General features: G+C 45.0%; 1 protein-coding gene across 3 annotated transcripts; it reads right to left on the bottom strand.

Moving 5' to 3' along the window:
• Positions 1-45,898: 45,898 nt before the first annotated feature.
• On the bottom strand, positions 45,899-141,159 carry MINDY4 (MINDY lysine 48 deubiquitinase 4). 3 transcript variants are annotated; one of them, XM_090047836.1, is made up of 18 exons: positions 140,966-141,159; positions 138,954-139,073; positions 138,350-138,552; positions 134,540-134,798; positions 132,373-132,830; positions 115,852-115,910; positions 115,390-115,499; positions 111,328-111,444; positions 107,522-107,610; positions 100,593-100,694; positions 98,114-98,177; positions 95,402-95,467; positions 95,068-95,135; positions 76,581-76,644; positions 74,224-74,385; positions 56,191-56,371; positions 53,919-53,991; positions 45,899-46,235 (listed from the first exon to the last, which is right to left on the bottom strand). In XM_090047836.1, the coding sequence occupies exons 1-18, from the start codon at positions 141,002-141,004 to the stop codon at positions 46,187-46,189; spliced, it is 2,283 nt and encodes a 760-aa protein (XP_089903962.1). In that variant the 5' UTR covers positions 141,005-141,159; the 3' UTR covers positions 45,899-46,186. The 3 variants fall into 3 exon arrangements, with proteins under 3 accessions (XP_089903962.1, XP_089903961.1, XP_089903963.1); XM_090047835.1 differs by having other exon boundaries at positions 140,942-141,158; XM_090047837.1 differs by lacking the exon at positions 111,328-111,444 and having other exon boundaries at positions 140,942-141,159.
• Positions 141,160-144,179: the final 3,020 nt, after the last annotated feature.

Here is a 144,179-nt window from a genome sequence, read left to right as displayed (position 1 = left end):
AGAAGGAAGCTAGAAAAGCCAATGCATATACAACCTTAAACAGCTTTCTACTCCTTCCACCCAGTAACTGTCAGATTTGGTGGAGGGGAAGACAAATGCATCCTAGCTGATGCATATCAGTCTTCCTGCTACCAGTTTAAAGCTGGGGCTCTTTGGCTCTTTTAACAGGAGATCAAAATATAGGCTCATTGTAACCCTTCCTGACCTTCAGCATTATGAGTCTGCAAAACTGTATTGCCTCACATCGCACTGTATGAGACCCAGGCCTGGACCCTTACTCAGAGGAATCATTCGATTAACTACTATTAATACAAGAAAGAGACACCAGCGCAGGCCCTTAATGACTAAATATATTTTAGGAAATCTGTGATGCTGATGGCAAGAAAGCTCTAGGACTCCTTTCCAGGAGCCATACTGACATTTCTGATGTATTACTTTTGCATGTGTACTTGGCATTGTCTTAGGAACACTATCAAAGGGTGTGAAACACTGTCACCATCAAGGGCTCTTAACTGTTCAACAAATGTTCTCTAGCCATTCGAGCATCCAGAATAAGCTACCCAGCAACCTACAGCGTATCCAATCTCACCCGAATATCTACAGCTGCAGAGTTCAAAGAAGGAAAGAAAAGTAATAGAAGAGAGAATCGTTTCATAAACGCCCCAAAACAGGTCCTCTGTTGGAGTAGATTGTCATGGTTACAATACAAGTCACCCACCACTAGATGAATCAGATCAGTCCGAGGGACTTGAGTTTTTCCTTTATCCAAAATGCCATAAATAAATATCAGGAAAAGTGTTGTTCTTCTTTTGAGAAGCCTGCAATGCCTCCCGCCAACAGCTGGCAAATTCTCCTGAGCAGGGACTTTGGAGCAAATGGGTTGGGAAGCAAATAGCAACATATAAAAGTAATTACATTCACAGAGGATGCTAATCTGGGAAACGCTGCAAGCATTGCTGAGGACGGAGATGTAATTAAATGGGGAACTACTGAAAAGCGGTTAGAAAGATGAACAGGAAATGACAACACTAAGCTTCAACCTGGCAAAATGCTAGCTGAGAGGGCTGGGGAAAAATAAGGCCACATTCCTTCTAAAATGGGAAAGAGAGACTCCAAAAGCAGTAATTCTGGAAGGAGTGGCAGCAAGCTGTGATGATTTAGTTTACAGGGACAAAAAGCCATGCAAGCCTATGTTATGTCAGAGAACAGGGAGAAGAGAGCTCGTCGCTAAACTGCTGGCTAACAACACAACTTAAGATTTAACTTCACTCCTCCTGCCATCGTGTAGCTCAAGGGAGAGTGAACACACTTCACATCGATGTTCCAGCAGCACAGACAGATGGGACAGGCAGCCCAGTAGATAAGTCCCCCACTCCGTTACTGGTTCCACCATTCGCAGCAATGCATCCTCACCATGACCACCCACATGTCTCTAGGACAAAGCACAGCTCAAGTTGATTTAATATGTGCGCAGAAGTCAGGTTAAGGGTAATGCTTGAGTTATACCTTGAGCTAAAAACACAATGGATGTGTCTACACGCGCTGTTCACGTGAATGAATACATTGCAATGCAGCTTTTGCTCCCAGGCACCACATTTGAATGGAAACATCCATAGATGCTAGGGACCTCAGTAGATCATTGAGTCTGACCCCATTGAGCCGGGTCAGAGCAGCCCTGGCTGGCAGAGGGTCCGGGGGTCAGCATGGGGCTGCTCTGATCCAGCTCAACATGCTGCGGAGGGGCTGTCTGGGGATTGAGGGGGCTCCAGTGCGGGGCTAGTCAGCAGGTAGCCCCTGCACTGAAGCACCCACATGCCCCAGCCAGCCCCATCAGCATCTACACAGGTATTGCAGCACACTAAATAATGCTGCCATAAGATAGTACTTGTATTATTATTATTAATAATAATAATAATATTATTATTATTATAGTCAACCAAAGCTTCTGCTAAATTACTTTAGTGGGCTCCTCCAAGACTGGGAGGTGCTTTATGCCGAATTCCTTAGACGGAAACCTTTGATCTGTCTGAAGCAGCATGCAGTAACACAGGGCCAAATCCACTCCTGGTACTGAATTGACTTCACTGACATCTACATCTGCTTAAGCACTCAATTCCTCACAAATTTGTCTTCCGGACAAACGATTGGTAATACTTTTTTTTTTAAACGTGTGATATTAATGTTGTCTTCAGGATTTCGTCATTTTGGGGCTATCTGCTGATTTTGAAGATACATTATCAGAAAAAAAAATAACCCCTTCCTAACACTGAGATCCATTAGATAATGTGGTATTGTCCTCAGGGAAATGCTAAAAGCATCTTTGCTTGCATCTCTTAACAACAGCTTCATCAAAACACTCACGAAGTGACACTGAGGAATATTTTTTCATTGGGAAGGAATTAGGCCGGATGATCTAATACCGAGTCTTTTCCATCTCTAGCATGTGCCATTTTGTAAGACTCGGCATCCCAAGAAATTCCCCAGGGATGATGCCAGGCATTTTATGCAGTTCCTACTAGGCTGGGTATTCGGAAAAGGACAGTTGAGTTCATCTTGTAGTTCAAACAGTAGCTTAAATTTCCCTCATCCAGTTAGGACAGGCATTGCATCTAACCAATGAAATCACCCTCCTTTTCATGCCATCGCTGGATTCAATGACGGGTGACTTCTAACAACTTTAGCCAAGTAACCTGTTCTGAGAAAGCTTCCTCCACCCCAAAGGACCAACATAATACTGGGTCTTCATTGCGTTCCTCCTATCACAGCACAAAGGAGAAGCACGCATGCAAAAATGCATCCCGCCCTCAGCCCGACAAAGGATTTTTTTAAAGCCGAAAGCTTGCTAAAAAAAAAATATTTCCCAACTATTTAAATTGGTCTAATAAAAGATACCAGATTCACCCAAAGAACCTTATCTGCCTGCGTCCTTAGACCAACACGGCTACAACCTACTCCCGGCTCTCATACACGCTCTGTCAAGGAACTGGTCTTTGGTATGGCCTGCAGCTGGCTGCTTGGGCAGCAGCATCACTGTTCGCATACGTGGCTGCATGCAGGTGGCACTGTGTGTGGCTTTTGGCTACAAATCACCTTCTGAGGCTGTTCCAGTGCGTGTATGAAAAAGAAAGGCTGTGAGAGTGGAACAGACCTCGGAGAAAAGATGTGCTCGTTTGAGAAAAGATGTGCTCATTTGAGAAGCTATAATTTCATGTGGAACGGTCAAAGGAAACTGTGCCCAGAGGCCGTATTTTTAAACACCGGCATGTCATAAAATAGGGGCTACAGGCACAGGTGTCCTGGGAGGCCTCAGACAGATTCCCTGCCCCTCCTCCAAATATAATCTAGCTATTAATGCTTCATCAGATGTAAAGATTTGGGAAACTGGCACATGTGTGAATATTTTAATGAGAAATAAATGCCTTCCTGATGCTTTGCTCCGTACTGCCAATGTTTGTACAACCTATTTTTATTTCCGAGTTGTCTGTGGCTCTCCACAGGCAAGATTTGTCTCCTATTGAAGGCAGAGAAAAGACGCCTCCTTGCTTCAGTATAAGCTGAAGGAGTTTTCTGTTCTGTAGGGATGGGCATTGTCAGTAAAACAGCAGACATGAAGACAGGGGTGTAGGTTGTAGCAGTGTCTGCCTATGTCCTTAGACCAACATGGTTCTTTGGGTAAATCTGATATTTTTTATTAAACCAACTAAATAGCTGGAAAGATTTTTCGTAGCAAGCTGAAACCCAGAGGTACCAACTCCGCTTTTTGGTTGAGGTGACAAAACGTAGTCTTATGTGAAGGAGGCAAAGCTTCCAGGAGACCAGCGGGAGAGCAGGACTAGCTTGATTTTGGCAGGCAGGTTTGCATCTCCTTTAATCCCCTCTTTCCTTCTATCCAGCCCATGCTGGAGACACATCTAGTCACTGATCTCGCAAAACCTGTGCAACATGAGCAGCCAAAAGGATTTACTCAAGAGAGCAAGGGGCATGATGCTTCTTTACTCCACTCCCCTCGGTGATAACATGCTCAGTTTAAGGGTGAGACATCCCTGAAGGCAGTACTGCATTATCTAATAGATCTCAAAGTTAGGAAGTGTGGGGTTTTTTCTCTTCTGATTGAAGGGAGTTCCTTGATGTATAGTCAACCAGAGCTTCTGCTAAATTACTTTACGGTGGGCTGCTTCAAAACTTGGAGGTGCTTTATGCCAAATTCCTTAGATCTGTCTGAAGCAGCATGCAGCAACACAGGGCCAGATCCACTCCTGGTACAAGGGGCTAAATTGACTTCATTGACATCTACATCTGCTTATGCCAAGGCTAAATTTAGCCCATAAAATTAATTATGCAACTGTTTGAACAACAGAGGCTACAGTCCCCAGAAGCAGAATATGATGCCTCCACTAGAGTTGCAGCCTAGCCTGGAAATTTCTAGGTGTTGAATCCAAATCGTGGTACAGTGATGAACTGCTAGAGATGGCAGAGTATGTTTAGGAGACCTTTTTTAAAAAAAAATGCTTGCAGCAAGTTCTGAGTATTGGTAGAAATTAATTATCACCCGCTCAGATCTCAGGGATGACAGATTCCCCTGTGGCTCACCATCTGCTGCATGCGTTGTAGCCAGGCCCAGGTTCAGTTGCTCAGATGTAAAAAAGAAGAGCAAGCCACTTGAAGAAGCATTTCAAAACAAGGATCACTCCAAAAACGCCCCTTTTTTATTTATTTATTTTTTTTAACTCCATCTACTTTTCGGGCGCCTTTCGCCGCCTTCCTCCAAACCCGTCATCTCAGACTCACATGACCCAAAACAGGACACACAAGAAAAACAGCAGTGCCATTAATGCAATATGAGGTGGGAGCCATTTCTGTAACCTGAACAACATTTCCTATATGCCACATTTCCCCTTTGATCTTTTTTTTTTTTTTTTTTGCATTGCTCATACCCAGTAAACTAAAAAAAAAAACCTACCCCAAATCCTTGCACATACATCCTCCCCGATCCTCCAGAAAATGAATGCACATTTAGCACTAAATGGCTGCTGAAGCAAATGGCCAGACACGAGACTGGGAGGCCAGAGATTAGCATTGCTATTCCTAAACCCAGAACCACCTAGCCGTGAGCAGGGGGCCAGTGCCAGTGTGTGAGGGGCTGTACGCACAAATACAGAAAAGAGCTCCTATTCCCGTGCCCTGAAAATCTGGGTACCAAAGACAGCGCAGCAGAAAAGCAAAAGGAAAACCAAATGACCAGCTTTAAGCAGAACTGCCTGGACTATATTCCTACCTATGCCATATGCTTCCTCTGTAACCTTAAACACATGATGTAGGAGCTGGCTTTCAGATGCTCGGGCTTCCTCGTGCTGTCACTGACCTTACTCCTTTTCCATTTTACTTTCACCGGTCACGGCGGGCTTTCCCCATCTCTACAACAGGTCCTCGCACTCTCCTGGTTTTAGTTCCTCCCCCTCCTTGCAATACCAAACCTGATATCTCTGTAGCAGAGATGAATTAATTTATGCTAGGGGTGGATAAGACATGGGGCCCAAGAGGTTAGGTGCCCCACAAGTGGCGGCAGTGGTTCACTTCAGCCCAGCTGCTGCTGGAGCTGCTACATCAGTGTAGCTCTGAAACCCCGGGGCTGGGGGGTCACTGCCGCTCACCCCCCGGTATTCCCCTACTGTCACCAACAGCAACTAAAACCCCCTGAAGTCAGAGCAGCTGTGTGATCCCCCTGGTTTCCACAGCCACTGATGCCATGGCTCAGGCTGCTGCAGCAACAAGCCCTGCGGGCTGAATCCAGCCCATGCAAACGGATCATCCCATCCACGAGAAGTCCCAAAGGCAGATGGGCCGGATCCGTATGTTAAACACCCCTGCTTTATGTCACCAAAATGCCTGAAGGATTTTAGATGAAGAAAAACACAGAACTGCAATTTTTTTCAGCATTATGAACAACCCTGGGCACCTCCATTTGCAGAATCAAAACTTCAGCCATTTCCTTATCATCATACGTGGCAGGAAAGGCTGCACGTGCTGAAGCCCCCCTCCTCCCTTTGTTCACGAGGCTAATTATCCTGCAAAGAGAAGACCTCCAAGCCACACACGTGACGCTGCGTGTGGCATGGAGGAAGCCTGAGCTGCTCCCTCTCACGTTGTTCTTGTTTTGCGGAGAGAGCGAGGCACTTCGTGTCATCCGTGCCATTAATTTGGCGCTGGTCACAAGCACCCCATTCATTTCCATGAAGTGCTGAACCACACCTCGTGCTTGAACCTGCCCACACTTTCCAATTTCTGAGCAGCGAAATAAAAAGGAAATCCAAAAGCAAAGAAAGACTTGTCCGCAGCGTCTCCATCTAGTCCTGATACAGAAGAGCAGAACGTCAGAATAAATTACTTTTAAAAAACATGGACACTCGAAAACAGCTTCCCTTAAACTATTGACCACACCTAGGGCAACCTGGAGGTCATCCCAATTCCATTAGTTTAAACAAAAAAAAAAAAGAAAGAAAAATGAAACATTTCCTGCCTTTCCAGAAAGAGCCCTCAATCCATCAGTCGGCAGCTGTTTAGCAACTCTTTGCTCTGCTGTACAATACCCACGTCTTCAGCAAATCTCCCTACCCCTGCCAAAAAATCATTTCCAACTTCGGTTTGCAGGATTCCCAAGTGATTGATTTCAAGCTTATCAAAACCAAAGCCAGCGCGCTGATACCATGAAACAAAGCTTCAGACCGGCACGTCCGACTTGGAACAGCATGTTCTCGTTTCGTAACCAGGCAGACGTTTTTTCGAGAGGATTTAGGGGCTCAGGGAGTTGTCCGAAGGATGAAAAATGAGCATGGACGACAAGTTCAGAAGGATAACAAGGAGGTCAAGCTCTTCCTTCGCCTCATCATCTCTGTGGTTGCGAGAGCCTCCTCTTTTAAATATGAGTTCCATATGTTCGCAACGCTCATGAGACCGAGCATCGGAGAATTAGAGAAACTGAGGGCCGGCAGGGACCTCGGGAGGTCACATCTAGTCCAACCACCTGCTCAAAGCAGGGCCAGCCCCAACTACATCATCCCAGCCAAGGCTTTGTCTACCTGGGCCTTAAAAACCTCCAAGGATGGAGAGTCCACCACCTCTCTGGGTAACCTGTTCCACCCTGTGCTGAATCTCCAGGCTTTAGTCCACCGGCTCATGACGCGTCTGTGGATGCGTGACAAAGGGCGGGTGGCCCTATTAAGCCTGCTGCAGACATCATTAGCTGAATTTCTCTGACCTGTGTTAGGCAAGCGAGTAGACAAGGTCATCATGATGATCCCTTTGGGCTTTAATATCTATGTAGCTGTGTGTGTAGCTATTTCACTTAGCTACCTCCCCAGCATTGCCAGTGCTCATGCTTTTAGCACAGATCTTATGCTTTCTGTGGCTGTTACTCCGGGGAAGCTACAGATCCCGGAGTCCTCCTCTTGCCTGATTATTTCAGCTTCCATTTACAAATAAAAAGGGATTGCAGAAAAGATACAGGGTAAAGCTTAAAAATATGACCCCTGACTTTTCTGAAGAGGGGGCACAACACAAAGCACAGACCGAACACTCCCCGTCCCCCAGAAAAAAGACATAAAAAGATGCCACATGAATTCTTTCAATAGGTTGTGTCCTTAGTCTAATTTCATGACTTGGTTTACCCCTCTCTCACAATTAATTGTTTGGGGTAGCTGCCTGGTCTGTGGGCCCGCCATTGAGATGCTTAAAACATGCTCATCACCAGGGATCCTGGTTTTCTCTGATAAAAAAACCAATTCTCCAATTTTGGGATATAAAATCATATTTTCTGTAATTAAAATGAAATGTCACTAAGAGAGAGAGAGAGAGAGAGATAGTGGTGTTTCATTTTAATCACAGAAATATGTGGATTTTGGGTTACTTTTTATATCCCAAAATTGGAGATTTTTTTAATCAGAGAAAACCAGGATCCCTGCTCATCACCAGAGTTTCTGGGCACATTCAACTGCAGCTGGAGAGAAGCGTGATTGAAGTTGCTTATATTAAAGGTAAATGAATACAGGCCGTTTAGAAATGGTCTCTGGAGAAAGCACACCTGCCATACATGAGGTGAGGAGACCGTTTCCTTCGCTGGTATGGGGGTTCCTTCTGTCTGACGAATACACTGATTTGTTGCGGTAATAACCTTGCCTAAAACCAGCAATGAAGATTGCCAGTAGTTTCACAATGTGCTTTGTGACCGTTTTCAAAGCCTCTACTGAATTTTCTTTGACCATTTTCTCCCCACCCTCTCTCGAACAAGCTGCCCCTTCTCTCTTTCCTACCTTGAGTTCCCAGAAGCAAAAAGATAGGAAGAGGAGTGTACTGAGCCAGACAGGCAAATCTGATTGGCATGCTTGCAGATGTTTTCCCAATGAAAAATTGAAGTCTGAATTAAGCAATTCCTGCAGATTGCTGGACTCTTATTAGTCAGAAGTATCTGGTGGGAAAATATAATAATACAGGGTTACAAGCAATATATGCCAGTCTGCATCCATTGGTATGAGATGGTTTGGATAGGGACGATCTGGCCTGAAGCAGGCGGTTGGAGTAGATGGCCTCCGGAGGTCCCTTCCAGCTCCAGTTCTCTATGATTTGATGATCTGTTTACTTCATTAGCCCAGAGATAACCCTGTTTTGGAAAAGGGTCATGACTTTTGAAGGGTATTTTGTCCTCTCCCGATTGCCTTGGAAAATCATTTGTTGAATAATTTATCTAAGGCAGCCCCCCTTCCACCTGGGGCAGGAAAAACACCTACAAAGGGTGATACCCAGGCAAGTAAGGCCAAGAAATAGTAGTCCAAACAACTTGGGAGGCATTTGCCCTCACCGCTGCCTTTCTCTGCAGATCCTAAGGGTCATTTGGCAGCACTGATTTATTAAGCCTCAAAGAAGCCTTCATCATAGCCTGTCTATACACACACACACACACACATATAACCCCACTGCCCTGAGCTTTTAAGGACAATGGGATACTAACTGGTCATTCATGAGTCTTGATCCTTGAAAGCTGCGTACTCCCGAGGGTGTGTTCCCCAGGGGAACCCATCGTTCTGCTTTTTTATAGTGGACAGCATGCTACAGTCCTGGAGAGTAAAGCTAAAAACCCCCAAGTTCAATGCTCAGGAAACCATAACTCTAAAAAAGCTGAGAAAACAGCCCTTAAAAATTCCTGAACACACTTAACCATTATCATGCCTCCTATCAAGGTCATCAGGCTAATGGCTACAAACTGCCCTTGTTACGTGAGATCGTCTGTAGAAAAGGAAGTGCTACAATATTCCTGGCTCTTTTTCCATCAGTTATGGGACGGAGAACGTTGAAAGATTTAAGGTGCAATCGAGCGTCTTCGTAAACAAGGGTGCAGGCTCTGGTCTTGTTTGCAACCCAGAGTAACTCCATTATCACCCATGGGAAATCTGAACAGCCACCCCTGTGTGTGGGGTTAGCATCCGACCCATTGCTCATGCAGATAGAAATGATTATATGCATTCAAGTCCCTCAAAATACAGCCAGGATGGATTATTAAATTATTCCCTCACTGGAACAGGAGCTGAACTACTGCGGTTTTAATCATGATGGTGGAAGTTTGACCCGATCATTTCATTTGCCTGTTCAATTTCTTATGAACCCCATGCTCTTTCTCCTCCTAACTTCTTCACTGCTGAAAAGGTTCTTTGGCTAAAACTGGTATCTTTTACTAGACCAACTCAAATCGCTGGAAGACTGCTGATGACCACATTTATCGCCATTTTCCTGACCGTTACGAACAAACTGTAGAATTGGGTGGAATTTTTCAAATTTTGATATTAAAGAATTTGAAGTTTTACTGGTTTCCACGTGGAGAAATTCTAAAAATGGGGAAATGGGTGGAAATAATAGAAATTAAGAAAGCTCCTATTCCTTGATGTATTTACCTATTATGTTTTGAACTCAGTTTCCTTCTGGTTCATAGCCGTGGAAGGACAGCAGTCGGAGTCCGAGTTTTGAAGTGGAGCCCGCGCAGGTCTACAGAGCTGGAGGGGAAGGAGGCTCATCTGACAAGTTATAGTAGGAAACCTTCTAGGGGTTGTGTAGGGGCTACTGCCCTCTCCTGGATGGCATCCCAAACCACTTGCACTTTTCATCCCGACATCCTCCTGTGCCTGCAACAGAGAAAAATAGAAGTCTCAACACATCTGAAGATTAAGAAAAGGTTATTTTAGCTCAACTAAAAGGGCTCTTCGCTTTGGAGGCAGAGTGCAGAAGGTCTTCTTCCACTAAGGGCCAATTAAGTTGACGCCGCATCGGTGTAAACTCGAGCTGATGCTTCCTCAGGAAGTTCACGGAGCCTTTCATTCATTCCAGTTTCCAAAAGTAGGGTCCGCTCCTCTTCAGAGCTCAGCCTCATGGACAAGAGTGCCCAAGCAGCGGCAAAGTGGGTGATATTCACTCTGTGCGGACAGCAAGACACTGCTCGGCAGAGTGAATGAACCCTAACAGCTGCCCACCACCAAACTGAGTTTCTTGGGTTCGAGCTCAGGTATCTGTAGGCTGTACCACACTGCAGTGTAGACATGCCCCATGATGCCACGTGAGTTCCACGTATTCCTGATAGCAAGGCTTTAAAACTTGATTTAATTCCCCTTCCGATTCATGAGCTCTCCACTGGGAAGAGAACTAAGACTATAAAAATATTTCACTCATGCTACCAACTAGTAATCAGGGTGGGAATGACGCGGGGTTTCTTGAGAGACCTGCATGTTGAATTGGAAATTCCAGTTTAATGGGTGTCATGTACCATGCTAAAAATCCCCTTAGCACACACACACACACATACACAGAGTCTCAGACATGTCCATTTATCATGCATGCTCTACTCTATTTTTCCATGCACCATAAAGATGCAAGACACTGGTGCCTGTCATTTTTTCCTGACAAATTTCCCTAGACTTGAGCAAAAAAAATGGAAAAACTTAAACCAGTCGCACTCTGGTTTTCCTCTTGCACACATTAAGGTCAATGTTTAATTGCTTTTCTGTCCTATTTCACTCCAACACCTCTGCTACAGCAACCTGCGGGGGTATCAGTCTTAGAAATCCCAGCATTTCATTAGAACTGCTGTAATATCATGCAGCTTGTATGGCATATTGAGCAACATGAAAAGGCCTGCAGCAGGCACCCAACCTACTAGCAATCCAGACCTACCACTGACCACGCGTTGGAAAGACTGGTAAAGCCATGTCACAGCTTTTCCTTTGCCAGTGGGTGTCACTAAAAATTAGCTCTGAGCAAATGGCAAGAAAACTGGGTGGGGGAGAAACGAGGCTAAGGAACCTGAATAATAAAAACAACTTATTATTGGCCCCGAGCCTTGTTTTGAATCCTGCCTTTGGTCGAACAATAGCAATGAGATCAGAGCTGAGCGTGTGGTACCCTCTAATGACTGTCTGGACTGACGCTTGCACTGAATAGCTGGTTGTAGACCCGGATGGGATGGGAAACAATTTTGCTGAAATATCCGACGTGGATTCCCTGGTGGTGGTGGCATGTTTCTTTACAAGCTTCCTACACCAGTCGCCCTCACGCAGCAGGAGAAAGCCGGCCAGGTGACCCACTGAAAGTTGGCCCTGTGTTTACTGAAACAACAGGCTCCCCAGTGACTATCTGGTCGTGTAGAGCTTAACTTTCCCAAGAACACCTCAAAGGGCTAATTTTAAAGAAACAAAAGCTTTAGAAGCTTTAGAAGGCAAAAGAGGGGGTGGAATTTATTGGCGAAGGAAAGAGATGGCAGAAATAGACTCCTTCCTTTTTCCTTGCTCTTGTCCAAGATAAGGAAACATCACACACTACCAGCAAGATAAAAACAACACGAAAGGCAGATAAATATAGTCCTGCTTGCTCCATTGGCTGCTGGGTGTCACAGTGACACTAGGTGATTGGCTGTTAGGGTGACTGTTCGGTCATGGGAGCTTTTGGAAAAATTAGAAAGTGGTTTTGGTGGAAGGGGAGGCAATGCAGGTAATAGAGTGAAGGTTGTTAAACCCATTCTGATTCGGGACAGGGCAGTTCAGTGGTTATAGCACTCAGCTAGGACTGGGAACACCTGGGTTCACATTTCGGTTCTACCACGGACTTTGGGCAAATTTCCTGGTCTCAATTCCCTTCTGTAAAATAAGGAAACAGCCCAGGCTAGGACCTGAAGCCAAAAGTGGGCCTAGGACTTTCAGCTGGGAGATTACATACTCCTGTTGCTTTCCCATTCAGAAGCAAACTCCAGACCAAATAGGCACCACAGGACAGGGACTATGGACCTAATCTGTTCCACCTTTTTGCACCTAAGTCACACATTTTTAGCCATCAAAGTGTCATTAGGGGCATGTATGCAGAGCTTCCCCAGCGAGGTTAGTGACATAGCTGAAATAGGATTTACCTGCATGAGCTTGGCTGCCTTGACAAGCAAAAAGCAGCTTTACCACAGGCATCAGCTAAAAGCCAGGAGGATACTGCAAGGGTTTGGCCAGGATGTAGGTGGCCAAGCCTTTGGGTTTGCCCCTAGGGGACCAGCAAGGCAGGAGCGCAGATTACCAGAGCATTAGGTCAGGGTGCAGGTTGGAGGGGCTGAGAATCAGGGGACCGAGTTCTAGGAGAACCAAGAAGCGAAATCCAAGAGGCATAATCTGAAAAGCAAGCCAAGGTCAGAAACCAGAGGTTAGAGAGCCAGCACCTAGTTCCAGGAGAGAGCTAGGGTCAGAGTCAGGAAGAGCCAAAGCTGAGTCAGGAGCCAGGAGAATCAAAGTGAGCAGCGAGCGTGAGGCTCGCTGGGACAGACTGAGACTGCGGCAAGACATGCCTGCGGCCTGGGGCTGCAGCCGCGCCTAAAAGGGGTACGCCGTGCTTTCAGCAACCAGTCCAGTTGCTTGGCCCTGAAGCAAACTAGGGCAGACTCATTAGCCAGGGATCAGGGGCAAGTGTGATGGCCCCAGTGCTTGGACCGGCCAGGCATAACCGATCAGAGGCCCTGGCAGATCCAGCCTGTTTGTTCCCCCAAAGGAAAGTGAAGAAGATCTGGGAACCCAGAGCCGTCAGCACATCGTGAGAGTAACCTCCAGAAAGCCTGCAAGGAAGTGTCCTTCCCCTTACCAGCGTGGGGCCCACGGATCTCATCCAGACGGACCCAGGATTCAAACTCTAATAGATCCCTGAAGGAGGTACTCACTCCAGCAGTCAGAGAGTTGGTTTTTCTCCCTCCTACCCACCTTGCCTCTCCCAGCAGTACCTCCTTTTTGCTTCTCTCCCTTCTCTACCCCTGGTACTCCAATCACCTGGGCCAAGCCCAATATGTCCCCTGATCCCCCTTCCCGGATTTAGCAAAACAACATGGGCAGATTCAGGGTCAGACTGGGGTGGGGTGCAAAGGCAAGGGTGCATTTGCACTGCCCCTTTAATTCCTGCTCCACCTAAATCTTAAAACCAACTGCTTGGGAGGGGCAGTTGCATTTCTTTTCAATCAGTGGAAGCCAATTGCCTTGATGGCTCATTATCATCTTGCTGATTCCTACCAATCTCTCTGCTTCACAGGTGTTGACAATCTTCTCTCCTTGTCAGTGATATTCCACTATTTCACCCATAGTTGACTGGTGGGGCGCAGGGGGCACATGCCCCCCCTGACAGGGCCGTCGCTGCTGCCAACACTGCCAGCGGCATCTAGCAGTGCTCGCCAGCTCTGTCCCTGTCACCAATGGCGGTGGCAGCATCTGAGGGTGCTCGCCAGCTCCGTCCCCACCACCAGCAGCATCTATGGGTGCTCACCAGCCCTGTCCCTGCCACTGACACCACTGTCAGCTTCTGTGGGTGCCCCCGCAGACTCAGGAGGCACCTGTGAATTCACCTATACTTTCTTCTGCAATTTGGCTTTCTGTTAGCCATTCCTGGCAATGTCTGTCTTCTATTTCACAGCCCTGCAGATTGTTTTTAGCTTGAGCTAAAACTTTAATTTAAGTGTGGTAATATTAACTGAAGCATAGAAATGACTGACAGTGAAGCATTGGAGGCGCTGTCAAGATGCTCTCAAAAGCTAGATTTTGTTTGATGAATCTGAGTGAGAGACGTACATTTAAATATAATGACTACAAGAAGAATGACACAATATCTTTTGACTCTTTTTTTCTAGTAGGTTGTATTTTTCAGCTTTACATATAATCTAGCAAATCAGTGCACATCCCAATTTCTATATTTGTTTTTGCTTTGATCATAAACAGAATAATACAGTACTAGCCCCCCTAGCACATTAGTAAAGTTTCTCAGTTCTCTTTAACTGGAGAAAAATGTGTTGTGTTATATGTGATGATGGGCCACAGCTTCTTCACCGCCCTTTTCAAAACCCTTTTCAAAGCCCATGGGGAGATGCCTCTCTCCAATGGTTCTTAAATCAAATCAGCTTTTTCTGCCCTGACATTTTTTTCCCCTTAAATTTTAGCATTCTGCCATCAACACTATCCCACAGGACCGGATCCAGAATGCAGCTATTTAAAATGCATTCAAAGAAAATATCATTGAAAACACCCCTAGCATAGTTTGAGGCTGAGCTAGAGAAAGCGGAGCAAGAAGGGGGGGTAGCCGGATATGACCCCAAAGGCACTCAGGAAAGCAAGCAGAGGCCACGGAGGTATTCTGCCAACAGTAGAACTCCATACTCATGTATTACTAATGAAATCACTTGAATCCCTTCCACTTGCTCAAGAGGGGGAATAAGATATACTCAGATATAAACAGGTCCATCTTTTTGCAGGAAGAGCTCAGGGATTCAATTCCCCAGTCTGAGCTCTCTAAACCATCTCTAATGGTCTATTCTGAACCGACTCCAAAGTCAAAGAGCTGAGGGCAATGACTTGAAATGAAAGTCTCCAGGCATTTGCTCATAATGAGCCCTTAACGTGCACGGCAGGAGTTAATAAAATGTATAGTTACAGAGCACTTGGGGAAGTGTTTTGTTTGGGAAAGAGTCGGGACGAACACTTGTTTGAAGGGCTGGTTGCTAGAGTTGTGCTATGTCTGTGAATTATAAGCTGCTCTTTTGGTTTTGCCATGAATTTTTTTTTTCAAAATGTGTTATGTACTGCCTAAAAGAACATCCATCCATCCCTAGGTCTGGGTAACTCTGAAAACCCCTTAGTGCCTTCATACATAATAGAGTCCATCAGTTCTAACACTGATCAGGCAGCAGCATGGCTGTAGTAAAATAAAATCTCCATAAACTCTACTGACAAAACCACCAAAGCACTCTCATTGTAACATATTCCCAAGCATATATATTATACTGTCTCTGCGTCAACACCTCTCTCTCTAAAGCAACCCACTTCTGGAGCCCAGACACTCATAAGACTTGATCCACCCAAACCTGGAATCCAAATATTCCCAGGGTAAGGACTGAGATATTGAGAGATAAATATATGCATTGCTTGCCTCTCTTCATAAGAGAGTTAAATCCAACAGAAAACTTCACCTATATATTTTTCCATGGATCGCTGGACAACGACCAGCTTTTTGGAGTTGTATTTTTTGAGGGGGTGGGGGAAGGAGGGTTGTCCTTTTTTCTATTTACTCACTTGGTCTATCTAGACTTGGCGAGGACTGCCTAATGAATCTGCCAGAATTCGGAGGAAAGCCTAGTCCTCACAGTTTTTCAGCCTGAGCGAACACAGTGAATTTGGCCCTATTCTGTTGTGTTCTGGACTCAGAGATCAGGCCCGTCACCATGGACGTGTGTGCCCGAGAGCTCATGATATAATTTCCTACACAGATATGCCTGTGAACTTTGGGATCATTATCCAGTCCAACCTTCTCAGAACACGGAGCTTCCCTACCACAAATGACCAGGCCAGAAGAAATGGGACTAATCCAGTGTCTGTTTAATGTTCAGTTTATGGTGTCTAACCTTAACACCATAACAAGAATGAGGCCATGCCCTTCTTCACTGGAAAATGAACACTTCCAGCTCTGCGTTAGAGATGGAAGAAGAGCTGAAGAGGTAATTAATTCCATTCTAGGCCAATTCAAGTAATCCGAGAAACGATACTTTGGCACCGAGTGCTGACATAAAGACCTTGAATGCAGGGGTAAATGGACACACCTTTTCTTTAGTTTTTGGATGGCTCACTTGTACATGCAATCAAAGCATATCAAGTTAAGTCTCCTCGCATAATGTTGGGGGAGTATAAAATCCCTGAAGCAAGGTCCTGATAGACATCTTAAAGGTCTTAACTTGAAATTCCATCTCTGCTGCAATTTGCCAGATTTCTGCAAGGGATTAAAAAACAAGCTGGACCTAAGTGCTACCAGATGCAAGCACATCTCCTAGGGATGAACTGTGGTCTGGAAGTATGTGCACCTTAGCATCTCATCCATGTTACTGTTCTCATGGGTGAGACTGGGCCTAATGATACATGGCCCCAGTTTCTGAACAAAGGGGAGGAAAGAGGCAGAAATAAACCATGGCTACATAATTGCAGTGAATGTTGTTGACTCAACAGGCGCGACAATTTGGGTGATTAATTGCTGCACACGTTGGGTGTGGTGGTTTCCTTCTTTGTTTGCACTGTTTATATAGTATGACTATGATGCAAAATGTTTGCATAAAACTGAGGATGCTGATGCATATTCTCTGCTTGCTACTCCGTAGACACCCTACAGGTTTTCCTTAGCTACAAGCTCCTGACACGGCTGTTTTTAACACCGCCTTGAGGAAATCTAATAAAACAGCAGGTCTCACACTTGAGTATCCCAACCAAAATACTTAAATCCATACTGAAGTATTGAATTGCGAGTTATATTGCTTTCTCTAGTCATGGATGACAGTCCAAAGTATTGCAGTTCTACATTTTATGAGTCAGGTGCAGTTTAATCTTCCCTCAATGGTATAGCTCAATCCTATCTATATGGGACTTGTACTTAGGATCATGTGCTTATCACAAAACTAAATGAGTTTTATGAGGTTACATAATGTGATGACCTACCACCATGAGGTCTTAGCAGGACTTTACAAATGAAGAATGGTCCTTGATTGCTCAAATTCAAGGATTCACTCCCACCGGCTGTAGGCTTTTCCTCTTTATTTGGCATGTGAGAAGGGGATATGGCAGATCTGACTAACTGATAAAACCCAGAATTTCAGGCTTAATTAAGATAGGCAGGATTTACCACCCACAGTTTCATAGTTAGTAGGGTTGGAAGGGACCTGAGCAAATCATCAAGTCCAACCCCTGCCTTTGGTAGGAAAGAATTCTGGGGTCAAAAGACCCCGGCTAGGTGATTGTCTAGCCTCCTTTTGAAGCCCCCCAGGGTAGGAGCCAGCACCACTTCTCTTGGAAGTTGGTTCCAGATCCTAGCTGCCCTGACCGTGAAGTAGCGCCTCCTAGTGTCTAATCTGAACCTACTCTCAGTCAACTTCTGGCCATTATTTCTAGTCACTCCTAGTAGTGCTCGGGGAAACAGGGACTCCCCCAGTGCCTGCTGGTCCTCTCTGATTAGTTTATAGATGGCCACCAGCTCCCCCCTCAGCCTTCTCTTGTGGAGGCTGAACAGGTTCAGGTCCCATAGCCTCTCCTCATAGGGCCTGCCCTGCTGCCCCCTGATCATACGAGTGGCCTTCTCTGGACACTCTCCATGCTGTCCACATCCCTCCTGAAGTGCGGTGCCCAGAACTGGACACAGTACTCCAGCTGTGGCCTGACCAGTGCTGCATCGAGGGGGAGGATCACCTCCTTGGACCTGCTCGAGATGCATCTGTGGATGCACGACAAGGTGCGGTCGGCCTTCCTGACCGCGTCCCCACACTGCCGGCCCATGTTCATCTTGGCATCAATGATGACTCCAAGATCCTTTTCTACCTCTGCACTGACGGGAAGGGAGTTCCCCAGCCTATAAGTATGGTGCTGGCTCTTCCTCCCCAGGTGCAGCACCTTGCACTTGTCAGTGTTGAATCCCATCCTGTTCTCATCCAACCACCCCTGCACCCTATCTAGGTCCAATTGCAGCCTATTCCCCCCTTCTAGCATGCCCACATCCCCCCACATCTTAGTGTCATGAGCAAATTTGAACAGGGTGCTTTTTACCCCCTCGGCCAAATTGCTGATGAAGATGTTGAACAGTGCGGGCCCGAGGACCGAGTCCTGGGGACCCCACTGCCCACATCTCTTCAGGTCAAAAATGACCCGTCCACCACTGCTCTCTGGGTGCAGCCCTCCAGCCAATTTGTGACCCATCTGTCTGTGTAGGCACCGATGCCACAGTCACCTAATCTTTTTTATGAGAACAGGGTGAGAGCCAGTGTCCAAGGCCTCCCTAAAGTCCAAGAAGACTATGTCCACTGCTACTCCTGCATCTAAGGATTTTGTGACCTGGTTGTACAAGGCCACCAGGTTGGTCTGACAAGATCTGCCTCTAATAAACCCGTGTTGGTTGCTCCTAAGCATAAACTCCCCAACTGGCCCCTCGCAGATGTGCACCTGGATAATTTTCTCAACGAGCTTCCCCAGGACCGAGGTAGGACTAACAGGCCTATAGTTTCCTGGGTCTTCTTTCCTCCCTTTTTTGAAAATGGGGACCACATTGGCCCTTTTCCAATCCTCTGGCACCACAGCAGAGCACCATGAGTGCTCATAGAGCTGTGCCAGGGTCCTGCAATGGCCTGTGCCAATTCCCTCAGCACCCCTGGGTGGAGATCACCTGAACCTGCTCATTTGAAGAAGTCCATCCCCATAGCCCATGCATTTGCAGTCCCATAGCCAGGTACCAAAATGTCCCCACTTTGCTTTTTGCAACAAGAGTCTATATGCATGCAGAGAGGAAGCTATGTCTCTATGTAACCAGCTCCAACCTCCCTAATTATCTTGACAGCTGTAAAATGCTGAACAGGCTTGTGATCAACATCCCTAGAAAGCTGTCAGGTTCTCAAGTGCTTTCTTTTGTCTCCAAAACCCTCAGGTAAGATTTAAAAATGACGGGGAGTCCTCTGTGCCTGCCATATATGTGCTGCTTCTAAGAGTTCATGCTAATGCAGTATTCTTGCGGGGAGGGGGAGGAGGTTATTTAAAGCAGATACCAAACTGGGCTGCTTTGTGCTCCTGAGCATCAAAAGGCTACACAATTATTCCCTTCACCTGTTTTCCCTAGAAGGAGAGAAACCGGCCCAGTCTATCAGTTGCTTCCCTGACCCTTCCAACAATGAATAATTATCCAGCAATGCCTCCCTCCAGGCCTGTAAAACAGAGCAGGTCCCTTCTGCTCTGGTCTGTTCAAATGATTTCTTTCAACTGTTTAGAGCTGGTAACAGCTTTGTTTTTTCCAAACACACGTTTTCTTTTTAATCAGTGAGATGATTGTCTTGGTTCCAGGTGTCTTTAATTCTTCCCAACCAGTGGATAAAGAAGTCTCTCCTCTGTGCTCAAGACTGGGAAGTGGACCTGGCTGTTCATTTGTTTGGAGAATTTCATTTTGCCCCTTTTGGCAAAAATGATGAGGATTTCCCCCTTTCTTCACAGCTTCAAGTGCTTTCTCTCAAATTAGCATCTGTTATGCTTTTCTGGACATGAATGGTTCTTCATTAAATGGGCTAACAGGTTTTGGAAGACAATAAGCGCGCAGAATGAATTTGCTAAGCCCAAAGATATATTTATATTGGCCAGGAAGCTTAATTTTCATTGTCATATGCACACAACATGGACATAAGACATATCCAAGTCTATAGCTGGGATAACAAATACCACCATTAGGAGCTTTGCATTTGCCTGGGGTTTACTATTGTATCAATAGGATACAGATAGGAACACAGAGATGTTCTTCCAGACCAAGCAGTATGTGGCTAAACTCCTTGGGATTTGATGCAATTACCTTGAGTTATATTCCCTTAGATTCATACCTCCATATTGATGTGTGACCTACAGTCCCTCGATCTCTCTGAGCTAGCCCCAATTGACCATCTTCTCCCCTGCACCTGTTTTTGCTTAGTTCCCACTAATCTCTGGTAGAAGATTTTTCTTATTCTATAGCTCAATATCAGTTTCTAAATACACTAGATTTTTGTTGAGGGGTAATATTGGGCCCACTGGAAACTGTCATAAAAATCCCACGGACTTCAACAGAACAGGTGAGCCCTGCTATCTTCCTGCCTTACCCAGGGATGAGTCAGGCCAGCTGTGGGCGCTGCTGAGAGTGGGCACAGAGGAGGCAGGCTGCGGAGGAAGAGCCCTTCCCAGCCAACCGTGGATCCATGACAGTCTGGCCTGGGCAATCCAGGTGCACAGCTCCCATAGCCCCCGCCTGAGCTGCAGTGAGCTGGAAAGGGTCCGGCCCCTCCACACCCACCCTCAGCAGGGCCTGTGGGCCAGCTTGGCTCAGCCCTGCAGCCCCAACCCCAAGCAAGGTGGGTGGATGGCAGTGCTATGCTGGCCAGCTCTGGCCGTGCCCCCCACCATGCAAGCAACTAGCAGGACAGACAGCTGGGCAGACCCTGGATGGGGTCCCCGTACCCAAGAGGGGAGACAGGGAGGTTAATCCCTCTCCCTGTCCCCTGCTTCGCCTGAGGCTGCTACCCCGGCCAGCTCCGGCCATGCCTGCAGCCAGCAGGGTGGAAAGCCAGGCAGAGCCTGGCTGGGGTCCCTGTGCCCATGGGAGAGAGGGGAGACAGGGGCATTTAATCCCCCTCCCTGCCCCACCTTTGCCTGAGGCACTGCCCTGGCCAGTGCACTCGGGGATAAACCTGGCAAGGGCTGCTTCCCCCTCCCCATCCCCCTCCAGGCACACCCCATCTGGCATCCCTGCAGACCAGGGTGGGGGTTTAGACTCCTCCCTGATCCTACTCAGCAGCCTGCCAGGGCCTGGCCGTGCCCCCCCACCGCCACCCCCACTGCTGCCAAAGGGAAGGGAAGGCACGCTCTAGCACCTACTGGCTTCAAGCCTAAGCCACTGCAGGCATGTGCCTGTATTTCCAGAATCAGAAGTGAATGTCTGTTCACTTGCAAATCGGTTCAACCTGTGCAGGTTAGACTAATCTGCAAAGACTGAATCAGTTCAGAAGTTCTTGAATGACTGTATTGAGCCTTAATGGTCTTTTAGCTTATTTTTAAAGGCACTAGTTTCTTTCACTTGTTGCATGCCATTTTTCTGCAGAAAACACACATTTTGTGGCATAATCGACCATAAGGAATGTGTACTGGAACAATGTGGATAAAAATCAGTACTGCAAATATTGAGACTAGCTGCGAGTTTTAATAAGGCAGGTTATTTGCCATAGGGCAACACGTAAAAGCAAGCATGAGGCTCTGACAAGATTACATAAAAACATACACGTTCCCAAACCTGGCAAAATCCATGCAGACTCACAGAAAAAACACATTTGATTTTGCAATGAAAAGAAAAAAAGATATACTTGGCATGAAGGCATCAATTTGTTTTCTGGGAGATCTAATGGTTTTAAGTTGCACAGAAAATGTAACTTGCTTGAGTTTAACATTTTCAAACCTTTTTACCTATTCATGCCGTAGCAAGCTTAACAATATTTGAATCGTGAGAACATAGATATTGTGATTTGTGTTTGAATTCTACTCTTTCTGAAGTTTATTTGACTTCACCTTGTCTTGGAGTTGATGTCCTTTCAGAAAAAAACTTGTCTAATTATTCAAACTGAATGAAAGATAAGCAGATGGGTTTGATTATTCACTTTCAAATTAAAACTGAGTGGGATTTTCAAAAGCAAGCAGTGCCAACACTGATTCCCCTCCTCCCCCCCCACCTTTTGGCGGAAGTCTACTTCTTCCACAATCAGTTGCGTTGTTACCAGGGATTCTGATGTGAACAGAATTAGCCAGTTAACTTTTGGTTTTTAAAGCACATCCTAACATCAAGATTTTCAAAACATTACTATAACGTTATCTCTGCTTCTCTCTCTTTGTACAATACTTCTGTTGACATCGGGACAGACAGTCCAGAACTCAAGCTGGACATAAAAGAGGAGAGCTTGTGGGGAGGAGTCCCAGCACCATGATAAAACTTCAGCTTCGGAGCTGGCTGATCCCTTGAGCAATGGCTTTGCTGCCCTTCCTTGCACTGGGAAAAGACTGGCTTCTCCCTTTGCCTTTTAGAGTAGTAGGGATGCATTGCCAGTTTAAGGGGTTTATGATGATGTGTTTTAATAGCCCTGGTGGCTATTTACGCCTTTACATCGGAGGCTTTTAATGCCAGATTCCTCTTTGCCGTTTCCTTTCACGGTGCATTCAATCAGCAGAACCTATTCAATGAATATTTATGAGTTAATAAGGCATGGTGTGCTGGATTTTTACCGTGTAGATGCATACACAGTGTTTTAAACAGAGGCCGCTGGCAGCCATTCCCGGATAAAGGAGTGATTTAAAAATTTGAAGGGGAGAATTTTTGGGAGCATTCGCATTCCTCATGCTTTTTTTTTTTTTTTTTTTTACAAAGAGGGGATCTGTGGTGAGACTTGGTTTATGTATTATAGTAGTAGTCATGTTGGCACATTCCAGCCCGGCCATTGAAAGCAGAATAATGTCACCAGAGGCCGTTTCCTACACACTGCCCTGGGAGTGCTCAAAAATCTCAGCAGGAAGGCAGCTTGCTGAGGCCTGAGATCATAATGTGCTTCTCTTCACTAATTGACACTTGGTCCTGATGCTAGAACACGTTAGTAAAACAGTTTGCAAACCCCAAGCAGCAAGGAGAAAATGCCTGCAAAGCAGCCCTTGGATTTTGCAGTTGTCCTCCTGCAGAGATTAATCATCTGTGCACAGAGATCCTTGACTGAGCCAATGATAAAAAAATGTCCGTCTCTTATATGGCTTCGGTGGGGGCGTAGTCCAGTTGTAGCTGTTACGGTTCTAGTTGCAATGGCAAGGAAAACATTAGGCAGTAGCTATGAATGCTGTCATATCTTAGGAAGGAAAAGCAGCAGGAAGAAATATCCATATGAGGACAGAGTCGTCGTATCAGGCCTTTGAACTGGAGACATAAGGGGAGAATTGTATAGGACCAAATGAAGCCTTTCGGTCACCTGTCTGCATTAGGGGCAGTGTGGACTTAGGCTGTTGCATAGCATGACTCCTCCCAATCTGCCCAGAGTACAAGAGCTGAAAAGGCAGCACCCTCTTCTATGTGCTCTCCTGGATGGTGCAGAAGAGCGAGTGAGGCTTGGTGGCATAAAAAGGGGTGGGCAACCCGAGCATCAGCCCTGGACAATGATTTTTGGGGGGGGTGCAAGAAAGGCTGCCAGAGCCAAAGGCAGATCCAGCAGGCTATAGTGGTGCTGTTGCACCCACCTTGAATTCCTGCTCCACCAGAAGTTTAAAGTCAGCAGTAGCAGCAACATTTCTAATCAGGCAGCAGTGAGGCGGCAAGGGACTTCATGGCTCATTAGACTCTACCCGATTCCTTCTAAACTCTTCATCCCCACGAGTGTTAACAACCCTCTCTCCTTTTTTAATGGTCGTGATATCCCACTTATAAAGTGATCCCTTGTTCTGCAATGCTGCTGTCTGACAGCCGCTCCTCGTACTGTAGCTCCTGCTTCACAGCCCGGCACACTGTTCTTCACTCGAGCTAAAAACACGAACACTCAGGTGTTCATTTCAACGAAGCTCAAAAAAAAAGTGAGATTTTGTTTTTTGAATCTGAAAAAAAAAAAGAGGCACATTTAATTTGAATGACCACAGAGCTAAAGAAACAATAACTTTTAATATTTTTTTTTGCTTAGTTTGTTGGGGTGTTATGCATAATATATGATATATTAAGTTCATGCCCGTTCCGATAAAGTTATTTGTTTTTGCTTTGCTCCGAAATGGAATAGCTCTACTAGGCACCTAACATATTAGAAAAGCCTCTAGTTTCTTTTTACCTGTAAAAGAATATGGGTTGCTATATATGTGATGATGCACCCCACAATCTTCCCCACCTTGCCCCAGCCCATTTCAAAATCCCCCTATGCCCCCAGCTATTGCTGCCCTGGCCACTGCTGCAGCCCAGGGCACAGAAACTGCATGGCTTTGTCTCTTCAATACCTGTAAGCAGGTCTGTTCCTGGTCATGGAAACAAAATTGCATATACCCAGAGGAAATGGGGAGAAATAAGGGAAGAGGGAAGGGTGTAGATGAAAACTGCCCAGGACAGTCCCCAGGGATTTACCAGAAGGAGAGTGCAATTTTTCAAGACGTTGTAGTGGACAATACATGACAAAGTGCAGGACAAGCGTCCATTCAGACAAATGACTGAAGCCAGTCATCTGTGTAAATACAGCACATATAAGAGGGTGCTGCCTTTTCAGCTCTTGTACTCTGGGCAGATTGGGAGGAGTTACGCTATGCAACACATGTCATCACATTTACTCCTTATTCAGGAGTCTTCCTGAATACTGAGAACTTTTTGCCTGAAAAAGGTAAAACAATCAGATAAGCAAAAGGTGTACCAAGGTATTAAAATATGCTTCTGTGATTTCTCAGAGATCTTGACAATATATAGCAGTAGGCATTGGTCCTGCCTTGACTAGAGTCGAACAACATAACCAGGGCATTCAGAAGTGATGAATGATTCGGGCTACCTCAGAAGCCTGCCAATATGCGTTTCAAGCGTGGTACCCAAACTTAGCAAGTGATTCGGAAATTGTAACTTCTGACTTGGTTGCCTTTCTCCATCCGTTTCTTTCTCTTGCCGTCTCGATTTTGTACACCAGTACATTATATCAAACATGCACACATGGTTTGCAGGTTTGAACATGGCACTGATTGGCATTTGACTTAAGAGCCGCCTCTGGAAATCACATTCAAGCTCTGCTTAGTGGTTCAAGTAGTGCTTAGTTCAAAATGCCCTTTCATTTCAAGATCCTTAGGAAGAAATTGCAAAGCCCCAAACAGGGCAAGGAATAAATGTCATGAGACGGTAAACAGCAGGTGAAAGGAACTACTGAGAACTATTCCTGGCCATGAAAAATACAAGATTAAAGCAGCCGTGAAAGTAAAAGGGAATGAATAGCTGCTTCTCTGTGGATTTTGAGCATGGGGTTAAATTCATTCTCAGTGGAAGCAATATTGATTTCAATCTCCCGTTTGTTTTAGTGTCCTAATCAGGCACGCATAACACCTAACACAGACTTGCAATCTCTGATAGGTCTCTTCCTACTGGCACACAGGTAGTCAGTAGTAAACAGCAGGTACGCTCCCTAGTTTTAGACTCGCAGTTTAGAATTAGATGCAAACAATGACATATTGGGAAGGAGTTTTGACACTGGCCTTCTTAATACAGAAAAATATTATAGCAATATAGAGGCTATACAAAGAGCCCAGACCGGTCCAGGGAATTTGACTATCCTGAAATGATGGACAATATCATCTAGAATACAGGAATTAGAGGGTTGGGATCATCAAGTTCAATCATGATCTCTGAGAGCAGAAGAGAAAGGTCCAAGATATAAACCACTGAATCCAGTGAATGCATAAGCTCAGTATAGGCCATTAGTCTTAACCAACAGCTGCATGTTCATAGCAACCTGGGACAGCAAGTGACCTCCTGGGGTCACCAAGGCCAATGCAATGCTATCATAGGTGGCTGCATGATATAGTCTCAGCTCCTGCCTGTAGCAGGGCAGCCTTAGGGGTGCTGTGACCTCCCCTACCGCCCCCTGGCTACAGTGTCAAGCCAGTGTCAATGCACCCTCACCGATCTCGCCCGCCATGTCTTTGATGTTTAAATGTTTAGAGGAGGCTGCCTTTTCCATCTGCTTTGACACAGTGCCTTGATGTCACTTAGCCAATGATTTGTCCAGTTGCCCCGATGCACTTTAGCCTTAGGTAAGTCCTACCGTTGCCTGCACTGGACTGCTCAACGTGCTCACCCCCTCCTGGGGCTTCTCAACGTGCTCACCCCCACGCCCGCATTGGGGTCTGGCTTGTGCTCACGCAATTGGGGCTCAGGCGGCCTTGGCCTTACCTAGCCCCCAGACCCCCTTCTTGGGTCTTACGCCCCACTGGGGCCTGTGCCTCACACTCCCACGCTCTTGCCCCCAACCGGGGCCTGTGCCCCATGCTCGCCCGCACTGGGGCCTTGCTCGCGACTCCCGTAATCGGGGCTCAGGCAGCCTCAGCCTTACCTGGCCCCAGACCCCTTTCCTGGGTCTTACGCCCACTGGGCCTTTTACCTGTGCCCACACTGGGCTCCTCCCGATACTCCCCACTGGGGCCAGGGTCAGGGCACCCCAAAACACAGCACCACTCTCCGGCACCAAACTGCTGTGCCTTCTCTGGCACCAGATTGCTGGGCCCTCCCAGGGCACCAGGAACCCCCATGCTACTGGGGAGCTCCTATGAGGCCTCCTCCACCCCTACAGCCTCACCCGGTCCTCCAGTGTAACAACAAACAAAAACCCTCAGCCAATCAGCCCCAACCCAAACTCTAGCCTCCTGGCTTAAAACGTAAACCCTAAGCCTTATTTTCCTTCCCTGCCAGGGCTCCTCTGCCTGCTTTTCTCACCCATGAACTGCTCCGGTCATCAGGCCTCCCACCTCTGCCTACTCCCAGCAGAGCTTGCTCCTTCACAGCTGCTAGAAGGGAACTGCCCCTTGGCCTCAGCCTAGGCTGCTTATAAAGGCCAGGCCCTGCCCCCTTCCGGTCAGCTGACCTCTGGGGTTGTCCCAGCAACCCACACCTGTGCTGCCCTGGTGAGTGGCAGCTGCCCATATTCCTGTTATCAGTAGCAGGCACCCTAGTGCCCTGCTACACTGCCCCAGGTATCTAGAGCAAAGACTGGACTAAGCCAACAGGAGTAATCTGGTATGACTGCCAGAGACATAGCTCCCTGAAATGCCTTCCTTTCCATTTCAACAGCCAAAACATTTGTCCAAGCCCTGGTTATCTCCCCGAGTGCAACTTCATCGTTTCTGGCATCCCTCGTGCCCATTTCATACCCCTTCCATATGACAGTTGCTAACATGTCTCCACTCACTTGCTGATCTGAACCCATTATTCCCTTCTGCAAATTGCTTCACTGGCTTCCCTTCACCCAGTCTATGTCAAGTGAAATCTTCCAGGCCTTGCAGAGATCTCTTTGACCCAAGTCTTATGTCTTGTACTGTCTTTTCTAGCATGCAACACACCATTTCCCCCCAAATCAGCCCTCTGCCAAAGATCGGGGTGCATGCATTAAGTGGGAAAGATGATTTTCAGCCTGGGGTTGGAAGCACCATGGTTTGGTGCCTGCTCCACAGTGCAGCAGCTCTGGTAATATTGTTCAGGTAGCCGAGGGAGTCAATTGACTCAATGACTTCTTTTTCTTCACGCTATAGGTGTTAAGGATCATCCCTCCTTCTTCATGGTTTTTACATTCCACTAACCTTTCTTAGGGCAATTGTGCTGTCTATTAGCTGACCCTGGACTCTCTACTTCTGTCTTTTTAACTGTTTAGCAGTTTAGCTATTTTCAAAATCATAGCTCTACCTATGGAGACCAGCCTTCAGCAGCAGCAGCAAGGAGCTCAGCTTTAGTTAAGCATTTTCTTTATTCTCCCTTTCAAAAACAAGGTGCATGATATATTAGGGGGTGATATATGTGAAATATTTCATTTGTTGCTGAGTCCTCTTCTACTTTCTCCCTTCCCTCCAGTAACGCAAACCTTACCATCCTTTTCACATACTCTTATCTCTGAGTCTCCCCATATGCTGCAAGACTGCATGCAGATGGCAGCCTTCTCCTCATTCAGACCACTTCTTTAGACTGCTTTATCTGGCAAGACTTATTAGCCCCATAAATAAAGTATCTTCTCCACAAATTGTAAGGTAAGAGGGAAAGAATGAAGTGATGGGGGGGGGATTAGTAGTTGCAGTAGGAGTAGTAGTATTACAGTTATTAGCATTATTAGCATTACTATTATTGGTAGTAATGCTGATGATAGCAATGATGATGATGACAGTAATATGAATAATAACAATAACAGCAATAACAATAATGATGATTCTGTTGATGATGTGTTTGTTATAAGCAGGCCTATGTGTCCAGGACTATGAAGATTCATTTCCAAATAGAGGAGGGATTGCAAATATATAATTTTGATACATATACATATATACATATACATATATTTAAGTATAACTTGCTTTACTTAAACCACTTCTGGGATGGAGGGGGTCCCAAATGAACAGGTTTCAGGGACCAAATACCAATGCCCTGATCCCAGGAATAACTCTGCCACAGGCACTGAGGCCACATCAGAGGAAATCTCTCCTGCCGCTGTCCCAGCACCCTCGGCACCGAACCTAGCATTGACAACACAAACTGCCTTCCCAACATTGACCATTAGCTTGCAAAATCAGAACCTAAAGAGAGATGCCTCCTGCATGCATCTGTTATCGGTAAAGAGGTATAATAAAATAAAACATTTTTCCCATTCCAGTGAACTTCTAGGGATCAAGATAATAGGGAATAATCCTTTATTTGGATAGGCCAAACCTTGGCATGCAATGCTAAGGACAGGTGTGCTCCGGCCCTTATCCATTCTAAATTGTGCATCTCCACTGAAGTTCATGGAGATCCTCTGGTTTACACCAGCCAAGGGCCCGGCCCTGTATTTTACCTTGGCCTTTCCTGCATAGTCATTTAATACAAACCAAGGCCATGAATTAAAAAGAACAATTCATGACTGCTTACATTTGTACAATCGACGCCTGTCCAAATGGGACTTGAACAGGACAAAGCACAATGCACTTCCTTGTTTTTATTGGTTTCTTTCACTTCATGTCATGCCAACGAAGGTTGGTTTAGGAAGTTCTATTAATTAACTGCTGATGTTTTTTAACTGTTGTTCCCAGGAGGGTTACAATGACTTGGGATGACTGTTCTGTGGAAATTCTTTGTCGAACAGTTATACATAACACATATTCTCCTCATGACTGGTTTTGGATGGACTGGTTTTGAATTTTTTTTTTTAAGCAAAGGAGGTTATTTTTCCTTTAAACAAAAGTCACCTGTTTGCCCTTTGCTCATAAATCTTTTATCTCTTATCAGGCAGCTAGAGCCTGTATGGTTTTTAGACTCTACAAAAGAAATATGGTCATATGCACGTTTGTGTGCTTTGCAAAACATTGTTGACCGGTCCAAACAAGGCTAAGCCTGCTTTTTAACACAAGCATTTCTGATGCTTTGATTGGCGGGAGATACTCAAAAAGGAAAGCATTGTAACCATCTCTAGTTCAAGTCATCTCTGTCTAATGGAGCTTGGGCTCCGGCAGGTGTGGACCAGTAAATGTGAATGAAGTAGGCTTCTCCGCTAGTTTGATGGTTATTCTTGTCTCTTGCAGGGGCAGGCTGCATTTGACTGTAAAAATCACCATTTTGTTATGGCTAGTATCTGGGAGCCTTGAGCTTCACCAGTATATGAGTGATGACCTGTTGTTAAAGCTAAAAAGAGATCATCATCCTTGATTTTTCCTTCTTTGGGGTCCCCTGTTAGTAAAGCAAAGGCATCATTCTAAAAGATGTGTGGTTTCTGGCTATCAGGCATTCCTATTCATTCTTAGGCTGCAAACAGATATTGCAATAGTCCAGGAAGAAACCATTTCCCTTGGGAGAAAGTGTAATCATTCATGTCTGTTGTCCCATGGCAAACCTGTAACGCGAGGGACAGAAATTACACGTAACCCAGTGTAAGTGATTGGAAACTGGTTCAAATCTGTAACACAACAGGAGTTCGGTGTGCATTAACTGTTTTGAAAATGGCCAAAATGGGTTTAAGATGAACCCATTGGATGTAGTATCAGACTTAACTGATTTAGATTAAATTGGTTTACTGAACTTCTCTCCCAGATCCCCTTCAGATTCAAGTTAACTCACAGTGCCCCAGCATCCCAGAATGCTTTGCACCTCTCCCACAATCTACCTCCCCACCTTGCAGGGTGGGAGGGCTAGCCTTGGTCCCAGCTGTCTGTTCCAGCAGAGCAGGGAGGCGTACTCTAGTGCCCTCCAGCTTCTGGGATGGGCCACTGCAGGCAGGGGGCTGCAGTTGCAGAATCAAAAGTGAATGTCTGTTCACTTGCTTATCAGTTCAATCTGCTCAGTTTAGACTAATCTGCAAAGATTAAATCAATTTAGCTTCAGGCTTTCTGACGTTCTATACTTAGCCCATAAGATTCATGGGATAAACAGAGCTAACAGTTTGTCATGGGACTTTGCAAAGTGCAACTGAACAGTTGTTCTGGGATTGAATCAGTGGCAGAAAAGCCACACTGCATTCAGCTGATCACTAAACCCTGACTTGGAGAGTGATGTGCATACACACCTATCCCTGGACTTTTCTATTTTGGGACAAACACAGGCACAGCTTGCCCCTGAACAAATGTGTCATTTGTTTCAAATCTCACATGCCTAAAGACAGACATCTACATCTGTATGTAGCCATGCAAAAAGTGGTCAGATTTTCAGATCTTTACTGAATGCCTATAACTCCTATTGAATTTAATACCAGTATAAATAAAAGCAGAATCTAAACTATTTCTTTAAGTTTCCTTAGTTACAAAATAGAATAATAGTTCTCAGTAACGTAGTTCTCAAGTGAGCACACTCATTCAGTACTGACTCACATGGAAGGATTTCATTGTAGTAAATGAGGCGATGAATAGAAATGCTGGTAAGAAGCCAATTTTATTTCCTGTTCATGGGCAGATTTTGTGGGGGACTTAGAAGATCCCATGCCCCATCACATGCCAGGTCTGACCGCTCACGTAGGTTCTTAGACAGAGTGCAGGACCTCCATCTAACCCAGGAGGTGCACAGCCCCACCAGGGGAGATGCCTTGTTGGACATGGTGCTGGCCATTGGAGATGACCTGGTGAGGGGGCTGTGGGTGCTCGACCACCTGGGCGACAGCGATCATCGCCTGCTGGGATTCACCATCCAGCGCAAGGTGGCAAAGGCCTGCAGTAAGGCAGCGGCCCTAGATTTCAGGAAGGCAAACTTCAATGAGCTAAGGAGGATAGTTGGGGAAGCGCTGAGGTCCCAGAGGGGAACAGAGCCAGGGGTCCAAGGAGAGTGGTCGATCTTTAAGGAGACGATCCTTCAAGCCCAAAGGAAGGTAATCCCAACGAGGATCAAAGGAAGCAGGAGGGCACACAAGCCCCCATGGCTCAACAAAAGCATCCGGGAATGTCTCCTTGCTAAAAAGGAGGTGTACACCCAATGGAAAGAAGGGGACATAACCAGGGAGGACTATACTGCAGTCGCTCGGAGATGTAGGGGGGCAGTCAAGAAGACCAAGGCAGAGATGGGACTGGGACTAGCTACCCAGATCAAGGACAACAAGAAGTCCTTCTTTAAATACATAGGGGGTAAAAAGAAGGTTCCGGGTAATGTGGGGCCCCTGCAGGACATGTTGGGAAATTTGGTCGTCACACCAGATGACAAAGCTAACATGTTTAATGATTTCTTTGCCTCCATCTTCCTAAGTAGGGACCAGAACAGCCACCTCCCTGCTGGGCCCCCCTCGGGCCCCAGGGCAGGCGCACCTGGGCCAAGGATTAGTGAGGAACTAGTTAGGGAGCTTAGGGAGGGACTGGACTTATTCAAGTCAGCCGGTCTGGACGATCTCCACCCTAGAGTTCTAAAGGAATTGGCCAAGGTCATTGCAGGACCCCTGGCACGGCTTTATGAGCACTCATGGTGCTCTGGTGTGGTGTCAGAGGACTGGAAGAGGGCCAATGTGGTTCCCATTTTCAAAAAGGGGAAGAAAGAGGACCCAGGGAACTATAGGCCAGTTAGTCTTACCTCGATCCTAGGCAAGCTGTTTGAGAAAATTATACTGGCACACATCCAGGAGGGGCCAGCAGGGGACTGCATGCTTAGGGGCAACCAACACGGGCTCATCAATGGCAGGTCCTGTCAGACCAACCTGGTGGCCTTTTATGATCGGATCACTAAGTCATTAGATGCAGGGGTAGCAGTAGACATCGTCTTCCTGGACTTCTGGAAGGCCTTCGACACTGTCTCTCACCCCGTTCTCATAAAGAAACTGGGGGACTGTGGTGTCGACACCCACACAGTCAGATGGGTCGCCAACTGGCTGGAGGGCCACACCCAGAGCATGGTAGTGGACGGGTCATTTTCGACCCGGAGGGATGTGGGCAGTGGGGTCCCCCAGGGCTCGGTCCTCGGGCCTGCACTGTTCAACATCTTCATCAGTGATTTGGAAGAGGGGGTGAAAAGCACCCTGTTCAAATTCGCAGATGACACCAAGATGTGGGGGGACGTGGGCACACTAGAAGGAAGCAACAGGCTACAATCAGACCTAGACAGGTTACAGGGGTGGGCGGATAAGAATAGGATGGGATTCAACACAGACAAGTGCAAAGTGATGCACCTCGGGAGGAACAACTGGCACCATATCGACAGGTTGGGGAACTCCCTTCTCATCAGCACAGAGGCGGAAAAGGATCTGGGAGTCATCATTGATGCCAAGATGAACATGGGCCGGCAGTGTGGGGACGCGGTCAAGAAGGCCAACCGCACCTTGTCGTGCATCCACAGATGCATCTCGAGCAGGTCCAAGGAGGTGATCCTCCCCCTCCATGCGGCACTGGTCAGGTGGCAGCTGCAGTCCTGCGTCCAGTTCTGGGCACCGCACTTCAGGAGGGATGTGGACAGCATGGAGAGGGTCCAGAGGAGGCCACTCACATGGTCAGCGGGCAGCAGGGCAGGCCCTACAAGGAGAGGCTACGGGACCTGAACCTGTTCAGCCTCCACAAGAGAAGGCTGGGGGGGGATCTTGTGGCCTGTTACAAACTAGTCAGAGGGATCAGCAGGCACTGGGGGAGTCCCTGTTCCCACGAGCACCACCAGGAGTGACCAGGAGTAATGGTCACAAGCTGGCAGAGGGGAGATTCAGACTAGATATCAGGAGGAGCTACTTCACAGTCAGGGCAGCTAGGGTCTGGAGCCAACTTCCAAGAGAAGTGGTGCAGGCTCCCACCCTGGGGGTCTTTAAGAGGAGGCTGGATGAACACTCTTCCTGCCATGGCAGGGGGTCGGGCTAGATGATCTACTCAGGTCCCTTCCGGCCCTACCAACTATGAAACTATGAAACTATGATGGGGAAGAACATGCAGCAGTATCACTGATTATTGGGGAGGGGGAGCTAATTTTAAAAATTGGCTAAAAATGAAATATGTGATAACATATTCCATTTAATTTACATCGAGCTATTTTTATTTTAATGCAATTGCCACCAATCTCATTTTTCCTCAGTGAGTGCTTCAGCCACTGGGATTTTATAAGAAAGGGGGGCACTACCATTGTTTAATAAATATGGCCATAGTTGGTGAGCTTTATGCTGAACACCATGGTATCAGTGGCTGTATTTATCCCCTCTGAGTACATGGCAGGGAGACCCCCAGTGAGCCAAGCTATGCCCGCTCCACACACACCACCTCCTAAATAAATGAAAACAGGCTACTAAAAAATCACGTGAAGAGAGACGTCTATGATGGAGATCACAGAGAGCGGAACAGGTTTTATTCTGGAAGAAAAATTGCGAGGCCATAATCCTTTCTTTGCATTATATCTACGATATGCCGTGCCTCATAGAAACAGACAGGTCTCGGGTGAGTTATACGTGAGACAAATTGGGCTTTAGGTGCTCATTTAATTGGCAAAAAGGAGAAAGAAGGAAGCAAGCTGTGGGTAGGAGGCTGCTTGTCGGAGGTGTGTTTATCAAGTCAGTGTTACAGGGTGGTACATCTCAAGCGTGGAACAGTTTGTTCCAGCTTCACTGCCTGGTATTTAAAGTGGACATTCCTTCTTTATGCTTGTTTTTTAAAACTACTTTGCTATTGCTTCCTAAGGCTCACATCTGTGCAAGTGCCTGACTTGCAGAGCACTTTTTTCTAATACTGCCCTGACCGCTCAGATGAACTCTGCCCACGTTACAGCTGAGCATACAGCTCGGCCACTCCAAATTCCTCATTGGGTTTGTAACTTTTCTTCAGAACTAACCTTTCAGAAAACCTAGCCACCCCCACTGTGCCCCACAGAGAGTCACAGGCGGTAAAGCTGACTCCCAACCCATCAGCAACCATAACCAGAAATTGCCCTTCCTCCCTCGGCCGGGAAACAGAAGCCAGAGTGTTGAAGACCTCGGCCGTTGTCCCCGGAGCCTGCCCAACCCAGCACACCACTGTAAAAAAGTCTGTTTGCTGAATGTGACTTTTAACCCTGTATCTTTTGCATATATATTGTGCAGAGAAAAAAAATGGACCTGAATGTTTTCTGCTTTGCATTCTTGGCTGGTGTTTCAGGAACGAATAAGTGTATTTGCTAAATGCCAACGTATCAAATGCTTGGCATAGCTGTCTGATGAATCGTAGGGCTCTGCCAAATGAATTTAAGATAATGGTTAGGAAGTCAACAGAGCACGCACATGCAGGGTGCCTGTATCTCTGCCATCTTAATGGGGTGGGATTGAAATGCTGTCACAGTGCATTAAATATAGGCATATAACAGAGCTACTCTCACCAAGTCGTCCTCCCTCAGACAAGCTCCAAGATCCTTCTGTAGCCCCCATCTTGGTAATCCCTAATGCCCCACTCCACTTTGAACTCTAAAACCTTATCACCGACTGACTGACTTCCACAAATCCTTCATAATACATGCCAACCATCAAACCCTCCCAGTTTCTTCCCTAGCACTGCTGGAGAAACTCTCTGAACTGAAGAAAAACTTTCTCTGACTCAGGAGCAGGTGAACAGATATTTGGAAGGCAGAGGTAGAAATGGCATAGCTATCAAGAGGATCCCCTTCCCCATCAAAAGCCCCATTGACTTCACCAATTATATGTACTATCGAACACTTTTCCTCGTCCAACTCTGCCGTTCACAGAACATCCAAAGGTCAGAGCAAATCTATCGCGGCAGGGAGCCAACTGAGCGTGCTTGCTGTTGGAAAGCACATTACCTGTTACAGCAAGGAATTTATAATGAACTAGTGATTTTGGAAATCTGGTTGATGATCCTTATCTTGAGACACCTGAAAAGCCCTTGATCCTGAAAGGGTGGGATCACTCAATATATATATTCTGAAACTCTGATCTCTTGAAGATATTTCAAGTTAGACCCACAGACTGAGGCATCACAAATCACGGGCTGCTCTTGAAAATGTTGGCCTTCGTGTCACTGCGTTCAGTAGCGCCATACAACATGTGACATGGACATCTCACACCTGCCGTTTGGGGGAGATTCATCCTTGAGCAAAGACCCGGAACGGATATTCTGTGGAACACAAGGTACCAGTGACACTAATTTAAATGATGACTGAATATTGGTCTATTCATCTAAACTGGTGATTCTCACCCAGGATGTCTTCTGATCTTATCGAGGGTGTCATGGGATGCCACCCAATGGTACGCACACATGGTTCACAAGATAAACCCAGAGGGGTCAAGCGGGAAGCCATAGCGTTAAAAACAGTCTGACTTCTGAAATTCTTTGCCACAGAAGAATTGCTCTACTATTTTTCGGTAGTCAAAAACAGAGTGAAAACTTGGAGCTGACATTTTCCGCAGGGTGCTTTAAGTCTGAAATGGCTGAGAACCACCAAGCTGAACAATGGTGAACTCCATCCCTAAAAGTGACCGTTCACATAGCATTAGGGCCAAGGATAAACGTATTATAATCATATTGTTGTAGCCAAACACGATTCTGTCAAGAAAAAGAGGCTAGTAGTTGAATTTTGAACACCCCCCTCATACATACATCACTGGAGAACATTACCTGACATCTCTGGGACTTGCTGTTGCATTTCTTTCCCTGTAATATGGCATTTCTTTCCATGCAAATGTGATGCATTATGGCAGCTTTTTGTTCACTTAGAACTTCGCACAAACAGGTTATTTTGCACAGTAGCGGCAATCCCATCACACATTGGTTGAAGTTACAAGTGAAAAGATCTGATTAGAAACATTCTTCCCTCCCCTCGGATTTCATAAACGAGGTTGCTAGGGAGAAAATAACTTCCTTATTTCCAAGCTCACAGTTGGATTTATCATCTGCCAGCCAAGGAAAACAAAGAAATAAAGAGCACAAATATGCATTGGAAGCGTCTTTAATTGCAGTGGCTTCCACAGTTTACATAGCAAAGTAAGACCTTAGATAGTAGAAAGAGTAGGGTTAATTGTAAATTAACCTCTTTGTTTTGGATAGCCTCATACATAAGAAAAACAATACCCACCAGTTATGATGGAGAGACATTTCCAAAGCACCTAAGTGACATTGGCATTTAAGTCTTTTAGGGTGCATCTACAGTCACCCTGCATTGCCGTAGCAATCACATGCATCTTCACGTGACTGGCAGCTACTTCGCCACAGCAGCACACTCCCCCATTTTAGTGTGCCACTATGGCGAAGTAGCCGTGAAAAATAACTGTGCGCCGCGTGTACGGTGCAGTACGGGCAGTTACTGCGCCCTGCTTTAGTACTTCCAAAAGGAAGCACGGCAGTAACAGCGTCACCATAGGGTGGTGTGTAGGCATGCCCTTAATGATCAAATGAGTTTTAGACCCGCATATCATGTCGGACCAAATCCAAAATGCACTCAGCTGCCAAATTACAATTGGCTTCAATTGCCATTTGGATGGAACTTTTATACCTATATAAATGTGTGTATATCTATATATATATCTAGATATAGTTATAGATAGAATATCTATATAGATAATATAGCCATATTTATATAGCTAGTATGTCTATATCTATTTCTATATCTATAGATATGTATATATATATCTATAGGTACGTATATGTATGTTTACCCAAATGCATATGTATCATGTGAGTCCCAGTGAATGCTCTAAGAAAACCCACTATAATTAGTTAGCTACCTGTGGATCTCTTAGCCTTTAATATGTTGAGAACAGAGCTGCTATGGTGCCTTCAATTCTGTTACTGCTCGTGACAAGAATTTCTTCCATGTTGGCTCAGCTGAGCATTTAAGCACCTGGGTCTGCCTAAAGCCACTTGAGATTCACAAATTAGGTACTCGCAAGGCAGCAAGTGTGCTCTGAGCATATCTACACAGGCATCCAGAGCATGTCCACTCCAGAGCTTGCCTAATTCTTGCTGGCATATGCTCGATGCTAGAGCAAGCCAGCTATATTGCACTTCCATTTGAGGAGGTGGTATGTGTGGAGTGGGCATAGCCTGGCTCACTGGGGGTCTCCCTGCCATGTACTCAGAGGGGATAGATATAGATACAGCCACTGATACCATGGTGTTCAGCAGAAAGTTCACCAACTATGGCCATATTTATTAAAAAATGGTAGTGTCCCCCTTTCTTATAAAATCCTAGGGGTTGAAACACTCACCGAGGAAACATGAAAGCAGGGGGAAATTTCATTAAGGTAAAAATATCTTGCTGTAACACTAATGGAAGGTGCAAAGGAGTTGACCACAGAGGAGGACACGAGAGGTTGAGAACAACACAGATCAGGTCAGTGGAGGCTTCTCCACAGTGGACACATCTACATGTGCACTTTAAAGCACGTTCACCTGTTTTAATATGCATTACTCACAACAAAAATGCACTTTTGGTATTGCAAATTCAAATAGGCTCATGCACATTAAAGTGTCACTAAAAACCATGCACTTTAGTTTCATAGTCAGCCGGGTTGGAAGGGACCTGAGCAGATCATCTAGTCCGACCCCCTGCTGTGGCAGGAAAGAGTCCTGGGGTCAAACGACCCCAGCAAGGTGTTCATCCAGCCTCCTCTTAAACACCCCCAGGGTAGGAGCCTGCACCACTTCTCTTGGAAGCTGATTCCAGGCCCTAGCCGCCCTGACCATGAAGTCACGCCTCCTGATGTCTAATGTGAATCTACCCTCTGCCGGCTTGTGACCGTTATTTCTTGTCATACCTGGTAGTGCTCGGGGGAACAGGGATGCCCCCAGTGCCTGCTGGTCCCCTCTGACTAGTTTGTAACAGGCAACTAGATCCCCCTCAGCCTTCTCTTGTGGAGGCTGAACAGGTTCAGGTCCCGCAGCCTGTCCTCGTAGGGCCTGCCATGTGGGTGGCCTCCTTTGGACCCTCTCCATGATGTCCACATCCCTCCTGAAGTGCAGTGCCCAGAACTGGACGCAGTACTCCAGCTGCAGCCTGACCAGTGTTTCATAGAGGGGGAGGATCACCTCCTTGGACCTGCTCGAAATGCATCTGTGGATGCACGACAAGGTGCGGCTGGCCTTCCTGACCGGATCCCCACACTGTCGGCCCATGTTCATCTTGGCATCAGTGATGACTCCAAGATCCTTTCCTACCTCTGCACTAACGAGAAGGGAGTTCCCCAACCTGTAGGTATAGTGCTGGTTTTTCCTCCCCAGGTGCATCACCTTGTACTTGTCAGTGTTGAATCCCATCCTATTCTCATCTGCCCACCCTTGTAACCTGTCTAGGTGTGATTGGAGCCTATTCCTTCCTTCTAGTGTGCCCACATCCCCCCACATCTTAGTGTCATCGGTGAATTTGAACAGGGTGCTTTTTACCCCCTCATCCAAGTCACTGATGAAGATGTTGAACAGTGCTAGCCCGAGGACCAAGCCCTGGGGGACCCCACTGCTCACATCCCTCCAGGTAGAAAATGACCCATCCACCACCACTGTCCCAGTGCGGCCCTCAGCCAATTTGTGACCAATCTGACTGTATAGGTGTCAGTGCCACAGTCCCCTAGTTTTTTAATGAGAATGGGATGAAAGACAGTGTTGAAGGCCTTCTTGAAGTCCAGGAAGTCTATGTCCACTGCTACCCCTGCATCTAAAGATTTTGTGACCTGGTCGTAGAAGGCCACCAGGTTGGTCTGACAGGACCTGCCTCTAATGAACCTGTGTTGATTGCCCCTGAGCATAAGCCCCCATGCTGGCCCCTCACAGACATGCCCCAGGATAATTCTCTTAAAAAGCTTGCCCAGGATTGAGGTAAGACTAACTGGCCTATAGTTCCTCAGGTCTTCCTTCCTCTCTTTTTTGAAAATAGGAACCATATTGGCCCTTTTCCAGTCCTCTGGCACCACACCAGAGCACCACGAGTGCTTGCAAAGCCATGCCAGGGGTCCCGCAATGACCTCTGCCAATTCCCTCAGTACTCTAGGGTGGAGATTGTCCGGACCAGCTGATTTTAATACATCCAGTCCCTCCAAAAGTTCCTTGACTAGGGCTTTGCTGACCCTAGGCCTGGGTGCGCCTCCCCTGGGGCTTATGGGGGTCCCAGTGGTGGGGGGAGGGTGACTCGGTCTCTGCTCAGGAAAATGGAGGCAAAGAAATTCTTAAATAGGTGAGCTTTGTCATCTGGTGTGACAACCATATTTCCTAGAGTGTCTTGCAGGAGCCCCACGTTACCTGGTACCTTCTTTTTACCACCTGTGTATTCAAAAAAGGACTTCTTGTTGTCCCAGTTCCAGCTCCGCCTTGGCCTTCCTGACCGCCCCCCGCATCCTCGAGCAACCGAGGTATAGTCCTCCCTGGTGATGGCCCCTCCCTTCCATTGGGTTCCCGGATGCTTTTGGTGAGCCATGGGGGCTTTTGCACTCTCTTGCCCTCATGTGCATTAAAATAGGCTAATGCATATTTTCCTAGTACCTCATAAGGAAGGTACGAGACTTAACATCTATTAATTAAAGTGCATTAATTCACATGTAGACATATCCGGTGTGTCTCAAGAACATCCTACATGTGTCTGTCACCTTAAGAGTGGGTCAACACTAGAAAAATGAGTGTGTTTATCACAGCAATCCAAAAAAAATGGTGTTCCTATACTTGACAGGGTTTATGCTGTTCTACCAGGTTTTCATGACCTCCATGTACAAATGAAGCTCGGTTCCTATCAACACCAGCACGGTTGCACCATTATTTAGTGCAGTGATGCAGACAGTAGTGTTTCGTGTGGACAAGGCCTGCCAAGAGGAAAGAAAATAATTCAGCTTCTACATTTATCCAGAAAACAAGGGTTGTTGTTTGTCCAGTGGCCAACTCTCCAGTGGGAACAAGAACAAGAAAAAGCAGTTTCAGGTAGGACTCTAAAGAACTATGTGATCATAATAACTTTTAATCACAACCAACCTGGGCAGGTTTCAAACACAGGACAGTTATATCTACCCTGAAGCTCAGAGAAGGACTACAACGTAGTAGAAGGGTACAGGTTGTACCCATGGTGGTCTAAGGACAAAAGCAGACAAAGTTCTTTGGGTAAATCTGATATCTTTTCCAAAAGCTCGCAAAGAAGAATTTTTTCCAACTATTTGAGTCAGTCTAATAAAAGATAGCAGATTTGCCCAAAAAACCTTGTCTGCAGTGTAGTACAGAGCTCCAAGTTAGCTTTAAATTAGCTCGTACTGCCAGCAGTTTAGTTGTGGTGGTATGGAGTTCAACATGGGATAGATGCGTCTGTGACTGCAGTGTAGGTTATACCCACAGAGGCAAGAGACTTAACTACCCATTACTATTCCACTAAGACAACTTATGAAACATGCATGCTCTAATTGCTCAGATTAATTTCCACTGATTAATTATTAAAAGAAGGGAGAGGGGTCTAAGATACTAATATTACTATTGGTTTGAATGTTTTATTTATACGGGACACTCTGTACAAGACAAAATTAAATATACCGTTCAAGGCTGTGTTTCCCACAAAGGTGGCATATTACATATGACACCTTATAATAACAGGCTCTCTGTTGAGCTCTGCATCTGAATATACAATATGTCATGTCTGTTGTCAATTAGTTTGGGTTGGTTAGTTTTCAGCAGAGGGCATATTTATAACGTTACAGAAGGCACGAGAGTAAAATCGAGCCATGCACATGCTATAATTTGGGAACATTATGGATTGTTTAATGTAGTTTGGCAGAGCTGCCGCTTTGTTTACATTCAGGAAGTCACATTTGTTGGACAATGGAAAGAAATGGAAAACAATGAAAAGGGAAAAAGTAGGGGTTGTGTTCTGTGTTGTTGTTTTTTTTAATGCAGGCAAGCTGCTGGGACAGGATGTGATTCTGCATATATTTGTGGAAGGGTTTCTGCATTACCGCAGATGTATAAAGCAAACAGAGCCAGGTGGTTTCTATGCTTGTCCAATCCAGAAAAGGGATCTATGCGCAACAGTATGGGCAGAATTCAATTTTACTTAATGAAGAGCCAAAGCTCAGGAGTGATTCTTTTACCCCTTCTGGGTGTGAAAGTGTCCCCGTTATAGGAACAGGAAGAGGCCCATTTGCAGTCGGCGGGGGGCGGTAAAAAAACTTTCTAATAATTTGGTCAAGTAACTCAACTTTAGTCAATACCTGCACTTTGGCTTGTGTCTTAACCGGCACAGGAACACTCAAGTGGGTTCATGCCAATGATAGCACCTTATGCGATCAGTGATAGTGGTGATATGCTGATGCTTCACAAGGAAGATCAAAATAGGAGTAAGTGTCACTGTGACCCAGCAGCCTGCGTTCCCTTCGTGAAGGGGAGTGCCCAGGGGTGGACCCAGGATTTCCTGAAGAGGGGTGCGGGATCAGCAACCTGTGCTGCAAGCCCTGCTCCCGGCCTCCTCCACCCCCACCAGTGCAGCCAGATGTTTTATAGTTTCATAGTTTCTAGGGTCGGAAGGGACCTGAGTAGATCATCTAGTCCGACTCCCTGCCATGGCAGGAAAGAGTACTGGGGTCAAACGACCCCAGCAAGGTGTTCATCCAGCCTCCTCTTAAACACCCCCAGGGTAGGAGCCAGCACCACTTCTCTTGGAAGTTGGTTCCAGATCCTAGCCGCCCTGACTGAAGTCGCGCCTCCTGATATCTAGCCTTAATCTCCCCTCTGCCAGCTTGTGACCGTTATTCCTGGTCACTCCTAGCAGTGCTCGGGGGAACAGGGACTCCCCCAGTGCCTGCTGGTCCCCCCTGACTAGTTTATAACAGGCCACCAGAGCCCCCCTCAGCCTTCTCTTGTGGAGGCTGAACAGGTTCAGGTCCCGTCGCCTTTCCTCATACAGCCTGCCCTGCTGCCCCCGATCATGCGAGTGGCCTCCTCTGGACCCTCTCCATGCTGTCCACATCCCTCCTGAAGTGCGGCGCCCAGAACTGGAGGCAGCACTCCAGCTGCGGCCTGACCAGTGCCGCATGGAGGGGGAGGGTCACCTCCCTGGACCTGCTTGAGATGCATCTGTGGGTGCATGACAGGGTACGGTTGGCTTTCCTGACTGCCTCCCCACACTGCCGGCCCACGTTCATCTTGGAGTCAACGATGACCCCCAGATCCCTCTCTGCCTCCGTGCTGATGAGAAGGGAGTTCCCCAGCCTGTAGGTACGGTGCCGGGTCTTCCTCCCCAGGTGCAGCACTTTGCACTTGTCGGTGTTGAATCCCATCCTGTTCTCGTCCGCCCACCCCTGTAACCTGTCTAGGTCTGATTGGAGCCTATTCCTCCCTTCTAGCGTGCCCACATCCCCCACATCTTGGTGTCATCAGCAAATTTGAGCAGGTGCTTTTCACCCCCTCGTCCAAGTCACTGATGAAGATGTTGAACAGCACGGGCCCGAGGACCGAGCCCTGGGGGACCCCACTGCCCACATCCCTCCAGGGTGAACATGACCCGTACACCACCACTCTCTGGGTGCAGCCTCCAGCCAGTTGGCTACCCAATTGACTGTGTGGGTGTCGCCACCACAGCCCCCCAGTTTCTTAATGAGAACAGGGTGAGAGACAGTGTTGAAGGCCTTCCGAAAGTCCAGGAAGACTATGTCCACTTCTACCCCTGCATCTAATGATTTGGTGACCTGATCATAGAAGGCCACTAGGTTGGTCTGACAGGAGCTGCCACTGATGAACTCATGTTGGTTGCCCCTAAGCATGACCTCCGCTGGTGGTCCCTTGTGGATGTGTGCCAGAATAATTTTCTCAAGCAGCTTGCCTAGGATCGAGGTAAGACTAAGCGGCCTATAGTTTCCTGGGTCCTCCTTCTTCCCCTTTTTGAAGATGGGAACCACGTTGGCCGTTTTCCAGTCCTCTGACACCTCACTAGAGCACCACGAGTGCCCGTAAAGCCATGCCAGGGGTTTTAAGTCCCTACGGCAAATGAAAATCCCCTCTCCATCCCCTTCCTGCCCCTTCTCACCCTCCAACTCCGGTGCCTGCCACTGCTACTTTCTCCACCCCTGGGGGCTGGGGAAGCTCCAGACCGAGCTGGGCTGAGCAGGGGCTGGACTCAGCTGCGGAGGAGACAGTGGCAAGAGCCTGGCGGGAGATTACCCAGATCAGGTATGGGGAAGGGGAACTCTCATCCATCCTTGCTGCCATTGTCCTTATCCCTAGCAGAACTCAGCCCCGAGAGGTGGGCAGGAACAACACTGATGTCCTCCCTACCCCCATGCAGCAGGGCAAGTTGAGGGAGGAAAGGGGCAGAGGCGGGGCATGCCTTTGAGCAGGAGGGGGAAGAGAAGGAGGATTCTCACATGCTTTAGAGATTTCTAAAAGTCCCTGGAGACTCCTATGATGCAGTACAATCCAAAAAGGGTGGGGCGGTGTGCAGCCCACCCACTGCACCCTCTCTGGATCCACCCCTGGAAGCGGCAACCTCTTTCAGGAGCCATTCCTCTAACCTAGGAAAGAGAGTTATCACTGAGTTAGAACCCTTCATTCCCCAAGGGCCAGATGATGGCTCTTAGGTGAGCCCTGAACGGGTGGAAGTATATCACCAGCCTTCAGTTCCTCTGGGCTCCCCACACAGACAGAGAGAACCAGGCAGTAGGAAGTAACAGTTCATTAATACATGTAGTGGTCTCGTGGAAACGTATTAAGCACATTTGTTTCTCAACGTCTGCTGATGGAAACTTGGGTTGTATCCAGCTAGCTAGATTTCAGGTAAACAGGGAACTTTTTAATGCAAACCACATGTGGCTATAATTACAGATAATGGTATACTTGGATGAAGGGGTTTCGGCTCAGCAGGAAAAGAAAAAGAAGCTTTCATAGAAATGACGGACACAAACACCCAATGATGAAGGCACTTCAACTGTCTTCTCAGCTTGGTTTGGAGAAATACACAGAAGCTCGAAGGCTTAGCTCTGCTCCCCCTTTCCAAACCTCAGCTCTTCTTACACCTCCCAAATCTAACCAAAACAGTCCTCCTTCCCTTAGTCCTAGCCTTGCTCTTCTCTAGCCCGCAGCAATTGTCTCTTATGGCCTGACAAACATCTAAATGTCCCCGCCACTAAACTATTTTGTGCTCTCCATCAGACGCTCTCCCTGTGTTGATGTGCTCCTGCGGTGCGGGGTTCTCAGGATTGACGCTGTATATAAGGGTGTATATACCAGCTGTATCTCTAAGTCTCACAGGTATCTGGCTTTACCAAATTAGGAGAGCCATAAAGCTATATTCTTTTGTTCTATTATTCTTTGTTATATCTGGTCCCTGTTACACTTCTGCAGTGCCAGAAGTAAAAAAAACACACCTCCCCTCCTAAAACACTCCCCTCACAAACATTATTTATCACCTGCTACCACCCTATGAGGTAGGTGTAATTATCACCATTTTTGTAGATAAATGAGGCAGAGAGAAATTAAGGGACTTGCCAAAGCCTGTAAAATACATCTGTGGCAGAGCAAGAGCTAGACTCAGCCCACTCCCTGTTCCTCCTTGCTTTAAGAAAAGTTTTTGATTTCACAAGTCTGGATCTGGACTTGCTGATCTTCGAACAGCCAAGACATGAGGAGCTTTCTGCGAACAGAAAAGGCTTCTCTTCTTGGGAACTGGAGGCATTAAGAGAGAAGGGTATATGTCCAAAGACTTTTAAAATCAAAAATAATTTCTCTTCTGGTTCACATAAAGGTTGGCTCATCTGTGATAACTAGTGATAGAGTCTGAAGGCTCATGCATATGTCTGCATACTTAGAGAATCTGCTACAGCTGGTCCAGAGAGAATTAAATTTTACTCTGAAAAATAAATCTGAAAGAAAAAAACTAAATATTTAATGTGGATGAAAGGAGGCAGTATGCAGACTGGATATTGGGAGGGCAACATTTTGCAGATACAAAATCATGTTACAATGTCCTTTTTGATATTTGCTCCCAAAGAGATAATGATAAATTTGATAATGAAAACCACTTTCCTGTTGCCAAATACCAGTGTTACTTTGATCTGCTCGAATCATCCTTTGACCAATCTGATCCAGGTCTGCAAGTTTTAGCTATAAATACGTCTCGCCAAGAGGTTCCTCTTGCAATCTTAGCTGCGGTTTTGATAGCCTCTGGCTAGATCTCCAGAATATAATGTTTAAGCACGTGCATTTTATTTATCTGTAAGAAATATCGCATACCACAGATGTGTGTCTCTTAAAAGCCAGATACTACAGTTCCTCTGTCTTCTTACAACTGTGAAGGTGCATCACTGTCCTCTATTAGTATACTTAGAAGTATAAGTATACCGCCACAGGTTATTCCCATATCAGAAAGAAAATAAACTAGATCACTGTAGATCACCTTCATATTATCAGGACTGCACCCAAACTAGGAGTTATATCGGTATAATTATATTGGTTAAACAAATCACACCTCTTACTGACACTTATACCAGTAAGAAATCTTTGTGTGGACTGTCTGACAACCCCCTCCCTATACTATTGATGATGTATGCGCTGGAACCCGTGATCAATGAAAATGAGCGCAAGACATTAAATATATCCCTTGAGCAGGACTTCAGTTTTATGGCTTGGCTTTCTGGGTTAAGGACAGTGGGGGAGAAGAAGGGCAAAGGCAATATCCAAAAAAAGAGAAAAAAATGCAGGTGCTGCTTCTTTCATCGCATCGGTAGAGATAATTGCAGGACACAGAAGAGATCCAGAAGCAGAGCTCGAGCAGATGCTGGCAGGTTTATTGATTTTTCCCAACGCATGATTTGGCAGCGGTGGCTCCTGCTTTCAGGCACTGTACATACAAGGCAGTGGCGAAGAACGTGTGTCGAGGTTGTTTACACTGTGGACGGCCGATCTGAAGCATGCCAGGATTTTCTTCCCGCCGGCCGGCACGCAGCCTGTCATCCTGTTGTGCTGTAAATTGTGTAACTGGGCAGGCTCCTGCCCTCTCTCCCTGACTGGTGGGAACAGGAAGGCGCTGTTCTCGCAGTCCAGGGTCAGCTCAGTCATAAGATGGGCTCACTGCCGTTCCAGTCGATAACAGCTCCCTTCCACCTGGGGGTAAAAGAGATCATTTTGTGTTAGCGCATACATCTGCCATTGGAGAGAGGGCCAGAAAAATCCCTGGGAGAGTCCAGGGAGGACATCTTTGGAGTGATCAGGTACATCTTGGTCGTTGCCATCCCTGTGAGATGTATAAAAATTAATCCTTACCAACCACTATGCTCTAACCTCTTACAGGTTGCCAGTTACCCCGTATGTTCCTTTATAGAGAAAGCTGTCAGTAGCCGATTTGCATTTTTGACCCTGTGTCTATCAACCCCCCACAGAAAATAAAGCACACCGGTGAATATGCTGTTATCAGCCAAAATACTGCGATGCCATACTTGTTGCTGACATCACTCTGTCTCCTAAGACGTTTGTCACTCTACCGTGAAAACGGCTTTTATCATAAGATGTCAAGACAATCTCAGATAGAAAAAACCCCAGAACCTGTGGCAAGCGCAAGAATGGCTTTGGTAGCAATGCTCATTTTCCGTTGATTTGCAAACAATTTCCCTAGAGCTATTTAATGCAGGCTGAAAAACATCCCATTGCTGTTCCCTTTCCCCAAGAGCTTGGGCCACAATTCCAGCACGTCAGTAGTTTTCTTTTAAGGGTCATCAGAGATGCCACACTGTCAGATGCCTTACGGATAGGTCCTACAAAAGCCTCTTCCTGACTGGCACAACAGGTATGGCACAGGCAGAGGCAGTCTGACCATCTCCCCATGCTATCTTGTTGCAGTATACCTCGACATCAGCTTCGGATTCAATTAGACTTCATCGGAGTACTCATCAAAAGCGAATCTGTTCACTTGGAGCTTCATCCAAAACCTCTGGAAGTTAATAAGTGTGCTTCCGCTGATCTCAACAGAAGCTGTATCGCACGTGTGCTGCACACTTGTGACCAAATCCAAATGGTTTTCATAGGAAAGGCACAAACCGACTGTCAAGCCAACCCTGCTCCAGCAATCACCAAACCACTTCAGCTGCTTTGATTCAACAGGTGCCTCCATTATGGTCTGGAAAGACCCTTTGATGCCTAGACTAAGGTTTCTGGGCATACTCAGAGATGATGCAGACACAGCAGGGGTGGGCAACATGCAGCCCATGGGCTGGATGCAGCCCTCCAGGCCATTTTATCTGGCCCACGGGGCCCCTAAAAAATTTAGAAAATGAATATTTACCTGCCCCTGGTTGCCTGTCATGCAGCCCTCAATGGCTTGCCAAAACTCAGGAAGCGGCCCTCCGCCCGAAATAATTGCCTGCCTCTGAAATACAGCATATAGATCCTCTCTCAGAGACAGTGCAATCCAGATCAGAGCGGGGATGTGGTGCCTACAGTGTGTCAAATCCCTGATCTGTTATGCCTCCAGAGGACATATCTACTGGCTGACGGAGGCAAGCAGCACCATTCAGTTCACTGAAAACCGCAACACCCCCAGTAACGTTTAGTCTTCAACATGGTGATGTCCCCCTTTTACACAGTAGCCCTATGGCGCGTACATGCACTAAGCAGCAGGAGACCTGGGCACTGAGTCCTCAGTCTAATGGGACTCAAACACACATCCCCCATTTCTCAGGGGAGCATACAAAGCACGAGGCTATGCAAGCTGGGCCTCTCAGTAGCGAGGACTGCAACGTTGATCAAGCCAGAAGAAAAGAGGAGAGCAGAGGGTGCTAAAGAGCAGGACTCAGGAACCCAGTGCTGAGGCCACCCCCGGGGTTCCCATTCCTTGCAATTTCCATTAGGCAGTTATTGGTTAAAAAATCAGAAACATGTCCAGCCCCTGGGATTAGAAGCCAGGACTCCTACATTTTGCTTGTTCTCCTTTTAGCTCCATGGCTCTTGCAGCCTTGATTTCCCAGCTTCACTGGGAGGAGGAGTAATTGCAATCCATGCCGCCTTTGCTACAGCTTGCTGGTATGGCCACTCCTGGAAAGTAGAAGATGCTGATTTGAGTCCTCTCAAGATGAGTTACAGGCCCTCCACTTCCTGGACGAGTGGTCTAACCTCTGGGCTCCCGTGCAAAAGGTAGGCACCACCACAACTACTCCGTTCAGGAGGGAGCTGGTGCTGTGGGTGCTGCACTTCGCCCTGGACTGAGCTGTTTTTCAGTGTGAGTTATCAGGTGTCCCTTTTGCTGCAGCCAACAAGGGCTGCAGTCCTGATTGAGGCCATTCAGTTCTGCAGAGAGCAGGAGTCTGGGCTCACCCCTGTTCCTAATGTTTCCTATCGGCTTGCCCTAGCACCCACCTGCTCAGCACAAGGGCTCTCTGAATCCCCCTTTTGGAGCAAATAAATATCTCCATTAACTGTACGGGGAACCTCAGTGACAAACTAATGTTCAGGCACTGCAACTGAGAGATATACGATCTGTTGAATCTGCATGTGTGAATCTTGAGTTATTTTCTGTTGAATCCACTAATGCCAATGTATGTCTAGTTTTACTTTATGTTTATAACATGTTCTGTGTCAGCTAGTCAGACAGCACTTTTTTGCACACTCGTGGCTGGATGACTTTATTTGTGAATGCTTTGGACCAACATAATATCCATGCTTTTGTTAGAGGCACCTATGAAAATGATTTGGCTCTGGCCCTCCATCTAGAACAGGGGTGGGCTACAAGCTGCATTGGGCTTGTGGTGGACTCCATTTCCCAGCAGCCCCTGCCCGTGTTGCTGTGGCTAGTTTCCAGCAGTGGCAGCGCCATGACAGCATGGGGCCAGGGTTTCCATGGAAACTGGCCCCAGCAGCACTGGCAGGGCACGCAGCTGGGCAGGGGTTGGGATCTTGCGGCGATGACAGCGCGGTCCAGAACCAGGGCAGAGCCGCAACCCTCTGCCTGCATGACCCAGGCAGGGGTGTGCAGGCAGCAGGTCGTGGCTCTCCCCTGGCTCCGGACCATGCTGTCATCAGCATAAGAGCCCAACTCCTGGCCCAGCCGCATGCCCTGCCAGCGTTGCTGGGACCGGTCTTCGTGGAAACCCTAGCCTCACACTGTCACGGTACCACTGCTGCTGGGGTCTGCATGGAAATCAGCCGCAGTGACATGGGCAGGGGCTGCTGGGAAATGGTGTCTGTCCACCAGATGGATCTGCCATTTTGCCCAACCCTGGTCTAAAATAACATTCATAAAGGTTCGGCTGTGTTTTTTAGGTGCGTGGTGCATGGGAGAAACAGCACTTCCTGTGTGGTCCCTGCATGCCACGAGAGCCATTGGCTCCACGGAGGCTGTCACAAGAACACATCTGCGTTGTGTTACTACAAAACCCAGAAACCACAGAGGAAGGGAGGAGCTAAGGAGTTAATAAAATATATTGCTGAATTTAGATGATAAAGCAGGATCAAAGTTTCATTGCTTGCGAGACAGCTAGCAGATGCTATTTCCGCCAGCGGAGAAGGAAAACATGGGAGGATGGGCGCTGTGATGTAAGAGGACAGTGGGGATGAGAGTCATTTGCACGGCATCTCCAAAACAACCCAAGGACGCACATTCCAGACATCTTTTGGTCGGCCTCTGGCGGCTTGCACAGCCGTCTTGCGCTGGAAGCAACAACAGGAGAGCGCATATTTGCTGTCTACTCTTTGGTTGGGCGCCGCAGCTGGAAACAACGCCAGCAGGCGTTTGGTTCTCCTTAATTCTCTGAAGTGCTCACTTTCTGCCTCAAGTGCAAGGCACACTACTTCGACGATGACTTTTCCAAATTAAGTAGCAGCATGCACATAACTTCCCTTCCCATAAAACGTCTACCAAACACTCCCGCTCTGTCATAAAAATGTCCCAAATAACAAACCGCTCCCTCAGACATGCACAGTTCTTTCCCTGGGAAGAGGACAACAGAACAAACGCGTGGCAGATGTTGGCTGTGTTGTTTGCTGCGTTACTGGAAGGTGCTCGGACAGTGCGGTAAGAGACACAGCATAGGACTATTTATAGAATACAGTAGTGGGAAAGAAAGGGATCAGAAGTGCTCTCTTCAAAATCCCAGTCTTCGACATGTTCTCACTTCTGAAAAACGAGATGGGGAAGAGGTACCATTTTCTTCTGGTACGAAATCTTGTGGCACTAGGGATCAATGCAGACTAATGCATTTTTTTTTAATAAGTTATTTTTGAACTATTTCCCTTCTCTGTCTAGCATAAAATATTTCCCCTCTTTCTCAGGCTGCAAAATTCCTTTATAATCACCTCTGGTCCCTGTAACCTGTTTAGCTCATAGATTCCAATTACACATACAAACGCACAGCATTTGTTTTCCACGTTTCCTTTCTGATTTGTCATAATTGTAACGAAGCGCATTCAGATAAGGAGGGAAAGAAAGAAACAATAGCCCCGGCCAAACTTGCTATTCCAACAGTGATTGCTGACGATGGTTTGGATAGGGACAATCCTGCCTCAGGGAGGAGGGAGGACTAGATGATGCGCCAGCAGCCTCCACATCATGTCTATTCAGGATCCTCGTGTTTCAAAATGGCGGCAGGGGCGCTTGAATTACAGTTCATTGGATGAGCTTTGGGTCACACATTTCCACCACCAGTTTGAACTGTGTGATGCTGTGAGCACTTTAATTAGAGCAGCTCTCAGAGTCGCTCTAGTTAAAGCATGTCCCCACCCCAGAGTGCATGCATAGACGCCCTGTGATTCTGTGATATACTGCTAGCAGTCCACAGATGCCAGCCAGAGCTAATCTCAACAGATGGATCAAGGGGGACAACCCTCTACCCTGAGAACTGACCCCAGCGAAACATAATGATGGGTCATTTTTATTTTCCTCCTTTAAAAATTAAAGCAGCTAAACAAAAGAAGAAGGGGATGGGGAAAACACTCCATATAGCTATATTACAATGTGACCATAGCATGAAAAAAAGTCCAGAAAAAAGAGATTTTAATGGCAACTTTCCTTGCTCTAGATTGCTAACAACTGTGTTTTTTTGGACATAAGTTTTTATAACTAAACCATGGTTTGTTAAGATTCGGTTTAGCCGGGACACGGGAATGCAATGCATCTGATATGTGCAATGAACCTGTGTTAAAACTGTCTTTTCTAAATTTCTGAGTGTAATGTGAGCTTTGAATTAACAGTGTTTGACAGGTAACCTCCTAGTTTGTTTGCTATTAAAAGAAAAAATGAGGAGCGGGGAAAAGATTACAAAAGAACCTCAAATTATTCGGCTTGTTGGTTTAACAAGTGCTGCAGACTTCCTCAATGAGGCTTGAAAGCATTTTATTTCAGAGATATTTGGTTAGTAGACTTTCCAAGCTGTGCTGTGGAGCAGGCACATCTACATCCATTTTGTTGTATGTGTAATGCCCGATTCACGTCCCATTGATGTCACTGGAAATATTCCCATTAAATGCAATGTAATTTAGAGCTTATTCAATAGCTGCAAATCCATGTCACCCTCCTATTAAGTCCTGGTGTATGCCCTTCAGATATGTGCATGAAATTCTGTCCGTCATAACAGGAGATGGGTATAGATCTGAGAATGGCATCTGGCCTAAAATTTACCTGGCACATCAAAAACTATGTCTACTACGCAGATTCAGTGCCACTTTTCTAATCAAGACTTTGGTTCAAAATCCTGTGTTTTGAGATGCTATATATGGCTGGTGTCACTCATGAGTGATACTACCCATAGAAATGTCTGGTTTAAAAAGAAGAATGTTTCACAAATTCAGAATCATGGGGAAGTAAATGTTACAATGGAAAAGCTTCTCATGAGCATCATTCAAATCATAGATAAACAGGGCTAGAAGACTTCAGGAGGGCATCTAGTCCAGGCCTCTGCCCAAGGCAGGATCACCCTTGTCTAAACCATCCCAGACTGATGTTGTCTAACCTACACAAACATTTCCAGTGATGGAGATTCTCTAGTGTCGCTAAGTAATCTGTGTGAGTGCTTACCCACCTTTATAATGACTTCTATTCTGTCAGTTGTATAAGTTAATTATTCTAATATAATAAAAGCCATGGCACTTTCACCTATGTGTCTGTCTGTCCATAATGCTCTGGGCCAACTGTGCATGTGTGGCCCAGAGCCTAAGGACAGACAGACATAGAGGAAGAGGCAGAGGCAGTCAGGGCCAGGGTGGGAAGTGGCACAGGGAGACCCCCGGGGTGGGGGTGTGGCATGTGGCGCGGGCAAGGGGTTGTGGCATGCTGGGGAGGTGGTGGTGAGGAGGCCACAGGGTGCTGCATGGGGAGCAGGTGTGGGTGGTGCCCGCTGGCTGCAGCACACAGCTGCAGGACAGGGCGCACCCCCCACATGCCTGCAAGTCACACCCCCCTGCAGGCAGCACAAGAGGGGGGCCTGGCACATGGGCGCATGGGGGGCGGGTGTGGGTAGTGCCCACTGGCTACAACACACAGCTGCGGGTGGGGAGCGCCCCTGTAGCTGCTCCCTGCGTGGCACCATGTGGCCACACGCCACTCCCTCTCCCATGGTGCACGCTCTCCTGTCCAGGAAGTGCTGGGGGGCTGCGGCCATGAGGCATGCAGGGCACGCAGGAAGGGTGCGGTGGGAGGGTCGTACCATGTGGCAGCAGGGTGCTGCGCAGGAAGTGGGTGCAGGGGGCGCGTGCAGGCAGCCACTGCAGCACGTGGGTGAGGGGTGGGGCACGGCCCCCTGCCCAATCCCCACCATGTGCCATGCCCCCCGTGCGGCCTGCACCGCACCCCAGGGTCATGCCATGCAGCCATAGCCTGCGGGTGCTCCCCCCACTCTTGCCACTGCCCACACCACACCCCACAGCCATGTGCCAGCCCCTTGTGCAGCCACGTGGCCCCCCCCCCCAGCACACCCTGTGTCACACCCCATGGCCACTCCCCGCGCCACGCCTTGTGGCCACGCATGACCCCCCATGCAGTCATGCTCCATGCCCCCCTACATGCCCTGCACCACATGCCAGAGCCACTCTCCACACCATGCAGGCACAGCCAGTGGGTGCTCGCTGCACCATGCCCCGCACTGCACCCTGAGCCACTAGCCGTGCTACATGGCTGGCAAACATTCCCCATACCCCTGCACTGTGGCTGGTCCCCACGTCACTCCCTGTGGTTGCACTCCACGCCCCCCACATGCCTTGCATCACACCATGTGGCAGATCCCCACGCCACGCAGGCCCAGCCATTGGGTGCTCCCTGCGCCATGCCTCATCCCACACACACCTTCACGCCCCATGCCACGCCCCAGGGCCACTACCCACACCACACCCTGTGGCAACGTACCCCTCCCCATGAAGAACGTGCACCAGGCCCCCCCGCACACCCTGTGCCACATGCCGGGGCCACTCCCCGCACACCCTACACCACACTTCAAGGCCGCTGCCTGTGGCACATGGCTGGCAGGCATTCCCTGCAACCCTGCACCATGGCTGCTCTCCACACCACTCCCCGTGGTCACGCAGCACACCCCCCATCAGTCCTGTGCCACACCCTGGAGCCGCTCTCCATGCCACGGAGGCACAACCATCGGCCGCTCTCTGCACAATAGCGTTCAAAGGCAGAAGCCTAATTGTTCATATATGGTGTTATCCAAGCCTGAGTGAGTGAGAGCCTTCCTTTTCTTAACTAGTATCTCTGCATGACTAAGTGGTCCAAATGAATGTTTTTGACAAGTCCCAGCCTCATTTTGAGACAGAAAATATAGAGAACTGAATGTGTTGTGCTATAAAACCCTAAGTTGTACTTACTTTGTCCTAATACAGTGCTCAAGGGGAGGAATAAGATCATTTTCTTTATCTTCAGTATAATTCTGAGTTGTATCTGTAGAGAGAGTTTTAGGCATTGTCATTGTCATTAGCATCATCAATAACAGCATAAAGGTAACGCCTAAAGGTCCTACTTATAGGACCCACAGCCCCATTCTGATAGAAACATGAGGCAGAAAGACACTTACTGTCCCCCAAAGCACCTACAGTGCAAGCAGCCCATCTCATAGCAGATCAAATACTGTCACATAATACACATTTCCATCAGAATAGGTCTGGTATTGTAATGAAATGCAGTTTGAAGGAAAGTAGAAGAAGCCAACAGACACAAAGTGTGGTTCCTTCCCTTACAGTAACTGGGGTTCCCCAAGGTACACAGTTCACTCTTGGTATGCACGTGCCCCACAACCACAAGACCAGACTCTTTTGAAGAGCAAGATCTGTTGGGACCAGGACTGCATGTTGCACCCGGATCCGTTGCCACGTGCGAGCCGTGTGAGAATATAACTCCAACTAGCGGGGACCAACGCCAAGCCGTGGAACCTGTGTGGACACATATCTTTTCATGCTGCGATACATCGGAGCAGACTCGATTCATCGAATCCGCTTCGCGTGACACCTGACACACACTGCGCTGCATCGCGTGCAGTTGTCTAAGTGGCGAAATGCAAGTCAGGACGCAGAAAATGGCGGCGGTGCGCTTGAACTAAAACACTTCTGATTTATTTTAGTTCAAAGGCGTGCTGCTGTCATTTTCTCAGCATTGGCATGCATTTTGCCATTTATACAAATGTATGTGCTGTGGTGCAAGCATGTGTGCAAATGCCCACTGTTACTGCAGGATAAGTAGACTTGGGGTGTTCCCATAACCATGATGGTCAAGGAAAATGCAAAAGCTAGAGATTTAGTGTGTGATCTCCTTTACTGGACCACCTGGACAGCTGGGAGGGATACAGACAAGCTTTAGAGTGTGAATTACCCTCCCTTGGATCTCTGGAAAAACAGCAGACATGGCTTGAGATATATAGCAGTTACAGGCTTTTGTTCCATCGCCTATATAACTCAAGCTGTGTGTCTTTTTATTGTCTCAGAGACCGAAGGATCCCCCTAACTGTACAGTTGGTCCAATAAAAAATGTCACCAACAAAAATCCTTGCATCTTGCAAGATAAGCAACTATTCTTCCTCCTTTGAGTGAGAGTCCACACAGATTCTAGTCTTGGTGTCTATCACAGTAGGCCTGGGCTTAGGGGTACCAGATGGCCATCCTGTTATCTCAGTAAAATGGACAAAAAGAGCCTGGTTTGTTTAGCCTAGCAAAACAAGGGCTGTGAGGGCACATGATTGCTGCCTATAAATACCCCAGGGTGTAAATATGAGGGAGGGAGAAATGGTCCCTAAAGACATGATGCTGTTTACTCAAGAAAAACTGTCAAGAATGGCCTGGAAATGAAGGAGGAAAAAAAGATTCCTACTCATAAGGGTAGTGGGGTTCCAGAAAAATTTGGAGCCATGAAGTAAGAAACCCCAACCAGTTTGAAGGTGGAATTTGACCAGTTTATGAATAGGACTCCGTTGATTAAGATGGCAGACAACTGGACTCGATGATCCAATCCACTGCTAGATTTCTAGATGTCTTTGCTCCAAGGGCAGTTCAGGAAAGGACTTGAGCTATATTTACGGCAGATAATCTATTCTCTGCAGCAATTCAAATAGAGCACTAGGACTGCTCTGACTGTCCAGTGCCCTCTCTGTCTACATCCCAGGGAGAGGTGGATATATATGAGTCTGCAGAACTTGCTTTATGCCACGTATCTTCAGAAGAGATACGGCAATGAAGGAGCATAGGAGATTCCTCCGCAAAAAAACATGGCCCTAGGAGTCTGTGTTGATTCACACGTTGGGCATTGACAATTGGTTGATTAAGGTCAAACCACGCTATGTAAATAATGCATGCTCCCTGCTTGTTATCTGTAGTGTGATGTAGGGCATTTTAGGTTTGTTTTCATATTGTGCCCAATAATTGTGGTGTATGAGGGGCCAGAGTGGACAATTTTTAGCAAACCTTGGGTTTAAATTGCTTGTGAACACAGGGGACTGGACTTGGTAGCTCTTGCAGTTCTCCAATTCCTGTGTTTTATGATTTTGAAAACCCTGAGCCTCCACATTACTCTGAAATGAGCCACTCTTTATTTTAACTAATTAAGGAACACTAATCAAAGGCACCTCGTGCTGTCGTGAACACTGATACGTACCAACAGTTAGCCGTATTTCTTCTTCTTGATTGGCCAAGCCATCATAGTAATATAGATCAAACTGCCGTTCTGTTTTCCAGTCACCCAGTAAGTCCTTTTGCAAGCAAAACAGCACGCTGAAGTGGCTTTCACTGCACACCAACCAAATCGGATACTTAGGCGTCTTCAAGTAGCAGCCAACCTATTTAAAAAGAGAGAACATGAACAGCTGAACAAGATGAAACAGCTGATTGTGAACAGTAATAATATTAGGTGTGCTTACAGATCACGGTCTCTAAATATTAATGATGGCACATAATATACCACGGAGGGAGGTAAAAATTAAGTTCCCTATTTTTACAGGCAGGTAATCTGAGGCACAATTCAATTAAGTAATTTGCCAAAAGCTACCCATGCACCCAACAGAAGAACTTCTCTTGTTTTTTGGGGGACTTACTGGTTTATTCAGGACTTCAAAACCAAGGAGAACCCAATTACCATTCAATAGCAACTAAATCACATTGAGTTTTGCATCGTGCTCTTATTTGTTAGTCTCAGTCTTTGCCTATTTTAGCCTTATATGTAATAACAGACACCTGGGAAAACAAAATCCCTGCCATGGAGAATTTACAATCTAATATATTTCACTTAGGTACATTGTTAAATAGATCCTCATGTTCAGGATCTTTTTTAACAGGCAGAAAAAACATGAAAAGATGTGTTTAATTTTGGATTTTTCTTTTTACTCAAAGGTAGAGTAAAATACGTGCATTATTATATAGCCTCCAGAAGTTGTTCAGAGAAAATAAAATATAACTTCTCATTTTAGACAGAATGGCTTTTATTATCTCTGTTATAATTTGTATTGTCGTAGTACCGAGAAACCCATTTTTTTGTGCTAGGGGCTGTACAAATATTCACTTAAGAACTGCTCGATGTTAGAATGATTTTTAGGAGCCTGTTAGTTTTTCCTAGGTGCTACTATTACCAGTTGTTTTTTAAATTGGGAATTTAATCTATCTATTAGTAGTGTTTGGTAGATAAGCATTGAGCTAATGGCTTCCATTTAATCAAAGGTTTTATGCCACTTCTATCTCTGCAAATCTGCTGTATTGACTTTACAAATCCATGTGCAAAGAGACCAAAGAAAAATAGGGCTGGAAGCAACCTCAGGAAGTCCAACCCCCTCCTCAAGGCAGAGTCATCATGGACTAAACTAACCAAGACAAGTGTCTGTCTAACCTGATTTTCCCAGAACCACTCATCCTACCCTTGAAACAAGAACCTCACCTCACTGACCTCATCACCAGAAGCAAACTTCCTACAGCTGAAAACACACAATGTGGATCCAAACCACGCCATGACAAAACATGCAAAACCTGCCAACCTATCTCCACCCCCCGCAGTTCCCACACCCCACAACAGAGCCATCACCATTCCTGGATCCTACACCCGTACCTCCAGAAATGTAATGTCTCATCCAATACACCAAATGCCCTGATGGAAAATACGTAGGAGACCAAACAACAACTGTGCACCAGAATGAATGCACACCAGAAATCCATCAAAGACATGAATACCCTGTGTTCAATTTTGGGCCCCCGCTACAGAAAGGATGTGGACAAATTGGAGAGAGTCCAGTGGAGGGCAACTAAAATGGTTCGGAGGCAGCAGGGACATCAGTTATGAAGGAACTGGGCTTATTTAGTCTGCAGAACAGAAAACAGGGGGGGATTTACTAGCAGCCTTCATCTTCCTGCAGGGGAGTTGCAAAGAGGATGGAGCTGGACTGTTCCCAGTGGTGGCAGATGCCAGAACAAGGAGCAATGGGTGCAAGTTGCAGCAAGGAAGTTTAGGTTGGATATTAGGAAGAATTTTCTCACTAGGAGGGTGGTAAAACACTGGAACAGGTTACCCAGAGAGGTGGTGGACTCTCCATCCTTGGAGGTTTGTAAGACCTGGGTAGACAAAGCCTTGGCTGGGATGTTCTAGTTGGGGACAGTCCTGCTTTGAGCAGGGGATTGAACTAGATGTTCAAGGGACCTCCTGAGGTCCCTTCCAAAGCTAACTTTTATGATTTTATGATTAGGACTAGATCCTCACCTAAGTTAATTGACAAAACATAATAAGATAATCTGTAGTTATATTATGCTGAATATACCTGTCTCTATAAATGCCTATACATTTATGGAATTTAAATTTCCATCCTTCATTACATAAAATGGTGACCAATTGAAGAATAAAATCTTTCTATGTACAGGAAACTTTGCCTATTGTCAGAGATAGGACTCTCAACTACAGGGACTTTGAGCCTAAAATGGTATGGCAATTACTTTATGCTTAGGTCCTAGGATTGAGCGAAGATGTTTCAACAAGGTTTTCATGGTTAATGAGACATCCATGTGCTTTACCGTGATCATTGTTGTACACATTGCATATCCACTACAGCCCACAATTCTCTAGGCACGTTGCCTATAAACACCAACGTGAGATGAGCTGCAGAGCTGCACACACTGTATAGGCCATAGGTTTATAATCATCTAAACAATCTTCTCAGCAATGAGGGTTATGCACTTTTGTTATTAAGCCAGAGATTTAATATATGAAATGTTATACAAGTACCAAATCAAATATCTTCTCAAGTTCCTTCTGACGTTAAGTAACGATTCTCTAGCTAATTAGGTAACTGCTCTGACTCATTACTTTGTTAGTGTCTATTTAAAACAACCTCTTATACAAGTGCTTTGCTTTTTTAGGGTAAATTCTTGCAAACTTAAAAGCTGAAGACTTAAAAAAAAAAAAAAAAAGCCTAAATCATAAAAGGAGTAACAATAAGGGAAGTACAAAAGATTTCAAATTAAGGGGAAATGGATGAAACAATTCAACGTTAAAAACATTCATGTTTTTGTCTTCATGTAAATAAAAGAAAAATGTCAGCAGTCACTCATCTCCCTTTTTCTCATGGACGTCTGCTCAAATAAGTGCCAAGTTTCAGCAAACAACATGTGCCAAAGTGAGATTAAACAATATAAGACCGTTTCAAAGCAGTGGTTCAGTTCTGCTACTACGCACCTGAGTAAGCCGATCAAAGTCAATGGAGCTGCTCACATAAGTAAGGTCAGCTGGTCTGGGACTCACAGAGATGCCATTTTTTAATACAAATGCTTGTACCAGGAATTCAAAGCCAATGTTGCCCCAGAGAGCGTCAGCACTTCAGGGTGAATTGTCACATTCTGTAAATTAGGAGGGGTTTGGTCAATTAAATTAACTGAGGACCTAGTTCCAAAGGCACCGTAAAACACTGTGGTTTAGAGGAGTGGGAATCAAGCACATGATTTTTTTTTTAAAAAGGCAGGCTCAAGACAAAAGGTCCCTTCCTTTCAGATTTGAAACCAATGTCCAATAACATAATAAGGAGGTCAATACTGTACACCCAGGGTCAACAGCCTATGGCTTGCAGAGCCATGGATTCAGCCTGCAGATTCGGGCCGCATTCAGTGGTGCTGGGCTTTTCTTGTGCAGCTGGGCAGTAGGAAGAAGTGTTGCAGGCAGCTAGACCCTACCGCCTGCCCACCTCAGATCCAAGCTGGGGTGTTCAACCCCCCGGAGCAGAAAACATTGCCAAGTCCTGCAATACGCTGATGGTGGGATTTCCAAATGCACGCATAATTATTCTTAATAACATGAACACCTCAGCAGACTTTGATGGGTGAAGAGTCAGGGCAATACTGAGGCTTTGGGCCCTTCCTACCATTATTGTTTGATATAGTCACCTTCAACAAGAGCATGGTTTTTTGGTTCTTCTGGCATTAAGCGAAAAGAGATGGCTGTTCCTTAGTGCCTCTTGCTGGACATACGAGCTAGGGGCTTGCCTCAGTTTTCCTCCCCAGCAAGTAAGACATGTATGCTCTTCTCAGGCTTCGCTCTCAGGAAATCCCTCTCTATGCATCGAAATCACAGAGGCCAAGATCTGGCACTGGGACCTACTGTTATTTTTGTTCAGGCCCATAACATTTTCCATTGTTTATTTCAGAGCACAGAATGGGTAGGAGCTCACGCTGAACCCGCTGAAGGCCATAATGCATCCGTTTTCAAATATGTCATTGTTCCTAACAGATGCTCATTAATCTATCACAGAAAAAAAGACCGGGGGCAGGAATGCAGCGAACTAGATGTCGACTTATGCTGCCTGTTTACAATTCTAGTAAAGCCTCCCCAGCCCTTCTCCCCTCCCTCACAAATCCCTAAGCGCTCTCACAAATTTCACGGAGGCAATTTTCATCATTGGAAAATGTCAGCCTTTCAAAAGGGAGCACCTGCAAAGAAAGGCTCATTTTCAACTCGATGGGTGGTCTTTCTACATGTCTGACTTAATTTCATACTTGCATAATGGCGCATTTAACTCTCCCATCCCATATTTACTGTGGCTGAGACATTTCTAAATCTTCATCTGTTTCCCTGTGTGTGTTTTATTTTCGTATTCAACACAACGGCATTCTGGCTGAGTTTACTTCCAAGGACATAAGGATGAAACAGCATTATTCCTCTACTCTTAGTGCTTCAGCAAATCTCTCGAGTTGAAGAGTAACAAATGAATTGTCTCATTGTTCCTTATAATGCCTAGGATTCAGTGGAGAACAGAAGGGAATATATATATATACTTAAAAAAAAAATTGTGACTGAATTGTCATCCCTGATGTGGTTGCTTTTCTAATTCAACAAATTTTGTGGTGATTTAGCATCATTTTGCTATGCTTTTTCTTGCTCTATTTTCTTTGGGTTTTTTTAATTTAAATTGCGTCTATATTTTGATGTAATTGCAGACATTTCTTGCCTTATTTCTGTTTGCTTGTGTGCAAGTGGGATAAGCTTGCTAAGTGATCGACTTGAGAGTGCTACTGAGCTCAGTAATGCTCCCTCTGGATGTGAAGGTCTGTTTCCCTTTGAACAAGGGCGCAGCTTGCTAACTTGGTAATGGTCAGTTAAAAATATTCTCTTGGTCCATCTGAACTCAATGGGAGTCACTTGCCTGGCCGTGATTACTCATTGCCGTATTGTTTATAGGATAAGGGACAGTGTTTGTTCGGTCAATAAACGTTTGTGTTAAAATGACATTTCCCAGCAGGAATTAATATTAAACGATGCTGCAACAGTGTGTATCTGAGGTGTCGGTATTGTAAAAGGAGAAACCCTTTTAACTTCCCTTGTGCCATCTGGAAGATCATTATCTCAGTACACCCATTCAACCTGCAGTAATAAAACATTAGCCCGCATACACAGTTCAGTGCTATTCTTGTATTCATAATCGTCCCATTTAAAGGACACTGTCAGAGCCAGGGCAGTTGTTGTCAGCCAGTAAAACGGATTAAATTTCAAGCAGGTAGAAACAAGAAGAGGAGAGAAGAGAAAAGAGGAGAGCAGCCAAGATTTACAACATTTTGCAAATGCCTAATTCAAAGAATATCACGCCCGCACAGAAATAAAGGGGCTTTAAGCCGAGATATGTGAATTAAAATACAATTCAATTGCTACCAGCCAGAAACATAATAGACTTTCTACATGGCTTTGGATAGCTTTTGTTATCGAAGGACAAACGTCTCATGCGATGAAATGAATACATATAAAAGGAAGAAAAAAATAGAGGAAAATGGAAGTGGGTGTGACTCTAATTCCAGACTTCTGAGACAATGAAAAGACTCCCGCTGGCTGCATTGGGCTTTCAATAAGGTCTTACAGCAGCCCCAGTGTACAATTATTTCAAATAACTTCATCCACTAAGGACAGCTTAAGGCGAAGAAGAATAGCCGTGGGCTGTATGCAGTATTGGCAGCATTGCTCAACTGAATGCAGACACTGCGATGACAAGAGAAGCATGAAAACCCAGCCAGACAGGTGGTGATAACGCAATTTCCAAACATTTAACGTCTTGTAGGAGGTCCAGAGGGTGGTTGGAGCCTCTTGGAGGCCTGCTTGGAGCCCTTAGGTCCCATATAAATTATGGCATTGAGAACAGAGAGAAGTAGACAGAGTATTCCTGATACAGAAGCTTAACACCGATTTTCAGGAGACCAAATGAGCACATAGTTACCTTCCCAAGGTATCAGAGAGAGTTTCGCTCTGTCTAGTGTGAAGGGAATTTGGGCTATACTTGATACGCCCTTTCCTGTTGCATCTGCTTGCAAACCCTATACAATTCTTAAACTTTGTAAGGAAATTCTGCAATTCCAGATTTTTTCCCCCCTTAGGCTGAAAACAAAGTAAAACCAGCACATTCCAGCGCTAACAGCCAATTCAGTGAAAACAAGCCCATGAAAGATATGGAAGACAGAAAAACTTCGGTAGAGAAAGCGATCCCAGCTTCCAGGTGGAAAGAGATACAGGGGAAAGTCAAAGAGAGGTCTTTTAAGTGACCAGTATCTCATCATCACTATTATTTCAGCCAGATGTGTATATGCTATTTTTTTATCCCGCACTGGTTCCAGAATATCTTTACAGAAACACTGTAGGGCCTTTGCAGACAGGAGAGATGAAGCACAGTTGCTACAACACAGTCATTACTGAACACTAAAAAGCAAACCTAGCAGAAAATAAAGCTCACTCATCCATTCCCATTTTCCACAGGCATATTTTTGTTGTTGGTTTCTTAAACAAGCTGGTTAGAGATATCTCCCCCACCGCCGCAGATGACTTGGCTTTAAACCAGTACATCTGACAGAGAGACGCCTGGGAAGCAGACAAATTTCCTAGCTGCTAAAGGTTATAGGAAGAGGGTTGCATGGGGCAAATAAACAGGTGAGGTGCCAAAAGACAGAGACTGCCTTGAATCCGACAGTCAATGCAAAGCGGAGGACAGGGTGTGCTGCTTTCATCAAAGGGGCTAAAAATAATGTCTCCCATCTGTGGACTTCTAATGAATAAATGGTGCTCGCTTGGGATCCCCTGGACTTGTGATCATTAATAAAAAAGGACAAGTGGCTGTATTATGATCATTGCCAGGGATTTTCTTCCTTTATACAAAAGTAAGAGGTGAAATGCAGTGAGTCAACTGCTCATGGAATAGGGACAGTCTGAGAGGGTCATAGTGAGTCACGGCCACAAATCTCAGGTGGAGACTTGATGAGGGTTGCTGTTCTTTAATGGGACTGCTGCAAGCAGTACAGCAGCTACCAGGAATGAGAACATGCCTAAACCCAGTATCTTCCCACGTGATGAATGATTCTGGGTGTCTATCATTGGTGCCCACCTACAAGACCCAGCAACAAGAGAGAGAACTATTCATCCTCTCGGCTTTCTAAATTGAGAAATGTAGGGAGGAAGAGTCAGTGAAACCTGTTGTCACTTTTACTTCTTGGCTCTTAGAGCGCTTTTCAGATCACAAAATTTTTCTTCTTCTAAACTCTGTCAGAAAAAAAGGCATGAACGTAAGACGCTAGGATTAGCATGTAGGTTGGAGGGAAGGAAGATGACGTAGAAGAAATGACGGTGATAATGGGGGCGGCGGGGAACATGGACCCTCTGAGTTCATGAGCTATGTCACACAGAAAATTGGCCATTGAAGATCTTATGGGGCTGGCACTAAATGAGGAGCGCCATCACACCCTGCAGAAGATCCAGGGGTTTTCTAGGGTTTGCAGCAACACAGGCTACCAATAGGGTCAGGATGGGACTCCCACCTGAATGAGGCAGTCCAAAGCTGGTATCAGCTTCAAAGCTTTTCTGCAGTCTGTGAAGGGTCTTATTTTAATTCAGGAATACCTAAGAATGGCGTAGCGCCTTTCCATTTAGTAAATTCAGCCCCCAAAAGATTGCACATAGATGTACACAGTACTTTTAGTACCATGGCACCTCAATCACCCTGCACTAGTCAGAATGGGCTTTCTCCAAAGCCAATAGCAGTGTAGCCACATTGACACGGGGACACAGTGCTAATAAGCTTGTCCAACCGAAAGGCAAGTGCAACGGCGTGGCTTCTGGCTTCAGAGGCAGCTCACGGAGCAATGTGGCGTGTTTAAGGCCACTGGTGCTGGCGACAGGAAAATTCCTGTATGGCTACCGTCTGTCTCTAAATACAGAGAGAGTCTCAGCACATATCAGCTCATTTATGCTCTTTCTTCATGTTTGCATTACTATTACTAATATTTGTTTTACAGTCCCCCGAAGTGTGGTAAGTGCTTTGTGGAACATGTGAAGGGCATACCATTTTTTTTTCTTTTTAGTGTTATTTAAAGCTTAGAGTTTGGCATTCACAAAGGAAAGGCAAAGGTCCAGAGTCTCTGCACAGGATGGCAGTGGAATTATCCCCTTAGGATCTTTTTACTAAAATACAAACCCTCACTCTGGAACCAGACATGGCATATGGAATGAAGTGAATAGCTGCATCTGCAATGATGAACTCATTTCTAAAGAGCAATCACATTCCAAAATAACATATTGGATATGGCATTATGATCGGGCTCAAAGCTGTAATTAGATTCCAGCAATACCAAGCAAATTAAATGCAGCCCACATTTGCCAGTCAGAAAGGTTAACACAACTGGCCAGGCCCCTTGAGAAAGGTCACCAGATCAAGTACAGAGGGACCCCTTATGCAATACCCGGAAGAAAAGGCCTGTTAATGGGTCTCTCTGTTATTAATGTGAATGAAGTTTGCCAGAATAGTTCATTTGGTTCCCAAGGGTGCTTGGTATTTTAGGTTCCAAAGGATAGATCCTGATATACCAAACCAAAGAAACACCGGGCTACTTACAACTATTGCATGTCTTACGCAAAGGAGATGATACTGCAGGGCAACAACAGTAAGGAGTGAACTCTGAGAACAGATTTCAAATTCTTGAAGGCTGGAAATGAATTGTTTATAGTTTCATATTTTCATAGTTATTAGGGTCAGAGGGACCTGAGCAGTTCATGGAGTCCGACCCCCTGCCATGGCAGGAAAGAGTACTGGGTCAAACGACCCCAGCAAGGTGTTCATCCAGCCTCCTCTTAAAGCCCCCCAGGGTAGGAGCCTGCACCACTTCTCTTGGGAGTTGGTTCCAGACCCTAGCCGCCCTGACTGTGAAGTCGCGCCTCCTGATATCCATCCTAAACCTACCCTCTGCCAGCTTGTGACCTTTGTTCCTGGTCACTCCTGGCAGCACTCAGGGGAACAGGGACTCCCCCAGTGCCTGCTGGTCCCCCCTGACTAGTTTTAAATGGCCACTAGATCCCCCCTCAGCCTTCTCTTCTGGAGGCTGAACAGGTTCAGGTCCCATTGCCTCTCCTCGTAGGGCCTGCCCTGCTGCCCCCTGATCATACGAGTGGCCTCCTCTGGACCCTCTCCATGCTGTCCACATCCCTCCTGAAGTGCGACGCCCAGAACTGGACGCAGTACTCCAGCTGTGGCCTGACCAGTGCCGCATCGAGGGGGAGGATCACCTCCTTGGACCTGCTCGAGATGCATCGGTGGATGCATGACAAGGTGCGGTTGGCCTTCCTTACTGCCTCCCCACACTGCCAGCCCATGTTCATCTTGGCATCAATGATGACTCCAAGATCCTTTCTGCCTCTGCATTAATGAGAAGGGAGTTCCCCAGCCTGTAGGTATGGTGCTGGTTCTTCCTCCCCAGGTTCAGTACCTTGGACTTGTCAGGTACTGCACCTGGGGAGTACATATACACCTGGGTCCTCCCTGCTCATTGGTTCTCCCTTCTAGCGTGCCCACTTCTCCCCACATCTTAGTGTCATCTGTGAATTTGAACAGGGTGCTTTTTACCCCCCTCGTCCAAGTCGCTGATGAAGATGTTGAACAGTGCAGGCCTGAGGACCAAGCCCTGGGGGACCCCACTGCCTAACATCCCTCCAGGTTGAATAAGACCTGTCTACCACCACTCTCTGGGTGTGGCCCTCCAGCCAGTTGGAGACCCATCTGACCGTGTAGGTGTTGACACCACAGTCTCCTAGTTTTTTAATGAGAATGGGATGAGAGACAGTGTCGAAGGCCTTCTTAAAGTCCAGAAAAACTACGTCCACTGCTACACCTGCATCTAAGGATTTTGTGACCTGGCCATAGAAGGTCACACAGAAGGTGACCTGTTATGATTGTTCATACAGGTGAGCAGCAAGGATAAGTATAGACAGTCAAAAAGCCCAAGGCTGAATTGATTCAATCCTGGTAGGTTAGTATAAACTGCGTAGATTGAACCAATAAGCAAGGAAACAGACATTCACTTTTGATTTTGAAAATGCAGTCCCATGGCTGCAGTGGGTTAGGCCACAAGCCAGGGGGTGCTAAAGCATGCCTCCCTGCTTGGCTGGAGCAGACAGCTTGGGCCAAGGCTAACTTGCCCCACTGCAAGGGGGTGGAGGGTTGTGGGGGAGGTGCAAAGCATTCTGGGATGCTGGAGGACGGTGAGTTTACTTGAATCTGGAGGGGATATGGGCCAGAAGTTTAATAAACTGATTTAACCTAAATCAGTTAAATCTGATACTGCATCCATCCAGGTTTACCTTAAACCATTTTTGGCCATTTTGAAAGTGGTTTATGTGTACTGAACTTCTGTTACACAATTGAACTGGTTTCCAATCACTGTTACTGATTTATTTGTAATTTCTGTCCCTAGCCTAAGGGTTTAACTGATTACTGAGATGAAGTTATGAAAAGGAACAGTCAAGGTCTGGTGTCATGAAGCACTTTCTGACTGTGAGATGTAAAGCAGCGACTGTTAAAATTGCAACATTCAGTGTTGCATGTATATTCAGTAGACTCGTCCCATATTTTACCAATCAGCACTGGAATTATAACACAGACGAAAGCATTCAGTTTACAAAAGTCTATGCACTAGGTTTAAGTATAAAATACTTGAAACAGAAGCAAAACCACTATTGCTTTGAAGTTTAAAGAGAAAGTGGTGGTGGAGGGAAACACTTTGTCGTATAGGGAGATGACTGGCTGTGACCTAAAAGGACTTTTCCATCTCTAACTCCTGCAATGATTCTCTAATGCTTGAAAAAGAAAAGGTACTGTTCTTTCCATTTGTGGTTTCACTTACCATCCCTGCAGCCATAAGGTAATATGAAGCTGATTCTATTTACTGAAACACTGAGAAGAAGAAAATAGACAGTGCTAAAGTCTTAGAGCCAAATTCTGCTTCCAGTTACATCAGGGCAAACACACTGCAACCACCCTGACTTTATGTGACTTTGTCTAGACTCACGCTATTGTAATTAATAGTAGAATTTGGCCATTATAGCTGAGATCCTGGCAATGAGTCTGAGGCTGGAGGACTAACGTCCACTGGAATGTGATTTGTGTTCTTTTCCCACCAGCATGGATTTTGGTGTGCTCTGGCCCTAGGAACTGAAATGTACAGTGGTGACAGCTGTTCTAAATAAAAGGGAAGACAATTTGCATCAGATGCTTAACTACTATAGACAAGAAACAAGAAGCAATGTCTGCTGAGGTTTCTGCAACTGAATAAGAGACATTGATTTAGAAGCCATTTAGCCGATCATGATTCTAATTCCCTAATGAGCACATATATGTAGAAGAGACCACTTTCCTTCATTAAATAATCTCCAAAATAAATTAATGGTTGTCAATGGCTCTGAATCTGGCAAAAGAAAATGTCAGGGGGTTACAATGGGTCAGTATTACCTATCCTGACATCCAATGAACATTACGGTATTGAGAATTCATCATGCACTGTAGAGAACGGAAAACACTTCAAAGGATGCATAATCTTTCAGAGGCCTGTGCCAAGGCGGGGGTGTGGCGCTCTACATCAAGGAGAAATACACATCCTCAACAAGTACCATGGGGTCAGAGGAGGGGCACACTGAAGTGCTCTGGGTTAGAATACAAGGCAGTTGAGGGGAAAGGGACTTAACAGTTGGGATCTACTACAAATCACCTGACCAAGGGGAAGAGCTAGACTGGGAATTCTTAAGTAAGCTCACAGGGGTAGTTAGGTCAAGGGACGTGGTCATCATAGGTGACCTGAACTTTCCAGACATCTGCTGGGAAGAGCAGTTAGCCAGGTCTGACTGCTCATGTAGGTTCCTAGGCAAGATATAGGACCTCCATCTAACCCAGGAGGTACACAGTCCCACCAGGGGAGACGCCTTGTTGGATCTAGTCCTGGCCATGGGCAATGACCTGGTGAGGGGTCTGCAGATGCTCGACCAGCTGGGCAACAGTGACCATCACCTGGTGGAATTCACCATCCAGTGCAAGGTGGCAAAGGCCTGGAGCAAGGCAGCGGCCCTGGACTTCAGGAAGGTGGATTTCAACGAGGTAATGAGACTAGTCGGGAAGGCACTGAGGTCCCGGTGGGGAGGTGAGTCAGGTGTCCAAGAAGAGTGGTAGTTCCTTAAGGAGACGATCCTCCAAGCCCAAAGGGAGGTAATCCCAGCACGGATCAAAGGGGGCAAGAGGACGCAAAAACCCCCATGGCTCATCAAAAACACATGGGAACATCTCCTAGCTAAAACGAAGGTGTACACCCAATGGAAGAGAGGGGCCATCACTAGGGAGGACTATATCTCGGTTGCTCAGGGCTGTACGGGGTTGGTCAGCAAGGCCAAGGCAGACATGGAACTGGGACTAGCTACCCGGATCAAGGACAACAAGAAGTACATTTTTAAATACACAAGGGGTAAAAAGAAGGTACTGGCTAAAGTGGGGCCTCTGCAAGATATTCTAGGAAATCTGGTTGTCACACCAGATGACAAAGCTCACCTATTTAGCAATTTCTTTGCCTCCATTTTTCTGAGCAGGGACCAGGTCACCCCCTCCACCGGAACCCCCATGGGCCCAGGGGAGGCGCACCCAGGACTATGCTCAGTGAGGACATAGTTAGGGAACTTCTGGAGGAATTGGATGTATTTAAAGCAGCTGGTCCTGATCATCTCCACAATAGGGTGCTGAGGGAATTAGCAGAGGTCATTGTGGGACACCTGGCATGGCTTTACAAGCACTTGTGGTGCTCTGGTGTGGTGCCAGAGAACTGGAAAAGGGCCAGCGTGGTTCCTATTTTCAAAAAAGGGAGGAAAGAGGACCCAGGAAACTATAGGCCAGTTAGTCTTACCTCGATCCTGGGTAAGCTTCTTGAGACAATTATCCTGGTGCATGTCCACAAGGGGCCAGCAGGGGAGATTATGCTTAGGGCAGGTCCTGTCAGACCAACCTGGTGGCCTTCTATGACCAGGTCACAAAATCCTTAGATGCAGGGGTAGCAGTGGACATAGTCTTTCTGGACTTTAGGAAGGCCTTCAACACTGTCTCTCACCCCGTTCTCATTAAGAAACTGGGGGGCTGTGGTGGCGACACCCACACAGTCAATTGGGTAGCCAACTGGCTGGAGGCTGCACCCAGAGGGTGGTGGTGTACGGGTCATGTTCACCCTGGAGGGATGTGGGCAGTGGGGTCCCCCAGGGCTCGGTCCTCGGGCCTGCACTGTTCAACATCTTCATCAGTGATTTGGAAGAGGGGGTGAAAAGCACCCTGTTCAAATTCGCAGATGACAGCAAGATGGGGGGGGATGTGGGCATGCTAGAAGGGAGGAATAGGCTCCAATCGGACCTAGACAGGTTACAGGAGTGAGCGGATGAGAATAGGATGGGATTCAACACAGACAAGTGCAAAGTGATGCACCTGGGGAGGAAGAATCGGCACCATACCTACAGGTTAGGGAACTCCCTTCTCATCAGCACAGAGGCAGAAAAGGATCTTGGAATCATCATTGATGCCAAGATGAACATGGGCCGGCAGTGTGGGAAGGCAGTCAGGAAGGCCAACTGCACCTTGTCCTGCATCCACAGATGCATCTTGAGCAGGTCCAAGGAGGTGACCCTCCCCCTCTATGCAGCACTGGTCAGGCTGCAGCTGGAGTACTGCGTCCAGTTCTGGGCACCGCACTTCAGAAGGGATGGGGACAGCATGGAGAGGGTCCAGAGGAGGCCACTCGCATGATCAGGGGGCAGCAGGGCAGGCCTTACGAGGAGAGGCAACGGGACCTGAACCTGTTCAGCCTCCACAAGAGAAGGCTGAGGGGGGATCTAGTGGCCTGTTACAAACCAGTCAGGGGGGACCAGCAGGCATTGGGGGAGTCATTGTTCCCCCGAGCACTGCCAGGAGTGACCAGGAATAATGGTCACAAGCTGGCAGAGGGTAGATTCAGACTAGACATCAGGAGGCGTGACTTCATGGTCAGGGCAGCTAGGATCTGGAACCAACTTCCAAGAGAAGTGGTGCTGGCTCCTACCCTGGGGATGAACACCTCGCTGGGGTCAATTGACCCCAGTACTCTTTCCTGCCATGACAGGAGGTAAGACTTGATGATCTGTTCAGGTCCCTTCTAACCCTACTAACTATGAAACTATAAAACTATTCTTTGCCCTGTTTTGATAAGTATGCATCTAATTTAGCATGTAGGTGTTTTCTTAACTGACTGTGTACAATAATGATCTTGTGAAAACTGAATTAATTAAAAATATGAACAGTTAAACTGTAGATTATTAACCAAATCTCACTCATTTCAGCCCTCTCGGAAACATTTAACAGCAACTATTGTTTTTTTAAATATATGCTTATCACAGAATCACAGAAAAATTAGGGTTTGGAGGGACATCAGGAGGTCACATCTAGTCCAATCCCCTGCTGAAAGCAGTACCAGCCCCAGCTATGTCATCCCAGCCAAGTCTTTGTCTAGCCAGGTCTTTAAAACCTCCAAGGACGGAGCTTCCATCACCTCTCTGAATAGCCTGTTCCAGTGCTTTACTACACTCCTCATGAGAAAGTTTTTCCTAATATCTAACCTAAACTTCCCTTGCTGCAACTGGAGACCATTGGTCCTTGTTCTGTCATCTGCTGCTACTGAGAACAGTCCAGCTCCATCCTTTTTGGACCCCCACTTCAAGGAGCTGTAGGCTGCAATTAAATCCCCGCTCAGTCTTCTCTTCTCCAAACAAAATATGCCTAGTTCCCTCAACCTCTCCTCAAAAGTCATGTGTCCCAGCCCCTAAACCATTCGCCATCCATTGGACTCTCTCCAATTTGTCCACATCCTTTTTGTAGTGGGGGGCCCAAAATTGGATACAGTACTCCAGATGTGGGCTTAACAGTGCCAAATAAAAGGAAATAATCACTTCCCTTGCCCTGCTGGCAGTACTCCTACTAATGCAGCCCAGTTGTTAGCTTTTTTGGCAACAAGGGCACACTCTTGGCTCATATGCAACTTATTGTCCATTGTCACCCCCAGATCCTTTTCTGCAGAGCTGCTGCCCAGCCAGTCAGCCCCAGCCTGTCCCAGTGCATGGGACTGTTCTGTCCTAAGTGCAGGACTTTGCACTTGTCCTTGTTGAATCTCATGAGATTCCTTTTCGCCCAACCCTCCAATGTGTCTCAGTCTGTCTGAATCCTAGCCCTACCTTCCAGGAGATCTACTACTCCCTCAATCTTGGTGTCATCTGCAACTTTCCCGAGGATGCACTCCATCCAATCTTCCAGGTCTCTGATGAAGATAGTGAATAAAACCAGCCACATGACCAATCTATGGGGCACTCCACTTGATACTAGCTGCAAGCTAGACATTGAGCCATTGATTACTAGCCTCTGAGCCTAACAACCCAGCCAGTTTTCTATACACCTTATAATCCACACATCCAACCCATACTTCCTTAGTTTATTTGAGAGAATTGTGGGAGACGGTATCAAAAGCCTTGCTAAAGCCAAGGTATATCATGGCCACTGCTCTCCCCACATCCACAGAGCCAGTCATCTCATCATAGAAGGCAATCAGGTTGGTCAGGCATGACTTGCCCCTGGTGAACCCATTCTGACTCTTCCTAATCACTTTCTTCTCCTCCACATGCTTAGAAATGGAGTTCTTGAGACCCTGCTCCATGATTTTTTCAGGGACTGGGGTAAGGATGACTGCTCTGTATTTCTGTGGATGGCACTATATTTTCCCTTTTCCAGTCATCCTTTCCTGACTGCCATGAGTTTTCAAAAGTAATAAGCAGCAGCTCTGCAATCACATTTGCCAACTCCCTCAGCACCTTTGGGTGCATCACATCCAGCCCCATGGACTTGTACATGTCCAGGTTTTCTAAATAGTTCCTAACCTGTTCCTTTGGCACTGCTCACCTCCTCCCCAAACTGTGCTGCCTGGTGCAGTAGTCTGGGAGCTGGCTTTGCTTGTGAAGAATGAGGCAAAATAGGCATTGAGCACTTCAGCCTTTTCTGCATCCTCTGTCACAAGGTTGCCTCCCCCATTCAGTAAGGGGCCCACACTTTCCCTGATCCACTTCTTGCTACCGACATACTTGTAGAAACCTTTCTTGTTCCCCTTCATATCCTTTTGCTACCTGCAACTCCAATTTGCTTTGGCCTTCCTGATTTCATCGTAGCATACCCGAGCAATACTTTGAACTCCTCCCTAGTCATTTTCCAAGTTTCCACTTCTTGTAAGCTTCCTTTTTGTGTTTCAGCTCAGATAGATAAAATCAAATTCTTTGGAAATTACTTATTTTTCAGAGATGCGGAGGTTATAAAACTAGGAGGGACCATACAGATGATCTGTTCTGATCTGCATACCACTGGATAGAGATTTTAAACAACATTCCTGAAGCAAACTCAGTAGCTTCTAGTTGAGATAAAACCTTATCTTTAAGGATGACCCCATTTCTGACCTAATGGCTTCAAGTGATGGAGCATCTACCAGGTCTATGGATAAATTGTTCCCAGTGGTTCACACTCGACCATGAGCAGAGATAGGTAGGTAGCTGTATTAGTCTGAAGTCAGGAAGAAGGCATTTGCACATTAGAGACTAGTGCTACGTGTAAAAATGAATGAACATGGAGCTGACATCAGCTTCAGGAAGACACACCAGTCTGTGGGCAAACACTTTAACCTCCCTAGACATTCCAGTGCTGCCCTCGGGGTCGCTGTTCTTACACAACTAAACTTAAAAAATGAATTTGAACGGGAAATGATGGAACAAGAAATCACCCACAGTCTGGATTGTGTTAAGTATGGTCCAAATCTGGATTCTTGTCCCATTCCCCAGACTAGCTTTTATAATCCCTACCTCCGTGGGTTAGCTGCTTTGTTTTTCTTTCTTCTACCCACCTTGCCTCTCCCAGCATTGGTCTCTTTTTCCTCCCCTCCTCTATTTTTTTTTGTAGTCAAATCACTGCTTTCTTTTTAGAAACTCTGCTCTCTTCAGTCCCTTCCTCATACCTGATGAAATAAGCTGCCGCTTTCAAAGGTTTACGTATCTCTGATTTAGTTAGTCTTCAAGGAGCACATCTACCCTGCCACCTGCCTAACTCTTTCTCATCCCTGTTATATTGAACTTCCATTGTCATTTTGCATTTTTATTACTAAGGTAAAGGAAATATTAGTTTCAAAAGTGTATGGTAAAAGGAACGTGATTATTTATGATGCTAGCCAGTCTCTATTTCAACTATTACAGGATACTCTGTTTAAGGGCATAGGCTCAGGATTGATTAAAGGCTGTGCACTTATCCAAACCTAATGTGAGTCGTGCTATTAGAAGCATGGAAAATGAGGGAGAGCTAGTCAGTTTTATGGCTAATGGAGGCCTAGAAAATGGGTGAAGATAACTGCAAAACTGACTAGCTCCTATCATTTTCAAGGCTTCTAACAGCAGTACTTCGACATCTGTTTCCCTTTCATCAATGCCAATGCCAATTATTATACAGTTAATTAGGTGGCAAAGTCGACGCTGGAGCTGAAAGAAACTATGCATTTAAATGTATGCGCACTTAAGCAATATGTGGATAAGTTATACTTGTTATAAAGAAAAGGACAGTCACATGGGAATTGCCAATATACAGGTACTTAAATGAATTTTGCATTTACTGGGCATGCATATAATTGGAGTCCACTGTACCACTGTTGTTATAAATTGTCTCATTCCATCAGCTGGATGACTCAAATAAATTGGCTCCCCATTGTGTTAGGCACCTTACAAGCTCACTGCATTCTATGCTAGTTTCAGATTTTTAAGTTGTTTCCCATTTAATTAAATCCAAAAGCCCACGGGACGTACCTGGCAAACATCATAGTGCTCAAAGAGAGACAGCAAGCCGATATCACTGCGTCCAGTGATGCCTTTTAATATGGTGATGTTGCCATTTCCAGAGTCCAGCTCTATCACATTGTTGAACACATTGGACACAGCTTTGCCAGTCAGAAGCAGGTTCACAAGTTCCTGTTTATCATGTACAAAGAAAATCATCAGCTATACATCTTTCTTATGTGTCAAGAATCAATGCCATATGATTATGGTGGATTTGTATAGCTAAGGCTCCAGCATTTAACTGGTTAACTAGGGGGTGGGAAGCAGAGTTATACTATCTAAGGTAGCCTAACATATTTTAACAACATATTATATTCACTCTATTCACATGAAGCTATGATGAGAGATTAGTCATGTATCATCTGAGCCATTCATTAAAGCCAGGGTGTCAAACCGATGACCTGTAGGATGAATCTGACCTCTGGAGTCTCCCTGTCTGACCTGTCGGGATACTAGCACACCACTGGAAGTTGAGAGAAGTGACCTGCTGTGGGATTTGGGGCCCTTTGACTGTCCTGGACACAACCATTAGCAGTAATTTTGGCTTGTTGTTCCCATCCCCAGACCCCTTCCCCTGGACCAAGTGCTTCTGCTGGACCCCCCGCTCTACCAGTAGACATTACCTCCTTGCCACCTTCAGACCCACCAATGCTACTACTGCCAGACCCTTTCTGCCTCCAGATCCACTGCTGTTATGGTGGCCACAATTACCACCACCGTACTCCAGGCTGAATCCAGCCTGCAAGGAGCCCCACCATCTAAATCCAGCTTGGGACTCCAGGTGAGTTTGACACCTCTGCATTAAGGCATACACATATGACTTATCAGACTCCTGATTTGTGTTTATGTGTACTGTGAGCCGGTCCTTGAAATAGTTCATTGGCATTTTTGTAAAGCCAAGGAACTGAATTGGACATTGCACATCTCAATTGCATACCCCCCACCCCGCCAACAAACGCATGGTAGTGCCAGTGACAGGGATAATGGTACACAGCAATTTGTGGAGGCAGACTGTGCCACAGAAAAGAACTGGCTTAGCATTAATCAACAACATATGTCTGAATACAGAGGGAGAAAAAATAGGAAGAGAACTTTTCAGGAATATGAATCTCTTAGCTCTAAGGCATAAATAACCATGATATTGCCTTTTTCAACTTGATTTATGAATAATTGTATTTGTTTGTAAGCCACCTGTTCTTCTGAAGGTTTACTGACTTTTAATGATGTACATTCTAGGCAAATGGATCTCTTAATTCTCTAGGAAAGTTCAGAAACATGTAAAGAACAGATTTAGGGCAGGAAGTGAAGAATTCCCCTTTCTAACTGAAACTAGAAAAAAAATTGGGTACCATAGAAGGAATCACTTGAGTCTAAATTTGGCCATAATGATGAGGGTTAACAGTTCAAGGCGGGATATTTAAGGGCTAAAAGTCTTTCCAAACTCAGACCATGAAACATTAAATGTTGTATCTTAAGCCATGCCTGCACTAACTTTGCCTGGCAGTGGTGCCCTCAATCATGTTCCACTCTTCTGGATAGGCTGTGTGGTTGTATCTGTGTACCACTGGGGGTGACCTAATTAGCACGGGGCTACCTGGCAGTGTCATACAGCACCATGTATAGATGTAGCTATGTTGCTCTTGATTTTAAAGGCAGTGTGCCCAGAGCAGGATGGCAAACATAAGAAGTGTCATATTGGATTGGAACAAAGGTCTAACAAATTATCCTATCTCCAAGAGCAGCAAGTAGTAGATGCGTTACAGCTCTATCAGACGTTGCATGTATGGCGTAATTAATGATTTACATTAATGGCATGCTAATCACACCATAAATTGAAACATGACACATGTTTAGCTAATTTATTACAATAAAAGGGCAAACCAGCCACAGAGATATTAAACATTTAATGTGGAATGTCTGTGTGGCTGGTCCGTGTTGAACTTTAAACTGAACATGTGGCATGTCCTGGCACACGTTCTGGCCCCAGAGTTCCCTATGCCCCATTCCAAAGACCAATAGGATGGGGCACAATGCAGTCTGGGAACCAATACAGAGCCGCCCCGTACCCAATCCCTGGGATCAACTGATCATTGGCGTCAGGCAGGAGGCAGCACCAGCTCTCAGACACAGCCCCACACCCCTGCAGAGGTTTCAGAAGGACAGCATATAAACAGGGCATGTGTAGAGTGATCCATCCATTGCAATTTCCTCCCTGGCATCAATCATTGGTGTGTTTGTGGGGGGCCAGTCACATGGCATTTACTAAGTCATTTTGTAGCATTTCTTATGCGTGCTGTTTCTAATATCCAGTCATCTCCCTTACTTACCTGTGTGCAGTATCCGTGGCTACCTATCAATCGGTTTGTGAGCACATCAAAGTCACTCCGCACCCTAGAAAAGATATGAGATGATTCAATCACAACTCTTCCTTTCACAACAGTTGGCACTTCTAATGCCTGGAAAGCCTATTCCCCAAGCACAAATATGGCTATACTTCTTGAATTTGTTTAGAATACACTTCTCTGAGGAAAAAGAGAAACATATGCGCTTCTGGTTACATAAAATCTGCTGAAAATGCGTGTTAAAATTTGCTTTACAAGAAGTTAGTCAAGTGCTACTCTAGTGAACTAAATGGAGAGGAAAACAGCTGTCAGTGGTTATTGGAATCGAAACCCCAAAACTATAACAGTGCTTTCTTTCAAACAGATTTATCGAAAAATGTCTTAGGATAAGACAAACTTCATTTTTGTACGTTACTTCCATGGATGACATTTTAGGAATGCATGTCATTTTATATTTGATTTCGATTATATAAAATATGGATAATAGTAGCAAAGGCTTATATACCATTTTCTCCCATTTTGAGCTCAAGAATGTTATCACTGTTATCCATGGTATTTGCCCGTTAACTGTAGGCAGTGCTGTACATATATCGTGCATAGTAGTCTCCACCGTAGGAAAAAATAAAGGAAGATCAATGCATAGATCAAATGCTCTACCTTTTCAAACATTGGGATTGCTACACTGTTCCACACCAAAGGTCCATTTACTCTGCTATTATTTCTCAGAAAGTGACCAGTGTTTGATGATTTAAAAAAAAAAAATCTCATAACAATTGCAGAATATCCTCTCTGTAGAGGAAGATTTTTCATCCATGCATTGCATCACTTAGTAGTTGGTTTATGTCCAGAAACATGAGCATTTATAACCCATATCATATTTTTATCTTATCTTGAGTAATTATAGCTACTCTTATAGTACTCATAAATGTCTAATGTCTTTTTTAAACCAACCATTTCGGACTCTATGATATCTTGTGGTAATAAATGCTACCGATTAATTACATAGTACATAAAAAACGGAATTCCCTCCTGTAGTTGAACTATGCTGATTTCAGTTTCATTGGGTCTCTCCTGATTATCGTATTATGTAAGAAGGTAAAGAAAATGCCCAGCTGAACATTTCTCTATTTTTAATTATTTGATATACCTCTCTCATATTCCCTCTTATTTCTGTCCTCTCAAAAAAAAATGCACGTGGTTTATTAGTTATTTTTTAAAAATATGTAAGTATTTCTGTACATCTAATTTTTTTTGTTCCCTATCTTTGGACAACTTAATTAAAAATGTATTGCAGTATGATAGGGGACAGGATACAGTGGTCAAACTGGCATGGATGCAATAGGATCTGGCTTAAATGTCAACTCAACCTTAAATGTAATTCCATTTTCTGTTTTAAAAATGGGTTCTGATACTGAAAAGATTCAGTTATTTCTTGCTTTCTGCCTTTCTTTCTGCATTCTCTGGTTTCAACCCAAGCATCCCAGAGGTTATTTTCTTATAGTATTTCTTCTAATGCTGAAACAAGGATTTATTGTAAATCTCATAAAATTTCTAATCTCCTTTCAATCCTTTCAGGACTGAAAAATCTATGTAAACTTGTTGAGTTTCACCATGGCACTGCTACATAATGCAAGTGAGAAGAACAATGTAGGAGTTTTGGTGATGGCTAACAGCTAAATCAGCTATTACTACTAACACTAACACTGAATTGAAAGGAAAACAAAGAATTTGTGAAAACTCTGCGTGCGATATGGAGAAATTTCTTTTGAAAGGATCACAACCTTTCATGCCAAGGATGGAATGACAATAATCTTGGATTTTGGCCACTTCTCAGTTTTAGAAACAGTTTCAACATGAAAATGTCATAGCCTCATTTGAAAAGAGAGGACTGTTCAATATGCGTCAGTTGGGGACGATGGGACATACACATAGGACAATAGGAGGAAGTTCTAATTTCATCTGTAGGTGCAAACAATATGGGATTGTTGAGGTCTATCTCAGATTTTCAAGAAAAAGCACATCTGCATTTCAAATCATTTCGACTAACGAGGAAGCAACCATCAGGCATATAGCTGACAAGATTTACAACTGTTATAAATCATATTATACTGCAATTCTTCCTTCCAAGAAGTTAACATGGAACAGAATGCAAACAGTTTACAGTATTTACGATGAAATAAAAGGTGAGGTAGATGAAGAGCCCAGGAACTTTTGGGCACTCTGTAGACGCCAAAAAATAATATTGCATTATATTTCTGTCAAAACAATGCAGTACATTGATAAAGTGCAAATTAGGGACATGTTTCTTCAATCTGATGTCAGAAGTGCTTATGCTCATCATCTTCATCATTGGGTGTTCCTAACGTTATTAAGACCAGAGATGGTCAACCTTTCAGCCCCATGGGCTGGATGAGCGGCACGGAACCAGTTTGCAGGCCAGATTCAGCTTTGGTCCATGGTTCAGATCCTGCCCGAGGCTGGTCCGTGGATCTGGCTCTGTGCCAGCCTAACCTGGCACACCAAGACTGATCATACGCTGGCCTTACTCCATATACCAGATCTAACAATGCACTCACATGATTTAGCGTGAGGGGTCACACTGTCCGGCACCGAGGGCTCCCCATGGGTCCTAAAATTTGGCAGCAGGGGAGAGGCAATTAACACTGCCACCACTTTCCTGCTACCAAATTTCTGGACACCTGGGAGCCCTGCAAGCCAGATCTATCTTACCAGCTAGAGGTTGAGCATCACTGGGCTATACCACCACTTGTCTATAATCCCTGTAGAGGGAGATGAACCTGCCTGGAGTAGGGAGCTAGACCAAATGGCATTCTGAGGTTCCCTCCAGTTGTACTTTTCTAAATATTGATCACTAGTGTCACTTGTTGAGCATTTTTATTCTAAGTTTTAAAGCATTTAACAGTGGAGAGTATCATTAACTGTGAGTTATGGGTAGCAAAGCTAAGTGATTAAGGATGTGTCCAGTGCTGTCAATAGTTCAAATGGACAAAGGGATCCCACGTTTTCCTGCATGATCCCCTACATCAGGAGATTCTGAAGTCAATGGAAAGAGGCTACACATATGTGGCACAGCAAAAAGGGGATGAGACGGCAGTCCCCCCACCCCTGATTCTACCCTTGAATATTATTATTACTTTTCAATGTCATGCAAATATGAAGGAATTACTGAAATATTTTGGAGGCTGAAAATATAAAATCAAGCGATATATGGTGCTTGAACCATGCAAGATTTTTGCAATAGTCTGGAAGTGGTCCACTTAGAGACCATGGTCCTCATTCAGAAAAATCCTTGGGCAAACACTTAAGTTGAAGCACAGGCTACATGCTCAGTTGCTGACCCAAACAGCCATCACCACTTAGTTGCTGAGCATAAATGCTACCTCTAGGTTTTAGACTATTCCAAAAGATCTCACAAGAGAAGGATCTTTATTGGCCTTATTTTCTATTCCCTACTTGTGCAGTATTTAAGATAATACAGCCTATGTCTTTCCTGAAACTGAGAGATAGGATCACACCAATGTAGACATACTGGGCATGTCCACACATGCAATTAATGCAACTGAGTAAGCTAATCCTGACATCACCCATCTACATGTGCATTTAAGTGCAGTAATTTACTGTGCTGCCCAATACTACTTGTATCTGATGGGCTACCTGGCAGAGCTGTAAATTAGTCTACTGCACATTAATCCTGTGCATGTGTAGACGGTGATGCTTTACTGCACAGCAAACTAATTTGCTGTGCAGTAAAGTGCCTTGTGTAGATGTGCCTGCTGTAATTAGCTTTGATATAGCTGGCTTAGTACCCATAGCAGTAAAGTTGTGGCTTCAGAGCAAGTGCACTGCATAAAAGTGATGTAATACAGTTATCCAGTGTCCTAAATCCCTTGGAGTCATAAAAACATCTATGGATCAGTTCTTCAGCTGACATAAATCACAGTTCCACCGACTTCACCAAAGCTGTGCCAATTTGTATTGGTTGAGGATTTGCTTCAATCTTCCATCCATTCCTATTAAACTACCAGCAAATTGCAACCATGCCTGGATCAAAGCACAAACAAATTACTCCACAATTTAGGACAAATGAAGAAAAAGTTTATATTTCACTGAAACTGGAATGGGAATATGGATCTTAGTTTAAAAAAAACAAAACACCTTCTTGTGATCTGTACAGATCTGTATAGAGAAACAAAAATACTTGATTACTGGATGCTGCAGTCTGACATATCAGATGTCTTTTTCTTACTAAACAACAGCATTTTTGATAAACAGCTCCAATTTAATTGAAGACCTCATACAGGTTCATCTGTTGTTTGCAGGAAAAAAACCCTACATGCTAGCTCTTTAACAGACAATGGCTGAGCATTACACATTAAATTAAAAAGTCAGGGATATGTCTGATGCTAGGAAAAATGGTGATATATCCAACACAAGCACAAAAACATCAACTGCTCATTATTTACCACAATCTTCTGCTTGCTTGTTAATAGGGGGAAAAATCTGATGTGTGTACTGCTTCTTGACAGTCCTAAACTCTGTGGCAAAGCCACAATAGTAAATTGGTGATGTCGCACCCATGCTCATGGCAACAGACTGCTACATTAACAAACATACAATTATGAGTCCCTTCCAGAAATAGAACTTGGGCTGGGAGGGAGCAAAACTCTTCTTCGAATGTAAAGATCTCAAATAATTACACTGGGGATACAGAAAATGATCGGATGGGGAAAAGGTTGATTGTATAAATGTTTTGGTTTTTTTTCATATTTGCACAGTGTGAACATTCTTTGGTAAGGGCAACAACGATTTACAAAGAGGTGGAAAAAACTCAGCGTTTAAAAAAACCATTAAAGTTGTGATGCAGACCAATAAAGCTGAGAGCGTGGTTTCGTTCTGAATCCATTGCCTCTCCTTTTTAGGTTCGAACTCAGGAAGGCATTTATGTAGCTGTTTGACTCTAAGCATTTGAGTATTTCCATTTGTCTTCCTGGGGTTTTACCGTAGTATGGAATGCATTCCTCTTCGTGCAGCTAGACTCCACAGAGCTGCTGATGCAAGTCCTGGCAAGTCCAACCCACAGCTTCGGTTTTCCAGAGTAGATAGTTTCCCCATATCTACTATGCTGAGCTCTTCTGGATCAGAGCCTGACACAGTAAGCAAAAGTACTCGAGCCACACCTAAGCCCTATGTGTGGGTTGTTCATTGTTTAATAGAAGCTGCTCCAAGCCTTTCTGGATAGGCTGGGATAGACATCAAAATAATAAATAAATAAATAAATAAATAAATATTTGCCCATGCTTGTCTTGAAGCGGGTTTTTCATGTTGAACAGATCACAATTTGAGAGGAAGAGATACCAGCTGCAACCAGGCTTCTCTGAAAGCATTTTCCATTTTGTTTTGCTTCACAGTAAGCCAGTGCTTAATTCTCAACATTTTTCTGCCCCTTCCCCCAACACACGTCTTTATTTTTTTGGAAATGGAGTACTGCATCTTCTTGGAGCTGTGGGGTTAAATCCACTCAAGCTAGACAAGACCTAGAACCTATTTTTACTGCTTCCTGGGTGACTACTTGAACCATTAGGCTATTACACAAAGGGAAGCAACCACTCCCCCTGTTTTGTATTTTTGAATGAAAGCGACAATGGGGGCTGTGATTCATGCTGAAGGAATCAGAACTCATGGTAGAGGTGATATCTTTTATTAAACCAACTAGATTTTCGCATACAACATTCTTTAAATTTCTTTCTTTCTTTCTTTTTTATGCAAAAATCTAGTTGGTTTAATAAAAGATATCATCTAGCACAAGTTCTGATTCTTTTTGCCTCTAGACCAATAAGGCTACAACCTGGATACCATGATTCATACTGGACTCACTAGTGCTCATGTGAATTATATGTGCTCTAAGGACTTGGGTGGAGTTTAGGCACTGTGTCGGCTCCAGTCAGAGTCCCAACAGGACTTAGGTGCCTTGGTGTTTAAACTGGATTTTTCCAGGCATAAGGGTTAGGGGCAGACATTTGAAAAGCCTGAAACTGAATTGATTCAATCTTTGCAGGTTAGTCTAACCTGCCTAGTTTGAACCAGTTTGCAACTACACAGACATTCCCTCTGGACTGAGGAAATGCAGACGCATTCCTGCAGTGGCTCAGGCTAGAAGCTGGGAGGCGCTAGAGCAGCCATCCCTTCCCTTGCTCGGTGCTGAGCCGGGGTGGGGGGGGGCATGGCCAGGCCCTGGCAGGATGCTCTGAAAGGAGAGGTTTAATCCCCACCCCCCTCCTGCCTGTAGTCCCAGGCTTTTCTCTTATCACAGCTTAAGGTGGGGGAGGAGGGGTTGCCAGACCCAAGCCCTGGGCTAGCACTCTGAGGAAAAGGGTGTGTGTGCAGCACATGGATCTGTTAATGATACTGAGCTTTTCAATCTCCCTCTCCCTGTTTCTTCATACTGTCTGCAAACCTGACAGGCAAGGGAGCCAGTAGGGAGCTAATAACACAGTGTTTATAAGCCTGTTAACAAAACAAAAACCTCTCTCATTAGTTCAAGCTTTTAAACAGCTTTTTCCAATGAAGGGACTGAAGGGACATTACTAGCTGACCTGCTGATTAGCTCCAAAATGCCCTAAGTAGACCTTGTCCTGTCTGCCAGTCCCAGTAAAACTGGAGACACACACACACAGACACCTCTCAGCATTAGCTAGAATACCACATGCCTAGGGTTCATGGAGCTGGGGCGTTTGCTGTGGAAGATGGGGGGGTGGGAGGGGGGAATCCATGCTTGAGCAGTGTGTGGCCAGGGGTCGTGGTGGGGAGAAGTCAGGCAAACCCTGATGTGCCTGCAGTCTCTGCTAGAGCTCTGGATAGGAAGCAGAGGGCTGGAGCCAACCCTGTTCTCTGGAGCAGACAGCCCAGCCCAGGGCTGCAAAGTATCTGGGATGCTGGGGGACTCTGGTTTAACTTAAACCAGGAAGGGGTCTGGGACAGACATTGCATAAACTGGTTTGACCCGAATCAGTTAAGACTGATACTACACTCAACCAGGTTTATCTTAAACCAGTTTTAGCCATTTTGAAACTGGTTTATGTGCAATGAACTCCTGTTCTGTTACAGGTTTAAACTAAGCTGATTTATGTGTAATGTCTGTCCCTAACCATGAAGATATCTGAGTTGTAGGCACCTCAGATATTTCCAGTCCAAAACGGAGGCACTACTTGATTTTTGTTGCTGCAGAACGGCTATGTGTGATCACTCTTTGGACCTCAGGCAACCAAGGACTATAAAAGCCTCATTTAGGTGTCTTTAGAACCAACTTGGCTTTGGCCCTTTTCAGTCATTATCAAGGCACAAAGGTGGAAGGCAAAGTGAAAGCACTCAATTCTATTGGCTTTGCTAAATATCTTCTCCCAATCTTACATGAATCTAAGAAGGTACATGCTAATTTCCATCTTTTTCTCTGTGCTTCACAGTGCTTTTTAAAGGAGAGCTATTTTTGTAGAAGCATGCAAGAGAAAGAGGATCTTAAAAATAGTCCCAAAACTGTCCTTTGAATCTATATTTTCAAAAAATGAAATAAATGTCTCTTACATGTCTGTCCATGGAGTGCCTTTGTGGTGCATCATGACTGTAGCTGAGATGAAGCAGCGTTATGGGGTGTGGTGGGTGGAGTAGGAAAAATTTTCCTGCACCAGAGTTAAGACAGCTCTTTTCTTTCATGGAAAGTCATGACATTTTCTGTAGATACTGCCTTGGCTTTTCAAAAAGCTTTTTCCTTGCAGCAGCCACTGAAGCTGAATTCTGAACTTGTAGTCATGTCTCTTGGGTCTACAGGATATCTACCCAGGAATGTAGACTTGGAAGGGATATCATGGTCACCCAGCCCAGTACCCTGGTTTTTTGCTCCCATAATTAGGAAGATGTTCCAGATCCTCATTCCTCTGATAGTTAAAAACCTTCCTCTGATTTCCAACCTAAATATATTCATGGTCACTTTTGTGCTCTTTTGTCTTGTGCCAACATTGTACTCTAACTTAAATAGTCTAAACAAGCTGGGTCCTTTTAGTCTCCTCTCCAGTCCCTTGACTGGTCTGGCAGGCTTCCCTGAACCTGTTTTGGTTGGAATTCATCTTTCATGAGCATGGGTGACCAGGTTGGTACACTAGATCCCAGCTGCGGTCTCACCAGTGCTTTGTGCAAGAGAACTGATACTTTTATAACTCTCCTGGAAATGCCTTGACTGATCCATCCTGTGGCTGGCCTCACCTTTTTTTACTGCCTCATCACCCAAGTGACTCAATCATCCTGTGACCGACTCCGAAATCCAGCTTTCCCTTCCATCACTTCCATCTGATGAGCTCTCCCTAATTGCCCTGATTAGCCCCTGCATGCTTATCTTTGCACTCTGTGCTATTACATTTCATCCTACTTCTATCACTGTAGTTTTCAAGGTCATCCCCTTCTTCCTGCACAATATTCACTCCTCCACTGTACTGACAGTGCCTTCCAACTTTGAGTCATCAGCAAATTTCAGTAACGCCCTCCTATGATTTCACCACTAATGTAAATATTACATAGAATCGGCCCTAACAGTGACGTTATAGCAGTCCAGCTTAAAGGCTCTCCATTCAGGATAACCTGTCCCCGCCATAAACCAAATCCTCTTCACTTTACAAATCCTGTTCCTAACCTTGTCTCAGCTAACAATTTCCCACATCATAGTATCAAATAATTAACTGAAGTACAAATATACTAAATCTATATAGACAAGGGAAAATCAATGATTTTATGGGAGTAAGATATTAAGTTTGTCTGGAATGATGGCATAGTTCTGATAAATCCATGTAGCATTTTATCTTATTTTCTATTGACTTCTGTGCACTTCGCTATTTCTTTCTAAATTTGTTTGTAAGCCTTGACTACCCCTCAGGTCAGACTAAGTGGCCTGCAGGTGCTTACATCATTTTTCCTTCACTCGTTAAATATAAGCATTGTGTTTGCTGTTTTCCAGTCCTACATTATCGCCCATGTTTTGACAGATTTATTAAAAGTCCTTGCCAGCAGACTGATTTCACGTCGCTTTTTTCAGAATTTGAGATGGAGCAAACTTTGCTACAAATGCTTCAAGCTCTTTGAATTTTACTTCCATGCAGAGATTGCAATTTTTTTTCCATAAGCCATCCTTACTTTACTGCCATATTCTATTATCTTTATTGACCACCAAGACATTGTAGTTAATGAGTGCTTGGCCTTACATCTAGGCTCTCACTGAATATTAGCCCCACTTCTTTTCTTGTTCTCTTTTATTCATGCAACTGAAGCACATTTATATTGCTTCTGTTTATTTTCTTTGCAAAGTCTAAGTCAGTTTGACTTGTGGAAACAACCACTTTACCCCTTACGGTCTCTGACTGAGAAGATGCAGTTTTCTCTGATGATCCCTTTTCCCAGTCCTCCTAGGCTTGTTGCACATGAGTTACTTGTTGCTAGCTAGGCTTGTTGCTCAAATGACCATTCCTAAAAGGTTATTCGTCCACTTAGGTCTAGAGCCCTTTTTCTCCCCTCATCTGAGTTGCAAAATTGCAGATTTCTTTATGTTTGACTTAAAGGAACTCCACGTAGTCCCTGAGCTTTTTAATCAGTAGAGTAACTTAGGGTGGGGTCGAGCCAATGTAGTAGGGCCACCAGAACGGTGCCTCACCTCCCTGGATTTCATACCCTGACAGCCAAAGCAGTCCTACAGCATTGCTCTTGCAGCAGCAGCCGGGTTCCTGGACACCACATTGCTGCTCACCCAGATAATTTCCCTTTAAGTGTTGAGACCCGTCCCAATCCCCATGTGGGTGGGAGACAGCTCCCTGCAGCCAGCACAGCTCTTCCGGCTACGTGGGGATTGGGATGGGTCCCAATCTCCACGTGGCAGGGAGACAGCTGCCCCTGCAGCCGGCATAGCTCCCCCCTTAAATGGGGTTTAGCCAGCCCCTTGGGTCCCCTGCTGCTTGGGCTTACCAGTGATTGCTCCCAGTCAGCATCTACAAATGCATAGAGCACATTATCTAATACGCTGTTTATCTAGTACCTGATTGTGTTGGTACTAGCAAAGGGCACATTAGGCTAATTTAATGTGCAGTAAGTCTCGTGCACGTGCAGATGGTGACACTTTACTGGCCATACCTACACGAGTGACGGACCGCACAGTTGTTACTGCGTACTCATTTAGTACTTGACTACCATTAGTACCAGTGTTACTGTCATTTAGTACTGCATTACTGTGCAGTAGCATCCCCATACAGTTTTTTTTTCTGATGATACTGTGCAGTAGCAATGAGCTACTGCACAGTAGTGTCTCGTGTAGATGCAACCACTCTGCATTAGATTAGTCTGATGCTCAGTAAAGCATCTCATGTAGATGCATTCACTGACTATGCCACTACACATAATTTACTGTTCTTTCAGGAAAGCTTCAGCAACTCTGCCACACAAGGAGTTTATAAAAGGCAAGCAGGTATGTTGTGGGGAAACGAGAAATTAGAGATTGGCTTAGGGTCGGGAAATGGTTTCAGTAAAAGGAAACAGGTCCAGGGTGGAGAACCCATTGTTCCATCTGCAACTCATGCACTGACGTAGCATCACTTGCTTTCTAAATACTTCCCCAGAGTACAGCGAATGTCAGCTTTTGGGTTATTTTATATTTATCTGTTATTTATGTGTGTCAATTAATAATCCCCTAAACAGCTATGGACCAGGTGACCCAAAACAGTGAACTACTGTAACAATGTAGTTTACTTTCTATTACACACCTCTTAACACGAGGCAGAAGGATCAGATGGCGTAAAAACAGTTCAACCATGCATTAGTTCCTGTACAGCTTTTAAGATAAGTGGATGAAACACCTGTCATTTTAAAACAGGTGACCATATTCTTTCCCTTCAGCAATGTGGAAGTTATACAGGAATGGACAAAGAAAGAGGAACTAAACGATGCAAAACAGTGTCTGAGAGGCACGTACCTTTATAGATAGGGTGCTGACTTCAGGATGCAGGAGAGCTGGAATTAGTTTCTAGGTCAGTGGTCTCGGGAAAGTAGTACAGACCAAACTTATGATCCTATGATCTTACATTGTTCAAGCTAAATGTTTTCCCAAACATCACAGAATATTTTAATGGCAGAGACAAGCATAGCAACCAACAAGCCTGATTCCTAGTGTTTTGGGTATATCTGAGCCTTGCAAGACAATGCCAGGCAGAGATACCTGAGCTCCCCCTGTGCATGCTATTTACCCAACTAAAAGTCATATAGTGACACTTGCATGGTGTTTTACACAGGCCCTGCTTCTCAGTAGCCTAGATTTAGGGTTGTGCAAGCACAGTAATGCTGCTTCTGGTATGAGAGCTGGCACAATCAGAGACAGTTTGATTATCAATGAGCTAAGGAGGATAGTTGGAGAAGCGCTGAGGTCCCGGGGGGAAGGGGAGCCAGGTGTCCAAGGAGAGTGGTCGCTCCTTAAGGAGATGATCCTCCAAGCCCAAAGAGGATCAAAGGGAGCAGGAGAGCACACAAGCCTCCGTGGCTCACCAAAAGCATCCAGGAACGTCTCCTTGCTAAAAAGGAGGCCTACACCCAATGGAAAGAAGGGTTCATCACCAGGGAGGACTATTCTGTAGTTGCTCGGGGATGTAGGGGGGCAGCTAGGAAGAACAAGGCAGAGATGGAACTGGGACTAGCTTCCCAGATTAAGAACAATAAGAAGTCCGTTTTAAATACGTAGGGGGTAAAAAGAAGGTCCCGGGTAATGTGGGGCCTTTGCAGGACGACATGGGTAACTTGGTCATCACACCAGACGGCAAAGCTAACATGTTTAATGATTCCTTTGCCTCCGTCTTCCTAAGTAGGGACCAGAACAGCCACCTCCCTGCTGGGCCCCCCTTGGGCCCCGGGGGAGGCACACCTGGGCCACGGCTTAGCGAGGAACTAGTTAGGGAGCTTCTGGAGGGGTTGGATGTATTCAAGTCAGCCGGCCCGGATGATCTGCACCCTAGAGTTCTAAAGGAACTGGCCGAGGTCATTACAAGTCCCCTGGCACAGCTTTACGAGCACTCATGGTGCTCTGGTGAGGTACCGGAGGACTGGAAGAGGGCCAACGTGGTCCCCATCTTCAAAAAGGGCAGGAAGGAGGACCCAGGTAACTATAGGCCGGTTAGTCTCACCTCGATCCTAGGCAAGCTATTTGAGAAAATTATGCTGGCACACGTCCAGGAGGGGCCAGCAGGAGACTGCATGCTTAGGGGCAACCAACATCGGTTCATCAGTGGCAGGTCCTGTCGGACCAACCTGGTGGCCTTTTTTGATCAGATCACCAGATCGTTAGACACAGGGGTAGCAGTGGACATAGTCTTCCTGGACTTCGGGAGGGCTTTTGACACTGTCTCTCACCCCGTTCTCATTAAGAAACCGGGGGGCTGTGGTGTAGACACCCACACAGTCAAATGGGTCACCAACGGGCTGGAGGGCCGCACCCAGAGCGTGGTGGTGGATGGGTCCTTCTCAGCCTGGAAGGACGTGGGCAGTGGGGTCCCCCAGGGCTCGGTCCTCGGGCCCACACTGTTCAACATCTTTATCAGCAATTTGGATGAGGGGGTAAAAAGCACCCTGTTCAAATTTGCTGATGACGCTAAGATGTGGGGGGACGTGGGCACACTGGAAGGATGCATCAGGCTACAATCAGACCTAGACAGGTTACAAGGGTGGGCAGATGAGAATAGGATGGGTTTCAACACAGACAAGTGCAAGGTGATGCACCTGGGGAGGAACAACCGGCCCCATACCTACAGGTTAGGGAACTCCCCTCTTGTCAGCACGGAGGCGGAAAGGGATCTGGGGGTCATCACTGACTCCACGATGAACATGGGCCGGCAGTGTGGAGAGGCAGTAAGGAAGGCGAACCGCACCTTGGCATGCATCCACAGATGCATCTCGAGCAGGTCCAAGGAGGTGATCCTCCCCCTCCATGCGGCACTGGTCAGGCGGCAGCTGGAGTATTGCATCCAGGTCTGGGCGCCGCACTTCAAGAGGGATGTGGCCAGCATGGAGAGGGTCCAGAGGAGGCCACTCGCATGATCAGGGGACAACAGGGCAGGCCCTATGAAGACAGGCTGCGGGACCTGAACCTGTTCAGCCTCCACAAGAGAAGGCTGAGGGGGGATCTTGTGGCCTGTTACGAACTAGTCAGAGGGAACCAGCAGGCATTGGGGAAGTCACTGTTTTCCCGAGCACCGCCAGGAGTGACCAGGAATAACGGTCACAAGCTGGCAGAGGGTAGGTTTAGGTTAGATATCAGGAGGCGCTACTTCACGGTCAGGGCGGCTAGGATCTGGAACCAGCTTCCAAGAGAAGTGGTGCTGGCCCCTACCCTGGGGGTCTTTAAGAGGAGGTTAGATGAACATCTTGCTGGGGTCATCTGACCCCAGTACTCTTTCCTGCCATGGCAGGGGGTTGGACTAGATGATCTGCTCAGGTCCCTTCCGACCCTAGAAACTATGAAACTAACTCTGCCTAGCCCTGTCTTGCATTATACAGACATACCTTTAGTCTATCTGACCACATTTCCTTCTCTCTCAGCCAAAATTATTCCCCATGAAGACTACACAGAGCATGCCAAGTGCAGCCCTGCTTAACTTAGCATGGGAAGGATATTTTTAGAAATGGAAAAAATGTAAGAAGAGCAACAATATTACTCCATAGTTTTTCCAGGCAAAGATTAGGAAGAAAGATTAGATAAGCTTCATCTCTCTAGCTCAGAAAAAGGCAATTCAGTTCATTTCTATGTGGAAAGCAACAGGTACAAGTTCCTAAATACAGCTTTAAACATACATCTCCCCTTTGCTCTGATATGCTCACTGAAGGAAGGCTTGAGAGTACAAGATAAGTAAATGGGAGATGCCTAGGAACAATGAGGGTCCTAATTAGGGCCTAGCTTAAAAGGGGCTTGATTGATGATGGACCAACATCTGAATCATTCAGAAATCATCATTTAACAAAAGGCACTAAATTATGGAACAAACTGCTAAACTCAAAAATGGAAAATAGCATAGGTCAGTTAGTTCAAGGAGAAGCTGGACACATTTTTGGAAGAAAAAGGACCACAATGGTGCAATTCCTAGATCTGTGGGATAACACTAAGGAGATGGGTTGACTCATACTTCCTGGGTTTACAATAGGTCAACACTAATAAACTATACAGCCTTTTTCTGACCCTCAAAGTCTTGTTATTTTGCACAGATAACACCATTGTTTTCTTCATTCTCACAGAAGCACTTGAGAGGTAGAAGTTAAAAGGTTCAAACACCGGATGCTAAATACACAATTCTAGCTGTGATAAAGCAGTCAAGTCTACACTGGCCAAAACATATCTGTAGTTTTGTATTGATCAAAACTCTGAGCAACACACTCACAGTATGTGCACTACAATGGCCATTATATTTAGCATTTGGCAATGCATTGTGTTTCCACAAAAGGAATTGTGGTAATGCATCATTCTCAGTCAACATGTCCTAGGGTCTGGCAGTAGATTGGAGGGTTCTGGGTTTGATGGCTCTGTCTTGAATAGAGGAGGTGAAGGAAAGAAGGTTGGTACAATGAAGACCTACACCATGAGCACTTTGATGGGAAGCACCATTTTAAATTCAATTAAATTGACTGGCTGGATCAGGAGCTGCTAAAAGAGCAATGGGTTTTGCTAAATTTTCATGGGTCAGGAAGTTGGAGCAGGTGAAACATGGTTGAGGAGGAATTTGGAGGTGGTGCAGCAGCATTTGATATGAAACAGCAATCATTTTATTAGTTCTCCAGTAGTTAAAAAATAAATGATGTTGGAATGGTCAGCACTCCTAGCACTCCGTCCCATAACAGAGACTACAGCAAACCCCAATGCACTTCCTCGGGAACTGTAACCCTTGCAACCATTTCTTATTGGTTCCCTCACTGGTGCTCCTTATACTTGCTGTACGATGAACTCATTAGCACAATCTACACAGCAACACTGAAAGGATAACCCTCTGCTTCTCCAAGTGGGGTAGGCCTGCTAAATACAAATGCCTATGACTTAAAATGAGTGCAGCATTAGATTAAAGCTTGTTGAAAATAGGCATTTCTGTTCTGCAGGAAATCTGGACATTTCCCTTTTTTTGTGTTTTGAAGCGGAATGAAAATTCAAGATGTAGAGTTGTTCTTCATGAAATGGAAACCGTAAAGTTTTATGCTTGATTGAAAGGAAGTGTTGTTGACATTTCTGAAACATAGTGTCTATTTCTTGACCGCAATTTAAGCGTTTTGGTTGTGGTAGGTTTGACAATAACCTATCTCCCTCGGAGGTGCTGCTGCACCTCATGGGAGTGGTCATTCAAGAGTCTTTGGTCTCTTATCTCCCACACCGTTATAACCAGAGCAGAGACTTGGGTTTACCATGAGACACGTGGCCCAGGCAGGTACTCCTGGCCAGTAGCATGTGGGTAGTTCAGGGAGACCTAGCTTGGCACAGTAGTCTGAAATGAAAGACATTGGCATGGGTTCGGAAACCAAAACATTTTGATTTGGTGGATTTGACATGACAAGATACATTAAAAAAAAAATCAGCAAAACTAATGGGCCCCTACGGGAAGTTTTACTTTTGCTTAAGATTCATTTTCTGTAGAAAAAAAAATACTGAGCGAAAATTTTCAACCAGCTCTACTTGCTGGATATAACCCTATTCAGTAAAACAATTCTCCCTAGTCTTCAAATATCCATCTAGAACGATGTCAGTTATGTAAATAACAACCCTTTCCAATGCCCATAACAGCCACTCAATGGTACGTATTTCTTAATGGTGTGAGCAGTGAACTTGTTTCTCCTGCTATTTTTCAAATCCTAAAACAAGGATTATGTCATGACCATTCATCCATAACTGAAAAATGCATAATGCAATTGTCATTCATTTCTCGTAGACAAAAGTCTGAATGTACATTCCCCGTTTCTAACAACAGAGATAAATTCATGCTTCTTATAAAGAGAAGATAGCTAGTGATGGACTTTATTGGCACTATACCATTCAGGGTGGGGTGGACACTAAGGTGCACGGTTAGCAGTGCAGAGGTTGTAAATTCAAGGCCATGACAGACTCTAGCAAATTCTGCTAAATACCTTGTCACAAGGACACAGCAAAGGAAAAGATGCAAGGCAGAAAAGCAGTAGTGTTTCCAGAAATGGTCTGGTGGGGGGAAGGTCACAGATTTGGGTCATAAAGAAACTGCTCTCTGTCACTGTCTGCCAGATGTCTAAGGGTATTTAGGTGCTTGAAAGTACAGATACAAGCCTGGGGAGATTTTCAAAAGTATGCAGGCACCTATTAGTGATAAGTCAACTTGTAATCTTTTTATTAATTTAATGGGAGAGAGAACATCCCAGCTTCCATCATTAAGAAACTTGTGCTGTTTTTAGTGTCTGGTGCAGACATTCAAATCCAGGAGAATTAGGAGCCTCGGCACTTTGGAAAACCCCACTATGTGCTGATCTGCAGTGTTAGGCACCTAAAGACCTTTAAAAACCTAGTCATGTTGAACCTAAACAAAGTCACCAAACCTCCTTGTGCTGCGGGTCTAAAACCAGTAATATAAGATTAATGCCACTTACACTTTACAGAATAAGAGCGATGATGTTAGACTTCTAAATTAAATTAAACCACAAAATGTCAACATTCATGTAAAGTAAATTTGAAAATAATAATACGTTGTGAATCCTTAAAAGAAAGTCTGTGGTTTAGCAACTACATTTACATCTAAAATTGAGTTCCAAACTGGTATTTCTTTCAACAGTGTCTAGGCTTGAAAGAAAAAGTAGAACAGTGGCAGCATACTAAGATAATCTAAAGTCGTAGTCTTTTTCAATCAAAGCAGTTTTCTTCATGACAGTCATTACTGAGAGATGGAAATACAATAGACGATGGATTTTTCTGACACTTCTCTTTCACTAGAATATGATTCTGAAAAGCATTTAGAGAGTGTAATTTGGTCTCGTTATATGGATTTTTTTTACTGATTAATCCTCCGGCTGATAGCGTAGAAATACAGTTTAAAAGGACAAAAGAGAACTCTGTTAAGTGCAAATAAGTACAACTGCACTGTAATGAAATTCATAATGATGTTAGCTTAATGAACACCTGTCAGCTAGACTCATCATGGGCATTACAACAAGGAATGAATTCACTTAGTGGTCACTGCCTCTTCTGTGACATCTAACCCCATAATGCTCATGTCACCACTCAAAATGAAACCTAAGTAAAACTTCTCTTAAGTTCTTCCAGTCTGTAGGAGAACAAAAACGTTCTGTACAGCCATCGAGATAAAGAAGACGTTAAATATCCCATCTAGCCTGTTTTTTTGGTTGCAATTTAGTGGTGAATATACACTAGCGTAGACTATATGCCAATTAACAAAGCTCATTTCACCTGTTGGCTGGTGGGTTGCATGTAGCCCTAACCGTGGTGACTCTTGAACTGGTGGCAATTCTTTCTGCTATCAACTGGGAGTTCGCAGACTGGAAACAACAGAAGAGGAGAAAGAGCTGGGAGTGTAAGTGATAATGGCATGTGTGATGCAATGAAGTGATGCAGCAATGAAAAAGGCAAATGCTACCATAGGATGCATCAGGTAAATTCCTTCCGGTAGAGACATGAAACTATTAATGTACAAGACACCGGAGATGCCTCATCTGGAATACCACGTGCAGTGCTGTCACCTATATCTATGAAGGATGAATTCAAACTGGGACAGGTGCAGAGAAGCACTACAAGGATAATCAGGGCCACGGGGAGCCTGTCTTATGAGTGGAGACCAAAAAAGCATGGATTTCTCAGCTGACACAAAAAGTACGGAAAATGAATGTGACTGAGGTATGTAAATACAACATGGGGAGAAGTCCCAGGAAGAGAAAACTGCTATTTAAATGAAAGGGCCATGCTGGTACAAGCCTGGAGACCAGGATAAAGTTTTTAACTATCCAACTAGTGAAGTCCTACCACAGCCTTCCAATAGCAGTAATGAAAGGCAAATAACTTAATTACTTTGAAGGCAAGGCTTGATACATTTATGGGAAGGATTATAGCATGCCACTGCCTGTGACAACAGGGGCCTGGACTTGAGGACATAGTACTTACACTCTATGCTTTATGTTCCTAACTCTTTGCACAGCTGAAGCTCATATCCTTGAGCTCTGGATATGACCAAGGTGGATGGATCTGATACCAGTAGTATTTCGTAGACTTAGTAGAGCATATAGCAGATGGTAAATATTGCACTATCATTATTTTGTCAGCTAAGGAGTTTCTGTGCCCTCTTGTAAATTCTGAAGGACAACTGTTTCCTCCCTAGTTTGCAACCTTTATACGGCTTAGGCCCCTTTATTTTTATACAATAGAAATAAAAATACTCACAGATGAATAGATCTTGATAAAATAACCGACAGAGTGAGAAGAATGCATCCACACGGACCAGTTTCAAACTGAAAGAAAAGGTGTACTGTATTTACTTTGATGGTTTAATGCATGCGCTTTTTATCCCCCATATAGACTCACAAGTCCAACTAAAATCGCTAAGATTCACTATCATTTATGGTAGGCGTGAAATCGGTTCTTCATTTTTTCAGGGGACATGTCCAAATTTTTCCTGAAGTGATGTTTATATTAGTTTCTACTTGAATTTTATATGCTAAAAGACTATCAGCTGAACAATAAATGTCAAGATTAATTGTGTCTCCATGCAGAGTACCTGATGAATATACTTCTGAAGAAATATTGTCAGATCCTCATATTTTGTGATGTTATGTAGCATAAGCTGAAAAAAATTTTTAAAAAAAAGTAATTAAAATAGATAGCAACATGCTAGTATAAACCAAGACTGAATTAAAGCAACCACAAAACTTAAATATGTCTGGCAAGATCCTTGGCTGCTACAGACTGGATAAAATCCACTGAAATCCATTTTCCAGCTTTATTACTAAAATAATGGTTTAACTGTCATTGCAGCCACAGTATGTATATGTTCTAAGAGTCTTGTTTTAAAAATAATGTCAGTTTTCAGCATGTTAAATGTACTGTAGGATGCTCGAGTATTGCAAGCAATGTAGGAATACAGAAATTTTGGAAGACGGAAGAGACCCAAGTAGTTTGGTATCTGCAGGTACAGTCCATTCTAGTGGGTTGTCTTGAGAAGACAGAATACGTGCGCTATATAAAACACACTGCTGTCCAGTGCTTAATACAACAGCTAGTCCCATCCAATTTAAATGCTAGTGAGAATTCACAAGAACAGGGCTGCACTTTCATAGTGTCTGATTCTTCTTTATTAATGGATTATCTCTGGTAGCCCCCCCACCCCACACACACACTTTGAGGAGAACAACGATCTTGTGTCTAAACCATGGGACTCAGGGGCCGAAAATCTGGGTTATATTTTTGGATCTACCATGGGCTTTCTTTGTGATGACAAGAAAGCACCTCCGCCTCCCCATCAAATTCTTCTTTTCCTCTATTCACTCGGGTATCATTTGTATCACTTAATTTGTCATGCCCTGCATTAAGAAGCTTGTTTAAGTCTATTGCCACCATGCAGTTAGTCAGTTAAAGATATCACCCACAAAAACCCTTGCCTCTTGCACCTTTGTAAAGCAACTGAGAACTTCAGATGGAAAGAAACGCTCAGGTGACAAAGTATTTAATTTCTTAGGAATTACCATCATGAGCCATGTATCTGGAGAGGAAAAGCAAGGCATGCTGTATAAAGTACAAGGAGGAAAACCGAGGGCTTCTTTCTGTTGATAACAGCTGTAACAATGGGCCTCAAAGGTCCCATTCCCAGTTCTCCTCCGCTATCGGGACAGCTGCTGTTATTTGCAACCTTGGGACATGAATGGAAAGAGAATTTCAGGGGGTCCATATATTTTGGGTCAGGCTAAAAGCCAGTTATGTCCTGAAGTGCTGCTACTCTTTAGAAGCTCCTCTCACTTACATTAGGGTAAATCAAGGGCAGCTTCATGGAAGTCAGTGGAGCTACCACATTTTCTCACGTATAACCAGGGTGACCATAAGTCCCGGTTTGGCAGGGATAGTCCTGGATTCCATAGGCCAGTCCTGGCTGGTTGGTGAAAACTGAAAGAAAAGTCCTTGAATTCTTGCTTTACCTGTCCAGATACACGATTCTTTCGATCTCTACTGATTCTCCGGTGCCTGACTGTGCAGCAGCAGAACGGCCAGCGGGAAAACTGCAGCCTAGAAAAGCCTGTATTTTGGCCCTCCTCCCCATGCCAAATCAACAGTGCTGCTGCAGGCAGAGGAAGGCGGGCAGGACACAGGGCACAGCCCAGCGGAAAGGCAGAGCAACATGGTGCATCAGGCAGGCAGGCGGGCACTGCTGCTGCTGTGCAGGAGCAAGGTGGGTAGACTGAGACTGGAGCATGCCCCACCCTGTCTGCACTACCCAGCCCTTCCTGAGCAGCAGCTGGAGGCAGGAGGCGGGCTGGCCTGGGCTGGGCACTGCTCCAGTCCACCTGCCTCGGCACAGCACTGCAGCAGCAGCAGCCCCTGCCCACCCACCTGCCTGGCGCACCATGCTGCTCTGCCTTCACTTGAAACACTCTGCCCCAGATTTCCTTTAAAATATGGTCACCTTACATATAACGCACCGCAGAAAATAAACCTCACTTTGTTTTGGAAAGGCAGCATCAAGAAAAAAAAAAGATCTTACCTTGTAGGACCACTAAGTAACCGAGAAGTAGTAGCCAGGGAGCCAAGCTTGCTTCTCAGCCGGCTGCAGCCCCGTGTGCAAAGGGACTGACTCCACACACTAGCCCAAACCAATGTGCCGCATCTGGGGCTGCACGCGAGTCCCAACCCTGCAAGCTGGGTCCAGGGCCACGGGCCAGGTCCAGCTGCAAACTGATCCCACGTGCTGACCAGATCCAGCATGCGAGGTCTGCAGCTGTGTGCCAGCCTGGAGCTGAGCGCTGGGTCTGACATCGTGGACTGACCCTGCACGGTAGGTCCAAATTACTGGGTTTGACCCCATGTGCTGGGTCTGGGCCACCTGCCAAGTCTGCTATATGGGGCCGTGTTATTTAGCTGGAAAATTTGGTGGTGGAGGCAGTGACAACATAACATGCCCTGTCTCTCAGAGCTGCAGTAATTAACACCGGTCTCCCACCACCACATTTCTGGACCCATGGGGATCAGTATTTCTCATATGTAACACACACCCTAATTTCTACCAGCTGGTTTTGGGGAAAAGGGTGTGTGTTTTATGGAAGAGAATATGGTAAATTAGTATGGGAAACAGAAGAGAACCAGGTCCATTGTACTTTTTGTAAGTGAAGTTTTACGTGTGTGTGCGTGCATGTGTGCGTGTGCGTGTGTGTGCATGAGAGAGAGAGAAAATATACATATCGGAACATATGAAATGTATGTGTGCGGTTGCACCAAAACGTACCGTTTCTAAGATCCCATCTGCTTTGTATTTTCCTACTGGAGTAAACTGCTGCCTTCCTGAAGGCCTATAAAAGAGAGTTAAACAAAGCAACAGCTCCCTTAGAAGCACCAGCAATGCAACAAAGAGAAATCAATGTGCTGTAGCAAAGTGGAAAAAAGAACTGAAAAAAGTGGCTATTTTTTTTTTTAACTGAGCTTTCTCACACGGCAAGTTTATGTTACAAACAAAGTCAGCTTTCATCACCAAACAAGTAGGTTGCTCTGTAAGTGTTTTAACAGTCTTTATATTGTGTTTACAATTAATCAAATGCTACTGTACACAGAAAGAAGACAGACAGAGTCAAGACCTCACTGAAATTTTTTCGTTGGAACAGAACAGAAGGACAACGTGATAGCTTCAGTACAGCAACAGATATAGTGTCTACGTGGAGAAACCTGCCACGTAAAATCATGTTTAAAATATAATAAGGAAGTAGCTGCTTTAGAAAAGTTCCACTTCTCAATTAATATATAGAGGCACTCTTGTCACAGAGGCTGTGGCGACATGCTGAAGCCAGTGTAGTCAATGGGACTTGAGCCATTGAGTCCAGAGACAGCAGGATTTTACCCTGATTTTTACTGGATGTTAGGACAGGGAACTGCCACTAGCATGTGCCCATTAACAACAAGCCATTTTAGACTAGACAAAAGCATCCTGAATGTCATATACATGGGTAGAGATCTAGGCGTTTATATGGAACTGATTATTTCAGATACACATGGGCTAGGGACAGAAATGACATAGAAAACAGTACAAGTGATCGGCAAGGATCCAGGTTTCCTGTTTCTCGTGGAAAAATGGAGAAACCTGCAGACTCTACCCTTTGCCAGGGGAAACCACAGATTTCTCATTTTAACTGAGAAACCCATGGATTTTGCCATTTTGCAAAGAGCTCTCTGCAGGCCCGCAGAGTTCCCCTGCAGGGGGCTGGGGGGAGCGGGAGGAGGGCGGTCAGGCAAGGGGTGCCATGTGCATGTATGTGACTGGAGGGCAACTCCTGCAGGTAAGTTGCGGGTGGGGGAAGGGGATGGACACTGAGGCCCCATAGGAAGGAAGAGAGGGAGGGTGGGAGGGAAGGAGTTGGGCAGGGCTGGGCCTGGGGCTGCTGCCCAGCAGGGTGATGCATGGTGCTTGGGGCTGCAATGCATGACTGCAGGGCCCTGGAGGGAAGTGACATGGGGCCACGGATGATTCATCTGGGGGGTGAGGGAAGGGACCAGCTCCCCACTGCTGCACACGCTCCCAGGGTACAGGGGGTACACATGCCCCCCAAATCTGTGTACGCGGTGGGCTTGGGCTCCTACTATAGTGCCCATTCCCAGGGCCTCCACAGCCCAGCAGGTGCAACCGGGTGTTGCAGCCCACGGTGAGGCTGCTTGCTGCTCCGAGCTCCATGCTGCCTTGGGGATGCATACCCTGCACACTCAGCGGCACGGGGTTGTGCAACTTGATGCTCCTGCTGTTGCACAGCCACTAGCAGGGCCAGGGGGCTGCGGAGCACCAGGAAGACCGGGGTGGTTGGGGGGGAATGAGGGGCATGAGCAGGACCAGGGCGCTATGAGGGTGGGGAAGGGAGGTGAGGTGTCTTTCATTTTAATCGCAGATCTTGGAGTTTTTAATCAGAGAATTTGCTATTTTTTATCAGGGAAAATCAGGCTTCTGGTGATCAGAAACTAGTTCAAATCTGTAACACAACAGAGATTCAGTGCACGTAAACCACTTTCAAAAGGCTGAAACCGGGTTAAAATAAACCTGGATAGATGTAGTATCAGACTTAACTGATTTAGGTTAAATCTGTTTCTGAAACTTCTGTCTTGGATCCCCTCCAGGTTCAAGTTAACTCACGGTCCCAGTATACCAGGATGCTAGGCACCTCCCCACAAACCTCCGGTCGCAGGGTGAGCAGGCTAGCCTGGGCCTAAACTGTCTGCTTCAGCCAAGCAGGGAGGCATGCTCTAGTACTCCTCAGCTTCTGGCCTGGGCTACTGCAAACATATCGCTGCATTTCCAGAATCAAAAGTGAATGTATATTCACTTCCTTAATGATTCAATTGATGCAGCTTAGACTAACCTGCAAAGATTGAAACAATTCAGCCTCGGGCCTTCTGTCTCTCTGTAGTTAACCAGAGGGATTATATGCAGGGTTGCCAACTCTTTTTGAATCTATTACAGGAGGTTTCATCACATGACATAATGACATTAATGACTTTATGTCAGGAAGGCAAACGTACATTACTATTAGTTAACAACGCCATTAGATTACTGTATAAATCAAATTCAACATTTAATATTTATTTTAATGAATGCCCTATCATTTATCTCCTGAGTGACTCTTAGCAGTCTCCTAGAGATTTATATCTAATTCCTGGAGACTCCAGGGCAATCCTGGAGGATTGGCAACTGTAATTATATGCAATAACTGAAAATGTGTCTCACTTACAGTGCAATCACTGCTTTTTTGTTGTCCCCTGCTCGCCATAAAATATCTGCTATCGCCACAGTGAGGCATTTGGTCCTATGCACTTCTGAAGGCTGGAGACACCTGTAGTTTTGGGTAGATGAGAAACAAGCAAGCATTGAAAGAGGGTTTAGTGAGCCTGACTATAAAAAGGGGAACAGGTTTTGCTTCAGGGAGCACTGGAGCGCAATAGCATTGTCCAAAATGATGACAGTCAGTGATTATAGCAGCCTTTCATAACCCATTTTGTTTCAGTAGGATATGCACAGTGCTCTATAGGGATGTCTACATTGAAATCAATGTAGGGATGATGGCAGCACACACAGACATATTTCAATTAGCTTAAGCATCGACAACAGCGTGGTCCCTGGATCATGGTTTGCAGCACAAAGTCGTCATTTGAATGGCTTTTGGTAGGCCTGCGTATCCTGTGATGAAGCCTATTGCTTCCCAGCTACACTGCTCTTGGTATCTGACTGGGACAAATTTAAGCCAGTGTAAGTATGTCTACACATGTGAGGGAGGACTGTGACTCTGATAGCAGTATGGATATCTCTTAACGATGACATGCAGCTGTATTTCTGCGTGCCTGGTATTTTTCAAGAGAAGCCTCTATTTCACACGACTGACTTAGAAGGGAAGACTCAAACAAATTAACCTGCAGAACTTGGTGAAACAAGGATTGGGGTGGTGGAGGGGGGGGTCATAGTAGCAATTTTAAAACATCTGAAAAACACAAGTAATACAAGAGAGGATTTACCAAGTGTCATACAGATAGTTATAATAACGCATAAGGCAGCGAAATAAAAAAGGGACAATTTAGACCTGATGCTGGAAAATATTTCCAGACTCTAAGATCCACTGTAATAGGCTGTCGATTAATTGTCTAAAGGAATTAGCAAAATCTACATCTGCACATGTCTTTAAAACTTGATTGGACATTACCCAAGTGGGCCCATCTTGCAATGGCCGGCCAATGGACTCTAGCTGAATTAATACATATTTTTCATCTCTGTATGCTAAGATAGGACCGCTTTACATGCTGCATATACTTTAAAAGGGTTCAGTGTTTCATTTCAGTCTCAGTGTTGAATTTCCTAGCTGCTGTTGTGTTACAGACCAGCTGAAAAATCCATATCTACTGATTTACTTTATCTAAAATGTCATTTACCATAAACACAATACAGAACCTTGTTTAGCACCTTTCATCCAAGGATCACTAAACTTTTAACGAAAATGAATTTGTTAGAACCTGGGGCCACCAACTGAAATTAGTGATGGGTTTAAAACCAACAAGAGACCGTATTTTTTTACACAACACATAATACATTTATAGACTTCGTTGCCAGAGGAGGTGGTGGAGGCAGACAGCACAGCCAGGTTCAAAAAGGGACTGGATAAATCCATGGATGACAGATCTGTTAATAGATATTGAACAGAATGGTTGGAGATGTTTTCTCTGGCACCTCTAAACTAATAATGGTGGATGCTAGGGAGAATACTGAAAAGGAGGCTAGCAATATCTAGTTCAATGCTCTTCCTCTGTAGCAACCATGTACGTTACTGCTGTAGACAGAATTAAAGAACTAGGTGGACCATTGGTCTGAGCCAGTATGGCACTTCTTAAGTCTCCTGATACCCCATAAGGAAGGTCAGAAATATTTTATTTCAACATCAGAGATGAGTAAACTAAGGCATGAAGAGCTTATGTGACTAGGATCAAAGAATGAGAAAAGGCAGAACTGGGAATACAATCCAGTGGTTCTGCCCAAACATATGGGAAGTCCTTCTCTAATAACTTTAAGAGGACCACGCTTTGAACTTCAGATATTATCAGTCGCAGAATGTCACTAGCCTGAGAGATGAGGACAAAAAATGTTCCCAGCAGTGGAGTTAAAAGATTTAATCATTCAAAAGACAATACCAGAAACATCAAACATGAAAAATTAAATAAACTTTTAAGTTCAACATCAGCCTTGAGTATAAAGTTTAGTGAGAAAAAGTCTCACTCTGAATGGTATGGGACATCTGAGATAACAGATGAGGGCACTCAGATAATAATACTGTCTCCATAGCCTTCTCTTATCATCCCTTGTATTCTAATATAGATACTCAGGAATTTATGGGTGTTACCAAAACTACATTTTGAGGGGGAGGGATGTAAAGGTGCAATAAGAAAATACCCTATTTTCTCCACGTAGCCTGCATGAATGTTTCATACGAGCTGCTGATACCTTGAAAACGCAAGGAAAAGCTGCACCTCAACCCATTTCAGCCAGGAAGAAGTCTGTCCTTTCCAGATCCAGAAACAGTTTCTGCCCAAGGCAGACTCATCATAAGAAAAACATGACTCTCTCATGAATAAAACAACATATTTCTTGCCATTCCATAATGATTTAGGTGCCTAAAGGAATTTTTTTATTTGTGCACATAAAAAGTTTGCTTGTTAACCTGAAATTCCTTAGAGGATTTCTGCATATTTCTAGAGCCCTTCTCATATACAAAATATGTAAAAATAAAATCCTTTTGAATTATGAGGATGAGGGGGTGGGAAAAGAACTAGTTCAAGATAAACAAGACTGGGAGAAGCTACTTCATCTGACCCTGTTATCTTAGAATTTGAGTACCTCTGAATATTTCATGTATGTATCCTCACAGCACCCTTTTGAGTCAGGGAACTGTTATCACCTCCACTATTACTGATGAGCAACTGAGATTCAGTGACACTAAGGACAAAATCTTCAAAAATATGTAGGTGCCTAAAGAGGCAGATTGGCACCTGTGCCTGGATTGTAAATGGGATGTAGGTGTCTAATCCATAGGAGCTAGGTGCTGAAATACTTTAAAAATCTGTCCCTGGGTGGGATTTTACAAAGTGTCTAACCAGATTAGGTCCATAATCATTCTTGATTTAACTGAGACCAGTTGAATGTGTAACAGGCTTTGGGAAGTTTAGAAATGCCATTATATGCCTCTCTGTCATTTGGGCATGTTTAAAAATATGGCTCTAAGTGACTTGCTGAAGGCCACTTGTTGGTCTTGAATACAGGTCTTGAATAAGGAGTCTGCGGTGGAGCTGGGAAATGAACTCCCGTTTCCAAGTACTACCCTAAAAACTGCTCCACCCTTTATTATATTAATGTTATAAAACACTATATAGGCTATTATTAAATGTAGTAAGTTTACTGTTAAACATCCTAAATAATCTGGGCCAAAGCTAGCTTCGGAAAAAGCAGACAGATTTCCCACTGACTTCTAGGAGATCCCCAAGCAGTTAACTCTAAACATGTAGTTCAGACTCAGGAAGGTGTCTACTACGGCCGTGCGAAGCTCCAGGTCCTGATTTGATTCGGAGGAGATTCAGCCCGTTTTGGTGGCCAAATCTATGAATCCGAATTGAATCAGGGGACTAATTAAAAAGGTCCAAATCGATCTGAAGCTCTCCAAAATCGATTTGGAAACAATAAAAAGAGATTTGATGATTTGGGCAGTCCCCAGGGGCTGCAACATGGAGCTGGAGTCAGACTCAGAGCTGGTAAGTAGGGGCAGGGGAGATGAGGGGGGGAACACAGGGGGACCCCTGCTAGTCCCCATCCCCTGCCTGCTCCCTCAGCCCCCCTGACCCCTGCCCACTCCCCCGGCCCCCCCCCACCATGGCCTGCCCCAGCTCCTGCCTCTTTAAAGAACGACCCACACTCACCAGGTGCTGCCCAGTAAGGGGGGGGTGCCCACTGCCCCCCCGCATGGGGGTGCTCTGCAATAAGCCTCCTGACCCCTCCCCACTCTGCCAGTCCCCTCATGGCTGCCCCTGCTTCAGCTTCAGCCCTTTAAGAAAAAAAGAAAACAACGCCCACCCCAGACTCACCACATCTTGCAGCAGCCTCGGCAGGGGCTTCAGGGGGCTTGTGGAAGAGCCCCCCATGCAGCGCAGGGCAGTGGGGGGCAACAGGGATAGGCCCCTGCCAGGCATGAACCGGTGAGTCTGGTGTTTTGTTTTTTTCTTAAAGGGCTGGAGCTGGGGAGGGCAGGGCAGCCAGGGGGGTGGCTGGGACAGTGCGAGGGAGGGTTAGGGGGCTCATGCAGAGCCCCCCATGCAGCATGGGACAGGGGCGATGCGTAGGGGGTGCACATGAGTGCACGTGCGCCCCCCTCCCCCCGAGTGTGGCAATGCACCCACTATAAAAAGTGCTGCCAATACTGTCAACGGTGTCTGCCGGCAGTTGACGCTTGCCATCCCGCTGCCGGCACAGGTGGCAGCATCTGCAGGCGGTCTGTGATCCCCGCTAGCTGCAGCTAATCGCGGACCTTGGATTGAGAAATGATTTCTGTATTGTCTAAGGTGATGAACCAGAGGGAGTCCCTATGTAGCTCATTCAATTTGTCCAGACTGGAGATAAGCTTTAAATCACGGTGTTAGATATAAATCGTTGCGGACCACAGTTTGCCGGCTAAAAAAGTGTGCTCTAAATGTCAGCTAGTTGGAGGAGCTAGACAAGCAGAGGCATAACTGGCCACTTGAGCGCTGTGAGAAGCCCTGTAGGGCAGAATCAATGGCTCTGGCTCACAGTAGTGGTGGCCAGGCCAGTAGTGCAGCTGATGCTATTTTTCAACCCCCACAAGAATCACCACCAGGCCTGGTGCCCCAGTCATCCCCCTCTTCATTGCACTACTAGGAAAAAGTAAGGTAGAGAAGGCAGACGAAAATTAGCCACAGAGCATCTGTTGCAAGATCTGACCCTTCTCTTTCATTACTTTAAAGCTTTGAGATCCCTTGAGATCACTGAAATTTCCTCGGCATTTTCTGGATCTATATGTTCAGGGTCTAGGCCAAGTAAACTCAAAACAGATGGGCTTTAATAGCTGTTCTAGAAGCATATGGCAGTCCTTCATAAACTCCGTTCTAAATTCTTGCAGGATCCCCTTTCATGCAGTTCATGGGACAGGGCTTAGCCTGGAGATAGGGAAGAGTTTTTCTAACCAGTTTGTTAGTTTTGGATCTCCTTCCCAGAAGTGCCAAAGTCATTACTGCCTGCCTCGTCTCATTCATATCACGTGTACTAAAGGAAGCTTATCTTTGATGGTTTTAAGAGCCATTTCAATGTTCTCTCTGTCTCTATGTTTTATGACTTTTCATCCTTATCCTTCCTGCCAATGAGAAATTTTTTTTTTTTCAGTAAAGTGTGCCTAATATTTATTGGGTTGTTTTCCCGGTCATTAAATCTTGCATTTAAAACCAGGGATCCTTTAGCCTGAGAAGTCCATATGATCAGGAGAGCTGGTTTTGCATCAGGTTGTGCATTAGGTTTTTGTATGGCACTACGATGCTAGAGACATATTGGTTAGCATCTTATAAATAGGCTTTTCCAGCTTCTTTCTCAGACCTGAGAAAGACCACTTTGTGTCAGAAAGCTTGCCTCCTATATCTCCCAATTATACAGTCGACTTAATAGAAAGCACCACCAAACCCCCCCACCCCTCATGTCTACCAAGAAGCCCCATTTCCTGACAATACATGTCATGGCTCTTCTAGCATTATTGAATATTTCTCTTTTTAATGAGAGAGCTTAATTTTTGATCCTGGCTGTTTCAATAAGAAACTTCTAACACACATGGGATATATGTGTCTACTTTCTCTTTTATACTGGACTTTTTATGTTAGAGCATTTCAGGGGATGAACAATGGAATGAGCTACTGTAAGAAAAAAAGGAGAGCATCCACTGTTCCAGAGTAGGTGGCTATATGCACCCTTACCTTCTAGTAGATGAAAATCATGGACATTTCTTTTGTACGCACAACATTCCTGCAGCAAAGTGTCTGCTGCTTAAGCCATCCATGTGGAATTAGGTTGACTGCAAATGTATTTAACATCCTTGTCTTGAAGCTTCTCTGGCAGATGAAAGCCAAAGTTTGGCTTTCATCTCTCACAGGGTAAGAGCTTGCTCATAAAGCTGTTGCCATGTGGCTGCTGATGTTTAGTAAACTCATGCATCCTTTTAGCTCATATGAACTGCTTCATCTGCACCTGCCCTTACTCAACTAAGTTGAAATAGCCCTGAAAGTATTACCACGGACTTCAGTGGGGCAAGGATGACATCCCCTAAGAATGGAAAAAGTTTTAACATAAATCTGGGCCTGCTCTTTTTATTCAACAAATAATATGTATAGGAGGCAGCAGAGCTTCAGGACAGTGCTGTCTGATCTATGTGCAATGGACTCTATTTCCAGGCAAAAGTGATGGTGGAGGTTGTGGACACCTTAGCACAGAAGAAATCTTTATATACAAAAGAAATTCCCCTATGTCAATGAATAAACTCAGTGTCTTTAGCAAAGACAATAATTCCGGGGACAGTGCGATTATTAATATTTAGCAGTCCACAACAATTTTGACATTATAATAAACTTCCTATAATTTTTCTCTAAAGCATTAAAAACAAACAGTATTTAAATCCTATTAGAGACTTAAATAAGCGCATCCCCCCACAAGGGAAAAAAAAGCCTAAACTAGTATGGCTCAATTTTTCACGTACTGGTTGGGGTTTTCTCTTACTCTGAAAAGCCCATTAATAGTATGGTCTTTCAACTCTTGTTTGCATTATCTTTACAATAGTTTTTTCTCTATAGGATTCATCAGGCTGCTGGCCGCAATAATCTTTTTTATTTATTTTTCTTAAAGGATACTGGTTAATCACAAGAAACAACTGTATTCATGAATAGCCAGCCTTGAAATCTGTTCCGTTAAAAGGCGATTTTCATTAGCCTCCACGAACCCAAGTAAATCTGTTAACCCTTTCTCTCTTCCAGACATACAGACAAATGCAAAAGAATCTAGCTTCTTTCTGACCACACTAGAAAAAAAATTATAGTTTCATTTAGAACAGAAAATATTTCTGGTGTCAGCTGTCTGGCTTACCCAGCTTCGCTATTCCTGCCGCTGTCTCCAAAGATAAGCTTTTGCAGGACACAGGCTTGAACGGCAGCCAGTACTCCACACGGGCCACCCTAAAGTGAATAAAATGTTGCATGAACAAAACAACTGGTTCTGTCTGATGCCGGCAAGAACTTCTCATAGCTGATGTGTTTTCCTTCAAATTTAAGACATACTTTATCTGTTTTGACTCAGGGGTTTGAAGCACGTATGCCCTCTTTTAAACAACTGAAAAAAGTCAGCATTACTAACTGGAGTTGCCAGGCCCATGTATTCTTTCTGAAAATGCCTAGATCACACTGTACGCATGGCTGGGATATCAAGGAAAAGAGTCTAGTCTCTTCTAAAGTCCACTGAGCACGGGGCAAACCTGAAGTCCAAAGTAATGTCCAATCTAATGGGCAACTAAACCTTGTGTGGCCACATCAGACACGGTTTATTCACCATTTAAGTCCTACTTACACCTTCCAACCAGAGTTTCAGTAGTGCAGGCACCTCGCGGAAAATCTCTGTACAGAGGGGAAATGTCACCCAGGGTGAGTTAGAGGGAAAGAAGGACACTGTATGCTAACAGCGCTTCTGTTAAGCACTGTCACAGGACAATTAAGAGCTCTTCTGCCTGCACTGTTTTCAGGTGCAAATTCATTTTTAGATATCTGAAGCCTACTCTGATATATGGTATGAATCATAGAAAGTCAGGGTTGGAAGGGACCTCAGGAGGTCACATCTAGTCCAGCCCCCTGCTCAAAGCAGGACCAGCCCCAACTACATCATCCCAGTCAAGGCTTTGTCTAGCTGGGTTTTAAAAACCTCAAAGGATGGAGAGTCCGCCACATCTCTGGGTAACCTGTTCCAGTGCTTCACCAGCCTCCTAGTGAGAAGATTCTTCCTAATATCCAACCTAAATTTCTTTTGCTGCAAGTTCAGCCCATTGCTCCTCGTTCTGTCATCTGCCACCACTGAGCACAGTCCAGCTCCATCCTCTTTTGAACCCCCTTCAGGCAGTTGAAGGCTGCTATTAAGTCTCCTCCCAGCCTCCGCTTCTCTAGACTAAGCATGACTAGATAGCATGGCTAGATAGCAAAATACACACTAGCTTATCTAACTAGCACAAATCGCCACAGCAGTGAGGATGCAACAGAATGGGTTTTAGCACATGCTAATATCCAGACTGGACCCCCAGGATCCCTGGTGGGTTTACACTTTGGTAAACTGTATATGCTAAGGTTGATGTAAGCCTATCTTCACTACTATCATTAGGCATGCAAACTAGATTAAGCTAACACAGGTATGCTACCACATGCTACAATCACCTCTTTACTTTCTTATATAGACAGCCCAGCACACAAGAAATTAGCTTCTTGTACTTGAGAATGAACCTGCACTGCAAATCGGTCACATATCTGGAGAGAGGAGCTTTTAATTTTCCTGTAACGGTGTTTGAAAGTGGCACCATTATCCAGCTAAAAGCAATTTCGATTGCCAGTATCTCATCAGCTGCACTTGCAGGGCACTATGTATTCACTCTCGAGCCCAAATGGCTACAATCCCCAAATGAGGCCTCTAACAGAAAAATCATGCACTTTATCCTGAACTTACCTGCAGCACAGAAACACAATACTTCTACCACCCCGCAATAATCTTATGAATAACTACAGACAGAAAACGTGTGCATGAAGAAACAGCGGGCCTATTTCAGTCTGTCTGAAACAACTCCCAAACTTAAGTTTAGGTGAAATTCCAGAACCGTTTTTATATTACTTAGCAACACTAATCTGTAATAATAATAGGCTTACTCTGTCTGTCCAGAGTACTCTGATTGGTTGTCTCGGCAGCCAATCACAATGCTTACTGAAACAACCAATTAGAGTGCTCCGGACTGACAGAATAAGCATTATTATAGAAGATCCCGAGGCATTTCAAACAGAAATGCAAGTAAGTCAGAGCTAGAAGGAAGCACCAGCCCCACCTACCACAGGGCAGGCAGGCTCTGCCAAAAGAAGAAGGGAGGAAAAAAATAGTGGTGAAGGGCCTGGTCCTTCCCCCCCCCCCCAGGAGTCTGCCCACCTTTCCTGCGGCTGGGGGGTGAGCTGCCGGCAGGCCTTGAGCTGCAGGGGGCCCTGGTGCTCCTATTCGCGCTGGCTGCACCCCCTGGGACCACCCACGCGGTGTGCCGGGTGCTGCTGCCACGGAGAGAAGCACAGGGGTCCCCCACAGATCAGGAGTTGTATGAGCTCCTGGCAGCTTGCTTTCCAGCTGCAGGAGGAAAAAAGAAAAGATCAGGCCCCTTTGCTGCTTTTTTTTCACCCTCTGCAGAGCCTGCCCGCGTGAGCTGCTGCCGGGTTGTGCAACCCCTGAACTGTGGGGCTTCCCTCTGCAGCGGTCACATGGGCAGCTTTCTGTAGCCTTTTTGAGGCTGAGAAGTTTTGATTCCGTTAAAGTATTCGGTCAGAGGATAACTAAAAATCCTGTATTTACAGAAATACTTTGGCAATAAAAATGTCATCGCAAATGTTTTGCGGGTTTCAGCTGGTATTTAATAGTGGAGGTGGAATTTGGAAAATGTTTAAACTTACAGAGCAAGCCCACACAACCCCTTATCTAATACAAAGTTAGGAAAAATACTGTAATCATTATAAATATTGTAGCCCCCCTCCACTATAGAAAGGATGTGGACGAATTGGAGAGAGTCTAGTGGAGGGCAATGGAAATGGTTGGGGGGCTGGACAACATGACTTATGAAGAGAAACTGAGGGAACTGGGATTATTTAGCCTGGAGAAGAGAAGGCTGAGAGGGGATTGAATAGCAGCCTTAGCTCCCTGAAGGGGGGCTCGAAAGAGGATGGAGCTGGACTGGTCTCAGTGGTGGCAGATGAGTGAACAAGGAGCAATGGGCTCACGTTGCAGCAAGGGAAGTTTAGGTTGGATATTAGGAAGGATTTTCTCACTAGGAGAGTAGTAAAGCCCTGGAAAAAGCTCCCTAGAGAGGTTATAGAGCCTCCATTCTTGGACGTTTTTAAGACCCAAGTAGACAAAGCCTTGGCTGGGATGATGTAGTTAGGCAGAATTGGACTAGATGACCTGAGGTCTCTCCCAACCCTAATTTTCTATGATCCTATGATACTATTTCAAATGATCCAATTGAAGTAGACTACTGGGACTTACCTTTCTTTTGGGAAACATGGCATAGGACCCTTAGTAACCACAGATGTTGTAGACCTCATCTAGAAGCAGGCGCCAACCTCCCTAATGCACTTGGTTTCATATTAGCTTATAGGAATAGGTGTCACTTGTAAATTCCCCAACACTTAGGAATATTTGACCAGGAAAGACCTTCTGGGTCATCAAGTGCAGTCTTTACTATTACTAGCAATCACTTCACATACATTCACATTACTAAACTTATGAGACTTAAACTACTTCAGGGTTTTTCTTTCCACTACCCAGATTGGAAGGCTGATCCAGAACTTCACTCTTCTAGAAACCTCCTAATTTCCACACTATCTTTGTTCAATGCATGCCCATTTGGTCTTGTCCCAACGCTGTCATTTAGGTTCAATAGCTATTCTCTCACACTGGTGTTAATCCCCACGCCTCAGTTGGTCTTAACCGTCTATTCACATCGTGCCTCCTCACATGATTTACAATGGTACAGCTCTCAGTGGTAAACTTCCATTCACCAACCAAAAAAAAAGTCGAGCTTCTTTTATTATCATAACACGCAACTGCTGGAAACTTTTGGTTAGAGACAAAGATAACTGAGCTCTTTTTAAGGCAGTCATTTACTGTACCTTTTTTTGCACAATGCCATATTTCAACTGAGGTATATTATTAAATGTAAAACTCTGTATTTTCCATTCTTCACTGAAGCAACAAAGGCTTGAGCCAAACAAAAGATTTTTTATTTCCTGGAAAAAAAAAGAGAGGGGGGGAAAAAAAAGTCTCATTTTAAAAAGAAATCCAAAATGTAGGTATATATATGTGTCCCTTTTTTTTTTTTTTGCAGTAATTTGTAACAAGGAGGAGGAGTATGGCAGGATAATGACTAACTCTATATAACCGTCCTTTTAATTTTTTGTTTTATAAATACAGTAAATAGCAGGGCTATTTAACTGAGAAGGAATAATTTTTTCCTTTCCCTGCAATGTTCCTTCAGCACATAATGCTAGGAGCGGCTCAGCCTTAGAAGTCTTTTTTTTTTTCTGTAGCTCATCTAAGACAGAGATCTCCTTGAAAGATTTATTGACCGTTGGCTCAAATGTAGCCACAGGAGTAATACACCTACTGCTGCTTACGAGCAGACGATTGTCAAGGTGTGACAGGCCTTTTTTTGAATATTTTCCACTTTCTCATGTCCCCAGTAATGTACATTATGGCATAAAATATAAAGTGTCAGAAAATAACCCTGCTGGGGCATGTCATGGAGACTAGAAAGTCTGTTCTGCCTGCCAAACGCCGTGGTTTGAGGCAGATGACATTCAAAGGTTTGACGTGGGACAGACATATCAAATCCAGGTAATACTCCCCAACCAAATTCAGGCTTGAAACTTGCTAGTGTAAAACAGAGTAACAAGAGCCCCTTCCTCAGTGTTATTTCCTCCTTGGGTCTAGAAACTGAAGTGGAAGATATTGCCACATTTTTTGCTGCTTTTTAACTTGATGAAATCCAAAAGAGAGCTATGAGTATGGTTAGAGGCAGGCTATATTCATGACAGGCTGAGAGACATGGGTCTGTTCAGCCTGGAGAAGAGAAGACATAGAGGGGACTTGATGGCAGCCTATAAGTATATAAGGGACACGTATCAGGGACTGGGAGCTCCCTGGGGGAAGGCTACAACTAACAGTCATAAATTACTAGAAGACCACTTTAGGTTAGACAAGGAAAAACTTTCTTTACCACTCCAGTGTCCAGGGTCGGGAATACATGCCCCCCGGGGTGGTATAAATCACCTACTCTGGATGTCTTCAAAAAACATCTGGATGTGCACCTTGCTGGGATCATTTGACCCCAGCAGTCCTTCCTACCCAAGCGCAGGGGAGCTGGAACCGATGATCTCAAGAGATCCCTTCCAGACCCTTACATTTATGAATCAATGAATCTATGAATTATGGTACATATTCCCCAAATAAGAAAGGAAAAGTATCATTAGAAAATGGGGGGGGGGATAAAGTGAATCAAATTACTTTGGATTTCTAGAAATATTTGGCTTGGAGGATAGGTAGACAACTATATTTGTTTCAGTAAGAGACAAACGTGAAGGTACAGAAAGTCTCTTATTAACTCCAAACCACTTAATTTATAACTAGCCGTAATCTAAGGGTATTAATGAGGAAGAATATATCTTCTCCTTTGCCAGACACACAGTACCCATTTACACAAAGGGCCCGACTGAACTCAAATTGTAGTGACAGACTTGGGAGTTTTCCTACTGACTTCAATGAGCACTTGATTAGGCCCAAAGTGCCACGTGAAAAAGAAATTCTAATCCATTTGGGAGGTTTCATAGACCTAAACATACCCTATGACATCATAATATCTTGCATCCCTTCTATTCATTTCATTCAAGGACCTGAAAACATTCTAAAAATGAAATTGTTTAATGAATTCTTCCAGTAAGTGGTCACTCCTTAAGGAGATGATCCTCCAAGCTCAAAGGGAGGTAATCCCAAAGCGGATCAAAGGGAGCAGGAGCGCACGCAAGCCCCCATGGCTCATCAAAAGCATCCGGGAATGTCTCCTACCTAAAAGGGAGGCACACACGCAATGGCAGGGAGGGGCCATCACCAGGGATGACTATACTGCAGTTGCTTGGGGATGTGGGGGGGGTCAGGAAGGCCAAGGCGAGGATGGGACTGGGACTAGCTTCCCGGATCAAGGACAACAAGAAGTCCTTTTTTAAATTCATAGGGGGTAAAAAGAAGGTTCCAGGTAATGTAGGGCCCCTGCCGGACACGCTAGGAAAATTGGTCGTCACACCAGATAACAAAGTCAACATGTTTAACGATTTCTTTGCCTCCATTTTCCTGGGCAGGGACCGAAACAGTCACCCCTGCAGGGCCCCGCTCAGGCCCCGGGGAGGCGCACCTAGGCCAAGGGTCAGTGAGGATCTAGTCAGGGAACCTCTGGAGGGACTGGATGTATTTAAGTCAGCCGCTCCCTACGATCTCCACCCTAGAGTACTAAAGGAATTGGCTGAGGTCATTGCAGGACCCCTGGCACGGCTTTATGAGCACTCATGGTGCTCTGGTGTGGTGCCAGAGGACTGGAAGAGGGCCAATATGGTTCCCATCTTCAAAAAGGGGAAGAAGGAGGACCCAGGAAACTATAGGCCAGTTAGTCTTACCTCGATCCTAGGCAAACTGTTTGAGAAAATTATTCTGGCACCCATCCACAAGGGACCACCAGGGGAGGCCATGCTTAGGGGCAACCAACATGAGTTCATCAGTGGCAGATCCTGTCAGACCAACCTGGTGGCCTTCTACGATCAGATCACCCAAATCATTAGATGCAGGGGTAGAAGTGGACACAGTCTTCCTGGACTTTCAGAAGGCCTTCAACACTGTCTCTCACCCTGTTCTCATAAAGAAACTGGGGGGCTATGGTGGCGACACCCACACAGTCAATAGGGTAGCCAACTGGCTGGAGGGCCGCACCCAGAGAGTGGTGGTGGATGGGTCCTTCTCGACCTGGAGGGACGTGGGCAGTGGGGTCCCCCAGGGCTCGGTCCTCGGGCCCGCACTGTTCAACATCTTCATCAGTGACTTGGACGAGGGGGCAAAAAGCACCTGTTCAAATTTGCTGACAACACTAAGATGTGGGGGGATGTGGGCATGTTAGAAGGGAGGAATAGGATCCAATTGGACCTAGACAGGCTACAAGGGTGGGCGGATGAAATAGGATGGGATTCAACACCGACAAGTGCGAAGTGATGCACCTAGGGAGGAACAACCGGCACCATACCTACAGGCTGGGGAAGTCCCCTCTTGTCAGTACAGAGGCAGAAGAGGATCTCGGAGTCATCACTGACTGCAAGATGAACATGGGCCGGCAGTGTGGGAACACGGTCAGGAAGGCCAACCGCACCTTGGCATGCATCCACAGATGCATCTCGAGCAGGTCCAAGGAGGTGATCCTCCCCCTCCATGCGGCACTGGTCAGGCGGCAGCTGGAGTACTGCGTCCAGTTCTGGGTGTCGCACTTCAGGAGGGATGTGGACAGCATGGAGAGGGTCCAGAGGAGGCCACTCGCATGGTCAGGGGGCAGCAGGGCAGGCCCTACGAGGAGAGGCTACGGGACCTGAACCTGTTCAGACTCCACAAGAGAAGGCTGAGGGGGGATCTTGTGGCCTGTTACAAACTAGTCAGGGGGGACCAGCAGGCACTGGGGGAGTCCCTGTTCCCCCGAGCATATGAAACTATAAAACATCTGGCTGCACTGGTGGGGGTGGAGGAGGCCGGGAGCAGGGCCTATGAAACTATGAATATAATTCTGTAAAAGTATATATACAAATAGTCCCATTTGAGAAATACATTATCATTGAGGCCGGAGCAAAAATGAATTTCCCAATGTCAGTGGCAAAACAAATCAGAAATCCTGTGTTTGTTCCTGCACATTCTACCGCTAAACACCCTGTCAAAAATGCAAATAAATTGAAATCCTCAACAAAGGACTGTCTGAAAATGCAATTTTATGGCTATTAGGAAGTAGTAGCCTAAGATTTCCACATGTACTAAATCTAGAAAAACCCCCAAAAAACAAAAAAAAGCAGAATCTATTGTAGCTTTGGCTTACTTAATAGAAATAACATACTTTACCGCATCATTTGGTTTTTAGTGGTATAACTTTGTCTTACTTTTGCAAGGGAAATATCCATTGCCTTCAAATCTACTTGAAGCGTACAGAGTGTCGAATGGTCTGGGATCTTGCTAACTTCCCCAACCGCTGCTTCATCCTCGACATCAACTGAAAGAGAAGACAGCTTGTAAATCGGCAAAACACGGCTGGTGAACACAGTTCTGCCATTTCGTATCCCCGTGCCAGCCGCTGCTACCGGTTCAACAAAAACTTCTATGAACCAATAACTTATTTAGCTGAAGAGCCATCCTAACCTTAATAGTGGTGATTAAAATGGCTTCACAAGGGCTGCAAGTTATACAATTTTATATAAGAAATTAACAAGCAACTCTTAATAGCCAAAATCAACTGATGAGTGTTTACCAAGAAGAAAAAGAGTGGGAGCACCATTTTGCGCTGCATTACAGTTGCTGTGATTGGTACGGAAGCAAACCACAAAAGCAAAGTCTCATGAACATACCTAGTTCTAAGGCATCTTTCATCAGGTCGCCTTTATTGGAAATGGATGTTGGCGCCTTTCTAGATTAAAATAAATGAGAGAAAAAGTTATACATGTTTACTTTACGTGAAAATGACGCCAGGATGAACATGGGCCGGGAGTGTGGGGAGGCAGTCAGGAAGGCCAACCGTACCCTGTCATGCATCCACAGATGCATCTCAAGCAGGTCCAAAGAGGTGATCCTCCCCCTCCATGCGGCACTGGTCAGGCCGCAGCTGGAGTAGTGCGTCCAGTTCTGGGCGCCGCACTTCAGGAGGGATGTGGACAGCACGGAGAGGGTCCAGAGGAGGCCACTTGTATGATCAGGGGACAGCAGGGCAGGCTCTACAGGGAGAGGTGACGGGACCTGAACCTGTTCAGCCTCCACAAGAGAAGGCTGAGGGGGGATCTAGTGGCCTGTTATAAACTAGTCAGAGGGGATCAGCAGGCATTGGGGGAGTCCCTGTTCCCACGAGCACCGCCAGGAGCGACCAGGAATAACGGTCACAAGCTGGCAGAGGGTAGGTTTAGGCTAGATATCAGGAGGAGCTACTTCACGGTCAGGGTGGCTAGGGTCTGGAACCAGCTTCCAAGAGAAGTGGTGTGGGCTCCTACCCTGGGGGTTTTTAAGAGGAGGTTGGATGAACATCTTGCTGGGGTTGTTTGACCCCAGTATTGTTTCGTGCCATGGCGGAGGGTCAGACTAGATGATCTACTCAGGTCCCTTCTGACCCTAGAAATTATGAAACTATGAAAGAACAATAGAGAAAGTTCAAATGCACAGGAGTCCATCTGCAGTAGGTATATGTAGTTACTCTTTTTTTTGATAATAAGGACTAAATATTTCAAACGGAGCTATGAAGTTTGGCACCTAAATATGTCATCAGATTTTCAGAGGTGTGTTTGGTTTGCTATTCCCATTGACTTCACATCAAAGTGAATTCAGCATTAGGGAAACACATTCAAATGACCACTGTTGATCTCTAATTCTTGTACTGAGGGGCTACTGCTTCTGCCAAGATTAAAATGATTTCAAAAAAATAAAAATACTGCATTGTTTTTCTTCAGTTTGATTGCTTTGGAAAACACGGGTTGTAAATCACAATTCTTTCAAAACCAGTATGGAATAATTTCCTTAGTGACATTCTTCGTATGCCCGATATTATTATAGCAACAATTGCTGTCATATTGCATACTTTCCATTACCTTAATTTCCTTTTTCACTCTGTGAAAGGAGATGAATGAAAGCAGTATGCATGCATATGCACATACACGACAACACTTCCAGACTTTTTTCGTCTGAAAACTTTCTGGCATCTCTCTCACTGAGAGCTTTCTATAATAAAAAGGCGCAAACCACAGTTCCATTTTTCTCCCCAAAAGCATTAAGAACTTCAACAAAATTTGGCCGAACACAGATAGTCATGACATACCGACATTTCAGAATGGAAATAAATCACTTGCTAAGTACTGGTGAGTCAAAATATGGGAAAACAAATGTCCCAAGACCTCAGTATGTTGGTTGAGAGCAAATATGCATAGTGATGTATAAAAGGCTTTGATTTATACTGGCGCATAACAGCACAATTTACCATTGTGTATGTTAAAATACAAATAAATTGCATTTGAAAAGTAACAAATCTTTCTAAGACTGGATTTCTTCATTCTTCTAGGAATTATATATTTTTCCTGTTACTTTCTAACATCTTTCCAGCTGGTCTGGTGGAGAAGAATTTGGTTTTCACTTGAACACTGAAGTCACTAAACTACCCTAACCCAAATTCACCATTTGCATTTTTGTTTGGTCAGAAAATGGAAATGATTATTCGTTTTTCTGAACGAAAAACTTGTTTTCCTTCAAGGTCAGTCTCTTAGGAGTTAATTTGATAAAAAAGACAGCGGTTCTGAAACCTGAGAATGCTAATATTCAGTGTGGACATAGAGGACAATTCAGTTATTATACTTTTATTAGGAGGTAATTGCAAATGCCTAAGGCAGCAGTGTTTACACTCAAAAGAGCATGTGAGTCACGAGAAAACCCGCTTATCTTCCTTTGTATTACATTGCACTTTGCTACATGGAAGATCCAAGATTTAGTTGCCAGTTGAACCACACCAAAGAGATGGGACATGTTACAGAGAAGACGACTGCTAAATTCTGCCCATGGCAGTCTAGACTGGAAGGGAACTGTCCAACCCTGGGAGAAGCCTACCTTGTATCCATAAATCATTGACACTTCTCTCTCTTTCTAGGTCTTACAAGCTTTCCCCTCCATTGCAGTACATGAGCATGTCACAAACACAAGCCAATTAAATCTCACCATATTATCAAGAGGCATGGATAAAGTCCCCACTAGCCCTATACAGAATGAGCATTGCATAAACACATGAAAGGATGGCTAATTGACAAATCCCCCCAAAAAAGTCACTGCAAATAGGGATTCGTTATTCATTCTTAGTGGGCTCACAGAGAGACCTGTTTTGCTGCCAGGCAATGTTGCTGCCTGCCCTGCCAGCAGGAAACTGCCCTGTTTATATATGCAGCCCTGAATCTAAAATGGCTGCTGCAGTCAGGCACCTGCTGGCTGTTTGGCCTCGGTCTTAAAGTGGCAGGCACCAACAATGCCCTGCCACACACCTCTCCCCTTAAAATGTTACCTGGGGAGGGATGTTTCCCCCGCTGCTTCTCCAAAGCAGGCTCCCCTCGGAGCCTGTGAGAGCCCTCAAGTGGCGAGCACCCCCAAAGGTGCTCACCACATACCTCCCCCCTTAGAATGAGATCGGGGGGGGCTGCACTTGGCTGTCTTCCCTGCTGGGCTCTGCCCCATCCTACTGCAGCCCCTGCCAGGTGGCAAGCAGCCCAAAGGTGCTTCGCCACACCCAGTATATATGGAATGACTAAATATGATGATGTGCTACAGCTACACATTTTACTTTAAATGTGGGGTGCTTGTACGTGAACCAGGAGGTTACACCACCGTGCTGTAATTATAGTGTTTTTGGAAGTGTGGGGATGCTGATACATGAGATGCTCTGGGTGCTTTAATTAGAAAGGCTCTCAGAGCTGCTCTAATTAACACCCCTCCTCCTGGAGCACGTGTAAAAATGCCCATGAATTCCTGTTCCACAGGAATTCTTAAACAACACAGTATCACACGTAGCAGGTGTCTATGTACTGGCAGGACTGTATACTCAAGCACTGTTGTGTGATTTCCTGACCTAAGAGAGGTAGGCAGATTTACAATAAGCAAAGGCATCGTCAAGACAGTGATGACTCTCAATAAGGCAGGAACCACATAAAAATGGGATTTCCAACTTTGAACAGTCAGGTGACCCGTTTCAGTTCAGATGCTCTGTCTTTTTGCTTGTCTTAACTAAAGGTGCTGCTCCTTCAGTTTCTGACCTTCAACTCTTAGTCCATTTATTTATTTTTAAAGATGTGGAAAGTGCCTGGCCTGACATTTCCTGTGAGAAACCTCAGGCTTTTCAACAGTCCAAAACAATCTAACCTAGGAGTTTCTAGCCAAATAAATAATCTTCCTGAAAACGCATGTCAAACCATAAATGGGAATAAGAGGAGTGCTTACACTGAACACCCGAGTTTCTCTCTTGTTTTAGTCTGGCAATGATAAGAGCATATTGGTGAGTGCGTGCACTGTAGAAATAGCCTTTACCTCCTGTTAAAGTAATCTGAAGGCGAGTAAGGCCTAAGGGAGAACACACTCCTTTGCTACATCCGAAAGACCAATTGTTCTTACGGGGCAGTGATTTCTTGTGCTAGTCCTGCTTCCTAATATGTTCCACCAGATGTTCCCCCGCAGACCTGGTGAAAAGGAAACGTGTGAAGCCCAAACTGCAGAAGCGAATGCGCTGCATCCCTGCCTTTCTAAATGGACAGCCCTACGAACACTACGGGCTTCAAATGCTCTGAAGAGGATTGTCCTGTTGACTTGATTGCATTTTAGGCTAGGGGCTGTTCCTTTCCAATTGAATGTGCTTTCCAAAAATAAAATATAATGCAGAAACTATTCACCATGTCCAGTAATTGCACACTGCCTTTCCTATGGAGTTTTGGAAAAATACTGAAATGGCAGATGGTAACACACACCGACGTGACATTGAAGACTCTGGTGCCATAAATCTGTTGACACAAACTGAGAGTCACAATGGATTATGACTTGAATTTTAGGTTTTCTTCCCTGCCTGGGCTTTACGTTATGCAAGGTATTATACAACCTGAGCTATCTGAAGACTTTCCCCGCACCCCCCATCACTTGTTCAATGTTTGTATGGGTTATTTAAACACATAACCTCTTAGATGATCCCAGCTTGCCTGACAGCTGGTCACTTTGTACAAATTAAGACGTCAAGTGGAGATTTATTTCCAGGCTCAAGGCTGGGCAGGCAGGCTGCAGAGAGGATGTGTTTAGTCTCTGAGAGAAGAGGATGGCTGCCTTATTCTTACGGTGCTTCCCATCCACTGAGCCATACAACGGCACTGACCTCAGCTGGGGACGAAACCACGGGACTCCTCTCAGGGCCCAAAGGGCAACATGATGGAACCGGAAAGGATGGAAAGGAAGCACATAAAGTCAATTTACTAAGAAGCTATTCCACGCCCTCACATTCAGTGCTGGGCTTTCATGAGAAATGAAGAGCCACCCCAAACTGATCCTCCCTATAAATACGGTTGCACAGAACGTCGTCGCATGTGTGCGATGGACGCAATTAAATGTGTTATTGAAATATCAGTCAAAGCTGCCACAAGTAACTGCATACCCTGGTTTGGGCTTTACCCTGATACAACAGTCGCTAATGCCAAATGTAGTTTTTTTAATTACTTCAATGGGGTCTAGTTTAGCGCACCTGGGCATAGGCATACTAATCCAGTCTTCCTATTTGAAGTGCACACCAGCCAGTGAAAGGAATCAGAACTCATGGTCGAGGTGATATCTTTTATTAGAACAAGTAGATTTTGCAAAAAAACTTCCTTTAATCTCATATTTCCTATGAACTTTCATTTCTACCTAGGAGAACTTTTACAATCTTTTCTCCTATGCCTGATGAAGGGTGTTTGTGATTGCGATTAAAGGAAAATTTTTTTTGCAAAAATCTAGTTGGTCTAATAAAAGATATCAGCTTTCTCTACCACGACGGCTGACTCCTTTTGCCTCTAGGCCAATATTGCTACAACCTGGATACCTGACACAGGCCAGTGAGGAACTCAGCACCTTCAGAAATTCCTCCACATCTTGAGATCAGGACATTGACACTTGCCTAACAGATTTTGTTATCTCAGATTAAACAGCCTGAGCTGATAAACCAAGGATGTGTCATATTTAGCAAGGACGTGCTGAATAAACAGCATGTACCTACAGATATTTATTATACTTTGAAGAAATATGTGTACATTGGGTGATATTCCAGAAAAGACATGATTAGAGTCCGTTGCCATCCTGGAATAAAATAGTATGTTATATAATCTTCCTAGCAAGATTTGTTTCCCCTTTAAAAGGGAATTAAATTGACACTAAAATATATATATACCTTTATTAAATCCTTGTCTATACCATTAAAGCTGGAATCCTGATGAAGGAAATAATGTTAAACCAGTGTATCCTTTATTCAAGCCATGATGTTTTCCCTTACAAATGTTAAAAAGAGCTGTTCTTTCAATGGGGAGGTCAGAGTTGTGCTCTACTGACTGCTGATTTCTATTGAGCTACCAGCATAAAACAGGGTGAAAAAAATTATTGAGGCCCTGAATTTACCAGCGTTTCCTATATAAGTGCTTTTCAACCATTTTAGACTTAAGGCACCCCTTGTTAGATTTGAGATATCCCTTGGAAGATGCCAGCTCTTAGTTTTCACTCATTTTTGACTATGGAAAAATAATAGAGCAATTCTGCTGAAAAGGACTCAGAAAGGCCATAACAAGTCAGAATGCTTTTAACTCTATGGGTTCATATGTGAAATCTCTGCATTTATCTTGTGAATCATGTGTATGAGTTTGTGCAACTAGCAGTGCTAATATAGCATAGCACCCCATTGTACTTTAAAAGAATCTCATTGCACCCTAGGGTACTGGGACATACTGGTGGAGAAACACTTGGGTATACTGGACCCTTAGGTGTATAAAATCATGACTTTTTCTGCCTCAATATACTTTTCTCAAGTGCAAACAGCCTTATGCTGAAACCCAAGGTCTTGTGGTCCCTCCCACCCCCTTTTGCTAAGTGGTAAGATTGAGGCACAAACTGGAAAACAAATGGGCAGGAAAGTTACAGTAAATGGACAACAGTCAAAATCCAGCTGCTTTTCTGTGTGGCATTTGGCTTGTTTTAGCAACATGAATGTAAATACTTGATAAATACAGTTAGCAAAAGACTCCATAAAGGTTCAGTAATGTTTGAAATAAAACTCTAATACATTATCCCTTTCCCCCCTGCTCACCTCAATCCAGCCTAAAACATAACGGAAAGGAAAGTCATTAACTGCATCTTAATAAAATCACGTTTCCATTAATTTTTTTCATAGTGTTGGCAAATCCTTCAGAACTAGTCAAACTGCATAAAGAAGCCAATGGGAATATAGCCTGATAAAGGAAAGGAAGGTTTGACTGGACGCTAGCGCTGGATGTGTGCAGATGTTTATTTTATGCTACCTGGAAAACTTTGTTAGCCCAGATTCTGCATTTTTGTACCTTTATTGAAGTCTGTGAAAACCATCCTATTCTTATAAACAAATTGAACGGCTGTGCCATAGACCATTACACAGTCACGTGGGTGGCAAATTGGCGTAGGAGTTGTACCCAGAGAGTGGTAGTGGATGGGTTGGTATTGACCTCGAAAGATGTGGGCAGTGGGGTCCCCCAAGGCTCAGTCCTTGGGCCGGCGCTGTTGAATATCTTCATCTGTGACCTGGATGAGGGTGTGGAAAGCCCTCTGCCCAAATTCGCAGATGACACCAAACTATGGGGCAAAGGAAAGATACTGATGGGAAGAAACCAAACCCAGGTGGACCTGGATGGGTTAGAGACGTGGGCTGAGAACAGTAGGATGCAGTTCAACAAGGACAAGTGCAAGGCGCTGCACCTAGAGAGAGGAAATCACCAGCACACCTATAGGCTGGGGAATGACCTTCTCAGCAGCACAGCAGGGAAAAGAGATCTTGGAGTCGTTGTCGACTCCAAGATGAATATGAGTTGTCAATGTGACGAAGTAATTAGCAGAGCTAATTGCACTCTGTCATGCATTAGTAGATGCATCATGAACAGGGCCAAGGAGGTGATCCTCCCCCTCTATGCGGCACTGGTCAGGCCGCAGCTGGAGTACTGCATCCAGTTCTGGGCGCCGCACTTCAAGAGGGATGTGGACAGTATGGAGAGGGTCCAGAGGAGGCCACTTGTATGGTTAGAGGCTTGCACGGAAGGCCTTATGAGGAAGGCCAAGGGACCTAGAGCATTTCAGCCTCTGCAAGAGAAGGCTGCAGGGGGATCTTGTGATGGTATACAAATTATTTGCGGGGGGCAGCAGGGACTAGAAGATGCTCTGCTTACCAGACCAGAACACCCCTTGGAATAACCAGGAACAACGGCTGCAAGCTGATGGAGGGTGCATTTAGGTTGGACATCAGAAATAACTTCTACACGGTTAGGGCTGCCAGAATCTGGAACGGGCTTACAAGAGAAGTGGTGCTGGCTCCTACCCTGGGAGTCTTCAAGAGGAGACTGGACAAGCACCTGGCTGAGGCTGCATGACCCCAGCACTTTTTCCTGCCTCTGGCAGGGGGTTGGACCGGATGATCCATTGAGGTCCCTTCCAACCCTCACATCTATGAATGTATGAATCTATAAAAACCAAATTACGGTACCCATAAGCACTGTTCCGTTGTAGTCAACGATGACATTTTCTCAAGTTGCCTTAGCAGTAATTTTGCTGTAATATGTCAGCTGTTGTCTTTAAGTTATCCACATTTTTATTTTATTGCCCATGGAACAGCTATCTTCTGAACTTACCAATTCTCATTTTCTTCGGTGAGCACTTAACACACATGAGCGTGAAAAATGTAAAAAAGGGTACACATCTGAAGAACCAAGAAGGATTTTGTTTTCTACCATCACTGAGATGCTGTGCATTCAGAAAGTTTTGGGATAAGTAGGTTGATTCATCTGCACTACAGTAAGTTAGGAGTAACTTCATTGAAGATAATGAAATTACACCAAAAGATACCTGAAATAAAAGGAGAATTGAATGCAGGGGACACGTCATAAATGGTTTTTCAAACCTGATTTCATTGCAATCAGGAAGCAAAGTGCTTTGTGACAGTTTTCAGGGAAAGCAAAGTATGACATTAAAAGTCAAGTACAATATTAACTGCATCCAGATTTGAACTTCCATAGCAGCCAATACCAGGAGGGTGAGACCAAGACAATCATTTGAAAGCCAGCTTTAAACTGGAAGGAATTCCCAGGAATGGGAGGATTTCTCCCTTCCCGAACAAAGTGTCGGTCTTTTCAACTTGGAAAAGAAAAGGATGGAAGGAAGACGTGCACTGACTTAACCTAGCAATGCGCAGTTCATCTTTGTTGCATCTCTCTCCATCGAGCCCTGCCTTATGCACCCACTCAAAGCAAGGGTAAAACTTTCCCAGCTCCAGCAGAGCAGGCTTCCTCTAGGCTGATTTCTCACTTGCAGCAAGAAACAACCAACCTGGAAGTCTTTATGTGTGCGCACACTGGAAAAAAGTGTTGGGCATTTTTCTTCTGTCCGCACCCAGCTGATCTGCATCTTCCCCTTTCATTCACTCATGAGCAGGGATCCTGGTTTCCTCCGATTTAAAAAAAAAAATCCCTAATTTTCAGATTTAAAAAGTTACCTAAAACCCACATTTTTCCATGATTAAAATGAAACACCACTAACATAGAGAGAGCTATACAGTGGTGTTTCATTTTAATCATGGAAAAATGTGGATTTGGGGTTGCTTTTTTTAATCCAAAAATTGGGGATTTTTTAAAATCAGAGAAAACCAGGAGGATCCCCGCTCATGCGCTGAAGACCAGAACATGGACGTTTTGCCCCTGGGTTATTCCAAAACATACAACCCCTGCTCTGTAGTTAAGTCTTCCTATAAGCAAGCACAGATGGTTTGTGGGTGGAAAGGATGTAACGGGGGGAAAAAAAGCCTAGATCTAAGGCAGTTCGAAAACTAATTAAGCTTAAAAATTGACAAGCGTAGGCTTGAGTCTCCCAATGGGAAACGAAGCTGTTTCACTGCAGTTTGAAATCTCAGTCATTTAAAGCAAAGATACAGATCCTCGAGGGCATCGTATCACAGTTTTGCTTTGTTTTGCAAGTAACAGCCATCAAAAATACTAAGACACAACATGTGGATTTTAAAAGCGGGCACTTTCATTATTCTGCTGGATTTCTTGGGAGGTAACAGGTATCTTTTATTCGTTCCTGAGGTTCTCCTTGACCAAAAAAGTGACTTTTAAAAACCTGTTTACTGCACTATGCGGCTAGTGAAAAGCCAGTTCAAGTTAAGGATTTTTTCATCATCTTGAAGAAAAAAGATAGGATCATAGTGCAACCCCCTGCAGAGATGTAGGATTCTCTGCTCCTAAACTATCCCAGACAGATGGGATGCCTACCCAGCCTCTCACTGAAAACATCCACACTTCCCTGTGCAGCTTGTTTGATAATCCCATTCTTCTTACAGCAAGATTTTTTTCCCCCTGAATTTGATCTAAATCAGCATTGCTGCAGTTTAATATAAAAATCCACCTGCATCATTCTTCATTCAGAGTACCAAAAGTGAATAATGATTCAGAAAGAAAAGCAGGAGGACACACTCACTGCCCTCACTCACATATAGAAATGCAGGGCCACAAAGCACAGATACTGACCAAGACACAGGTTTATACAACTAGCGGTATTCTCCCATAACAGACCCATCACTTCCCCTAGCATAAATCTAGCACTAGCCTATAAAGAGTGCTTCCCCGGAAGTGACCGCTGAAAAATAAATGTCTGAATTGCCATCCAAAGCTGAAACTAAGAAGACACAAGTTTGTAAGGCGAGGGAGTGGCAAAACATGCCAACACGGTTTTACACTGCGCGCTGAGAAACGCAAACTCAGGGAAAGGGTAACGGTCTTTGCAAGGCACTGATGAGGTGTACCTAGAATGCAGTATAGTTATAAACCCCTGAATACTTGCAAAATTGGATGGAAATCAAAGAACAACAACAATTTTGGAGATGAACGGACAGGATTATGAGTAAGCATTAAAATATCCATAGCGTATATATAATATAAATATGCGTAACATTATGTAATTCAATATTGTTTTGATATCATTCAAAATTATATATAGATTTTCATCATGTAGGAACCAGGATAACTGTCTAAAGGGTGTGAACACAACATAGAGAGGACGCGCGGAGCAGAAAAAGCAGGTCTAAAGATGAGTCATGGGGACACATGTGAGCAAAGGAAAATTTAGATTGAATATTAGGGAACATTTTCTAAGACTAAGATCTATTTGAATTTGGAAGAGATGTTCAAGGGAAGTGGTGGAAGTCCTGTCACTTGAGTCATCTAAGACTGGACTGGACAAAGCCCTGGAAAATGTGCTGCCGCACATATATATAGCATCTTGAATAATCGACTGTGAAACAAAATGACCTTAAAAGTTCTTTTCCATCTCTGATTTCTATGAGTCTATAAAATATGACTAATGTTCAAATAAAACGCTCGGTATCTATGGTAATTCCCCAACCTTGCCTTGCTGGCATTTGGATGTACAGCACAGCTAGAAAAGAATTCCCTACCAAATAAAGCGTGATATTTTTGGAGCAATTAGCAAGCGCCCTTTTGGGGAATTTTGGTTGAAAGGCTATACAAGACACATTCTGGGAGCGAACGCCTTGGCACTTACTTTCCTATTAGCGGAGACGGAGCACATCAGAGAGATGTTTAGGTTTTGGTTGGAAGAAGGCGGGTGAAGCCAAACCGCAAGCTCGTGAAACAGCCCATACCATCTGAACTATCCATCTGCAGTGACAGGCTCCTGAGAAGAAACCGCTAGCTCACATTACAGTTCTAGCCAAGACTGACTGCAAGGCAAAGGAGAGGACGGCAGGAGTGAACCAAGGGACAGGAGGGGCAGGGATGACTGTTTGTAATGAAGGAAGGAGTGAAAAATCAATGAAGTTCTTCCTGATTGTGTAAACCTCCACCTTGTGGACTACATATAAGAGAAGAAACTAGGGGTGTATGCAATGCTTCCATCTCTTTTTGCAGGGTCTCTCTGCCACTCCCTTTTGAACCTCTATGGGACGGGCAAATTCCTCTTAATCTGAGCTTGGTCTCTGATATTTCCGTTTGCTCTCAGCTCTCCATGGGGTTACAACCATACCCTGCCACTTTCTTCATTGCTGAGCTCTACTCCACTTCAGGGAGAAGTATTTTTTTCAGCTTCGTATGCCAAGGCTGGTAGGACACGCATGCCCAAATCCTGTCTTAAACAACAGAAAGGATATTGCGCTCTTACTTATTCAGTTATGGGCAGATGGGTGTCCTAAGCACAGCAGAACATTAGTGGCTTTGGTGCTTAACTTAAGGGAGTAGAAACACTTGGTCCAAAAGTCCTAACTCCCTAGATACACCTTGGAGCTGAACACTGCAAGGCATCCATCTGCATTCCCATCGAAAGGATTTTCGGGGTGCGGCAAAACGAGCGGATCAATAAATGCAAACCTTCGGCTGTCAGCCCACAGCCCCCAACCTGATGGATTTTGGGGGCCATCAGAGGACCGGAAGGCATAGAGAGAGGGCTTTGGTAACCTTGACTCCTTTATTATATCATGAAATGCACAATTTTGGGAGAAAAGGGAAGTGTAGGCAGGCCACAGAAGTGTTATCACTATAGGTAAATGATCAGCAACCATGACATTCCTGTAATATGTCATATGTTCCTCACCTAAAGCTACTCAAGTCACGATGAATTTCTGTCCTTATAGCAACTTTTTGTGCCAAGGTCTTCCTGGAACCAAAGCAGTGACTTTCCTCGACAACATGTGTTATACATAGTGTTATACAGAGACCGGAGTGAGTTAAGGAATTGGATTTGCTGGTGATTATTTATAACTCAGGATTCACGAAGATCTGCTGCCACCTACCTATCATTTCCCTCCTTTCTAGGATTCTACCCAAAAAAACAGCGAGAGGCAGAATTGGGAAGCCAAGGCATGCATTTTGTACATGAAATTACTACCAGCATGCCCGCAGATTGGGCAAAGCAGTGGAAGGATGTAAAGCTGCATTTATAAAACAAATCGTCACTGGTGCAGAATACAATTCACTGATCCAGCAAGTGAATTAACTGCACACAATTCATGTTCCTTGGCTTGGAGGAACACAGAAGTATCCCTTTCCTCTGTAGAATAACAGTCGAACACTACATTGACAGACATTATGTGAACCAGAGTTATTTTCCAGCTCAAACTTCTGTGACTATAGGGAGGTTGCAAAATCATGGTATGTTGATAATACAATATATCTACTCTGGGATGCAGTGTTAGCCTGGGATATAGTGAAGAAACGCTGTCTCCCTTTAAGAGTCAATATTTCTCACAATGGCCGTGTTGTAACTGTAGTTAAATCATGGCTCTTGGAGATGCTTGGAAACTTTATAAGACCTAGAACAGCACATTTCAATGCTGAGAGTCTCGGTAGAGTCGTTTTGATAAACACCACATTCATATATGTGGTTTCTGCCTCATTTCACTACATTGAGGCAATTATTTTGTGAGGGCATGTGTAACAAGTAACTTTCCCAGCCGCAATACTAACAACTAAACCTGCCTTTGTTTTGCATCCCCCACCAAAAATGTCTTGCTAGTCAGTCCAACATTGCTCATACAGGTATGTGCCACGCGGCACTTGATTTTGGTCATACCAGAAATCTAAATGTCTCCTCAATTTAATAGTCTACCTGGCTAGCTATAAAAAGAGACTGTAATTCTTAGTCAGAACAAATTCCTATACAGACCATGGAATAAAGAGGTCTAACTTTGTTTTTGTACTGTAATTACAGTACTACAAAAATGACTTCTGTTAATTACTACCTTCCCATTTAACCCAATTGATGCTTTATTTAAGATGCATTGACGGGTCACAAAATAGCAACCTGATTATTGTGTTCATCCTTTCCCTTAACTTAACTCTGGGAGTCAAAATCACAGGCCATCTGGATTTCCCCAGTGGACTTTCATAATCACTTGTTTTTCTCTGCTCCGTTTTCGCGGCTGTCCATTGATATTCAGATAGTGCTTTGAAACAATGCTGTGGTTTTGCCTCATATTTTTTGGCCAAATATATGTGCAGACAAAAGATGCCTGAGGCTTGTGAATAACAATAGAAACCTTTGAAAACTGCAAACCAGGGTTGCAAAGGAAAAGAAAAACAGGAAGGAAAAACAAGACCGGAATGTCTTTCCTTTGCTACGAGAAAAAAGATTACTGATCCCTGTGGTTGAACTGGCTATGGCCAACCCTGCATCACGTTTCAGATATGAATCTAGCAGGGTTGGATTCTGCCATCGTAAACAGCAGGAGAAGAAGAGAGTGGAATTTGCACTCAAATAAATGCTGACGGCTGCAATGAGGGAGCTTCGTCTTGCAGCGTTGAGTGCTCTGCTCCGGCCAAACCCGGCAAATCATTTAGGGGACTGCATAACTTTAAGCAGCTGAGCAGTCCCACTCGTTTCAAAGCTGTTACTCATGCACTCAAAGTTCAGCAGGTGCTTAAAATGCTTCCCTGGTTTAAGCAGCATGACCTGAGACAACTCTAATACGGATGCAAGGGAAGGGTCTCTGTTAATGAGGGAGCTCCCTCTGCTGTCCTAGCTGCAACCTGGCACAGAAATCAAACTTGCAGTTTGCAAGTGACGTCTACTATACAGGACCGGGCAAAAAAGACCTGCCCCCTATCGGGATGGCCGTCACTTTTTGTTTCTGTCCCACAGAGGCGCTGCTTTTGCATGGCGGCTGCTACCCAGCCGAGCCCCGGGGCCTGAAGTTATGTGATTTGTTGGCTGGAATGGGATTTATTCAACTCCACCATCCCTTTACGACAGGGGGGTGCGCCGCATTTAAGAGCGAAGCCTCAGGACTAGAAGAAGCAGCTCGACAAGCTTTGCACTAGTGCTGGGCACCAAACCTTCCCCCTGGCACAAAAAGCACAGCGTACAAGGGCTTCCGGCAGAAGAGACCTGGCTCTTCCCCAAGTAGTTAGATCAGGTCCCTGTGAGGAAGGACTGACTTGAGCTTCTCTCAGGTGTGGAGGACATCCAGTGTCCCACAGTCCTCTCTGCTCTGCCTCCCTCGCTCCAAGGGAGAGGGACAAAGGGATAGCATGTGTTTCACGATAGCCTGCCCAGGGATGAGTTGCCGCGGAGCCCTGTGATGACCCTGCAGGGGATCATCCTCCCCCCGCATCAATCAGCTGACCAGCATGAGAGTGGGGCATTTCCTCCTGGAGCCCCAGAAGCAGAACTACCCCCTGGGGCAGGAGACAGCTGTGCCACAGCTGGCAGGCTCCCTGCACTCAGGGAGCCTTGCTGGGGCAGGAGATTGCCCCCCACCTCCAGGTTGCCCCGGAGCAGTGCCAGGAGCAGGGGCTCTTCTCCTTTGTGGGGGGTGAGGGGAGAACGGCAGGGGGACCTGCCATGGGGCAATGCCCCCCTTGCCCCCCAGCCATTCAGCTGAGTGGCAGGATGGAGGTGGGGGGCATTCTCCCAGAGGTCGAACCCTCCTGGGCTGGCTGCTGCTTTGCTGTAGCTGCCCAAGGCCACTTGACTGCCTGCTCCCTTGCTAGGCAGGGGAGAGGACAGGGTTCCCTCCCTGAAGGGCTGCGTAGTGCCCGCTGGCTGCAAACCTCCTCTGTGTATCTCTCCCATCAGGAAGCTGGAAGGCACGTATGCTCCAGCTCCAAGGCTATTTTTCTGCCCGTAAGAATTTCACAGAAATTCACAGTTTCATAGGCATTCTTACAGGTGGAAATGAAAGAGTGTCTGTGGCCCGCACTCATGCTCGCATCCACAGGTGATGCAAACAATGCCCGGCCGGGGCACAGCTCCATCACTGCTGTGATACGACAGTGGCAGTTTTGGACATTTTCAAGGCTGTTTTGGGGTTCTTGTTAGAAGCCTTGCAAACAAGGGGAGATAGCAATCTTGGCATTAACAACCACTTCTCCTTTTCAAGGCTTCTAATAACAGCCTCACGATAACTGCTTTTCCTGCAGCTTGCCTTCCAAACTTCACAACGTTTCGGAGGAGCTGCAGCGCTCCTCTTTGTGGGCAGATGTCTAGAGACGGCTGAGGTTCGTGCAGTTTCCTGAAGCACAGAATGGAGCCAAAAGATGCAGCTAGCTTATGCCCTCCACTGATACAAGGACAGCCAATGCTTGTTAGCATGGGAGCAATAGGCACCAAAATGACGGGTGTTGTGCTATGCAGTCAAGCAAAGTGCGTGCTAATCCAGCATGCGTATTATTGGACTACACTGCACAAAGTAGTGCTATATAACAGTAGTCTGTAATCCATCTATTATCTTACAAATACTGTGAACATATATACTCTTCTCAGTTTGGGTCATCCTTTAAATTGCTGCCTCAAAATAAATTTGCACTTCTAGTGGAGAGTACTTTTTAACCTTTGCTTTCCATTGCAAAATATTGCTTACTGACCTGGGACTATGTCTGGTAATGCTGTGGCCTTGAAGGAATGTAATTTCCCTTGGAGCTTTTGCAAATCAATCCATCATCCTGGCCGCTGTTCTCATAAATCTAACTTTTTTCAAACTCGGGGGCCTAATGCTGTTTCGTACCAATGAGTGACTAGTTTAAAGAGTTGCTGGCACCCGCCATTTTTAGCACTTCCACAAGTTTTTCGATTGCAATCTGGTGGATAAAGTACCTGACGGAGATTTGGGATACCCGAGTTCCACCTTTAGCTTTACCACTGATTTACTGCATGTTCTCACTTGCCTCAGTTTCTCCATGTGTAAAATGGGGACAAGGACAGTGGCCTTCTTTGTAACACTTTTTTGGGAGCTCTTCCAGTGGAAGAGCCAGGAATCAGCCCCCTTCTCTTTTCCCTCATTTTCCCAAGAATCCCTTCAGGTTGCATATCTTTTTTGAGATGTGATACTACTCTGATCAAGGTTCCTTGAGGGGAATTCGTAAGGGAGTGGAGAGGGTGGGTATCATCTCCCTACAAACATGACAAGCCACATCTTTTTGGGCCTCTGATGTGGCTAGTGCTACTCTCTGTCTTCCTTTCCGTTATACCAACCAAGAGGCGTGAGATAGCCCATCTCAGTTCCGGAAATCATAGCTCAGCTTTCTATACACTGCTACTGCTTAGTTGCAAGTCTTCCTGGACTTTGCAGAATTGCATTTTTACAAGTACTTTTCAAAGCTCTCCAATGATCTTACCTGGGGCCTGGTAACGGACTCTCATTCTTCTTGAGAGACCTTTCTCTTTTCTCCCTTCCAGATCCAGAATATCTGTGAAACGTATTTAATTTGAGGGTTTTTTCACCCGTCTCCGTATCAAAGCTTGGCATCGATTTCCTCTCTCCAACTCGGCTTCTCTCTCTTTCTGACAGCAGCTTGGCAAACGGGTCATCTGTGTCTTCAGGGATATTTCTGATTTCCTCGGTGGCTGAACTCCTGTAGGAGCCTGACAAAGTCTTGGATGAAAGCTCCATGTCTGCTTTCATGGCACTGTCATTGGGTGGATAGAGGTTCCCTACGGACTGGACAGAAGTCACTTTGCTCTCCTGAAAATCGCCATTTGGCAGATTTGAAGAATGACTGTGTTCTCCTTTGAATTGTATTATGCTACTTATGCTAGAAGATCGTTGGTTCAGAGGCCTTCTTTTTAGCGAGTCCTACAATAAGTTGCCAATAAAGAAAAAAACTAATTACCAACAATACCAGATCTTTACCTCAATAGAGAGCATTAATACTTAAACTAGTAGGTTATATAAGGGATTCTGTTTTCATCAGAGACAGGCATTTGTGGGGGGAAGAAATTGTTTGGCTAACAAAAACAGCTGGCTTGAGCCTTCATCCAAAATTATGATGGTCCCAGGGTTGAACTTTATAAAGGGCTTGGTGGTTTTTGCACTTCCCTCTTTCATCCCGGAGCAGAAACAAAATATAAGAGCTGGTTCTTAAGCTTATACCCATCTCACATGAAACCAGAAGGTCCAGGAAATGTGATCAAAAAGATTCTCTTTCAAAGGCACCTGACTTCATTGCCAGGCCAAAGATTTTTGGATCCAATTCAGGTACGAATACAGACTTTGTGAGCTTCTTAGAAATGAGGCGTTCTAACTAATCCTTTGAGCCTTCTCTGTTACTAATAATTTGGGGCTGAATTCTTCACTCTTTACTTCCACCAACTTCTCATTAACACAACATGGAATGAATGGGAAAAATACATAGCTGTTTTTTCAAGAATACGTGCTGATGAGGAACAGTACAAAACACAGAGATAGGTTAGCTGAAATCTAATTCTTTGAACCGAAATATTGGTTGGCAGGGGCTGGAATTTGCAAAGAAACCTAAGGAACTCGTACTCGTTTCCACTGAAATTCAGTAACATTTGTGCCCAACTCCTTTATGACCCTTTAAAATCCCCGGCTTAAAGAGGTAAAAGGTAACAAGTAAAACAAACATGAACAAGTATAATATAAGCAAACATCACAGAGCTGCGGTGATGATTAATTATTGCACAACTGGATGGTCCTCTGTGATTCTAAATCCTCTGAGAGGTTTCTTAATGCATTAACTCTAATGAGTTTTTTTAAATTCCTTCATACATACAACATCTTAATTTAGTAATTTGTCTAAATTTAGTCATTTGTTGTATAGCAACCAAAATGCTGGCGTGCATCCATAGATGCTTCTCGAGCAAATCCCGGGACGTCATTCTCCCCTTGTACTCGGCCTTGGTGAGGCCGCAGCTGGAGTACTGCGTCCAGTTTTGGGCTCCACAATTCAAAAAGGATGTGGAGAAGCTTGAGAGAGTCCAGAGGAGAGCCACGCGCATGATCAGAGGTCAGGAAAACAGATCTTACGATGACAGGCTGAGAGCCACGGGACTCTTTAGCCTGGAAAAGCGTAGGCTCAGGGGTGATCTGATGGCCACCTATAAGTTTATCAGGGATGACCACCAGGATCTGGGGGAACGTCTGTTGACCAGAGCGCCCCAAGGGATGACGAGGTCGAACGGTCACAAACTCCTGCAAGACCGTTTCAGGCTGGACATAAGGAAGAATTTCTTTACTGTCCGAGCCCCCAAGGTCTGGAGCAGTCTGCCAGCGGAGGTGGTTCAAGCGCCTACATTGAACACCTTCAAGAGTAAATTGGATGCTTATCTTGCTGGGATCCTATGACTCCAGCTGACTTCCTGCCCTTTGGGCAGGGGGCTGGACTCGATGATCTCCCGAGGTCCCTTCCAGCCCTAATGTCTATGAAATCTATGAAATCTATGAAAAGCAGTCTTTCTGTTATGTTAAATAGACATCTCACTGAATATGTTAATCCTTAGTATCAATCAACTGTTTTATATATTCAGGTATTGAAAAATCACCTCTTGGGAACTCGCTGTTGGTCCAGCCATCATTCCTCTGAGGATAAGACTAGACCTAGACCTTTGCTTCTCTTTCATTGTGGTCTTCATCTCCTCTGAATTCCTTATTATTTTTAAATCCTCCATGCTGTTTTTAAATTTTTTATCCCCTTCAGAGAATAAGCTACTACTTGGACTTATTCCAGTGTTGGATTTCTCACTTTTATGATGATGACTCCTGGATGGAATGACTTTATCAAGCAGGTCATCAATCTCACATCTATAAGGGGGAAAAAAGGAGCATACATTCAAGAAATAAAATGATATGCAAATACTATCAATAAAAGATCATTTACTATAGCGGAGTTACATGGTAGGAGTAATCAGCAAAATGTCTAGCAACATCTCAAAACATCTACATATAGCTTTTCAATATTTAAACAAGGACCTGTTTATATTATTAAATCATGTGAATTATACAGGAAATAACATGCTAAGAAGAATGTTCATTCCTTCATCACTTGTCCTGATTTTCTTATGTGATGTAAGACCGAATGATTTTGAGATACAGAAAAAAACAGTTTTACAAGTGTTTCCTTCCTACATATTATTATTCTAGGAAGAAAGCATGGCGCCTTATAGACTTACTTGCTCAGAACGGCATGAACTTTCATGGGCTCTAGTCTATGGTAGCATCTGACAAAGTAGATGAAAGCCTATGAAAGCTTATGCCTCTCTGGACAAGCTAGCCTATAAGATGCCATACAGTCTAACTTCAGACTAACGCTGGGTACATCTACACATCGCCCTACAGCAACGTAGCAACGCACTACGTCGCCGTATGGCATGCTACAGCGACGTAGCGGTTGCATGGGTCTACACATGATCACTAGCCACATCACTGTAGCAGCACACTCTCCACTTACAAGGTACTGCTACAGGGACGTGGCAGGGAAATCTAAGCGTGTACCACCTGTATGACACAGCATGGGTGCTTACTGCGCCGTGCTTTACTACTTCCAAAAGGCCGTGCTAAAGCATGGTGCCATAGCAACGTTGCTGTATGGCGACTTGTAGATGTGCCCATTGTTAACTACCGCTCCCCATTATAATTTTGAGACCTGAGATTTTTGTATACCTTGGTTATACTGCTCTCCAAAAGGTTCTCTGACTCCTTATTGAATCACAGGATGTCTAAACATGCTGGAAGAGTTGTGGTACCCATATTTTAGAAAAAAAATGTGTAGGTTGCCTAATTTTTGGTAAAAACAACTCCACAGAAGCCAGCGAGGACTACTCAGAAAGAAGTTAATTCAGAAGGAATCTGGTAGTGCTGAGGTCATGTAGCCACTATGGACCAGGTAATTTGTGAGAAGCAATTATTTTTTGTGGGTGATATCTTGTATTGGACCAACTGCATAGTTGGGATAGATTTGGAAAAGCTTTCCAGGTATTAATATATGCTTCCTTGCGTCTCTGGGAGAGAGGCAGATGGATCAAGGGCTTTCTGTAAATAAAAGCCAAGTACATCAGGTTTTTATTACACATCTTGTCTGTTGGCTACCTGATAATTTATTTTATGTCCTCATTTTATTCACCCAAGAGTCCTTGGCCCATCTACTGTTTAGTCCTGCTATGCCCGGTTTTTTCCCAGAGTCCCAAGGAGCTGTACTGTGATACCGAAATTCAAAATATATGCCAACCACACTATTGGTCCAAAACAAGTTATCAACTACAAGAATTTTGGCCTCTCACATGAGAAAGTAGTGGCTCAACTCAATTCAATAGCAACACTATTGACGTTAATAGAGCTAAGATTTTTCTCCACGAGCTTAGCTAATGCCAGATGATTCACAGGAAAGCATAACAGCCCATTAAGCTCCCTGTCCCATTGTGCCATACCACAGAGGACATTAAAAGGGGCGCAATAGAGGTCCCTTGTTTTTTCTTGCACTTTCTTTTCCCCAAATCCGTAGTAAAGCCTTCTGCCCTGTCTGCTTATTGCAAGGCCTTTTCAGTACAGCCAAGTCCAGGCTGTATCAAGTTGCAGAAATCATGAGATTGTCTCAGAAAACACCGGTGGCGGAAGTGGGGAGCAAGCCTGTAACATAACAATACAAGCCTTCATGCTTGTTCTGAAACACCTCCTGGGTTTAAAGCATGCAGGGTGTGTTTATCAAGGGCTAAAAAAAAATCCCTTTTTTATTGAAAGGGAACATCATAGCATCACCTCAACCCAGGAGCTCGCCTCACCCTTAGGCAGAGATGGAGCAAGTCCCCTGGGAGCTGCAGTGAACTTGTTCTGCCCCCACCCCTAGGCTGTTGGGGTGCTGCCAGCTGCATAGTGCAAACCCTTTAATTTCTCAAGCTGCCCCCAGGGAAGGGGCAATTCAAGAGTGGGCAGCGAGCAAGATCAAGCCCCTCTCTGCATCCCCCAGCACAGGGGCTGAGCTATGCGTGCGTGTGCGTATCTCTTTAAGAACGCAGCGTCCCACTCCGTTCTCCCCCACTCCCCCTACAGGGAAGCACTGCGCATGCCCAAGCTTTGGAGGCCCAGGACCACAGAGTTCCACAGGGGGGCTGAAGGAAGAGCGGTACACCCTTTCACTTCCTGCGGCCGGCGCCACTCTGCCTCGGAGCGGCCTCTCACTAGTCACGCATTCCCCCTTTTCCTGGAGCGCGTGTGCCGCGCTGCGCATGCGCGGCGCTGGCGAGTCTATATAAGGCAGAGCGAGGCGGGGCACGTGGCAGTGGAGGTGGGTGCTGTGCAGAGGCTGTGATTTCAGTGGTGCAGCACGCAGGGGTTCAGCGCTGATTTCATTAGAGGGTAGAGAGTGATAATTAATTAGAGCAATATTCACTGTAAAGAAGGAATAATTAGAAAGACTTCCTTTAAAAAAAAACAAAACATGGGGTTGCACCAGGCTGCCAAGAACTGCAGCAGTTCATGCCTCTGGCTGCTAGTCTTGCAGCAGGGCTGATCAAGGCATTATTTTAGTGCCTGTGGGTTATTGGAAAGCTGCTGCAGGAGAGTCCAGGGCTGCTTCAGCCTGCTCGGGTGCATGGCTACGTGCTCATCCGGGGCTTGCAAGGGCAGCTGGTCTCTTCCTTATAAATGGGAGGAGGATTTTTGATAAGCCTTTGACAACATATGTATTTTTTAAAAGCTCTATGAATTTTTGCCTGGCTCCGATCATTGAATATGCTTAACCACGTGATGAGTTTGTTAGCTAGGTATATAGACATCTGTGGATAGGAATAGTGCAGTGTAAACTTAGTGTAGTATATAGACATGCAAGCCATGCTTTTTTACACTTGTTTCATGTACTCTGTTAGCTATATACGTTAGCTCACCCAATTCTTGTTCAACTGTTTATAGCTACTTCAAGTGGCAGCTATTCACAGTCAAAACTCCCACCAATCATATAACCTCATACATGCATGGATATTAAGGTTGGAAGGGACCTCATTAGATCAAGTCTGACTCCTTGCCCCACTCAGGAAAGAGCACTGTGGTCAGATGATAATGTGTAATTTAATTGTGTCTTGCATGATTTAAGTGAGTAAAGCTAATACCATCACATGCTACGAGTGCACCAGCAGAAGGTGCAGTCAAGAGCACAGCACCACGCAATTTTAAAATTTTTTTAGCATTGGTCCTGGTTTTCCTGCACTGATGGCAGAATGCTATTGGTAACATGCAGCTATCTAAAGTTGCTTGTCCTGTGTAGCTAGTAAAAATGCATGCAGTCTGAAGCTGGGGACTGAATCTGCATCCTTAGAACCTGGGAATAATTGTAAGTGTTACACTAAAGGCAAAAAGGAGACTACCTGTAGGCTTCAGTTTTACTTGTTTTGGACCTTGTATTCCCACGCATGTCATCTTCAGAGTAGTCTGCTGTGCTGAGTATGGAGGTTTTATTCGGAGGTAGTGATGGTGCAGAATTTGGAATGATGCTAGTCATGCTTCCAAAATGTTCAAGGAAATAGTTCGTCATCATTTCTAGAATTGTTTTCAGTGGGTTCTCCTTGGCCTGTTGGGAGGGGGAAGGAAGATTAAATACATTTTATAAAAATAGAAATGAAGCATCTAGATTTTCTTAGTTAATATCAAGCTTTTAAAAGCAAAGTGTCAAGCAGAATTAAATACATGGATATTTTGAAATATAGGGAGCAATACATGGATTTAACAGGACAGTAACTGGCAAATTCCAGTGGCCACTTGCTTGTTGAAGTGTTGGTGAACTATGTTACAGGATCAGGACGAAATATCATATCACAAAGCATGAACTCTGAATAACATAAGAACCTGTGCAGAAGCATGAAGAGTTCATTTTCATCTATCCTTATTTCATTACCATTTTCAGCACAGTTGAAGATCTAAGGCTGTGACCCTATAAGGCCATTGGTCTGGTACAAAACTCAATTTTCTTACCTTGTTTTCTTTGTACAGAGACTGTATATGGAGAATATTTCTGAGTTCATTCCTGTTATTGATGCTAAGAACAGAGCGTGGAAATTCCTGGTCCATGGTTGCCATGGTCTTTTTTAAACCCTTGAGAGAGAGAAGAAAATGCTGTTTTAGATGCACTGCAGCAGACAGCATAAACTTTAAGTGCTATTCTCTAGTTTGGATTTAATCGTAAACTTGTTCGTTTTAAACCACGTTTTAGGTTCTCATTTTTTTCCTTTATGTTTACATTGATACTGCTCAGCAGCTGAATTTAAAATTCCACTTACATGTTGAGCAGAGAAGCCTGCTAATTGCTGCATAAGCCAAAGCAAATCTCAGTCTTACTGTGTTGAGCTCTCCTCTCAATTGTAAACGGATATATTTATATTACTGATCAACCAAGTTTGACTAAATACGTTACGTATACCTGTATCCTAAACTTTTCAAAGAGGCAACTCCCTAAAAACAGGCTGGAAACATACTTTGGAGAACTTGAGCCACCTGTAAGGGTGAATTTTGAAGAAAATAGCAGCTTGCAAAAGGTTCAGATGTTCAAAACTTTTTCTACAGATGTATCTGAAACCATTTTGTTTTATAGTTTATACACTTGTCCAGGTTCTTTTAAGAGCACGGAAAAATTGAAGTCTGTGATCAAAGGTCAATCCACATGATTTCACTTTAAAGATGTCTAGAAAGTGACCCTTTTTTTTTGTTTTGTTCAGATTGTTACTATGTTTTCCAGAATTATGTTTACTATTAGCGAGGTGTAGTGCATCGAGCCATGTTTCAAAATTTGCGGGGGAGAACTTAAGTGTTTTTAATAGGGTTAAACTGAAAGCTTCACTAAACCCACCCAAACCATCAAAACATACACCTCAAAACAGTCTGGTTTTCTTGGTTTCCTAATCACCAGAAACTGGATCGCAAGTTGTGCGTGCTTCAAAGCTGTAAGCTCAAATGACAGTGCTACCAGCTTCAAATACTACATTTGCGTTTAAACATTACGTGCATTTTTTTTCCTTAAACCTCAGTACAACATTGCAGTGAAATATGAGATGCTTAGTTTGGGGTGAACCAGGGAGAAGTTGAACTTTAAAAAACAGTAAAGCAGATTATGCATTTGTAGGAAATGAAGTTCCTATTCCTGCAAATGGGATTTATTTTTAAAAAATCCATCAGGCTTCAAGATGCATGTAGGGGTGGGATTTGCTAATGAATAATTGCAGGACCTATAGTTCTGAGTTTAAATGCATCTTTAAGGAATGCCACTTTAAAAAACAAAATTATTGCAGAAACAGCTTTCTTTTGTATCTTGGTTCACAGCAGAATGAAATCAGAGACTGTGGAAAAGGTGCTGCGAGAAGAAGCTTGATCACATTTGACCAATACAACTGTGTTTAAATTGCCATTTTATAAGAACTCATATTTACTTTTGTGCTAAAGTACTTTTTTTTCCTCAATCTAAGGTGTCACTTTTAAAGCATAATTATTAATAAAAAGTTGTGTTACACTTTTTGCTTCCTCATCGGCAACTCTGAATTGGGTTAGAGAAGCGTGCAGTGTTGAGCATGCGCAAGAATAGGATGAATGTTTGCCAGGTAATGTCTTAAATTACAGCATCTGATATCTGAATTTTTAGAGGCATCAATAGATTCAAAAACAGTCCTTTTCAGCAAAAGATTTCTTTTTCACTATGCAAACGTTGTTGGGGGGGGGTTTTTCCCCTTCCTTTCTTTGACGGTATCTGTTGTATTCCAAGTGTTGCTGTTAAAGAAATGCTTTGTGGGAAATGTAGTCTCAAGTCTCTCGATTTCTGATGGCTGGTATTAACAGTTCAAAATAAAACTACCGGCACACTGGAAAACAACCTTGGCGCTCCCCTTGCAGCATCTCAAGCCCTTAGGTGGCCGGGTTATTTTGTTAACCTTTCAAAGCTCTTATTAACTGGAGTAAAAGGAGACAAATTTTACCTTTCTACTGAGAAATTCTCTCACCACAGATGCAGCGACCTCCTCCACAAAGCAGTTATCCATTTTTATCCCGAAAGGCACAGGGGGTGATGTGTACTTGATCTGACATGAGTCAGGCAGGTTGTCCCTGCTCTTCCACCCGGCCGTTAACTACTTGCGTGCCCGGAGCGGAGGGCTCAGGTTGCAGCCCGCCCCGTGTTGTCAGTTGCAGCGTCATGGCTCTGTTGCCACAGAGACGATGTCATAAAGAGGTGGGGAGCTCCTCCCCCTAAGAGGAAGTCGATAGATTCTCCCAAGAAATCCTGCAAGCGGCTGTGTCCAGTGATGCAGCTCATGCTTTTGTGTCACAACCTGAGGGTGCTTTTAAAAGCCGTGTCCTGGGACATGAATTCCAGAACTTTTGGTGCAGCTGGCCAGCATTTTTAAACTAAATGGCTGCAATTTGTCCATTCATTCTAATGATGGCTTCAAGATGCATGTCTAGAAGCCGGTTTTTAACAGTTTTATATGATCGTAATTGAAATCTGTTGTAAGTGGTATGGGACTTTGGTTCCTTTCGATTTAGGCAGGTTAGATCCTGGAGTACTGTTTTATTATCTGTAATGCTGGATGTTCAGCTATTTTTCGGTGCTTCTTCTTGCAAAGATCATAATGACTGGAGTGAAATGGGACTTTTCCTTTTTTTTTTTTTTTTACTGAACTTCCAACAACTTAATCCTTGCAGGCAGTCTCCAGAATACTGCTTTTGGGGGTTTTGTTTGTTCCTTTGGGGCATTTTGCTGATTCATATCTTCTCCAGACCTGCAGTAACCAGCATGCTTGCTCCCTGCCATGTATTGAATGTCTTGAATTTTTATGTTGCTGTTTTTTAATGTTGCATTTGCTGCTTTATTTCTCAAACATCTGTTATAAAATATCAAACGGAGTAAACGTTGTTCTAGCTTAATTCACCTTCAAGCCTTGTGCTAGGTATTCCTCCTTTGCTGTTTTGTTTTTCTAGTCTTTCAGTAATTCCCTTATTTTTCCCTCCATGAGCCCTTCTAGTTGTCTCTTTAAGCCTTGGGAACACGCACATCTTTCCCGTGACCCTGGTAGCCTCGAGAGGAAAAGATTTCAGGACTTGCAAAACAAAGAGCGGTCTCACCTCCTCCAAGTTGGATAGCTTCACATTAGGAGTTCCTAAAAGGAAAATAATTACTCCCCCACTGTCCCAATTTTTTTTAAGGTTTTTCTTGTTATATATGTAGCTTGACTTCAGCGTATACACCAGTGGAGAACACTTACTGCTTTGTAAACGCCACTGTTTCATGCGGGCAGGACTGGTGCCCCCTAAGTTTCAGTAGCATAACTAGGGGTGCTTGTCCCTGGTAGCGCTTTTCCTACGTACACATGACAAATCACCATTTCACTTAATATAGTCTGAAGATGCACATTTTGACTTTATGGTCTTAGTCTTTTTTTAATCATTATTTAAACCACCTCGGGTGTTTTATTTTTAGCATGGAAAACTGTGCTGACAGGATTATTTTTATTGTACTAGTTTTTTAGTGTGTATCCAATATATGGCCAAAATGGCATTGCCCCTGTTCTGCAATGATTTCTCTACCAGGTGCCATGTAGCTTCACTGGGAAATCCCTGGACTGTCTGTTGCAATGCAGCTACAAGACACCAGGTGTGATTTTTGCAAATCTTTACTGGTCAGGCAGTTCAAGGTTCAGGTTGATTTTAAAAATACTATTTTTTTGGACTGAGCATTCTTCCCAGTGTTAACATGCAGTTCCAAAAAACCCTGGGCCAGCACCCCAACGTTTGTCTTGCTCTTTACATGCCATGCTTCCCTGAACCCCTTTCCTCTCCTTGCCCTGCCCTGCCCCCAAGAGTGGCTCACCCCATACCGCTGCAGCGCACTCCTTCCTTCACAGCACAACCAGATCATGCATGCCCACAGTGTTTCTGCCGCTTTTCATGTTTATTCATTTGGAGCACACAAAGACCTATTTGACAACTTGGGCTGTGGGCTTCTAGCCCACTAGGTTACTGTGGGCTGCCACTGTTGGGCAGCAGTGGGATCCAAGCTTTTAAGTGATTCCAGGGGACAAAAAAGGCAGCGTCAGTGAAGTCGGAGGGTTAAAATTGGTGCACGCTCGGGGGACACAGCAGAGCATCCCGGCTACTGCCCACCGACTCAAAGGCAGCCGGAGCCAGCAGCAAAGCCAGCAGTACTATGCCTCTGATGCAGGAACGGAGCAACGTGCTGCAAGAGATGAGTGAGGAAGGTAAAAAACACACTACTGGCTAAAGGCTGGAAAACTGTGCCCCCTCAGAGACAGATTTGGTACTGTGGAATCAGGACCGAAAAACGATTTCAGCACTGCCCCCGCATTTTGTAGAGATAGAGATGGATGTGTATATTTGTTCCACAACAGCAAATAAAATGACTGCATCTAGGCAGCAATCAACTGCAGCTTGGCCAGCAAGATTCAACAAATGCAATACATACATACATACATACATATATATATATATATATATATATATATATATATATATATATATATATATATATATATATATATAGAGCATACTTACTTTTTTCCACAAGTTCTTGCTGCATGCCGTTATAGCTTCCCGCCATGTTGGCTGCATTATCATATGCCTGTCCTTTGCACTTGCTCAAGTCAACTTTGCAGTGATTGCCTAGATAATCCAGCACCATGCTTTCACCAATATGATTTTCTAATTGAAGGAAAGTTGGCATTCAGTGGGAAAACCATTGGGTGGCACGTATCTTACAATAACAGTTGATCAATGTTCAAGATTCAGGGTAGACTCAACAGACAAACTGAAGTATGCTGCTTTTCTCGAGTCATCCAAAATAGATCCTCTTACTTTTTTTGCCATCAGCTGGATGAGTTCATCATGTACAGGCAACCCCTGCTTAACGCTCTTAATTGGTTCCAGGAACACCGAGTGTTAAGCGGAACCCATTTCTCCATGGGGCTTAATGTAAATAGAAATAATTGGTTATTTCTTCTTGCTGTAGCTTCTCCCACCCCTCCGCTTGCCTGCTGGCCACTCTGGCCCCATGTGCTGGCCCATGCCCTGAACTCCTGCTGGCTCCGGCCCCGTGTCCCTTCCCACTCGGTGGGGTGAAGGGAGAGGTACTTTTGCAATCCTCTGTGCGGCGTGGTTAGGCAACACTCTCAAAGTGAACAATTCACTGTTTTATTTTGGTTA

Source organism: Crocodylus siamensis, chromosome 5 (genome assembly GCF_052110815.1).
Source record: "Crocodylus siamensis isolate JL-2025a chromosome 5, ASM5211081v1, whole genome shotgun sequence".
Classification (NCBI taxonomy): Eukaryota; Metazoa; Chordata; order Crocodylia; family Crocodylidae; genus Crocodylus; species Crocodylus siamensis.
Note: the sequence above shows the minus strand (reverse complement) of the source record. Positions and strands in the feature narration are given on the sequence as shown.

Coding starts and splice junctions, on each gene's coding strand:
- MINDY4 (XM_090047835.1), bottom strand. CDS start 141,004: ATGGATAACTGCTTTGTGGAGGAGGTCGCTGCATCTGTGGTGAGAGAA. Junction 76,645..95,067: donor TTATCAAGATCTATTCATCT/GTGAGTATTTTT, acceptor TATCTTTTCTAG/GGTGCGGAGTGACTTTGATG. Junction 53,992..56,190: donor AGAAATACGGCTAACTGTTG/GTACGTATCAGT, acceptor CTCTCTCTACAG/ATACAACTCAGAATTATACT.